This window comes from Nyctereutes procyonoides, unplaced genomic scaffold (assembly GCF_905146905.1).
Source record: "Nyctereutes procyonoides isolate TBG_1078 unplaced genomic scaffold, NYPRO_anot_genome, whole genome shotgun sequence".
NCBI lineage: Eukaryota > Metazoa > Chordata > Mammalia > Carnivora > Canidae > Nyctereutes > Nyctereutes procyonoides.
Genome location: NW_026575140.1, coordinates 38,354,539 through 38,498,717, shown reverse-complemented (window position 1 = coordinate 38,498,717; position 144,179 = coordinate 38,354,539). Strand labels below are relative to the sequence as shown.

Genomic DNA, 144,179 nt, shown 5'->3' with positions numbered 1-144,179 from the left:
CCCTGAATTTAAACAGGTATATCCAAGGTGCTAGATATTAATCCATTTATCTAACAAACATGGACCAGAAGCAAGGCCCTGTCCAAGCATTTGACTCAATAAAACAGGGGTTCTGTTCTCAAGAGGATTTTTGTTGGGGGAAATAAGTAAACAGGCAGTGACATAAACGGGCCTTCTCCTCTTCCTCATTCTTGACCCAAATTTGTTGAAAATGCAAATTTTATTGTATTCCTGCATGAAATCCTCAGTCAGCTTTCTATTGTACTTAAAACTATAAATCTCCTCCAACGGTCCACAAGTCCCTTGGATTACCCCACCTTCATCCACTGTGATTACCTCCGTCTCATTCCCTTTGCTCATCAGCCTTCAGCCACACTGGTCTTCTTTCAATTTCTGTAACACATTAAATTCTTTCTACCTCAGGCTATGGGCATGTGCTCTTCTCTCTGCCTTGATCAGCTTCACCTCCCTCTCGACCTGGCTAACCCATTTCATTCTTTTGGGTCTCTCCTTAAGTGTCATTTATTGTGGGAAATTTCCCTGTTGACCTTAACTAGATCAAGTAGCTTAAATTTCTAATAATCTATTTTTTATTCCTTCTTACATTTATCAAATTTTAAAGTATCTTATTTATTTTTATGATTATTATGTGTTTATCTTACCTAAAAGACTAAAAGTGTAGAAACTGGCAATTTTGTTCCCTACTGTACTGATGGAGGAGGATGGCAGACTTGGGGATGGCACTCAGTCAGGGCTTCCTGATCCTGCATCTGGCAGGACTGATCCCACCTCTGGGCCTGCAGGCCACCCTCTCTCCTGGAGGACTCAACTGTCTCTGCCCCTAAAGGACTGTCACTCTATGAGATGCCTGGGTGGCTCAGCGGTTAAGCGTCTGCCTTCAGCTCAGGGCGTGATCCTGGAATCCCAGGATTGAGTCCCACATTGGCCTCCCCACAGGGAGCCTGCTTCTTCCTCTGCCTGTGTCTCTGCCTCTCTCTGTGTGTATCTCATGAATAAATAAATAAAATCTTAAAAAAAAAAAAAAGGACTGTCACTCTAGCAGCTCTGAGGATGGTGACAGACAGCCTGGCCCCTTGATAGCTTCTCCCATAGAAGGCCTGAGGCATAAACCACTTCCAGCCGAGTCTCCTTCCCAATTTCCCCCCACTATGGATCACCATCTCCGGTGTGTTCCCTCAGATTCAAGAGAACAGGGACTCAGGTGAGCTGATCCCCAAAGGGAGGAAGACATAGCCACACACTTACCAAAGGCCCCCTGCACATCGCATCCTCGACCCTGGACCCTGTATACACACACACTGCCTTCTCTGAAATAAACCCTGGGCTCCTGCCCTTGCCTGCTTCTCCATGCACTTCTTTGGCTTAAAGGTTTCTCTCTCTGGGTCTCTGATTGTACCATCCCAACCCCGAGCTTTAGCCACGCCAGTGGGCACAGGAGCTGGAGTGCACACAGGCTTGCTCACTGTGCCCACACATCTCTTTGGCCAGCCAGGGTTCTTGCTTAGCTTCCACACCCAGACCTGGCTCTCCTTACCCTCTCCTGCTGTGTCCCACAGCTGGACACAGACTTGCACAAGGACTGCACCTTCAGTATCACACACGTGTTGCAGGAGCAGCAGACCAAATGTGCTGCTGCCCAGGGGACCAGAACCAGAAAACAACTGCCTTCTCACAAAGGGAAGGCAAAACCATGGTGGCTGATGGGAAAAGCCTTTTACAAACAGTATCAACAAACCTTCTCTGGAAAGGGCACAGGTGGGCACCTCTCCACACATAGACAAGACAATTGCTCATTATAATTTTGCCCCTTGCAGAGTTCTCAGATCAAGTGCAGCATATATGCATATGTACTCGCAGTGAGGGCTTACTTAACACCCTCGTGGTACAGGAGACTTTATAGAGCACTGTAACAGGTTTTTTGTGCTCCAACTCCCAAATTCATATTAAAACCCTACCCTGCAATGTGATGGTCTATGAAGGTCAGGCCCTTGGGAGTTAATTTGGTTTAGATGAAGTCATGAGGATGGGATCACCATGATGGGATTAATGCCCTTTACAAGGAGGAAAACAGAGCTCTCTCTCTCTCTCTCTCTCTCTCTCTCTCTCTCTCTCTCTCTCTCTTCCTCCATGCACAAGGAAAGACCATATCTGCAAGCCAGGAAGCAGGCCCCCTCCAGGAACTGAATCTGCTGGCACCTTGATCCTGGATTTTCAGCTTCAAGAACTGTAAGAAACACATGTCTGTTTAAGCCAAGCATTCGAATTCGATGGTATTTTGTTACAGTGGCTCAATCCGACTAAGACAGGTATTTGATAAATATACTGATTCAGGGGCTTCAAAAATCTATTGATTCAGAACCTTTTCAGGGTGGACTCCAGAAATCACTATTTCTAAAACTCCCTGAGAGATTCCTATTGAGACAGCCTTGGTCTGATGTTTGGAACCCACTGCCCTAGAGAAAAGTGCTGAAGATTAAAAATCAGAAGATGTAGGTTTGAATCTGCTCTGTAAATTGTTGGGTATGTCATTTGGGGAAGTCATTAATATCTCTGATTTTCAGGATCTTGCTCTGTAAAGTTGAGGAATAAAAACACGTGCTCATGTGCTTCAAAGCATAGCTGTGGGGGTCCAGTGCCCAGTGGATGTTACATCACTTCACAAGCTACACAGTAGAGAAAGGTCAGAGTTGGCACTTGTTGAAGAACTCTTCCTTAGGGTTTGCCTCCCCATCTCTGACCATCTTCCTGGCCCAGCCCACACTTCTCCATTGAGATAGCATCCCTTTCCTTGGACTTCTGAAGAAGGGCTAATAACAATAATTCGCCGAGCCTTTTGCTTTTCCAAAGTTCCGGCCCGTCATTATTTAGATACACATCGTAACACACCCACAACCGCACTAGCCCATTTGCTGTGGGGAAAGAGACTAAGCTCTGGCAGCAGCAGCAAAGCCAAGACAAGAAAGCTTGGCCTGACTTCCACAGGTGTGACAAGGGTGGAGTCTCTGGGAAGTCACAGAGAAAGGCCACAACCAGGAATTGGGGGACTTCTGGGCAGTTTCTTAACTGGCATTCACATGCTCAATCTTTTGAAAACTTAACTATTTGGGGTGACGGCAAAATCCATAAAACTGAGTCCACTATCAGAGGTAAATGGAAAAAAAAAAGAACTCTCAAATTTAAGCAACTTGGTGTATGAATCCAGGAAAATTATCTCATCTTGGCTTTCAGGTACCTTATATGTGGAGCAGGTGGTTGGACCAGATGAATGTATAAATGAATGAATGAATGAATGAATGAACCCAACTGCCTGCAAGATACCTGCTGGGGGACATTTGTTTTTTGTCTTAAGATGAAATATCACCTTTAGTAGTGGTAGATGCTCTGTTGAAAGATGTAGCTCGGTTTGAGTGCCAAATGAGTCAGCCAGGGAACCGTGGCTGTAGGCAGATGCCCACCAAGGTGAGGGGGCAATCGGGGCAATCGGGGCAGTCGGGAGTGGGGAAGGAGAGTCACAGCGGAGTGTGTACTCTCTGTGGGCAGACTTGCCCCCACGACCGGCGGAGCTGAACTGAGCATTCCCTGCTACTCTCCCAAATTATCAGGGAGAAATCACCCATCTCCCCAGATGCAGATGGAATGAAAAAAGGGAGAGAGACCCAGAGTCTAGAGGCTACATTCACTTGTTTCCTTCACAGGAAGGAAGCACCAGGATCAGCAAGGAAGTTTCCCCGGATCGGCTACGTTGCATCAAACATCATGCTGGATCCTGTCACCCAGGTTAGATAATTCAATCCTCACAAAGGGAGACAGAGGTAGGTATCATGCCCATTTTATAGGAGAGGAAGCCAGGGTTCATAATGGCTAATGACTTATCCAAGATTACAAACCAAGGAAGTAGTAGAGTGACCGTGGAGTCAATTGTATTATTAAAAATGGTTGAGATTTGTTTAGGTGCTTATTATCTGCTAGCCTGTGGAATAGGTACAGGGACACATTTAATACTCCCAGCAATCCTAGGAGGTAGGAATTGTGTTTTTCTCTTTTGTAGATGAGGTCATTTAGACCAAGGTCCCCAGTTCAGGACTGAGATTCAAAGCACAATCTGTCCTCTGGAGCCCTGGTTTGTCTCCAGAGTTTTACATTGTTCCTGTCTCGGGCAAAACATGTAAGCACATCAGTAAGTAGCCCCAAATCACAGGACATAATGCATCCTCTGAGACAAAAAGTTCATCTCTAAAACAGATAAGATCTCCAGGGTCTGGGTTTAAATCTCACCACTTGTCAGCCTCTTCTGCACCTGCCAAGGGGAAGTGATGACACCCCATCACAGAGATGGACAGACACTGGAGAGGTGAGTGTGCTACCCAGCTGGCACAGAGATAAGGATTTGAGTCACACGAGCACTCACTTCTCAGGCAGGAAGCGGGCTCTGGCTGTATCTTGCTCCTACCGAGGATTGGCTCCTCTCCGGGTTTTTGTTTGGATCCCATGAGGCTGCCCACTTCTAAGACAGGAAGGAATGAGAAGGTCCCTCTTTTAGGGGGTGACTCCGGGATCCTGTGATAGCACTGGACAAACCCTAGGCTGGGAGAGGGGCAGGGCGGTTGGGTGGCTGGAGGCAGGGTCTAATTAATTGCTCCTAAGAAGACAGGATAGCTCAATAAATCCTCTCAACAAACCCGAGAGGCAAGTATTATCTCTGTTTCTCAGAAAAGTCAACCAAGGGTGATGAAAGAGAAGAAAGGAGCAGTAGGAGGAAAAGAGTGGCATCGGGGGCAGGTGGAGAAGGAGCAGAGGGTGAGAGGATCACTTCCTCCCTCTCAGGGGGCCTGTTCCACACCAGGAGTGCCCAGTCTCCTGTCCCACTTGAGGAGGAGCAGTGAATTCTGGATGTGGGAGGTCTGGGCACAAAGTTTGTAATATTGTGCCCACGTATAAGGTAAAAAGCTGGAGGCCCTGCCCGAGGTCCACGGGTGGTAAATGGTGGAGGAGAGCCTGGGATTTGAGCTGGTCTGACTCTTGCACTAACAGGGTCTCTTTTAACCATCCAAACCTGTGTTAAAGTGTTGCCAGGACCAGCAGCTTCAGTCTCACCTGGACATCTTTTTAAAAAGAGGGAATCCAGCAGCCCTGGTGGCACAGTGGTTTAGCGCCGCCTGCAGCCCAGGGTGTGATCCTGGAGACCCTGGATCAAGTCCCACGTCAGGCTGAGTGGAGCCTGCTTCTCCTTCTGCCTGTATCTCTGCCTCTCTCTCTCTCTCTGTGTCTCTATGAATAAATAAATAAAATCCTTAAAAAAAAATAAAAAGAGGGAATCTCAGGCCCAGCTCTAAGCTTCACAGACAAAATTTGCTTCTTCGCAAGATCCCCAAGTGATCCCAACATCTGTTCACGCTTAAGAAGTCCAGTCCTACACCATGTGCAGGTTTTCCTGAGGTTCCTTCGAACCCCCAGGTTCTCACTCTTCTGTCACTGGTGGGCCTGTCCCTGTCACCTCTCTGGCTGCCTTAGCTCTGGACCCCCCGCAGCACGCACACCATACACCTGGGATTCTTGGCTCCCTTTCTCACCTGTCTCCGGCCCAGCTGGTGAGCTCCTCGGGGGACAGAAGTGCGGCATGCCGTGTTGTCCACACTGCAGAAACAGCTCCTTGCTCGTCTCCACTGCTGTCTGCAGACCTCATCTCCTCCTGATCTTTACAGCAGCTGTCCAGAGTATATATTATCACCCAGGTCGATAAAAGACTTGTCGGAGCTAGTTTAGTTCAAATGAAGGGCTCCTCAGTGCTCCTTTCTCTTTACCTCTCTCCATGGAAAGAAAGAAAACCTCACTGCGAATTTGGAGGTACTGAAACATGGGCACAGTACGTGGTGTTTTAAGCGAGGGCATTTGGTTACTCCAGGAATCAGTCTTCTGGAATGTTCTCTGGCCGGCACAAGTGCCCCTCGCCACAGGGACAGCAGCCAGGCCTGAGGCAGGCTTTCCTCTGCAGGCCGGATCTCATCACTCTGGAAACCAGCAGCCCTGGGGCCAGCCTCGGCTGTCACTCACTCGCAGTGAGGCCTTGGGAAAGTCGGCTCTGGTGTGTGAGACCCTTACCCCAGGGCTACACACGAAGAAGACACTCAGTAAGAGGCAGTCCTGCTGTTCTCTGGGCCTCAGTTTTCCCACCCGGGGAATGAAGGCGCTCTGCTAGAATCAGTTTTCGAACTGTGGTCCACAGAGCTTTGGGGATGTCAGTCTGGATCTGGCCCTGGTTTGGGCTGAGATACGAAAGAGAAAGTGAAGGGATCCCTGGCTGCCCCTGATTACAATCAGGGAAGCTGACATTTATCCATTTTACATACAAGCTTTCTTAGGAGACTATATATATATATTATTTATATATATATAAATAATATATATCTATATATGACTATATATTATATATATTATATAATTATTAATATATAATATATAATTATATATATATTATATAATTTTCTTGTTTTGCCTAAAATAATTCTGAAAACCATTGTCCTGAAAATTATCTGAGATTCCTTCTAGCTAGTACCAACTATGATCCCAGGCCTTATTGGGATTTAATAAGTGAGCCACTACAAATATTTATTGAGTAGCATCATGTCATTTACTGAGTGACATGCCCTGATGGCTGCTTTATGGTGTTCACTTTGGCTGCTGTAGGGAAAGCAGACCATAAGGGTATGTGTATGACAGACATGCCAAGATCCATCAACCTTCTTTCTGTAGCAACAGAGCCTGATTTTTAGCTGGACACCTGGCTGAGCAAAACAGTCTCTGGTCCCTGCTGCCCAGGTAGCTGGCATGGCTATTTGACTATATTCTGAACAATGTGTATAAACGGAAGTGGGCATAATTTGTGGTCCTTGCAGTTAGAAAAGGGGCGAGTGTGCCTTGCTCTTCTCCATTTCTTCCTCCCAACTGAGCAGTAGGCAGACAGGGTAGTGAGCAATGTTGGGTTACATGAGCAAAGGAAATACCCTACAGAAAGTGAGGCCACAAAAACAAAGAGCCTGACGCTGTGGGGCTGCCACACAGTCCTGGACTGCTTCCACCTAGATTGCTACATGAGTGAGAAACTCCTGTCTTGTTTAAGCCACTGTTTATTTGGGTCTCAGTCGGAGTAACCAAACATATGTGTGTGTGTGTGTGTGTGTGTGTGTATATACACACATAGATATACAATTTCATGTATATGTGTGTGTGTGTATATATATACACACACACACACATATACACACACATACTAATTAATATATGTGGACAGGAGTGGGAGCAGAGAGATCAGTTAGAAACTTTTGAAACAGTCCAGGCAAAGATGATGGTATTTGGGAAAAGGTAGTCACTTTGAAGATGATGAGAACCTCAGGTGGTTCTGGAGATGCAGAGATACAGATGATGAGATTTACTGGTGGCATGGATGAGAGGTATAAGAAAAATAGTCACAGATGATTTGGAGATTTGAAATAACGTGTTGCTAGATGGAGAAGATTAGGAAAGGAGCTTGGATGGGGTCGAAAATCAAGAGTTCATTTTGGACACATTAGCTTTGAAATGTATGGTAGACATCCAAGTGCTGATTGAGCCTTTGGATTCAGGCATCAGGATTTCAGGGGAGAGAATGGGCTTGAGTACAAAAACAGACGTTTTGGGCAAAAATGTAGGGAACGAAATAGAATTCCACAGAGAATATCTGATCAAGCTGCTGCTTTGCCATTTTCTATAATTGCAAGATGGCTTTTAATTAACTAGCTCTGCAGACCACTGGGCACTGGGGAACCCATAGGACAAATTACTGCTCTCTGTGTCTGCACCGTGGAAAGTGTACCCTCACATATGAACAGCTCAGGGTTCCTGAGGCACATACCTACCCTCTGAGAAAGATTTCTAGGGTGAATGACATTTGGGAAAGTTAGGAGGTTGGGGAACTGGATGTTGAGAAGGTCAGACTTGGAGTCCTTGGACAGTCTATATAATGGCCTGATGATATGAGCCAAGTTAGTTAGTATCCATCCATGCATCCATCCACCCATGGGTCTAGCCATCCATGAGTCCATCCATCATCTGAATAGAATACCTCCAGTGTCATTTCCTTTCTCTTGAATCTCCCACATCCTTACACCATGTGGCCAGGCTATGCTGCTTCTTGCCCAAGTAACATGAGAGAGGAAACCTCCTGGAAAATAGAAAGCTATACCGTACAAGAAAAGATGATAAGAAATATAGGGATATCTGTCCAGATAGCAATGCGTAATCAAAAACTAGTCTGGCATCAGGGTTTGGAGCAATAGGCAGAGAGAAAACCCAACCTGAAGGCTACACTCTGTGAAGTGAGAGCTGTTGTGTCTGTTGTGAAGGAGGTAAGGAAATAATAGTGAAGAATAGCTTGCTCCTAGAGTCTCAGAGTCTAGCTCTAGGAAATTCTAAGTCTTGGGTTCAGCTTGGCACCATGTCCAACACATGTGTGACCACCCGGAGGAATAGCACTTGAGGGAGGGAACAGCAAGTGCAAAAGCCCTGAGGCTAGATTTTCCTTGACAACTTCAAGGAACAGCCTGGAGGTCAGAGAGGCTGGAGCAGAAAAGGAGGGGAAGAGAGGAAGGGAGTTGAGTGGAAAGGTATCCAGCACTACTTCAGACAGAGCCTTGCAGGCTATGATTAGGAATCTGGATTTTGTTCTGAATGTGAGGAAAAGCCATTGAGGTTTCAAGGCGTGAGATTGTAAGGAGCACTGGGGAATCTACAAATACTCCAGTGGAATTGAACCGTCACATTCACATGAGGGATCATAAAAGAATGAACCAGAGAATAAGCTGGAGGCCAGACACAAACAACCAGAAGATCTGGGACTTATCTTATGTGTAATGGAGACACTGAATTGACACAATCCGATTCAAGTTTTGGAAAAACAAGTAGGAGGCGTTTTGGAGGTTGGATTAATAGAACAGGAGAATGATGTAGGAGAGAGAAGGCAAAATAAGGGCGCCAAAAAAACAACCAAGAAGGCTGCTGTAGTCATCCAGATGAGAGTTGATGACCAGGCAGGTGCTGTGAAATGAAGGACTGAGATAGAACCGCATGTGATTGAGTTTGAGAGGTAAGGGAGAAGGAGGAGACTGGTTTTCTTCTCCCTCTGAGGAGTCTTGTCCGTTCCCATGGATGGAAATACCATCCTCCGGAGAGTGATTCCCCAAATTATATTCCCAGCTCAAATCTCACCTCTGAGCTCTCATCCCCAGCTGCCTCCTTGGCTTCTCTGTTGCCTCACAGATACCCGTGTGTTCCAGCGACAGCCCTGATGGGCCCCTCTGGCCCCCACCATCCAGGCTTTCTCACTTTGGTGACAACACTATCCACAAATCTGCTCAAGCCAGGTCCTGCACCTAAGGGTGGGCCTTGGCTCCTCCCCAACCCCCACGACCGCTCCATTGCAAGTCCTAACATTTCTAAGTGCATTTTGAATCTGTTCACACTTATTAGATCCACTGCCACCATCTTAGCCACAGTCACTATCATCTGTGGCTCAAATTGTGAGTTCAAAAAGGCAATGCAGAAGACAATCAATTTAGCTCCAGGAGATACCAGAACTTCTACTTATGTTTATTGTAGCATATCCTTTGTAACTTTTGTTTTTGTATTTGTTTCACAATATGCATTCTACATTAGTATGACAATACTGATAATAATAGTCAACACTTAATGAGACCTACTAGAAACTGGGCCCTTGTCTAAGCACTATGCATTCAACAGTTCATATAATCATCCCAATGAGTGGATGAGGTTGCTATTATTATTATAAAACTGATTTTGCAGATGGAAAAATGGAGGCGCAGAAGTTATAAATACCGCAAGATCACACAGCGAATGGTGCCTGTGGTGGACCTAGAGATGGGCTGTATTTACGCCCCCTGAAAGGATGTGATGAGGAGGGCTGGGGTGGGTCAGTATGTAAAGTGATTTTGGCTCAGGTCATGATGTCAGGGTGGTGAGAACCAGCTCAGAGCTCAGCAGGGAGTCTGCTTGAGATTCTCTCCCTCTGCCCTTACCCCACTCACATGCACTCTCTAAAAAAAAGAAGACAAAGAAAGAAAGAAAAATTAAAGAAAGGCTGGTAAGCAGACAGCCTCCAGTAGTTCATTTTCCTTGGCACCCTCATCTGCTTCCAGTGCAGCCCCAGCCTATGCCTGAGCAAGGCGACGGTACCTGGGTCTCGGCATCTCCACTCAAAGTGGGATTCCTCTAACAGGCTCCCCCTCCAGCACTTTCCTCTGGCAAGCATAAATTTTATTGGAAGGCTTCCTAGTTCTTTAAAGATTTTTTTTTAATTATTCATGAGAGACACAGAGAGAGAGGCAGAGACACAGGCAGAGGGAGAAGCAGACTCCCTGTGGGAGTCCAATGAGGGACTCAATCCCAGGACCCTAGGATCATGCCCTGAGCCAGAGGTGGACTTTCAACCATTAAGCCACCCATGCGTCCCCGAGGGCTTCCTGGTTCTAGCAGTTTCCTCTGCCCAGTCTGCTCACTTCCTTCCCAATGCTACTCCTCCATAAACCTCTTGGTCTTATCTGTGGCTCAGCCTCTGTTTCCCAGTATGCCCAATGGACATGGAGGCAGAGCCAGGACTGGATGCCGGGGCAGAGCAGATGACTCTGTGTGCCCCCACTATCCTGTCCCTCTGTCTGTCTTTGCATTTATTGCACTGCGTTGAGATTTTTGGTGTCTGAGTCTGGGGTGTGTGTGCCCCAACACATGTATAATGTAAAATTTGCTGTTTTAACCATTTTGCAGTGTGCGGTTCTATGGCTTTAATTACTTCCATGCTGCTGTGCAAACATCCCCATGCTGTTTCCAAAACTTGTTCCTCATCCCAAACGGAAGCTTTGCGCTCCTTAAACGGTAACCCAAATCTGCTTTTTTAGATTCCAAAATAAACTAAGGTTCATTAGGACAGCAATTATGTCTCACTCATCTCTATCCACAGTTCCCAGTAGGACCTGGAGTTTACTAGGCATCTAGGATATTGCTTACTAACCTGAAGAATTAAAAGGAAATTTCTTTTAAGATATTTGGAAAAACTTGGGAAAGGTGACATTTCATTGGACTCCTATAAGATGAATGAGATTTCAATGGGTGGAGCAGAGGGAAGGGCATCCCAGGCTGGGGGGAACAGCAAGACAGGGTAAACTGTGCTGGTGGCCACCCCGGAGTCAATGTTCCCCTCCCAGAACTGCAGTTTTGTTTAATGCAGCAAAGCACACAACTAAGAAATATACATACATTTCCTAACCCCTTGTTCAGATCCAGGGGGCCACGTAACAGTTGTAGCCGATGAGATGTAGGCAAAAGATGAATGGTGATTTCTGGGGAAGGTTCACATTCCTAAAATGGGTATTGCAACCTCCCCTTTGTTTTCTTTCTTCTACTTCTCATGTGGAATGTAGATGTAGTGGCTGGAGCAACAGTAGCCATCTTGCAACCTTTCAAAATTATGGAGTCATTGCTCCTGACATTTTTGAGCCACTGATTTAGCAACTCTAGACTTCTCTGTGTGTGTGTGTATGTGTGTGTGTGTGCGTGTGCATGTGCGTGTGTAATTCCTAACTCTAAAAGTTGCCTGAGATTTTTTTTTTGTAATCTGCATTTAATATGAGTCTTAGCTGATATGACAGTCAGTGGTTATAAATGCAATGGCAAGACTGGAAAACAAGACTAAGTACAACCCCAAGAGCCGTGGGCAGCTCTGGCCTGCAGAAGAACTTCTGTCTCCTCTGCTTCAGGGAACTGACAGCCAAATGGGGAAGTTGCCTTTGCAGCTGTTCTCTGCCAGGATCAGGAAACCACCCAAATCACCAAAAGCCACAGTCTAGAAGCTAAAATGACCAGAAGGCCGCTGCAATCAAGTGGTGTCTCAGGAAAGCCAACCTCCTGTGCACTTGCCAGCACAGCCACAGATGCCGGCAGGTGAGGAGGCCACTTGGTCACTCCATCTTCCAAACCCTGCCTGAGAACATCTGACTGATTGGACTAATTCATATTCAGAATTTGTGCCACAAAGGAACCTAGGAAATGTGATTTTTTTTTTTTTAACCTCCCAGTCTCCATGCGCCAGAAGGAGGCTGGAGTAGGGATCGAATGCCATAGATGACATCTGCCATAGCCTGGAACAGAGTCATTCTCCTTCTTCCCCTGACCAAGTACAGCTTGTCTTCCAGGTTTTGCATTAGATTTCACTTGCTTAAGAAGGCATTCCCTGACCCTCAACCTATTTAGACAGCCCATCTCACCTCCTTGCTGAAAATCACCATAACCTTCTGCAATTTTCTATTACAAATTACATATTCACCATTCTCTGATGCTAAGAACTTGTCTTCCTTGCTAAGCTCCATGATAGCAGAGACTGTTTCTGTCTTGCTCACCTCTGTGTTCACAGTAAGTAGTGTGCCCAGGACACAGTGCATTATAGTCTTTCTGTATGGAACAGGTCAATGTCTTGCATGAGTAAATACATGGAGGCACAAAAGAAAGCATGGAGGTGAGCACTGTGGAACAGCGTGTCGTGAGGCAAATATAGACAGACATCAGTTGGAGGAAAGTTCTTTTGACATGGGAGGGGTTTCCATCTCGGCAATTTGTTTTGCAGAAGTGGATACCCTCTAAGTATAAAGTATGGCAGACCTGGATATCCTCTGGAAATACCCATCACACTCTACGTAATTTTCATCAGCAGCCTTGAATGAAACCAGATTTGCCTAGGAGAAGGGCACTTATTTCCCATTCACGGGTATCTGTCTCCAGTAAGAAACATTGGTCCCCAGCGTTGGGGACCTGAAGATGAATGAGATGCTCAGGAGCCTAAAAGATGCAGGAATGGTCTTTGTTCAGAGGTTGCCAACAGCCTGGTCCTCAGAACAGACAATCACAGAGAAGGAATATTTCTCCTATAGTTCTGGGACAGGAATGTTTGAATAGAGACCAATTTCTTGAAGGATTGGGCCTGACAAATTGTTCTCCTGTGTGGATGCCTTGCCATAATATTGAAAAGTTCATGTCTCTGAAGAAAGAGCCTGAACGGTAGCTACTGGGTTTGGTACAGTGATGCTTAGGCTCTGGCACAAAATCAGGTCATCAGAAGCTCCTTTCCTCTAAATAGAGGGATCATTTACATTGGATGGACCAAGGTCTCATGTCAAATCAATGCAGAGCCCCATTTTTAGATTCCCAGTCCCTTTTCCTCTTGCTCCAAAAAACCCTGAAATTGTTAGCAGAGTGAGTTTAGTCACAGCCCAGAGGCAGCAAAGCCCAGGGGACAAACTGGGGCTGCTCAAGGGGGAGCCACCGCTTTGGGGCTTGGTTTTGACCCCTGTATATAGGGTCTCATTTCCACCGAGATACACTAATATGGTCAACAAAACTAAGGTTTGCAAGATCAAGGTCACACAGAAAAAAAGTATTAATTAGAACTGTTTAATATGTGTATATGCATATGTATACATATATATGTAAATATGGAATATAGCTATTTATGAAACATCAGTAGACAGTGGTCAGGGTCATGTAAGATGTTGGGGACCCATTTGTGCCTCATTCTCACTTGGTATCATTATTAATCTACTTATCCCCAATCCCTCCCACCCATGAATCCTCCTGCCTTGCTTACAAATCTATGAAACATTTAATCTTTTTTCTTTCAGTGCTCCTGTTTCTTTCTTGGTTTAGAATAGTCATTGAGAGGTAGAGCTCTGGAGTCAGACTTTCTCAGTTTAAATTCCAATTCAGCCCCTTGCTGCTATGTGACCTAGGACAATTGACCTAATATTTCCCTTCTTCAGCTCCTCCTCTGTAGAATGGAGATGAAAATATCTCTAACCACATGGAATTGTTGTGGGAATTCAATGAAGTAATCTATACAGCATTTGAAGGAATGCTTGGCATATTGTAACTCCTCAATGATATTTGTTATACTTCTTATAATTATTGTTATTAATATTTATGCGCAGCATTCTTTTACTCTTAGGAGGCATAACTTTTGTAGATTTTATGTTGTAAGTCAAATTTATGGTTTAAGTGACAGCTGGATCAAATTTGTTTCCTTCCCATTCTCCATTCTGGGGCTTTGAATACAGCAAGTGAGTATAGGTTGAGCTCAGGATGAGCTGGTACTGAAGAAATTAAACCTCCTAACCAAATGTGCAAATTTCAGAAAAAGGACCTATAGCATTAATTACATTGCCTTGGGCAGCAAGCAACAGACCCTACACAAACTGGCTTAAGCTAGAAGCAGACACATTAGTTCACATAGGAGATATCCAACAGTAGAGGGGACTTCGAGTTGGTTGATTCAGAGATTTGATGATGCCATTTTGGTCCTCAGTTCTTGTTCTTATCATCTCTCCCCTGTGTCCTCTGTGGTACTGGCCTCATCCTAAGTCTGGCTCTCCTTGTGTTCATATGGTGGCTACCAATGGCAACTATGACACATATGTCTTCTTTGCCATCCAGTTAGGGAGCAAAAAAAGGCTAGATACCCCTGAAAGATTCTTGACTGATGTCTCCAGGAGGCTCTCCTCATGACTCAGGGGCCTCCCCACATCTATCTGAAAAGGATGGTGTTATCATGATTTCTCTAGACCCTTCAACTGGGGTGGCATGAATATTGGAGTTCAGTCACCATGACCTTGGCAGGATCACATTAAAAGGCTTTCAGATGGTGCCAGGGCTTACCTCCTTTTATATTTTTTGAATGTCAACAAATGAGGATATTCTGTTTATCTGTTGCTATATGGAAAATGACCCCAAACTTAGTGATTTGAAAATATAATCATTTTATTATACCTCATAATTTATGGATTCTGAATTCAGGCAGGGTGCAGCTGGGAGATACTTCAGCTTCATGTGGCTTTGAGTGGGGTCACTCATTGGTATCAGCTAGTAGTCAGGCTGGTCTGAGGGTCCTAAGATGGCTTCACTTGAGTGATTGGCGCCCTGGGAACAGCTAGAGGCTGGGCTCAGCTGGATGCCTCTCCCTTATTGGGTAGTCTCAGGACCTTTCCATATGGTCTCTCTCTAGCAGACAGGCTGGACTTCTCACAGCTGTTTGCTACCGAGCTGTAAGAGACAGAAATTGTGACATAGAAGAGAATTCCAAATAATTTGAAATGCTGTCTTCAGTACACATAAAAAACATAAAGAAGGCATGCAACTTCTAATAATAGGCACTTTGTCTCCCTTCACACCCACGAAATGGAGATGTCCATTTAAAAAATCAGCTTGAGGAGGGCCCCCTGAGTGGCTCAGTCGGTTAAGCATCTGCCTTAAGCTCAGGTCATGATCCCGGGGTCCTGGGATTAAGTCCTGCATCAGGGTGCCTGCTTAGCGGGCAGTCTGCTTGTTCCTCTGCCCTCTGCTTCCCCTGCTTGTGTTCTCTTTCTCCTTCTCTGACAAATAAATAAAAAATAAAATCCTAAAATAAAAAAGAAGAAGAAGAGGTACTGCTTTGTCATACTGCCCAGGGTGACAGCATCACTGGCTTAGCCCAGTGTGGTTTCTCTGAAACACAAATCTGCTCAGACCATTCTCTTGCCTAACATCAATATTGGGTTTTTATTCAACACCCAGGTAAATTTCAAACTCTTCAGCATGACTCATAAGCATTTCCTCTCCTGGGTCAAATCTTCCAATTAGCAGTGGAATGTAAGCTCCAAGAGGGCGGGCATTATATCTTTCATACTCATTGCTTTATCCACGGCACCGAGACCAGGCCTGGCATCTAGCACGCACTTCATAAATATTTATGGGTGGAAGGGAAAAAGGGAGGACAAGAAGGACAGTGGAAGAAAGGAAGAGAAGCAGGAAGTTAGCTTCTGTAGCACCCTCTGCCTGACCCATAATACTCACTTTTAGTTTAATGCCTGGCTTCCTCGTGAATGGTAAGGTCCATGGGGGTAACAGACACACCTTACATGCTACATCTAGCACAGTGCCTGGAACAAAGTAGGTGTTCGAAAACATTCCTAAAATAAGTGAATTATTTAATAATGTGGTAAGTGCTTAAGGCACATACACAGCCTGAAAAAAAAAATGTCAATTGATTCTCTGGAGTTTGGGAGTGGAAATGGGAAGTAGACAGGACAGGAATGAATCCTTGGAGAGTGATGCCAATGGCTTCTGCTTGGGGGCCCAAGCTCATGGGAGGCCAAGGGACTGGTCCCCTTTAGGCCTATGGCTCTGGAAGTTTGAGTCCTTTGCTTGGTCCTGATATCCCTTTATGCACCCAGTTTTCTTATTTGGCACAGGTATCCAACCCTGCTAGTTTTTTTCCAAGAGAACGAGTCTTTTGAAGTGATGCGTGGACTGCCTTGCCTCAGCCTCCTGGAATGTGACCTCATTCCTCCCCCAGGTCAGTCATCTCATTAAGCAGCCTGCCCAGTCCGGCTCCATCAGGCAGCCTGCCAGGCATGCACTTGGCATAAGAGTGTCAATTCAGGGACCAAGGGAGTCTTCACTATTTAAGAGCATGGGCTTCAGCCTCAAATAGACCAGATTTTGTATTCTGTACCCATCACTTACTAGCTGTGGGGTCTTGAGCAAGTTGCTGCCTTGGCTTCAACATCTGTAAAATGGAGCTAATAACAGTGCCTATTTCATAGTATATTTCTAGGGATTAAATTAGATTCTCCATAAGCCTAAAACACAGAGTGCTCCGTAAAGGTTGATTATTATTTTTCTATTCAGGACTACTCAAGTCATGAATTTCTCTGGGATGGAGCAGGAGTAAAGGGAAAGATGGGGAGGGGGAAGTAGCATATATTAAGCACTTTCAATGTACTGGGTACTGGGCTGACATGTCTGCAAGGGTCATCTTCCCCACACCCACAATAACCCTGTTGCTGTGTCTAGCATTAGTCCCATTTTCCAGTGGAAGGCATGCGGATTGTAGAGTAGGCCAACAGTTGGAATGCAGGTTCTAAAATGCACTTGCCATGTGAGTCTGGGTAAGCCCCTTCCCCTCTCTGGGCCTCAGCTCTCCATCAGTTGCAGCAGTTTCTATCTTCTGGGTTTGCCGTGTAGATTGAATGAGTTAGAGGTAGGTAAAAATGCTTAGCCAAATGATGTGACTTTCCTCATTCCCAAGGGGACCTCTGGTTGGGAAGAGGGTTTGAATATAGAGAGGGAGATGCCAAGGAGAGGTACCCCAAGGCATCAGGATTCTGGAGGGGATACCCTTACTCCCCAGAGGAATGGGCTGCCATAAAGACTCTGATGGCTGGCTACCTGCATCCCTGACCTTGCATTTACTAATGAATAACAATAATCACACCAAATTGCAAGTTAAGGTCCCCAAAAGCAAAAATTGGAGCTTTTTTCATCTTTCGCACCCAGCACAGAGCCTGACCGTAGAAGACACTCTGAGTGAGCTGAACAAGTGCATGCACTCTGCAAAGAGCTGTTTCTAGGTTGAATTCAGCCACACCTCAATGAGCGTCACAAAAAAAAAAAAAAAAAAAAGGCTGAACAATTCCTCTTCTAGTTTCCATTATATGCCAAATATAGAAACCTGCACCAATGCAGGCAGGACAAAAGCACTGACCCTGAAGGCAGGAGTCCAAGTTTCTAAACTCCATGCAGCTCTGCTTACTATCTGATCTCCAGCAAGTCACTTCCCCAACCTGGGCCTTTGTTTGCCCAATGGTAAAATAAAGCTGTGGTGAATGATGATGGGGTCCCCTCTAACTCACAAATGTGGTTGCATTTGTGTCTGATGTTTCCCTCACAGGGATGCTCTAAAGTAGAGTAGGTATATGGGCAGAAGGTGCCTGAGCTGGGGTAACTGGCCTACTATACATCCAAGAGACAGGGCTTTCCCAAGCCCCCAGAGCTGGAAGATGGTAGGGTGCCCAGAGCCCAGAACAGGGGTAGCTCTGGGGTAGGCCCTGCCTGTCTTCTTCCTGTGCCTCTGCCCCTACCCAGAAACCAAGGCCTGTGGTCCCCATTCTAGCCCCTCCCAGAGCTCTCTGCCCTATGGTGCTGGCATCGGACTTGAGTCTTCCCTGAAAATAATTAGAGCTTGTGCCACTTCACCCACTCAAGCCAGATGTGGACGGGAAGGCCTCTGCAACAGGGAGGAGCAGGGAGGCTCCATACACCTTGGCAACGTCGACTTATTCGTAACAAACAGGTTGGCTGAGTTGGGTGGCCAACACCTTGTTTCCTGTTGGGATTTATGCCACATGGAGGTGACCCTGGTGTTTGAAAAAGTCCTGGTTTGAGAAGGCAGAAACTAGCACCTATGAAAAGCTTGTGGTGGGTTATGTGCTGCTCTAAACTAATGGTCAGCTCCTGTTTTTGTATGACCACCTATTTTGTATATGGTCTATAAGCTAAGAAAGTATTTTACATTTTTAAACAAATTCTATAAGGACGCCCATAATAGTCATGAATTTCGCTCCTTAGCCAACAAAGCTTAAAATATTTACTATCTAGTGTTTACCAAAAGTTTGCTGACCTCTACTCAAAGTTTTTCACGTAGATGGACTCCTAAACCTCCTGCCTTGCTTACACACAGTAACCTTATAAGTTGGTTACCATTACCTCCATTTTACAGATGAGAAAGCAAGAGGCCTAGTAAAGGTAAGTGGTTTACTGAAAATCTATAGCTGGCAAATGTTGAGATCAGGATTTGAACCCAAGTCTGAGTTCCTTCTTATGACTAAATAGATTTTTTTTTGACTGACTGTGTGACCTCAAAGAAGTCACTGTAGTCTTGGTTGAGTGTAGAGGTTGAGTGTCTGCTTTTGGCTCAGGTCATGATCCTGGGGTCCTGGGATCGGGTCCCTTTTTGGGCTCCCCACAGGGAGCCTGCTTCGCCCTCTGCCTATGTCTCTGCCTCTTTCTGTGTGTCTCTCATGAATACATAAATCTTAAAAAAAAAGAAGTCACTGTGGTCCCTGCTCAATGAGGTGAGGGTATCTAACTCCATCAGAGATTTTAAATTGGGGGTGGGAGGGACTTTGAGTAAATCAACTCCAGGGAATCCCAGGTCCCTCTGCTGGAAATCTCAACAAGGTTCATGAGTTTCGTGTAGAGGTTACTCTCTGTGCACAGCTGCATTTACTTGAGGAGAGACTCCATGTCACTCCCCTCAGAAAAGGATCCCATGACTCCAAACAGAGTAGAACTACTGGACTAGCTTTCTTGGAAAGTTGTTTCCGGCTTTAACATACGTTGACGTCATCCATTTGGGTGTTTAGTTTTTTTTCCCTCAAGGGTTGACTTTGTAGGCTGTCTTTTCCAGCCCAAATGTTATTTATTTCAGTTGTCTTTTCCAGACCTGTTACTTTTGGGTTGTGTTTTTCCCCCTCCCCTCACCCTCAAAGCTCTTCATACTCCTCACTGGGAAAAATGATAAAAAACAGGCACAATTAAGAGCGAGTGAGGTTTTTCTACGGATGTATTCTGTAACAAGGGGAATAACCCATGCCAGTGGGGAGGGCAGGAACTGTACTTTATGACCCTTTATTATAATTATTCATGTTTCTATGTTATCTGTTCAACAAATATGCACTGAACCCGACTAGACAGTTGTTGCTGTGTGGCCTGTGAGCTGCTCAGAGTCCGGGGTTCAGTGTTATTTGTCCTTTAGCCCCATAGCCTAGGACAGGCTTGACACGTGTCAGGGCCCCCCCCCCCCATAAGCGTTTGAAATGAACAAATGATGCCTGGCTGGCTGGATAAGTAGACGGTGAACGGGTGTAAGAGAAACCAGTTGGGTGGGCAGGGAAGGGAGGTGCTTGGTGCTGGGCAGATCAGTTCTGTTGGCTCCCCATTGCTTTCCAATTGTGGCCTCTCACAGTTCTTGGAGAAGTTTGGGAGGACAGTCTCCGTTTTCCCATCAGCCATGGTTTGAAAGGTTACAGCTGACGTTTAGCTGACAGAGCCAGGACTTCCCACATGAATCCAAAGAAATGAGTCCAAGCTCTTGCATTCCACACAGGCTAGAGGAACAATGCGGACTTCCCCACCCTTTGTCTCAGACCCAGACATCCTCACGTTGGAGAACAATGAAGTCTCCTCTCCCCCCTTCTCATTCTCCCCAGACTTCCGAACTTTTCTTCTCTCCCACTCCTCCTCGCCTCTACTTCCATCTGGTGACTCAGCTAGCTGCTAAGGGTAGGAGGGCAAGACCCTCCACACAGCCAGCTCCTTGGGCTGATGGGTCTAGAGAGAAATAGCCGCAGAGGCAGGGAAGAGTGGAGAGGGCAAACCACAGCCCAGGAAAGGGCTGGGGTGCTCATGCCCATGGAACACAAGGCTAAGGAAAGCTTCTGCTGCTGGTAAGTCTGAAAAGTTCTGACGTTCTCTTAAGCTGGACAAGCTGCTAACCTGCACTGAGCTGGACTTCCTTCATCTGCACGGTGTACATAATCCTTTATCCACTTCCCTGAAAGCATGATTTCAACCATGATGCCAGGGAGCAAAACTGCAAGTTGTCCTATAAAATCGAAGTTCTATCATTATTTGGATTCAGGTGAGAGATGATTTTGATGCTCTAATTCAGCAGCTGTAGAAGGAAAAGAAGTTGCAATGTAGTTTGAACATGGAGAGGAGTGAACTCGTACAAAGGTGTGGTGGGGGTTGAAACGTTTGGGTTGGGAACAAAAACACAGTTTGTGGCAGTATGGTGTCCAAAGAAGCACAATCTCAGAACCAGACAGAAATGAATGTGAATTCCAGCTCTGCCATTTATTATCTGTATATTCTTGGGCAAGTGTCCTCTTGAGTGAGTTTCTTATTTGTAAAGCAAGAATAACAGAACCTACCTCATTTAGATGATGTAAGGTCAGATAACACAGCCTGTTGAGCAGCTGGCCCATAACAGGCTCTCAGTAAACTGTAGGTATTAGAAATATTGCTCAGACACCATCTGTTCCAAGAAAAGAGGGAATTAGTAGACAGGCAGGGGACACTTTGGGTTATACCTACCCTTCCAGGCAGAGGACAGGGGTGGGACAATAGAAGCAAACCCTCCTTCACAACTTCTGGAGGATCCTCAGCTGGGATCTCCCGAGAGGGCCTCATTCCATAACATGGTGTATTGAATGGGGCCGCCAGTGGAAACAACACCACAACCCAGAGGGTGAGATTGGCAGAGGAGGAAGGATGAGGACATAGGGAGGTTTCACTAGAGAAAGGCAAAGAAAGAGGAAGGAAGGAAAGGTTGAGAAGGGGAGCTTGTGGACGGGAGAGCTGCCTTCAAATCAATACCTCAGGAGCCACTGAGTGGAAGATGAAAATCACTTATTTTGTGATGCTCCAAGAATGGAAATTCAGAGAGTTTGTGAAGATTACAGAGGCCTAGAGTTTCCCTGAATGTTATGATGAACCTTCTCATGGAGCTGGTTGGGATTGGGCCAGGCTGTCTTGTGGGGAGGACGGTTGTCTTGACACCACATTAGCGTGCCCTGTAAGCACCTGTTGAGGACTTGGAGACAGGACTCCACACTTCAGGTGAGAGACTGAGATAAATGACCTCTGATGTCCTTCTCAGTAATCCTGAGGAGCATCCCTTGGATGAGTAGGACTGCCCCAGACAGGCAGCCTAGTTTAGAAGAGGCAGCAGCACATTTGAGACCTGTCACTACTGCTTTCCCCTTGGAAGGACTGGAAGTGCTCAGAAACAGCAACACCTCCACAGCGCCCCACGGGCACCTCACACCTCAGCTGGCTAGCTCTGGGAAAGAAAGCACTATGACTCATAAATGTGGGGTTGGGGAAACGTGGCTGCCTCAGGAATGTTGTGACAAGATTTCCCAATCTCTCCTCATTTGCTGCCAAATCTCTCCTGAAACAATGGACCCAAGAGCCAATGAGATTAGCTACAAAGTAACTACAAAGTTATTGGGTAGGGGCATCTGGGTGGCTCAGTGGGTTAAGCGTCTGTCTTCTGCTCAGGTTGAGATCTCCAGGTCTTGGAATCGAGCCCCATGTTGGGGTCCTTCCTTGTCAGGGAGTCTGCTTCTCTCTCTCTCTCTCTCTCTCTCTCTCTCTCTCTCTCTCCCTCCCCCTCCCTCCCTCTGCCTTGTTCTCCCCCTCTTTCAAATAAATAAATAAATAAGCAAACAAATAAATAAAATCTTTAAAAAAAAGTTATTGGGTATTTTATTGGCTTTTCCCCTGAGTATAAAACCTCTGGAAAAGAAGTCAACTACTCCTAGGGAGAGACCAGATGTGAGGGGAGGGAGTCAGTAATGGGTTGCAATTCCCGACAGGGAGACCATGACTAGAAGATCATAGGTAGGAGATACCGAAATGAAACCATGATACACACTTTTCTGGTGAGGTTGCAGTTACTTTCAAAACCTGATGGAGTACAAAAAGCTAAGCAACATCATGGATGTCATAGCAAACCTCTCCTAATAAATGGAGTAAGGCCCCACCCAAAGGAACACACAACAGAGAAACTATTATCTTTCTAGAAAAGTGAAAAGATCATACATTCCATTCCCTAGGCATCCCAGACCCAAACCACACCCAAACTACACCCAGTTTATCATTCTTAGTTTCCTTCCACTCTTGCTCATCCAAGACTCTTCAGTAAGACACTAAACTGTGTCATGGAGGAGTGTAGATGTCCCTATCACCAGACCTGGGTTCAAGTCCCTCCTCCACTGAGTCCTAGCAGTGTGTCCTTACACCTCAGCTTCCTCATCAGGTAAATAGGGACAAGAGTAATTATTTTGTAGACATGCTGGGAGGATTATAGGGAATTTATTTATAAAGGGCCTGGTACAAGGTTGGTGATCAATAAATGGCAGTTCACATTAATAACAGAAACTATGGAAATGGAAAAGAAAAGACAATTAGAAGCAAAAACAGAAATTTTACTCCAAATACTTTTTCTAAAACTTAATTTGAGGGATCAACTTATTTAAAAAGATTTTATTATACATATTTTAATAATAATAAACAAGAAAATATAGAGGGTGTACCTATCCCCTGGCTCTTTTGAATCTAATACTTTGCAATGTCTTTTTTTTTTTTTTACATTTTTAGAGAAATAAAACATTACAGTTAGAATCATATACCCCTTACCCATTCTATTGTCTGCACTCCTGCTCCACAGGCCCTGGGCTGACTTCCCATTCTTTTTATGGTTTCTTGGGGCCTCCTTCCTCCATCCTGAGCTAACAGTCACCACAGCCCACTTCTCTGTCTGCATTTTCTGCATTCTGGCTGAAGGATCACCTGCTTCCTCTAGTGCTCTGAGCTGTCTCTGAGGAGAGGGGAAACCCCAAATGGTCTTCCAGCATTGTCCATGTCTCAGTGGTGCTCCTCACAGAGGCCAAAGTTGACCATGGTCAGGCAAAAAGAGGAGTGAGGGGTTTTCCCAACTTGGCCAAGGCAGCTTCACAGACGATACAACCATGGAACCCCCACCAGGTCACTTACAGGCAACATTGCCTCTTTTCTACAAAAAAACAAACAAACCAGAAGTTGCTGCCCAGGGCCTGGCCATGCAGAATTCAAAGTCAGGCTGCTTCATCACAGCAAAGCAGACAGCAAGAAACACTTCCACTCCAATGTGGGAGGAACTGGTGGTTAATGGCATGGGCTCTAGGGTTTTAGGTGTGGGATCACTGTTGTGCCCTACATAAAGTAGCTAGTTTTTGCTTTTCGGAAAACCAGAACTTTCTAAAAAATATTTCTATAACTAAGAGAAAGAAAGAAAAATAGAACATCAGAGGACCCTAAGTTGAGACTCTGACCTCTTGACCCCTTTGATCCTCTTCTGTCTCTGTTAATTTGTATGTATATGTGGTGTCAGGAGGCCTGGATTCCAGGCCTGGCCTCTCCACTTACAAGCATGTGACCATAAGCAAGTCCTTCTCTTGTCCTCCCAAGGCCTCTGTTTCCACATCTGTAAAATAGGGGTAACATCTTCTCTGCCTACGCCCCAGGGCTGCTGTAGGGCTTTCAGCAGATGATGAGTGTAGAAATGCTAAAGCACTATCTGCATCTAGATAGTCTCCATATTCCTGCAATATTCCTGCATATTCCTCCTGTATTCCTATGCATACATCCTGCATAGGTCAGGATGACAAGGGTTCGGGGGCAGCTCCCCTCACTCACACACAGCTCCTCAGGCCTGGTCTTCAGCAATCCCCAACAGCTTTGTGCAGGAACCTATAATGAACTCAAAGCATCCTGAGATGGCTGATAATAACAGCTGAGATGAATTTTCCTTAGTGTATGCCAAACACCATGCTGGGTATTTTATATTCTTTATCTTGAATCATTAAAATAATTATAGATGGTAAGTATTTTTTTTATTAATCAAATACAGTTTTGTTTGGTGTTTTGTTTTTATAAATCACACCCTTCAATATAAAACTGATGAGTTGGTATTGGTCTTACACCTAGGGAAGTCAGATCCATCAGCACCAGATTAGAAAACAGAGCACAAGAATAGATCAAGTACGAAGTTCAGTTGGGGAAAAGCATGTTCATAATAATAAGTGGGAAGTCATCCTTTTCACAGACATTGGAGAAATGAAGACATTATTACCCCCATTTTATAATTAATGAAATTGAGGAGTGAAGTAACTTGTTCAAAATCATACAGCCTGTGAGTGATGTAAAGCCAGGATGTGAGCTGAAGTTTCACTAGATCCAAAGTCTGTCTTCCTTCAGCTGCACTAGATCGCATGCCTCCAGAATCCTGTCTGCTTACAGACTAAGCAGATTGTATCCCTATTCCCTATTGCCACAGGGTGGTAAAAGTTTGGGATCATGCATAAAAGCAAAAGTAACAGTTCATCATTACTCAGTCTTCCTTGAAACTGGGTATTTGGAGGTTGGGTTAGAGTAAGTAAGGATAGAGGTTCATGGCTGGGGTCGGTGATGAGAATTGGACTAGCAAAGAAGAACTGAAATGGTCACCATGAATAATCCTGGGAATGTATATTGATATCTAGAACATTCCGGACAACTCACTGTTAATTAACCCAATAAACTCTACTGAGCCCCTAATATATGCTGGTGCTCGGACAACAGTATTTAGATATGGTTCCTGTCTCTCATACACATTTGACAAGTCTGAGTTCATAGAATACTTTGGTTAAATACTTGAAAATTGGGGATCCCTGGGTGGCTCAGCAGTTTAGTGCCTGCCTTCGGCCCAGGATGTGATCCTGGAGTCCTGGGATCGAGTCCCACGTCGGGCTCCCTGCATGGAGCCTGCCTCTCCATCTGCCTGTGTCTCTGTCTCTCTCTCTGTGTGTCTCTCAATAAATAAATAAAATCTTAAAAAAAAAATAAATACTTGAAAATTAAAATTAAAAAAAGTACAAAGAGTTAGAGCTAACATGTGATGTTTTGCAGACCTAGGCAGGAAAGGGAGGAAGGAAGAAGGGAGAATCAGAATAGAGCCTGTGTTTAGTTTGTAAACTTATCATAAGGGCGTCTGGCTGGCTCAGTCAGTAGAGCATGTGACTCTTAATCTTGGGGTTGTGAGTTCAAGCCCCACATTGGGCATAGAGCTTACTTAAACAATTAAGGATCTCCCAACTAATTCCCAAAAGAATTTATTAAAAAAATCAAAACAAATAAACTCATCATAGTGTTTGTGTGCCTGTTGAGGAAAGCCTGGCAGACCAAAGAAATTAAGAATGGGGAGGGGGGGGCACTCCATCTTCCACAGAGGACATTGAAAATGGGCTCCCTTTATCTCCATCCTCCAAACACTTACCATGGATGAAAAAGGCCAAGGTTTGGAGACCTCAGGGCACTAGACTGATTAGCTAAGCAGTCAGACACCACTGTATACATTCCCCAGCTCTGAAAACCCTTCCCCATCAGCTTACCTCCTGCTGTCCTGGGATGCATTGAAATGTCAAACAGGTAGCTCTGCCATTTACAGAGGACAGTGGCTACTTAGTAGCTGGAAAAGCAAAAAAAGATGGGATAGGTACTTAAAAGATAAAAATGCAACCTAACATTTTTACAGTGTCTTAAAGTTCATAAAACTTTGGTATCTACTGTCTCATCTATTTTAGACATGATTGTCAGAATGCCTTATAAAACAGAGAGATGTTATCCATCTCCATTTTACAGATGGGCGGACAGAAGCCCAGAAATGTTAGTGTTGCTGTTCTGGTATGTTAACAGGATTTAGGAAAGCACAGAGAAGGAGCACTCCCCTGAGTGCAATAGACAGGGCCTATCAGGGAAGGCTTCCTGGAGGCCATCCAAGAGCTCAGTAGAAAAACACAATTATGCACTAAATAAATGAGGGGAAGACTCCTGGTATATGATTTTGCAAAGGCTTGAAACTGTGACAAAGACTGGAGACACTGGCAGGAGCAAGATGAAGATGATGATGGTTGTGGTGGGGACCACGACAGTGGCTAACACCCATCCATGCTTACTAAGTGCAGATACTGTTAGAACAGATACTGTTCTAAGCCATTTATCCACATCAATTCCCACACCAACCTTGTGAGCAGGTACTTTTCTCATCCCCATTTCACAGATGAGGAAATTAAGGCACAGAGCAGTCCCTCGCTCAAGGCCATATATGATCATGTTTGCTAACTTACAAAGTGTGAATTCTATACCAAGAGCCAAGAGCACTTCCCACTCTGCTCTCAGCAGAGATGGACACAGATTTGTGATTTAGCAATCCTTCTCTGACCTAGGATGGACCGGGTGTGGGAGCGGAGAAAAGAAACTGGATCCGACTAGGCTTTTGGTTCAAGCAGCTGAACAGAGACAGTGGGAATAGAGAGCAGAGGAGCATTCCCACAATGCCCAGTGCTTGTGGGTTAGAAATTGCCCTCACATGACTCTGCTTTCTCTGCCTGTAAATGCAGAATGATGTATTTCCACCTACCCGCCTCAGAAATTGCTTGAAAATTAATGGGGTAGGAGCCTCGCTGGCTTTTAAACAACACCCTTGTACTACGGCTGGTGTTCATTAAATGCTGAACATATAAAATGTGCTTTGAACGGAGGAGCTGGGAATAATTATAGCTTGCTAATTATTGTTAATTTTACCACAGCTTTGAAACCCTGGACTTTCTCAATGATTTAAAAAAGAGATTGCAACCCCTCCATCCCATTAAAGTAGCCACACAGAGGCAGACAAGCAATTTCCCACAGGCTCCATTCTTTCCTTATTTGCAGTGGTTCAGCTACTTCTATGGGACACGGAAAAAGAAAAGCAGTGATTTAGTCTTTTAGAACCCGGTCATACCTTATAATCCTGGCTGTTCTTTTTAAGAACTAGTTCCTTTTGGTCTCCCTACACTGAAGACAGGTATAAATATTACGTGTTTCTGTGTGTGTGTGTGTTTGTGTGTGTGTGTGCGTGTAGAGGAAAAACAGGTGTTTACAGAACATCTGACACACCGGGCACCGGGGCACCTGGGTTTTACTCATGGTGAGTAACAAACACTGCTCCCTTTCTTCGGATTGTGCCCCACCGTCTTTCTGTAAACACTGATTCAAAGTTTCACAATGGCCAGGCCGAAGAGAAAAGCCCATGGAGGGGATCCTTGGGTGGCTCAGCGGCTCAGCGGTTTAGCACCTGCCTTTGGCCCAGGGCGCGATCCTGGAGACCTGGGATCAAATCCGGCGTCGGGCCCCCGGCATGAGGCCTGCTTTTCCCTCTGCCTGTGTCTCTGCCTCTCTCTCTCTCTCTGTCTATTGTGAATAGATAAGTAAATAAAAACAATATTAAAAAGAAAGAAAGAAAGAAAGAAAGAAAGAAAGAAAGAAAGAAAGGCCCCTCGGAGGAAGAAGGGGAGGATGTTGATGGGCTGGGTGACCTTAAGTGTCAGCCTCAACTGCTTCGCCATAAAATGGGTCTGAAAGGCGGTCCATACCTGTCAGGACTGGGGTGAGGATGAGATCCTGCTCGCCAACTGTGAACTAGGACTCCTTGCTGCTAGCCGAGCTGGGGGTAGGGCAGGGTAAGGGTAAGGGTGAGAGGCTGAGAAAGGGAATAAGAAAGGGAGGGGAGGGAGGGGTCAAAAGCCTGACGATCTCCCGCGCCTTCTATTTCAATGAAATTCTCCAGGATTCCAGTGGAGGAGGGGAGAGCAGCCAGGCCGGCCAGGGTCTGCGGGCTGGCGGCCGCTCCTCCCCAGGTGCGGCCGGGCGGGCCGGGGGCGGGGCCCCCCGCAGCCCCCCCGCAGCCCCCCCGCAGGTGAGTATCGGTTTTCTTCTCCCGGGCTTTCGGTCTGGAGGAGGCGGGAGCTGCCTCCGCTGCCCCGATCGTATCGCGGGGCGGGGGCTGCGCCTTCCGTGGGACGGTGACGGGGCGGGGAGGGGGGGGGGATGTGTCACCCAAATACCAGAGGGCCAGTCCGCCCAACCAGCCGGGCAGGTCCCGCGGAGTATAAGAGCGCAGGGGAGCGGCGGGCGGCACACTCCCGAGCCTGTCCCAGCGCCGAGCCGCAGCGCCCCCCCGCGCCCCGCCCGCGCCCCGCCCGCGCTCCGCGTCCCCGCCATGGCCCGGGGTCGGGGCCTCGCGCTGCCCTCGCCGCCGCCGCCGCCGCCGCCGCCGCTGCCGCTGCTGCTGCTGCTGCTGCCGCTGCTCCTGGCGGCGGCGACCCGCCCCGCGGCCGCGCAGGGCAACTGCACGTGCGCCACCAACAAGATGACGCTGTGCCGCGCCGACGGCCCCGGCGGCCGCTGCCGGTGCCACCTGCTGGGCTCGGACGCCCCGGTGGACTGCTCCACGCTGACCTCCAAGTGCCTGCTGCTCAAGGCGCGCGCGAGAGCCAAGGGCGGCCGCGCGCTCGTGCGGCCCGGCGAGCACGCGCTGCTGGACAACGACGGGCTGTACGACCCCGACTGCGACCGCGACGGCCGCTTCAAGGCGCGCCAGTGCAACCAGACGTCGGAGTGCTGGTGCGTGAACTCGGTGGGCGTGCGCCGCACCGACAAGGGCGACCTGAGCCTGCGCTGCGACGAGCTGGTGCGCACCCACCACATCCTCCTGGACCTGCGCCACCGCCCGGCCGCGCGCGCCTTCAACCGCTCCGACCTGGACGCCGAGCTGCGCCGGCTCTTCCGCGAGCGCTACCTGCTGCGCCCCCGGTTCGTGGCGGCCGTGCACTACGAGCGGCCGACCATCCAGATCGAGCTGCGCCAGAACGCGACCGACAAGGCCCCCGGCGACGTGGACATCGCGGACGCCGCCTACTACTTCGAGAGGGACGTCAAGGGCGAGTCGCTGTTCCCGGGCCGCGGCGGCCTCGACCTGCGCGTGCGCGGCGAGCCCCTGCAGGTGGAGCGCACGCTCATCTACTACCTGGACGAGAAGCCCCCCCAGTTCTCCATGAAGCGCCTCACGGCCGGCCTCGTCGCCGTCATCGTGGTGGTCGTCGTGGCCCTCGTCGCGGGCGTGGCGGTCCTGGTGGTCACCAATCGGAGGAAGGCGGGGAAGTACCGCAAGGTGGAGGTCAAAGAACTGGGGGAGCTGAGAACGGAGCCGAGCTTGTAGGGCCCGGGGGGAGGGGCAGGTGGAGGCGCGCGGGGGGGGGGGGGGAGGGTTTCAGCCGCGGGGGACCCCAGCCCCCCCTCCCCGAGGGGACCCCGCCCCCGCCCGCGGGCGCGGACTCTCGGCCCAAAGGACGCGTGGCTCTTCCCAAATTCCCGCCGCGCCCCACCCCCACCCCCACCCCCACCCCCACCCAGCTTAATCCATCCTGGGCTCAGGTCACCTGTCTTTCCCACCTGGGGCTTCAGGGGAAGCGTTTCTAGAATAACTTCCCTTTCGGTCCCCGACCAGAAACCCGACTGGAAGAGTTCAGGCAAGTTCGGCGCAGGCTTAGGTGTAAGAATCACGTGTCTGTGTGACAATCCAGCATCGTCTGCCATAGACGACGTCGATGTCGAAAGCTTCCAGGCGCTTCTATCAGGGAGGAGGAGGAGGAGGAGGGGGCGGGGGTGGGGTGGGAACAGCGCTTGCACTGTCTTGGCTTAAGTTATTTTTGATTAGCTCCGCTCCTAGCGTGCATGGCCTTGCTGGTGAGAAGGGACTTCGCCAGCCGAGCCCGTGCAGCCTATGCCCATTTGCTGTCGTTTGGGTCACCAACCACGGATGCTTGGTCACCGGGAAAGAAGCCTGTTTCAGCTGCCTCAACACATTTGGGATGTCTCTGTTGGAGGGTGGACTCTCCCCTTACAACAAACTCAGCGTCTGTTCTTCAGCCTGCCCTTATTATTAAAGCAGATGTTAGTAATGTTTCTTTTGTAAAATGTTTGTACATATTTTGTCTTTGATAATGCTGCTGTGATTTTTTTTTTAAAAAAAACAACAACACGAGTTTAATAAAATACGGAAAAGGCACAGACCAAAAGATGGAGTTTGTGAAAACGCGCTCCGGATTCGTATCACTTGCGTATCCTCTCATTTCACACCACTTGGGGATCTTATTTCAAATTATAACACTTAATTTTTTTTTCTCCCCTTTCAGGAACAGGCATTTCATTTTGCCACTCTGGTGTTTCCTGAGATGCGTTAACAGGCTGGCATAAATACTGGTCTTTCTGAATTAACATGGCTTGGAAACCTCCCTCAGAGTGCAGAAGGGTGGGTCCGAGGCAGGAGGCTAGAACTAGCTGCCTGTTGTAGGGAAACGGGACCAGCTTTAGGTTCTCTAAAGAGTCTCCAGTGGAGAACGGAGAACACTACCTTTGTTTCAGGAGCTGTATCTCCTCTGAATCCCAGCCCTACTTGGAAGTAGTGGTATTATTCCCATTTAGCCCCTGGCGGTGTACTTCCTATCAAAATCTCTTGGCTCCCAGACAGGTTAAAGGACTTGGCCATATAGTTACAGCTAGTCTGCAGTGGGCCCTCCCTCTGGTTTGGGAGGGGCGGGGGGTGGATGGCACACACACAGGTTGTTTTCCTAAAATTTCAGTGGTCATATGCTTTAAAAACTTTTACTTCCTGTTAGCTGTCAAAACTGGCGACCTATCGCTTCTCAGCCTTTTGGCTAAGATCAAGCGTAAAACTGGCAGCCTCTCTCCTTCATGCTTCTTTCCTCGTTGTCACTCCTTTGTGTTATGTGGAGTATGTTAGAAGGTCACTGTTTGGTGGCCTACAGGTAAACAAGTTTCAGCAGTTACCAGGAAATTGGTGCAACAGTGGGTGTGCACAAAGGAGGGAGTGGCTGGTACACCTGACAGTAAGTAGCTAAATCCAGGACTTGAGTTTCTTCCCCTGAAATCCATCGCTTGTTCCTCCTCCCACTGCCACTCTGTGGTTTATGCCTACCTCTCAAAGGCTGAAACACCAGTTAAGAATTGGGGAGGAGGCTTTCGGCTTCAGCCTTCCCAGCTTGGGGCGGATCCCTAAGTCTGTAAGCACTCCTGCTAGGGTGACACTCCCTTCACCCCACGCCCAAAGTTGTCTCTGGGTCAGTTCTCTCCTCTCTTAAGGAGGGGAGAGGGGGAATGTAGGCTGGCTTCTCCGAAATACAAGTGCCTGAGGCTAGAATGGGAGCTGTAATAGTGTGAGACTCTACTCTCCTTCAGCTCCCCTGAGTCACTGAAGTGCCTTAGCTATAGGGACCTTGGCCATCACTTCTAACCCAGCCTCTCATTTCACGGAAGGAACAGGTGAGGGATTTCTCGAGACCAGTGTTGCTGTGGCACAGCTGGAAGGAGACAGCCTCCTGTCCCCTAGTCTGGTATTCTTCTCACGACACCAGGCTGCCTTTGTTTTGAGTCACTTCAAAAAACTGTCACTTGACTGCCTACAAAATAAACAGAGTAAGGATTGAGTGGGCAGCTGAGCAATGGGGAGAGCCCTGAAAAAGCCTGTTTCTTCGTAGAGTATCATTTGTGGATAATTTCTAAATTCCAGCAGTAATTCAGGACTAAGTCTTGGCACTTTATTACGCTTAATACTTCCCAAAAGCACTTTTTACACCTATCATCTTTGAGACATTGGCTTACTGGAAACAACCCAAGTGATGACAAATCTGAGTTCAAATCCTGCTCCACAAAGCAAGTAAGTCCCTTACCTCTGTGCAGTTTCCCCATTTGCTGAACGGAACTTACAGGTTTCTTTCGTCAATGCAAAGCTTAAATGAAGTAACTGATCAAAGTGCCAGGAAGGATCTGGGCACTTAGAGTTCAGGGTATCTGAAATTTCCTCCTCTCTTACAGATCTTATCCATTTTGCCAGTCAGAAAACTGAGGTCCAAAGGGATTGGGTTACTCAGGATCACACAACCTCCATGTGCCAAAGCCAGAGTTTAGAACCTTTGACTTCCTAGCCCAGGTCACTATCCCATGCACCAAGCAGGTTGAAATACTTTTCTTAATCACTTTTCACCCCTCACACTTGTGTTTTGTTTTGTTTGTTCAATGTATGTTTTTATTTTATTTTTTAAATTTCATTTAAATTCAATTAATTACCATATAATGTATTATTGGTTTCAGAGGTAGAGGTCAGTGATTCAGCAGTCATATATAAGACCCAGTGCTCATCGTATCCTGTGCCCTCCTTTATGCCCATCACCCAGTTACCCCACTCCCCCATCCCTCTCCCCTCCAGAACTCTGTTTGTTCCCTATGATTAAGAATTTCTTATGGTTTATCTCACTCTCTGTACGTCCTGTTTTATTTTTTCCTCTGTTTGGTTTCTTCAATTCTACATAAGAGTGAGATCCTATGATAATTACCTTTCTCTGATTGACTTATTCGCTTAGCATAATGTCTTCTACTTCCATCCATCATTGCCAATGGCAAGATTTCATTTTTTTGATGGCTGTGTAGTAGTCCATGATATATATATAAAATATATACATATTTATATATATTTATATATATCACATATATATACACACATATACATATATGTGTACATATATACATATACATATATACAATTGCGTTTTGAAACTCAGCTTGCATCTACTGAGGGCAGGATTATCCAGACCTAGTCTCTCTCCAGGGGTTAAGCCTCTACCTCCAGGATTTCCCCTAGAACACTTGTTCACTCACTGCTTTGTGCACAGGCCTGGGACTGCCCTTGGAAGGAATGTGAGGAGCAGGTGTGGCTCACCAAGCAGGTCATAGCTTGTCTTCTGGGCCCTATGGAAGGCTCATCTGATTTCCTTGTTTCGGTCATGGGGGCTTTCTCCAGTCTTGCTGTTTCCTTAAATGGAGCAATTAAAAAAAAAATCACATCATTTTTTTCCCTGCTCACGTATTTTTGGCTTCAGTATTTTCCTAATAGAATCACAGAATGTCAGAGCTGGAAAAAAGGATCATCGAGTATGTGACTCCATTTTGCTGATGAAGAAATGGAGGCCCAGAGAGGAGAATAGATTTACCCAAGTCAGGCAGATTGGCAGCATTACCCTAGAGCACCAATACCCTGATTTCTATCTTGTCTAACGTTTGTTCCACTTGTCTCCCTAGTTAGTCTCCTGGTTATTTTTATTTTTTCCTTGATCATTTCTATTTTTAAATTGTGTTGTTCTTTAGCTTTTTAATATTGCTTAAATAGGAGAGATACTTTGATTACATGTAAAATGTATGGACTTTGAAGTTAGCTGGTCTTTCAGACTCTTGTTTTCTTATTGGTAAAATAAGTAGAGTCTTATCTAATATGCTTGATTTCAAAGATTACATAGGAGAGGGATGCCTACCTGGCTCAGTCGCTGGAACATGTGACTCTTGATCTTGAGGTCATATATTTAAGCCCCAGGGTGGGGGTAGGGCTTACTTAAAAAAAAAGATTAGCTAGAAGATATGAAAATACTGAGTATTTAATAAATCATCACTCTTGTTAGAATGAAAGCAAAATCCCCAAGAATCTGGGGAAAAAATAACATAATGGTTAAACTCTCTCCAGCAATGTGACTAGCATTCTTAAGAATGGGATATCTCTGTCCCTTCCCTAGGGAATTAGGGTAACCTTGGAAGCCACCTATTTACAAAGGCAGGGGCATGGCCCACCTGGTTTGTATAAGATGGCTGCCCACACCCAGTAGGATACCTACATTATAGTATGAGAAATAAATGTCTTTGTTTTGAAATTACATTATTATTAGGTTTGTGTAATAGTCTTTTATTTTATTGTGGCATACTCTTTTTCTTTTACTAGTTTGAGTGTCTATAGTATTATTCCTGTAACTGATGAAAAAATTAAGACCCTAAAGGTTAAATTACTTGCCTATGGCCACAGATCTAATATGTGGCACATCTGGGACTAGAACCCAGGCAAATTGGCCTTCAAATGCATGCTCACAACCAATGTGCTGTGCTGTCTCCTATAATTTATAAATTTGCAAATTGTATATTAGTTTCAACTATATTAGTTTCTACTAATTTATTATGTGTTGACTCACATCCATTATCTTACAATTTCTCTAGGTCAGAAGTCCAACACAAATCTCTTCGACAGAGGCAGGATAGTATGCTGGTTAAGAGTATGGATTTGGGGGCCATCCTCTATGTAGTGGATAGAGTAATGACCCCTAAGATACCCACTCCTACTAATCTCCAGAATTTGTGAATAGGTTACATTATATGGCTAAAAGGACTTCGCAAATGTGATTAAGGTTAAGAGACCTAGAGATGGGATGATCTTAATGGGCATTCTGTGGGTAGAGTCAGCCTAATCATGAGTCCTCATCAGTGTAAAACCTTGCCCCACTATAGCCAGAAAGAGATGAGATGGTGGAAACACACAAGGGTGCCTTGTGAGGAGGACTTGGCTGGCCATCGCTGGCTGCAAAGATGAAGGGCAGAACTATGATCTAAGGAAACTGCTACAAACCTGAACAGCCTTTAGTGTACAGCCAGTAAGAAAGCAGAGACACAGGCAGAGGGAGAAGCAGGCTCCATGCCTGATCACACCCTGAGCCAAAAGGCAGACGCTCTACAGCTGAGCCACCCACGCATCCCTCCACATTGCTTTTCATTAACAAAACCTTCATGGAGTTCTAAGTGGTTTTCTTTCTCTTCCTTTTGCTTCCAAATATTATTTTGAGTGGTGAGTGAGAGGTGGAAGCATATGAAATTTACCTCTTTAAATGGTTAACTACAGTTGTAGTTATCCTCAAGTTGGAAAACCTGTGTCTTCAAGGGACTCAAGGATAGGTCACTCATTCATTCCTTCAAATATTTTTAATCTTATTTTAAGTCAGGTATTATGCTAATTTGGGGAATATTTCATGAATTGAACAGATATGTTTTATCTGGTGTTCATTCGTCACTTTTTCCCTGCTTACCTGCATCCCCACAACCTTCTCACTGGGGGAAACACCTCCATTATGTGAGTCTTGGTGGGATGCCAGATGCTCCTGCTCCCTGGTTGGTGGGAAATGGCATGTGATCTGGCTCAGCCACTGAACTTTCCTGCCTTGGACACTGATAGGGGACATGAAGGCATACATCAGGCCACTTGGTAAATTACAGCAATGTCAGTTTCACAGGTGCCACACGTATCCAGTGGCAGCAGCAGCAGTGGGGCATCTCAATCAGACTATCCCATTATTTGACCTTTGCCGTATTTCCACTGCCAAGTGAGCCTTAATTGCTTAGCATTTTCTGAATCTGGCTCTCCAGCCTTGCCATTGATTCTGTGAACTTACCCCATATTCTCTGATAAATTTTTTTTATGCTTAAGTTTAGCTAAACTCAGTTTCTGTTGCTTACAACCAACAATCTGACTGTTAGACTCCTTGCCTCTCTAGAATTTAAAGCCCAGAGGCAGAGATTACTTATTAATTATATAATCACTTAAGTAAGGGCACAATTTAAAAATGAGGTAAGTGTTGTAAAGAAAACGAGCGTATGTAGAATTCTGACCGAGTCTTAGCAGGAGTCACATCCTTAAGGAATTGACACTTAATTTGAGATGCACGGTATGAGTAGATGTTATTTGTGGATGAAGAGAAGCATTTTTGGTAAGGAAGAAGGGCATGTGCAAAGGTCCTGAAGCTCAGGGAGTATGGTTTATGTGAGGACTTGAGAGTAGACTAGCATAACTAGAATATAGATAACAAAGGGAAGGTAGTACTACATGAGGCCGGAGAAGTAGGCTGAGGACAGACTATGGAAGACCTTTCAAGCTTATTAAATATTTTGAGCTTTGTGTAAATTTGTAAAGGGCATGCCTTCTGTGCAGAAGGATAAAAAGACATACTTTTAGTTGGACTTAACACTGATGTGCAGGGATTGGCATCTGGACTGGTGAGAACCTTTGTGTGATGAAAAAGGGGCACCCTCCTCCAATGACACAGCCTCATCCCCACACCAGAAAAGAGCATAGGGAAATCATTGAAAGAGTATCATATTTTTTAGGGGATAACATAATCATATTATGTTCTAAAAATATCACTGGCTGGATGGAATAGGGAGAACAGACTAAAAAAGAGTGAGAGTAGAGTAGAGGAAATTGTAGAAGACCAGTAGAAGAGGAATCTCAGGTGAGGGATACAGGTAGTTTGAACTGGGAGCAGGTGTATAGGATAGTGGTGGTGATGGAGCAAAGTGGGTGGATTGGAGGAATACTTGGGATATAAAATCAATAGGACTTGGGGATGGATTCAATATGAGGGTGGTAAGGGGGAAGGAGATGTCAAGAATGGATCCCAGGCTCCTGGCTTTCATGACTGGTTGGTGGTACCCTTCATTCTCTGTGGCAGAGAACACAGGAGTGGGAACATCTTTGGTGAAAGTGAAATGATGAGTATGGTTTTCAGACACGTAGGATTCAACTAGGAGTTGGATATATATGTCTGGTGTTTTATGGGCTGGAGCTGGGAATTTGGGAGGCAAAGGCATATGGGCTTTGAAATGCACTGGAATATAGGCAGTGATTCAAAACCATAAGTAGGGATGGGATTGTCTAGAGAAAGGTAAAAGACTGAGAAGGGAAGAGAACTAACACTGTGCCTAAAAAGGCTCTAGCAGTTCAAGGGTAGAAAGAGGAGAATGAATTGCAGAAGGAAACCAGGAAGGGTCAGAACTAGGGGATGAAGACAGAAGGACAAGCCTACATTGGTACCAGGAGACAAGACCAAGTCAGAAGTTGGGGGCTACTGATCAGATCGAGAGGGAGTTTTGGAATGAACAAAGCCCCAGACCAAGAGAGACTTGAGTATCTGCCATTCATGATTACTCTCCACCCACTGCCTGCTATCTGGAGGTGACCATTTGGGAACAAGAAGAGGGTTGGCACATGCAGCTCAAGTGACCAATTTGTGAGTGCTGGGGGGAGGCAGGTGACTGAGACTGTCTGGGTGCAACTTCTGGCAGAGCTACTTGTCAGTGTGTGAACTTGGATCCAGTGATTTAAGTTTTTCATGCCTCAGTTTTTCCTTACTTATAAAATGGGGACAATAGTATACCTACCTCCTCAAAGGGTTGGTAAGATAAGTAAATACACTAGTACCCATGTGTGCTTAGACCAGGGCCTGGCATACCACAAGTGCTCATAAATGTTAGCTGTTGTTAATAGTTAGGTTAAACTTGAATACACATTGTCCAGTGCAAGCTCATGAAGGAAGGGGCTGTTTCTTTTTATTCACCGCTGCATTTTCAAAGTCTACCACAGTTCTTAGACCATAGCAGGTGCTCAATAATTAATGCTGATGAAATGGCTGGATAGATGAGGTAAATATCAATGTCTCCCTAAATGGCTAGCTGTGGCCTGGGAGTTTCAACAGAACCAAATGTGTCCCTTTGACAACTGTAGTTAACCATTTAAAGAGGTAAATTTCATATGCTTCCACCTCTCACTCACCACTCAAAATAATATTTGGAAGCAAAAGGAAGAGAAAGAAAACCACTTAGAACTCCATGAAGGTTTTGTTAATGAAAAGCAATGTGGAGGGATGCGTGGGTGGCTCAGCTGTAGAGCGTTTGCCTTTTGGCTCAGGGTGTGATCAGGGATGGAGTCCTGCATCAGGCTCCTTGCATAAAGCCTGCTTCTCCCTTTGCCTGTGTCTCTGCCTCTCTCTCTGTGTCTCTCATGAATAAATAAAGAAAATCTTTTAAAAAAAAGTAATGTGGAATGCATTTGAATAATTTATGAGTGGAACAAACACAAAACAATAAGCAAGGAAAATACAGCATGAAAGGATACACAGAAAATTAATAGCTTTACTATATAAAGAACCGAGACAAATTGATTAGAAAAACAAAGATCTAACCAAGGCCTTAGCTAGCTACCTTGGGGCAAATTAGAAAGGGCTTCCCCCCAACTCTGGGCAGATAAATTAGAAAAAGTCACCCCATATAGACGGACCCAGTCTTGTAGTGCAGGCTTGCCAAGTCCACAGGTATGCAGGTTGCTTTGAAAGAAGAAAAGGGTGCCCTTCCTCAGTTGTGTGGGCACAGGTAGATGACTGGAATCAGACTTGATTTTGGCCACTGTATGCCCTTGGCCTTGGTATAGCTCATATACAGAACAGCCTTATGAGATGGTCCTGACATCGTAGAAAATAGACAAAGGTCACAGATAGACAATACCAGAAAAGGAACTAGAAATGATAATAAATATCTTTTAAGTTTTATTTATTCAAGTAATCTCCACACCCAACAGGGAGTTTGAACTCATGACCTTGTGATGAAGAGTCTTATGCTCCTCTAACCGGGTCAGCCAGGTGCCCTGATAATAAACATTTCAAAAAATATATATCTAACATCACCAGTCCTTACAGCAGTACAAAGCAAAGGGGAATAAAAATTATCCTCCGTGAAAATAATACAACTGGTATTATCCAGTGCTGGTGAGGGAGGGGTTCATTGATATAACCTTTCTGGAAAACAAGTTGACAATATCCACCAAGGACTTTAGAAGTGTTTATTTTCTTTGATTTCCTAATTCCATGTCAATGAATTTATGTTAAGGAAATAAAACAGTGATGCACACAAGGTTTCACATATAAGACTTGTTCCCTGCAGCAAATTTTTAAGAGCAAAATGCCGAAAGGAACCTAAATATCCAACATCAGGGGGATGGTTATACAGGTCCACAACTCCTTGAGAGAGTTTTAGAATTCAGAATTTTGGAATTTTATTTTATATATATATATAGATTTATTTATTTGACAAAGAGAGCACAAGTAGTGGGAGTGGCAGGCAGAGAGAGAGAAGGAGAAGCAGACTCCTTGCCGAGCAGGGAGCACGATGCAGGGCTCCATCTCAGGACCCCGGGGATCATGATCTGAGCCGAAGGCAGATGCTTAAGTGACTGAGCCACCCAGGTGCCCGCAGAATTTTAGAATTTTAGAAGGATAATTTGGTGCCTGTTATTTAGCTCTGTCAGTGGGGTCTGTGGCAGCATGATCCACACATCCAGGTTTCTGCCATGAAACTTATTTATAGTCACACTAATTGGTATAAATAGACCATAAATAGCCCTAGGCCACTTCAGGTTAGCTTTGCTGCCAAATGAGCTGGCACCAAACTTTCAAAACAGCTTTTGGTTTTTGGAGCAATTTGGACTTATAAATAAGAGATTGTGGATCTGTATAAATTTTAGTATAATCCTTGAGGACTTTCTAATATGGGGCGGGGGAAGAGTAACAAGATTATATAAGGATCCCACTCCATTTTAAAAAAGAAAAATGGGAACACATCTGTTACTTTAAATGTACCATTTGTTATTTTACATCCAAGCTGACCATAACTGCTTTCCTTTTCCTCTTCCTTTTAAAAAAAAAATCTTCAAGCAGAATGGTACAATTTTTATCAGAGTAGGGATCAATCTTTGCCCCACTCAGCCTTCTTTGAACAACAGGTGGGCTGAGGCAGGAGAAAGGAAAGCCCTCCTGGGCTGCCTTGCCCTTGGTGAAGTGGAGAATAGCCTTTGCATCTGCAGACGGAGGGCACTTTGCTTGGGGGAGGAGTGAAAGAACCTAAATTGCTTTTCATAAGGAAGTGAGAGGGGATTTTTTGGCATTGGGTGAAAGCTGGGGGATGGGGCAAAGGAAAGATCACTTAGCAGGTGGTTGGAGCCTCTTAGTTTCCTGGAACCGCCATTATTCAGCACAACAAATTTGGTGGCTTAAAAAAACAAAAAACAATTTCTCACAGTTCTGGAGGTTAGAAGTTCAGGATCAAGGTGGCAGCTGGGCCGTGTTCTCCCAGAAAGCTCTGGGGAAGCATCTTTTGCATCCTCTAACTTGTGGTGGTTTGCAAAGCAGTCCTTGGAGTTCCCTGGCCTGTGGCAGTGTAATTTCAATCTCTGCCTCCTTCCATAGGTGGTCCTTTCCCAGTGTGTGTCTGTGTCCACATTCTCCTCTTCTTTTATAAGCCAAGAGTCCATTAAATTAGGACCCACATTAATAGGAAAACCTCATCTTAACTTGATTACATCTGCAAAGACCTTATTTCCAAATAAGGTCACATTTCATTTACAGGTTCCAGGTGGACATGGATTTTGAAGGGGTGGTACTCTTCAACCCAGTACAGACCCCCTAGTGTGCAAATGGACTGAGAAAAGGAATTCTGATTTTCCTTTTTTTTTCTTTTTAAGAGAAAGAGAAGGGGGTGAGAAGCAGAAGGAAGAGAATCTTAAGCAGGCTCCATGCCCAGCTCAGAGCCCAACTGAGATAAAAAGGGAACAACCATGAGTAGTGAAATCAGGAACCCCATACAAGCATAAGGTAAGAGCAGGAGCATTCCTGGGGGTAAGAGCCAGAATCTTAGCTGGTGTATGGTTATGAATGCACACAGAAATAAAATGCAAAGATTCATTGTTGGGAAGAATGGGGCTTTCTGTTATCTCCAACTACACTTTTATGGATTTCCTAAATTTTTCACAATGATTATAATTTGTTTTAATAATCAGGAAAAAAGTCCCAAAAATTATTTAAAAGAAGAGCAGTTCATGGTGATGTATTATTTAGATTTTAATCCAGATCTTCAGAAAATGCTAAAAGACCTGGCAAAGTGGGTTCTTCCTTTATTTAGTCTAATTAGACCACTAAATACTATTAAAGCAATAATTTTCATCCTTCATGAGTATAATTATCCTCTTCAAATTATTTTCTTTGATCAGCGTGGGGAGTTTCAAAAAATTATTATTTAATTAAGAAATCCTAAGCAAAAGCAATTACTAGCTTTTATACTAAAAATTAGCACATATTTACAACTGTCTAGTAGCCACACAAAAACACTTACACTTGGTCATCGTTTATTCTACTATACTTTTTTTTTTAAGATTTTACTTATTTATTCATGACAGACACAGAGAGAGAGAGAGGCAGAGACACAGGCAGAGGGAGAAGGAGGCTCCATGCAGGGAACCTGACATGGGACTTGATTCCGGGTCTCCAGGATCATACCCTGGGCTGAAGGCAGCCCCAAACTGCTGGGCCTTTGGGGCTGCCTCTATATTACTATACTTTTGAAGAACAAATGAAGATTCAAAGTTGGGAATGAGTAGACATTGGCCATTTACTACATTGTATCACTATGCTGGAAACAGGAATAGAGCAATAAACAATTTCTCCCCTCAGAGATTTGACATGTCAGTGTAGTAGTGGTATTAGTATAGGAGGATCAATTAAACAGGTAGTTCCAATAACATGAGGCAAGTGTTACTGATATGGGAAACAAAGGCAAAAGAAAAAATTAAATTTCCTTCCTGCTTACAGCCTATTGACAAGTCTTTGAAACAGATAAGTGACCTTCCCCTCGGAGCTCAGCTGCCTCGATGTTGACACTTTGCTAAGGGCAAAAGGCAATCTTACTTTAACATTATCCTGACCACCTACCCATCCACCCCCTTCATCACCAGGATCCTGTGAGTATATTCTAATATATAAAAATTTCTTTGGAAACTTCCTTTATCTCTACCCCCCCAAGATATATATTAGTAATCATCCCCCAAGCATATGATCCACCCTATACATACATCTGAAGAGTCTCATGACTAAAATTTTATTAGATGATAATAAATGACCTTTTCCCACCAATAACTAGCCTCCTCAAAGTCCTGGAAACCTTGCTTCCAAAACTCCGCTCTTTTTAACCTACTCCCAACTTGAAAGTCGATAATGGGCTTTCATTGGGGTCACCGTTCATGACCCCAGTGCAGCTCTTCCTGCCTGTGGGTCCTGTCCCTGTGCTTTCATAAAACCACTTTTTTTGCACCAAAGATGTCTCAAGAATTCTTTCTTCGCTGTCAGCTCCAAACCCCAACATTTCCACATCATTATAGTGAGGGAGTATGGGGCTCTGATAACATCCACCAGGGAGAACTGATGAACTCTGAGGTGCAGGTGGGTATCAGCTTAGGGAAGATCTGCTTCAGGAAGTTTTATCTGAACTGAGACCCAAGGATAAATAAGGATTCGTCAGGTAGGAGAAGAAGAGGAAGGGGAAAGGGATTGAGGATGAAAGCAGATGTGCAGTACTTGAGTGTGTCAGAGAGAACTGTTTTCCATTCCAAGTGTTAACAATTCAACTCAAACTAGTTTAGGCAAAAGATATTTGTTGACTCGTTAACTGGAAAGTGTAGAGGAGAGGCGAGCTTCAGACATGGCTGGATCCAAGAGCTCAAACAATGTCGGGTTTCTATTACTCTCTTCATATCTTTATTCTGCTTTTGGCTTGGTCTCATTTTTTAGGCCAGCTTTCTCCTCACCATGGGCAAAATGGCTACGAGCAGTTCCAACCCCATGTTCTAATTTAAGGGCCACAGAGGGACTTTATCTCCTTTAAATTTCTTTTGGATATATTTATTGTAGATGTTAATCATACTAAGGATCTTGACAGGAGATCATCCTGGAGGTAGGGTGGGTCCGCAGTCCAATGACAGATGTACTTATTAAAAAGAGAGGACACACAGAAACACAGAGCAGATTATGACATGAAAGCAGAGGCAGAGATTGGAGGGATGCATCTACAAGCCAAGGAGCTCACTTGTAGGGGACATGTTAGTGATTTTGTGCTAGGGTTTGGAGTGAGGCCAACCTGGGCCTCAGAGCTACTACTTCTAATCTCTTGGTAGGGATGACTTACGCACAAAACTCCTGGTGCACAGAAAAGTGGGGCAACTCAACAGGCCTGGTGCAGACGCATACAAGCCTTGCCCATGTGGGTGATTTCTGCCCTGTGTTTTGAAGAATAAATTAGTTAGGTGACAGTAGACTAGGCATTTGTAGCAGATGTCACTAGTGCCCACTCACATCTCCTGGCATATTGGTGCCTAGCCCATATTTCTGCACATGCTGGTCTAACTGGCAACTGCCAGCATCTGAATCCCTTCACTTGAGGCTTTTTCTGGGCTCCCAGGAGCACATGAGGGAGGCTGGAAGTGCTAGAGAATTAATCATCCCCAGGACAGCCCTCAACCAATGACTAGCTGCAATTAGTGGATAAATAGACCAGCAACTTCATCTTTCAGTTTGGAAACTCTGAGGTGTGTGTTACATGGTCTTCCCACGTTCATCAGAGGGACTCCACTCCATCTGCCCCCATTTGTAACTAGTTTGTTAATGCATCATATATTGGCGTCCTTTCCTTCCCTGTCTCACTTTCCCACTCCCCAACTGGTGCTTCCTGGGATCACCTCCCAAATGAATGACTTGCATTTGAATCCTTGTCTCAGGGTATCCTTCTGAAGGAATACCAAATTACACTGCATCCTACGCAGAGAGAATGACGTGTACAAGAGCCTGGGAGCATAAGCATGGAAATTTCATGACATATTTAAGTGATTGTCCAAATTATTTGAGAATCTGCCGTCCTGGTCTCTTGATCTACTGTGTGGACTCATCTGGGGCTTGGAAATCAGTGGGTACCATGTTGTGATGACCCCTGTTTTATATTGGGAATTGTTGGAGTTTAGAACAGCAGGGGAATTGTTAATTTTCCCTGGAGTCCTTGGACCTACACAGAGCTGGACACTTAGTGTGCACTCTGTAAGTGTTTTTGAATTGATGAACTTGTTTATTTTATTGAAATTAGTGTATTAAAAATTCCAGTGCCTATTATATAATACATGTTCAATAAATGTTTGTTGGACAGAATTGAAGGACACTGGAAAGTCAGACTTTTTTTGTACAAGCACTGTGCCACCTAGTGGTGATTCTGAGGAGGGGGGTTTTGCCAGCACTGGGCTTGTAATCTAGAATTTGGGGACTTTGATTTTAGTTAGTTAGGGCTCAAGGTTGGAAGCTGAGTTGCTTGTAACAGCAAAGTGACAGAAATGGCTTACATGTCCAGGAACAGGGGGATGATAAATGATTCTATGTCATCTTCATAGAACACCATACAGTGATCAAAATGGATTAAATTGATCTATATACACTGATAAAGAATTTTTTCCAAGACCTGTTCAAGTGATAAAATTGGAAGTCACAGAAAATACACATAGCGTGATGTCATCATGTTAAAACAAACATGAAAATACCCCCTATATCTTTGGTTGTTTGAAAGGTGGGCTTAACAACGGACTGGGTGGGGTGACAAGATGGTTTTTAAGTCCCTTCCAGTCCTGAGATTCTGTAATCCTATAAAGTAAAAAATGTATAGTTCCTTTTAAAAAATGCTGCTTTGACCCATATAAGAAAACTGTAAAACTTTATGGAGGGACATAAAAGAAGACCTGGCTAAATGGAGACACACGTCAAGTTTTCTGGATTGATAGAGTCAACCTTGCAAAAGTATAAAATTCCTCAAAGTTAAGCTAAGTTTAAAAACAGAAATAGCAAAATTAAAATCCCAGTGCACTGTTGGGTGGAGAGGACTCGAAAAATTGTTCTAAAATCCATCATGCATATGGGCAGCCCGGGTGGCTCAGGGCTTTAGTGCCACCTTCAGCCCAGGGCGTGATCCTGGCTGGAGTCCTGAGGATCCGAGGGATCGTGTCCCACGTCAGGCTCCCTGCATGGAGCCTGCTTCTCCCTCTGCCCCTCTCTCTCTCTCATGAACAAATAAATAAAATCTTAAAAAAAATAAATAAAATCCATCATGAAAGTCAAATGTATTAAGAAAAAACAGAAAGTATTTGAAAATGAAATTTATATTGTAAACTTAGAATGATTAGAATCAGGCACTAATGTCAGAACAAAGGAACAAAAGAGAACACCCCAGAAGCAGAGAATATAGTATATACCAGAGTGGTGCTTCAAGTCAGTCAGACAAAGATGGGTTCTTCAATAAACTCTTGGGACAGCAATTGCCTTAGTGGTCCTCACCATGGGCATGACACCTGCATGTATCTTTTGTAAAAGCTCCACTGGCCTGATAATTCAGAAAATATTTTAAGTTATATTTTCTTGCCTGACCTTGTACTTAAATAAATTTCTGATAGAGATTTAAGAAAGAACAAAGTAAAAAAAAAAAAAAAAGAAAGAAAGAAAGAACAAAGTCATTAAATGCCAGAAGAAAATATTGGTAAATACACGATGTTGGGCTTGAGATAGACTATCAATACGGTCTCAAAGACAGAAATCATCATGAAAAGATGGATAGATTTATTTATATCAAAAAAATTCTAAAGTTTGTATATCTGCATACATAAATTAATAAGGTTGAAAGACAAATACCAAGCATGTTATTAGATAAATGACAGACAATTCTTAAACATATAAAGTACTTTCACAAATAAGATGAAAAGGAATACTTTATACAAAAATGGGTTAAGGCATGGACCTTGGATGCCAAAGAAGACATCCAAATAGCATATAGCATGGAAAAAATGTTTACATCATTAGGAATCAATGGAATGCACATTAAAAGGACAGTGAGAAATCTTTCATCCTAGCAAAGTTTTAAATATTGGAAGTAATTTTAATCTTGCATTTCAAGAATGTTGCATACCAGAGTGTTAACAGTGGATTAATTATCTTTGGGTAATGAGTTAAAGGTGCTTTTCTCTTTTTTGTTTTATTTTTTCTTGGTATTACTAGTCTGGCTTGCAATAAAGGAATAATAGTTTGTGCTGACTCTTGGAAAAATGCTCAACTGAAATCTCTGGAGAACTCATCTCTGGGGAGTGAGCAAAGGATGCATCGAAGCGGTGGCCTTCCTCTTGGGCCTGGCTTGCAGATGGCAACCCATATAGCATCATCTTGGCCCCCAACTTCAGGACCTGGGGCCGGGTGGCTGCCATTTGGACAAGAGGCATGAGACCAAGACAGGGAGACCACTCAGTAAGCTGGAGCATAACAATCCAGGAGGCAATTTATGAAAATAACACTCTAGAACTTGGTGTGACTATTCTCTTCAAGCAAAAAAAAAAAAAAAAAAAAAAAAAAAAAAGTTAAAGGCATCTCTGTTCATGTTCTGTGGGAAGAAAAGCTGGGTTGCCAGAGAAGAAATAAAGTAAGTGGAGCCCATGGATGAAGAAAATGCTGAGCTAGTTTTGTCGAAGTAGAACAGGGAAAGGAAGATGCTACAGTTGTCTACACTGGGGTGATTTCAGATTCAGAACCTGTCAATTCCATCATTTGGAACTGCCTGGCACATGTTAAAGAAAAATGAAAGGTCACTTTAGTCAAGGTACCACCTGTCCATTGCAGCCAAATCTGTGACCCTTACCAAATCCTGCGGCCATTTTGCCTGGCTTGCAACCTGAATCAAATCGAGATCAGCAGAGAACTGCATGGTCTGTTGAGCTTCTGTCTACACCTGGTTTTAAAACAATTTGAGCTTCACAATTCTTCGGTTACACTCCCTTTACCTCAGGATTCAGCTTCTGGTACTTCCTCTGGGAAGTGTTGATGAAAGTCTTTCTGTATCCAAGCATCTTCTACTTCTGGAGAAAACTGAGTTACCTTGGGTTGGGTTGCCCAACAGACTGCCAACAGACTCTGAGATTCTCTGTGTGCAGGGTTTTTGGGGTGCGATGGAGGGGTCATCGGAGATGACATCTATAAGTAAAGGACAGAGAACTGGACAGAGGGAGAAGTGGTGCTACTCAGCCAATCCTATGGAGAGCTGTGGAGCTGGAGTTGCCTTGCTGGGTTGTCCTCAATTGAGGCACAAGGGTTTGTATCTCCTTTGTATCTCCTAAATCCATCAGTCACTGGATGCATGTTGTCCCTGGGGAGAAGGCATATTCTTGGATGAGGCAGGTTATATCAACCTCAGCCAAGGGAAGTCTCCAGGGAAGAAGGCAGCTGAATTGCCCTCGCAGACTGTTGAGGAAGAAAAGAATGTCCTGAGGGAAGTGGGCTTGCTGGAACCAGAAGACAGACAGAGGGTTATGCTCCACAGGAGTCCCAAAGGACAGACCATACACAACGGCAATGAGAAATGTCCTCATGAGAGAGGTATCAGCATGCCTATGAAGTTCAGAGGGGGCTCTCTTCTGCAGGCCTGGGATGATGGGAAGAGAAGCAATCACAGGACTGGGGTTGGTAATATCTTGGTTGGTAATGACAGCATCCTGAAGCAATAGAAGCCAGGTGGTGGCTTTAGCCACGAGAAGCCTGGAGGCTGTAATTACTATAATAGCTGGCAAGTTAAGAGGGGCTGCACAGGGGACCTGATCGTCAGAGGCTTTTAAGGTATTTAATAGTACAAGGTGTCTCTAGGGGGAAAATAGACAGGCAGCCAGTAGGGTGCTGCTTAATATCTATTCAAAAAGAAGGCAAGAATAGAGAAGCAGGAGTCTGACAGTGGTTGCTCTAATAAAAAGGTCATGCTTCTTGCTGAGTTCTCAGATCTGAGTCAATCTTCAGACCAAGACCACAGAATCCATTGACTAAAGAGGGGGTTGAGTCCTTAGGCAGGACCCTGCAACCCTGAAACAAACATTTACTACAGTGATTACTCTATGGCCTATGACCATTTTCACAGCTAACTATACGTTGGGGAAACAAACACCCAGAAATTTTGCAGGACCTGAATGAGTTTTGTTACCCAGAAACCCAAAGTGTTTTCATGGCCCCTCTGTAAAGTGGGGACTTATGGAGGTCAGGTAATAAACAGAGTCCTGGATAATATCCAGCTTACCTTGAGTCCATGGGAACATAGACCCATCCACTGGTCTTACCTCAGCCCCTGAGTGCATAATTGGGACTATATATTGAGAGCAAGCTCCACATTATGTCCCTGGTCTTGAGTTCATGGTGGAGAAAACCAAGTGAAAGCCACTAAAACTGTCCCTTCCCTACTGAGTTGAGATAATCAGCCAAAGCAATATTTCATCCAAGGGGAAAGGATGATGATGGTAGAGATTAATGCCACCATTAAAGACCTAAAGGATACAGGGTAGTTGTTCCTCTCACATCTTCATTTAATTTGCCAGTCTGGCTCCTTCAGAAACCAGGAGAATAGTTTATAGAAAACTGTGGATTTAACTACATAGCAGACCTGATGATAGTCATTGTACCATCTTGGTGATCTGTCTTAATACAGATCTCCAGTCCAAAGGGATCTTGACCATCTGTACATCCCAGAGAACCGCACCCCATCTGTTATACTGATAACAACATGCTAACCAGGCATCCTGAGCAAGAGATAGCTCGTATATTGGAACATTTGGTGAGGCACATGCACTTCAGATAAACCCATGAAGATTCAGGGACCTGCCACTTCAGGTTTTTTGTTTTTGGGTTTTTTTTTTTTAGATTTTTAATTTATTTATTCATGAGAGACACACACACACACAGAGGGAAAGACATAGGCAGAGGGAGAAGCAGGCTCCCGGCAGGGAGCCCGATGCAGGCCTCGATTCCAGGACCCCAGGATCACGACCTGAGCTGAAGACAGACGCTCAACCACCGAGCGAACCAGGAGTCCCTGCTGCTTCAGTGTTTAGGGAACCAATGGTCAGGGATCTGCCAAGATAGTTTCTTCAAAGTAAAAGACAAGTTTATAAAACACAAATAAGGGAGGCAAAGAAAACATTGCTTATAATCTTGTAAATCCTCTAAAACTGTTTATAGTGTTTATCAAGATGTTTTTCATCATGCATTGAAAATACATATAACATACTGCTGTAGCATCATACCGCTATCTGATACCGTGTTTATTTACCTGTTTGCTTGCTGACTGCCTAGATTTCCTCGCTGGGATACAAGCTCCATGAACGTCACATCTCTACCTGGTTCCCTGCTGTACCCCTGGCACCTAGAACGCCCTTGGTGCTGGCTATTTTTTGGTGGCATAAATGAAACATACTATACACATTGCTTTGTGGCTAGCTGGTTTCCAGTAGCTTCCAGATGCTTCAGGTTATACTTCATTGTTCTCAAAATGTGCCATTTCAGAGGTCACGCAAAAGCAGAGAATTCTCTCCCTCCAAAGACTGCTTCTATCATTGCAACTTCACAACCAAGAAACCTTCGTCCTTTGGCAGCCCTCGAGTCTCCTTCGCTTTGGCCAGGACTGCCTGAGAATCTTGAGCAGTCACAGCTTTGCCTGGATCATTCTTTTTTTTTTTTTTTTTTTTTAAGGCAATATATAACGCTGTATTAATTAATTAATTAATTATTTACTTATTTATTTTTTAATTTTTATTTATTTATGATAGTCACACACAGAGAGAGAGAGAGGCAGAGGGAGAAGGCAGAGGCAGAGGGAGAAGCAGGCTCCATGCACCGGGAGCCCGACGTGGGATTCGATCCCTGGTGTCCAGGATCGCGCCCTGGGCCAAAGGCAGGCACCCAGGGATCCCTATTTATTTATTTATAATTGGAGTTCAATTTTCCAACATATAGCATAACACCCAGTGCTCATCCCATCAAGCCCATCAAGGATCATTCTTTAGAGGTCCCGAGAGTCAGGTTCCAGGACAGGAGTGAGGACCATCCAGGGCCGACCGCCCAGCCCGCAGCCACGTCCCTCCTCCGGCCGCGCGGGGGCGCCAGCGCGCCAGAGTGGCTCCCGGTCCGCGGCCGCGGGGAGGGCCACTCTGGGCGGGTGCGGCGACTGCCCGCGGTGGGCGGAGCCAAAGGCGCCCGGGCCCGGGCAGAGGGCAGGAAGTGAGGGGGCGGGGCTTCTGGGGCGGGCTGTGCGCTTGCGCAGGAGCCCGGCCGGGGGAGTCTCGGCGTTCGCCGCTGCTGGGGTCTGTCCTGGCGGGGCCGCCTCCGCCCTTGGTTTAGGAGTTGGGGTGGGAGAACTTCCAGGGGGAGGCTGAGGGGGGCACTTGGGGGCAGGGGCGTCCGGCGTGGGCGGGCAGGGGGCAGGGGGCGAGGGGAAGAGGAGGGGGGGGAGGGTCCAGCCTCGCCGCCCCCCCCCCCCCCGGGGATGCGCTGGGGCCCCGGGTGCTGCGCTGCCCACCTGGGAGGTGTAAGTGCGCAGGTGGACTTGGTGTCCGGGGGGTGCCCAGCCTCTCCCCTCTGCCTTTCTTTCTCATTTTCGGCTTTTTATTTTTTTAAAAATTTTTAAATTTTATATTTTTTAATTTTTTAGAATTTTTAATTTTAAATAGTATTGACGCAGCGTGGGGTTGCCTCGGACCGACACCTTCACCTGCGGAAAACCGCTTCTAGCGGCCTAAAGCGACTCGGGGGGCGGGGGGGCCCTCCCTTAGCTTCGCAAAGTTTCCCTCCTAAACCCTGTGCCGCGAAGAGCTGAGCACGTCCTCGTCTCTAAACGGTTCTAGGCAGTTGTGATAATTTCTTCACGAACCTGTCTGCAAGAGGTCGCTTTAAAAAAAAAAATTATTTTTTTAAAAAGATTTTTTAATTTTTATTTTTTTTTTGAGATTTTATTTATCATTCATTGAAAGACACAGAGAGAGAAAGGGGAGAGATACAGGCAGAGGGAGACGCAGGGAGCCCGACGCAGGACTCGATCCCAGGTCTCCGGGGTCACGATCTGGGCTGCAGGCAGGTGCTCAACCACTGAGCCACCTGGGCTGCCGCCTCCCCCCCCCACCCCCACCCCCACCCCCGGGCCAAGAGTCACTTTTTATGGCTTTTAAATAATGCCACTGACCTGTGTAGAACAGAGCAGCAGTTTAACTGCACCATGGAGCCTCAATGAGAAATTTTAGTCCAGGGTTGGGGGGGTTGCGATGAAGACCCCTCATTTGGAATTCAGGGATTGATCAACTATCACCACTGCCACCGATGCCGTGTGGCCCTCGCTCCAGTGATGCAGACTTAAAACATGCATCAGATCGGCCACAGGGAAGGGGTGCGGTCTGACATTTGAAAGCTTGAAACCCAAGTCTGTGCCTTCCTATTTATTTATTTATTTACTTACTTATTTATTTATTTAAAGGCTTTCCATCATGTGTACACTTTGCTTGAATGATTAAAGTACATGTCCTGTTTTTTTTTTCTTTTTGCCAGTCTGACAGCTGTTTCCATAGAAACTAGAGAAGAAATAGTCATTTTCAGCAGAGTTGTGAAAACCGTCTTCCAGGCTTCAGCCGTGAGCGCCAGTGAGTGCTGTACTCGCTCATTCTGAGACGGTACTTAAAGGAACTCAGGATCTGAAATGTTCTTAGGGTAACCATCCAGATTGTTTAATTTTCCTCACCTCGTTAATTTAGTAGTCTTAGAGGTTTGCCAGCTATGTTTGTTGGCCTGGCACGGTTCTTTGAAGAGGATGTGTCAACCCTGATTCTTTTTTAGGCCGGGTGTAGCCTGGTGTTGGCTCTTGGAAGATGTATAAATAGATTTCTTTCCCCTTTCTTGAGGATAAACCATGCATTGCAAAATATCAGGCACTGTTTCTGTTGTAAATGACGCTTGATTGTCAGTGATACAAATGAAAATGTTTTTAGTTATGTTCATGTGATGTTTGGAGCTTTTGCTTATACCTTCTGGGAGAGACTTTTTTTTTTTTTTAAAGATTCCACATAAGTCTTGAGGGATGATCAAGAGTTGCTTGCTGTAATTACAGAGCTAAGCAGTGTAATAAATGTGCATAGAAATAGAGATGAGAGCTTTTCTGAGGGGTGTCGGTAAATCAGTGGGTCTGGAGCTTAGGAATGGGTAGGAGCTGGGGGAAGGTGCCTGGAGAAGTAGTGGGAGGTGGCATCGTGAGAGGCCTGGTCTTCCATGTAGAAGAGTTTAGTGAAACCGATAGAAACTGTTGGAAATTATTAAAATAGTTGTCTTTTTGGTTTTGGGGCTTATAAGAGAAATAATACATCATTGTAAACATTTAAACAGCAAAGAAATACATGAGACGAGAATACTAAATCCTTTACACCTACCATTTTGCCACTGAAAGTAATCACAATGAGTGGTTTGCTACGTTTTACTTTAGATTTTTAATTTCTATTTGTATATACTAGCATATTTCAGCATTACTATTTTTTGCGAATTGGGCAGAGATTTTTGTCTTCTTTATTTTCTGTGGTATCTCCAGCATCCAGAATGGCATGTGATATGGCATGTAGGAGGCACTCATTAAATATTTAATGAATGAATAACATCATTCAGAGGTCAAAAACTGAGTGGAGTCTGGTGTATGTGTTTGGCCGAGGTGGTTAAAAACTTTGTTTTCTTTTTTAAGTTTGTTGCCAGCATTTTAAAACTGATAACTTTAACAAAAAGTTTGAATTACTGTCTTTTCTTGAAAATATTGAACTGTTTGATAACACTAAGCTCAAGTTCCATTACACTTGCACCTTCCTTGTATGGGCATGAATTTGCATTTATATCAGTATGGCTTTGCCTGGACCCTACAGACTGGACCCAACAGTGCACTGTTAACTACAGTAGCACTAGTCACCGATGGCCATTTTGTTTTAAATTAACTAAAGTTAATTAAAAATTCTGTTGCTCAGTCACACCAGCCGCATTTCAAGTGATATAGTACAGTAGCCATAGATGGGAGATACCATATTGGACAACACAGACACATTTCCATAATTGTAGACATTTCTGTTGTGCAGGGCTGGTTTACACATCTGAGTTTGCCGTTCCTGACCTACAGAATTCTTGCAAGTAGCATTTGTTGTTATTTTTAAGGTTTGTGTCTCCTTGTCATTACACAAATCTCCATTTTTAAAAATGGCTGCATAGTATTTAGCATTGTAGGGCTTCATGTGAGTTGTGGGAATAGGATTCTGTTATCTGATTTTGCATTTTAGAAAGACTGCTTTAGTTCTTGTTTGGGGGTGAGAAATGAACTAGGCAGATAGGAGTTGGTTGTTTAATAGGCAGAGGCATTGGAGGGTACGTAGTAATCTACAGCCGAAAGCCACAGAGTCCGGGAAGGGCTAGGTTGAGATAAATTGACATGACTGATTTAATGTGGATTGAGGTCTTTTGTATGGTAAAGTCACTGCAGAGATAATCCAGTACTAATCTGGAACTGATTCAGTGTTGAAAATTGGGAATTCAGCTTTGCAAAGTCTAGAAGAAACCCTTAGCTAATTCTAGTAAGCAGCATGTATAATATTAAAATGTTACCAGCTTGCATGTAAAACAAGTGTAACTGTTTTATGCCCTGTAATTTTTTTTTTTAAGATTTTATTTATTTATTCTTGAGAGACACACAGAGAGAGGCAGAGACATAGGCAGAGGGAAAAGCAGACTCTCTGCGGGGAGCCGGATGCTGAACTCTATCCCCAGACCCCTGGGGTGTGTTCTGAAGGCAGACCCTCAACAGCTGAGCCACCCAGGCGTCCCTGCCCTATAACTTAAGTTTAAGTTTCTTAGATACAGAAACCCTTTGAGAGAGAATTGTTTGAGGAAGAAAGTATAAGGTCATAAAGCTCAGTTAAATTTAGGAAGTACAATGGATTCTTGGGAACTAGGGAAGTATGAATCTTGCTCCCTCTCTTTCTTTCCCTGAGGCTTCATGATCTTTTATTTTATGCACATTGATTCCATTGTCCTTTTTGTTGATCCACTTCTCTTTTGCAAAGGTTTTTGTTTGCAGTTCTTGCTTGCAGATTGCTTTGTGTTGCCATGACACCAACTATAACCCCAGTTTATACATGCCCTTACGCCTTTGCCTGATACTGCCTCACCAAAGGTCTTTTCTATGTCAGATATCCTAGCTCTGTGGCCAATGGCAGGGGTCACTGGGGAAGAGTGACAGTCGGCCTATCCCTTAAATTGAGGTTTTAGGATGCCCTTATAAAAGGGGAGTGCGATTGAGCAAGTATCTGAAGCTTACCTCCTATAGTAAAAGAATGTGGATTTGTGTTGTTTTTGCAGTTTGACTTCTAGCAGATGACTTTTTTTTTTTTAAAGATTTTATTTATTTATTCATGAGACAGAAAGAGAGACACAGGCAGATGGAGAAGTAGGCTCCCCGCAGGAGCCCGATGTGGGACTGGATCCCAGACCCTGGGGTCATGCCCTGAGTCAAAGGCAGACACTCAACCGCTGAGCCACCCAAGCGTCCCTGACTTTCTGTTTTTAAACCTTAAGTATACTTTCCCATTTGAAACAGTTTTTTTCTGCATCTGCCCAAATGGCCTAAAAAATAATAGTTGCCTTGAACTATTCTGCTATTCATGGATGTCCTTTCTTTTTAAAAAAATTTATATAGTGCATAACACTTAATGAAGAACTATATTGTCCGCTACTAAGTAGTCTTCTTAGGTACCTGTGCCCTCCTCAATTAGATAACATCCATGAGGGCAGGGATTGGATTTTATGCTGCATCTGTAAGTCACAAGTCACCTAGCCAATGAAGAACCTTACTAGCTACTAAAATTTAGTTTTGAAATGATTTCTAGGCTTCGGTTTGATTCAAAAAAAGAAAAGAAAAAACCTAGAAAGTATCTTGTTAATGACATCAGATTATTATGTATCAAGTTTGGACTCTGATTTAAAATGGATAGTAATTCCAAAAGGTTAACTTGGAGTTAATGTTTACTTAGCATGCCCTTTATTCACATTATATGTTAATAATGCAAGGGTGGAATGTATAAAGTATATAAAAGTTTTGAGTGACTTTCAAATAATTTGCTGTATAGTTAATAGGGTTTTTTAAAACTGGTGTTCTGAAGCATCTTTCTAGATAATATTGTATTAGTCTAGTTTGAGTTAGATTTACATATTTTCCTCCAACTTTTATTATGAAGATTTTGAAACAGAAAAACCAAAAATATTTATTATTACTATTATTATATTATTTATTTATATTTATTATATTTATTTTTTCCGAAAAAAAAATTTAATGAACACATGCATAACCACAATTTAGATGGATGTTAATATTTAACTGCATTGGCTTTATGGGGTGTGTGTTTGTGTGTGTGTGTGTATTTGTTATACAATTTGAAAGTAAATTTTATTCATCATAAAAACATACTTCAGTAAGTACTCAGGTGTAAGATATTCACCTACATAACCACATCATTATCACCTAATAAGCAGTACTTAACCTAAAATAACCTAAAAGTAAATCCATGTGCAAATTCCCCCAATAGTACCAGTTGTCCTCTACAGCTGATTTTTTTTCCTTCAAACCAAGATCTATTCAGAGTCCATACATTGCATTTGATTGTTCTTTTTTTAGTATCTTTTGAAAAATAGCTTAAGTGATGTATAATTGATGTAAAATGAATTGTATGTATTTAAGCTGTGTATTGTAAGTTTTGTCACATGTGTGCACCTGTGAAACTAACACCACAATCAAAATAATGAACATACTCATTACCTCCAAACTTTGTAATTCCTTTCCTGATCTTCTTTACCTTCCTGTCCTCAAGCAATCATTGATATCTCTGTAACTATAAATTATTTAGCATTTTCTACAGTTCATATTATAGAGCTGGAATCATAGAATTATGCATGTTTTTGGAGGAAGTATGGTCTGGCTTCTATCACTTGATAGTATATAGAGATAAAATTGCTTTTGTATATTGCTTTTGTATCCTACCCCCTTGCTAAAATCCTTGTAATAACTTTTCTGTAGATTCCTTTGGATTTTTTATACAGATGGTCATGTTATATAGGCATATATAGGCATAAAGACCATTTAGCTTTTATGTTTCTTGTCTGGATGCCATTTATTTAGTTATGCATTTATTCTGTTGTATTGTTGAGGATCTCCAGTACAATATTGCATTTAAGCGGTGAGAGCAAACATCCTTGCTTTGATCCTAAACTTAGGCAAAAAGTATAGTCTTTAACCAATAAATATGCTGTTGGTTATAGTTTTCTGTAGATGTCTTAGTTTACTGAGAGGGTTTTTTTTTTTTTAATCAGGGTTGGATGTTCGATTTTATCAAATGCTTTTTCTATATCTACTGAGATGATCATGTGGTGTTTCTTTTTCAATAAATAGGGTAGATTACATTGATTTATGAATTTTTTACTCAAATTTCCATTCCTGGAACACATCTCAGCTGGTCATGATGTAGTCTTTTTACATATTGTTAAATTTGATTTTCTAAAATCTTTTTTTTTTTTAAAGATTTTATTTATTCATTCATAGAGACAGAGAGAGAGGGAGGGAGGGAGGCAGAGACACAGGCAGAGGGAGAAGCAGGCTCCACGCAGGGAGCCTGACGTGGGACTTGATCCCATGTCTCCGGGATCAGGCCCCGGGCTGCAGGTGGCGCTAAACAGCTGCGCCTCCAGGGCTGCCCTAAAGTCTTAAGTTTTGTGTCTGTGTTCATGAGAGATACTACTCTATCGTCTTCTTGTAATTTTTTTCCTGGCTTTAGTATCATAGTAATGCTGATCTTATGGAATAAAATGCAAAGTATTCCTTTCTTTTCAGTTTCCTGGAAGAGTTTGAATAGAATTAATTATTAATTCTTAAATGTTTGATAGAGTTGCCCAGTGAAGCTGTTTGGGCCTGGAGCTTTCTTTGTGCGAAGGTTTTTAAACTATGAGTTCAATTAAAAAAAATAGATATAGGGCTCTTCAGATGTATCCATTTCTTTCTGAGTTAGCTTGGTAGTTTTTGTTTTTCAAGGAATTGGTCCATTTCATCAAGGATGTCAAATTTAAGATTTTCTCTTCCACTGGTTTTAAGAAATTTGATTAAGATATGCCTTGAAGTAAGTTTCCTTTGTGTTCATTGTTTGTGTGGCTTTTAAATTTCATGGATTTGTAGGTTTATAGTTTTCATCAAAGTTGGAAAATGTTGTCCACTATTTTTTCAAGTATTTTTGTTTACCATCCCTCCCCTCTTTTCAGGGACTCCAGTTATACATGCATTAGGCCACTTGAGTTATCCTATACTTCACTGATGCTCTGTGCCTTTTTTTTCCCTCTTAGTTTTCTTGGTTTCTATTGATATGTCAAGTTCACAAGTCTTTATTTCATTGTTATGGTATCTAGTCTGTTAGTCTCATCCAATGTAATTTTCTTGTTTAATTTTTTTTTTTTTTTTTTTTAGATTTTGTTTATTCATGAGAGATACACAGAGAGAGGCAGAGACATAGGCAGAGGGAGAAGCAGCTCCCTGAGGGAGGAATCTGATGCAGGACTCAATCCCAGGACCCCAGGATCACGCCTAGAGCCAAAGGCAGTTGCTCAACCACTAAGTCACCCAGTCGTCCCTCATCCAATATAATTTTCATCAAAGACATTGTAGTTTTCTTGTCTAGAAGTTGAGTGTAGTTCTATTAAAGAAACATATTCCATGTCTCTACTTTAAATTCTCAGATTTTTCTTTTAAGTTCTTAAAGACATGGAATGTAGTTGTAATAACTAATATCCTTACCTATCAATGCTGTCATTCATGTTACTTAGGAGTGAGTTTTTATTAATATTTTTCATACTCATGGTTCACATATCCTATATCTTTGCTGCCTGGTAATTTTTAATTATAAATTGTACCTTATTAAATGGTGGTTTTTTTTCTTTTTTTTTTTATATTCTTGTAACTAATTTTGAGCTTTTTTCTAGGATGTGGAGAAATTCCTTAGAAACAGTTTGATCATTTTGAGTATTGCTTTTAATCTTTGTTAGGTAGGGTCAGAGTAGCTTTTAGTCTGGGACTAATATTTCTCTAATGAGGTAAAACCCTTCTGAGTACACTGGTGCCCCAGGAATTCAAAGGTTTTCCACTTTGAAAGATAGAAATTGGCACTACACTCTGCCCTCCTTGAGCCCTGAATTTTGCTCCTCTAATCCTGTCAGGTGATTCTTTCCCATCTCCAGGGACTTTCCTAACATGAGTGCCCTGTTTAGAACTGAGATGAGTACTGGAGGCAGATTTTCCTGCACAACACCCTCTGGAATTCTTTCCCTGCACAGTCTTCTCTTGTATTCCATTCTGTGGGGTCTAGCTACTGTGGCCTGCTTGAACTCCCAGCTTCATCTCTCCAATTTAGGAGTGCTGTTGGGCTGGGCTAGGCTTCCCCTCTCTACATAGTGGCCTGGAAACTCTCCAGGCAGGAAGCAGGGGCAATTGTAGGGCTCATCACATTTGTTTCCCATCACTCAGGGGTCACTGGTCTTCATTGTCTAACGTCTAATGTGTTGAAACCATTGTTTTATTATTCTGTTTGTTCGGTGGAAGGATAAGTCTGGTTCCTTTTATTCCATCTTGCCCCCATTCAGAAGTGTGAGGATTATATTTGAAAGGATCAGGTTTCTATTTTAAAAAATACATTTTAAAACTTAGATTTTACTATTCCTTTACATGCTTTTTCCTCCTACTTACTGCCAGTTCCTAAAACCTGTGATTATTTTTGCTTAATCCATTTCTTAATTCTCCTTTAATTTAGCTGTTAAAATAAAAACAGACTTCCCCCAACTAAAACTCAAAAACGAAAAGAAAAAATCCAAGTTTCTAGAGTATGTGTCAGAGTAAAAAAAAGTGGGTAAAACCTGTTTGTTTTGCATTGCCGACAGGCATTACTGAGGGATGTGGTGAAAACTTAAGGTAATTCAGTCTGAGATGTGTTAAGGGAAGAACAATTGACACACCTGTTTCTTAAGGGTTATGTTCCAGGCTTTGTAAATAAGTGTTTTCCAGAGATATTTATAACTTATTTTTTTGTGTGTGTGTGTTCCAGATAATCAAGGAGAAGAAAGATGAGCTTCATCTGTGGACTGCAATCTGCTACTAGAAACTGTGTTTTCTTCCGAATACATTTGCTGACCAACTGGCGAAGATGTAACACACTAACTGTGACCTCACCAGACTGTCATCAAGTACAAATTAGTCAGATAGTTAATAAGTGTCAGGGTCTGGAAGTGAATCAGTGTGATAGGTTGACTTTTCTGCCTGAAAATTTTTATTTCTGTAGGACTTTTAATAACAAACGACCGAAATGCCTCTTGAGCACGAGATGTAAGGAATTTGGGATGGTTACCCCAAACTGTACTGCGTGGAATGGCTCTTTTTCGAGACAGCTACTGATAAAAGAAGTTGCAGAAGTTCCTGCCCTTTCACTATTGCATCCTTTAAACTGTCTTCCCAAAAGAGACACCAGGAGTTTCCACACTTCTCCTCGGTTTCAAGCTGCTCCAGTTCCTCTCTTGTTGATAATTCTTAAACCAGTGCAGAAACTATTTGCAATCATTGTAGGCAGGTAAAAAGCTTTTAAAAAATAAACTTTTATATTAAAAACTATATTTTTATTATAAACTATATTTTTAATGAAAACTTGTTAGATTTCCCATATTTAGCTCAAAATTAAGTTTCTGAACAGTTGGTTCTACCCAGTTTTGTTAAGTATGTTTTAGTAATCTTGAAATAATTTACTGCATATTATTTTTTTAAAGATTTTATTATTTATTTATTTATTTATTTATTTATTTATTTATTGACAGTGCAAGGGATAGAGAGAGAGAGAGAATCCTAAGTATACTCTGTGCTGAGCATGGAGCCTGACACAGGGTTCGATCCCATGACCCTGAGATCAAGAACTGAGCCAGATTCAAGAATAGAATGCTTAACTGACTGAGCCACCCAGGTGCCCTCATTTATTGTATATTATAGTATAAAAATATCTCTAAGAAATTTTATAGACACTTTTTATAGGATCTTATGTTTATGATTATAAGAATGAGAATGTTGGTTATGGCTTGTGTGTAAGAATAGTAACAAACATGTTAAGTTTATGGAATCTGAGGCAATGGGTCATGAAACTGAAGAACTTCACTTTTTTAAGAATGGGCTCCTTCCTAGCCAAGTTAACACTTAATTGCTATTTATTTTTCTTTTATTTAAAATTTTTTTTATCAATTTATTCATGAGAGACACACAGAGAGAGGCAGAGACATAGGCAGAGGGAGAAGCAGGCTTCCTGCGGGGAGCCTGATGTGGGACTTGATCCCGGGTCTCCAGGATCACACCCTGAGCCAAAGGCAGTTGCTCAACCGCTGAGCCACCCAGGTGTCCCTAATTAGTATTTATTTATTTCTTCTATTTCCAGCACATCTTTGTTATTTTCTCTTGGGTACTCTTTCATAATAATTACATTTTTATAGCTAAATAATACTTTAATTTAAACCTTCTCCCCTAAATAATCTTGTTTTCTCTTATTTGCTCCATGAAGATTGAAGAAAGGTAAAGTTAAGCATTGTTTCTTCATCAAGCTTTCTTATATTTGATGACTATGAAGGCCCTTCTAGCCTTCCTCCTCCCATACTAACAAAACCAATTTTCTTTTTATCAGAAATTGAGAACTTGTACTCTCTAATGTATTGTGTTCCTAAGATTTGACATTGGCACTCAGAAAAAATACAGCTGTGTTAGCTCTTTTTTTTTTTTTTTTTTTTTTAAGATTTTATTTACTTATTCATGAGAGACAGAGAGAGGCAGAGACACAGGCAGAGGGAGAAGCAGGCTCCACACAGGGAACCCGATGTAGGACTCCATCCTGGGTCTCCAGGATCAGGCCCTGGGCTGAAGGTGGCGCTAGCCGCTGAGCCACTGGGGCTGCCCCTGTGTTAGCTCTGAATGTAAGTAATGGCTGTCAAAGAAAATCAGAGCTAGCCCACAGTTAAAGCAGTAAACATTTTATGCAGGACTGTTGCAGTAGGGGAAGAGACCTAAGTATAGAACCAGAGTTAATTTTGAATACAGCATGGGTAAGTGGGAATTTATAGCCAAGGTGAGGTTTGGTGGATGGAAAATTAGTAAGAGAAAATATCAGGAGTACAGGGTGGTTCTCCCTGAGCTGACCCTACGAGGCTTTTTGCTGAAGGCAGGTGAGGGTCAGACATCACTTGGAGGCTGGTGAATGATGAGGAACCTGATCAGATTCTGAGGGTAATCAGATATGAAGGGTGGGGGGTTCTGGCTAAACTGATTTAGCGGGATTCTTGCTGAAAACTGGACAATGAAGAGATGAAGATACAGAAGTCCAAAGGTGAGAGGCCTAGTTGAAAAAAGTTCAGGGGAGCCTGAGTAGAGTCTGATGAAAGAGAGAATCTTTGTCACAACTCAGCCCAGGTTCTTAGGCCAATGGCTCTTTTCATCCTTTTTAATCATTATTTTTAACTTTTTGTTGTTTTTACTATTATAATGGCATTTTTTAAAGCTGTGTTATCATCTTAATTTTAAGCAGAAAATAAGTCACATATAGTTAGTTTTTTTTTTTTTTTAAAGATTTTATTTATTCATGAGAGACACACAGAGATTGGCAGAGACACAGGCAGAGGGAGAAACAGGCTCCATGCAGGAGCCCGATGTGGGACTTGATCCCGGGTCTCCAAGATCACTCCCTGGGCTGAAGACTGATGCTCAACTGCTGACCCACCCAGGCATCCCTATAGTTAGTTTTAAATAGGAAATAAGTGTCTTCAGCTTGAAACACTTTGAGGCATTTTAAGTGTATCATAATAAAATTAAGATAACTTGAAGTTATTTTATAAGATGAATTTTGTCAAGAGAATGATGTATGTATCTTAAGTTTTTGTTGTGATTTCACAGATGAACTTATGAGGAAAAAGTTTGTCCCAGTGTTGAAAACATTGCTTGTCAAAATGTCTGCGAACCCTGATAACCAGCAGAGAGTATTGTTGCCTGGTAGGAAGTGGACCTCCTCATGTGTTAGCTGTACAGTCTCTTATTTCCTTATTTTTACAAAAGACTTTATTTATTTATTGATTCATGAGACACATAGAGAGGCAGAGACATAGGCAGAGGGAGAAGCAGGTTCCCTGCGGGGAGCCTGATACTGGACTCAATTCCAGGACCCTGGGATCATGCCCTGAGCCAAAGGCAGATGCTCAACTACTGAGCCACCCAGGTGTTCCTCTTATTTCCTTATTTACAGTGTTTATACTCTTCTCCTTTGTCGTGTTCTTGGGGGAATAGTGGTGTTTTTTTTTACTAGTGAGCAATAGTTATTTCTAAAACTCAGTGCTGAGGTTGTTTCCTTAGTACCTTGCATGAAGTCCTGGCAGATTGTGCCAGAATTCTGATGACCAGTAGGGAGGATCATGGTTAGAGGTATAGATTATTGTACCATAACCCCCTCAGAAGCATGTTAGGGCAGTTCATCCCTATTAAGTGGTTAAGTACTCTGACTCTGGAGTCACACTGTCTTAGCTGGTTACTTCTGCAACCTTGGACAAGTTGCTTTGCTCAGTATTGTCTTCTGAAGCAGGGTTAATGTGAAGGTTAAATGAGATGACCTATATATAACGACTAGAATAGTAGTTTGCATGTGGTAAACAGTCAATAAATGTTAACTAATGGTAGTTGTGTAAAATTGCTACTCCTTTAGTGTTCATCTTTAAAAAAAACTTAAGAAAATTTAAGTGAACATTAGAATTTTTTTAACACTAGAATTTTTAATTATAGTTCTATATAACTGATTACTTTTTCATTATTTGGCCAAGAATTGTATAAATTGAAAAAATTCATCTACACGGAGAAATATATCACAAAAATTCAAGTGTTTGATGACGTAAAATCCTAGCATAAGTTTTGGTGATATGTGCTGATACTATTGTCAGAACTTTGAATTTTTTTTTTTGCTCTAGGGGCATAAGGAAATGGTGGCAGGCACTTCCTCCTAACAAGAAGGAGCTATTTAAAGAAAGTTTAAGAAAGAATAAATGGAAGTTACTCCTTTGTTTCGGTAGTTTTGGATTGCTCTTTGTAGTGTTTTATTTTACTCACCTGGAAGTCAGTCCTGTCACAGGAAGGAGCAAGTTACTATTATTGGGGAAAGAACATTTCAGACTTTTATCAGAATTGGAATACGAAGCAGTAAGTAGTATGAATTGTTTGTAATTAGATTGCTTAATATAATACTCAAAGCAGGAAAAATTTCTTAAGTATGAAAGAGGCACTACTTTTTTGTTAGTCTTTGATAGAAAATTAACATTTTCCTGAAAGGCCTCCAACCTTTCATACTCAGTATTCCAACTGCCTACGTTGCTTTTCTTCTCATTTCTTCCTTCTCATGACATGTTACCTTGAATGTCACTTTCTCAGGAAAGCCTTCCTTGATTATCCAGACTGGGTTAGGCAGGTTGGCTACAGTAGGCTTTGAGGGTATACTTCATACAGACTAAATTATAAATCAGCTCATTTGTAATTGTGTCCAGTGGTGGCTATATTGGGGTGAGGACTCCTACTTTTATTTTCTTGCTTTTTTTTTTTTTTTTAAAGATTACTTATTTATTCATAAGAGACACAGCGAGAGGGCAGAGACATAGGCAGAGGGAGAAGCAGGCTCCATGCAGGCAGCCCGATGTGGGACTCAATCCTGGGACTCCGGGATCATGCCCTGAGCCAAAGGCAGACGCACAACCACTGAGCCACCCAGGTGTCCCACCTACTTTTATTTTCCTTGCATACTGTGCTTTTCTTTTAAATCACTTATCATGAGGGTAACAATAATTATTTGCATAATTATTTATATGCTGATCTGTCTCCTTTGTTAGACTAAGCTCTGGGAACAGGCCCTGTTTTATCATTTTATCTTAAGTACTAGCACAATGTACAAAGTAGTGCTTAGTATGTATTTTTTGGATAAGTAGGTATGTAATAGAATTTTTACCTTGAAAGTAATGTAGAATAAGATTTTTTCCCCAAAAACATCATTTTTGGCAATTTATTATATTTTTTGAATGCAAATTAAAGTTGTAATTCAGAAGTCTTAACTCCTTAGCAAATACAAGGTAAGCATTTTATACCACTAGTGAGTTTCTTGAGGATAGATCCTCTTTGACCAGTTCTTAGTGCACACATAATATGTGCTCAATTAGTATTTGTTGAATTAAAGTCTCGTAGTCTCACTTGACAGCTTTGGTGTGGCTAAATCTTTGTATTTTTAAATTTCAGTTCAACTTGAGTTTGTCCATGGAAAGTTACCATTAAAAAAGAAATAACAATGTATTTTCACTAAAAAGATTGTTCCCAGTAAAGATAAGATGCATCTCTTCTAGTTGAGTTTATACAGAGATTGGAGATGTTTCTTAGAGTAGTCTTGTCTGAAGCAAGTTTGAGGAAAATGTTGTGGAAGGATTGAGACAGGCCTAGTGTTAAATCAGTATGTCTTCTACCATTTATATCATTTAGAAGCTTTAAAAAATTATATATGTGTTTGTATGTGTTCTTTTTTTAAAGATTTTATTTATTTATTTATTCATGAGAGAGAGAGAGAGAGAGAGAGAGAGAGAGAGAGAGAGAGAGGGGCAGAGAAATAGGCAGAGGGAGAAGCAGGCTTCCCTGCAGGGAGCCTGATACAGGACTTGATCCCAGGATGCTGGGATTGTGATCTGAGCCAAAGGCAGACGCTCAACCACTGAACCACCCAGGTACCCCTATTCTTTTTATTTTTTAACCTACAAATGTAATAACTTGATACGAAAATTCAGGGATGCCTGGTTGGCTCAGCAGTTGAGCATCTGCCTTTGGCTCAGGGTGTGATCCTGGAGACCAAGGATCAAGTCCCACTTCAGGTTCCCTGCATGGAGCCTGACTGTCCCTCTGCCTATGTCTCTGCCTCTCTCTCTCTCTGTGTGTCTCTCATGAATAAATAAATAAAATCATTAAAAAAAATTCAAACACACATTTTTATACAGATATTATAAAGCACTATAATTCTATATAATTTTGTTTCATCCACTTCAGAAGGGTTAATATATAATTTTTTTTGTTGTTTCAGTTTACATTGGTGACTTATGCTTTTTAAAAATGCTATTGATAAAAAGACTGTTTCAGATCCCAATTCTACAAAATCATCTTTTTTTTAAATACATCTCAGGGAAGGTTATCAAGTTCTTGATCCACATGTAAAAGAAGTTTTACATTTTATGGAAATTAAAGTAATATTTTCAAAACATGTTTAATTTTCCTACACTTGAAAGGGTTTCTTATGGAATATAGCTTCAGAAAAAGTGTCTTCATTTGGTGGCTAGTCTTACTCAACATAGTATAGAGGAAATTGCATGCCCATTAGTTTTAAAATTTCAGTAATTTCCTTTCATTCTGTGTGAATGAAACACTTTAAAATTAATGAAATGTCTTTTTTTTTGGTAGAAGTTTAAGTTTTTCAGTAAGTATATAGGGTGTTTTTCTATTCAGTGGGTTATGAAAGTAATTTTCTTTTTGTATTACACTTCCTTATGTGAAATCTCTGTTCCCCAGGCAATGTTTTGTTTTCTGAAATATTTAGGAAAGTAGAAATCTGAAGCATTTTCTTTCTTTGTAGACTAATAGAAAAAGATGAAAGTTTTTCAACCAATTTATATGAAAAATATTAGTTAATAGAATTTATTCCATTTGCATTGCCTTTGCATGAATAATTCAATTTAAGGATTTGAGTGTTTAGAATATGTAGATTTTACATAATTAAAAATTAAAATGTTCAACAATAAGTAGCTATATAAATCTTCATAAAGCAATATAAACATTTTGTGGAGCTAAAACTCCTTAAAATAAAGATGACTTTTTAATCTTTCAGTGGATGGAAGAATTTAAAAATGATATGCTTACTGAGAAGGATGCCCGATACTTAATGGTTAAAGAAGTAGTTAATCATTTGATTGAATGCAATAAAGATATTCCAGGGGTCTCTGAGATCAATTGGATTATCCATGTGGTTGATTCTCCAGATGTAAATGCCTTTGTGCTTCCAGTAAGTAAAAGTACTCACACTATATTTTTAATTGTTAAATTTAATGTCCTTGCTTTTTTAAGGTGTTCCAATTGCTTACATTATTTTCTTTATGGTGCAGAATGGACAAGTGTTTATCTTCATTGGACTTTTAAATAGTGTGACTGATATCCACCAACTTTCCTTCCTTCTGGGCCATGAAATAGCACATGCAATACTTGGGCATGCTGTAAGTACCTAGAATGAATGTTTAGTTCTTGAAATACTGCTTTGAAGTTAGCAAGTCACATCTTTTAAAACTGAATCTTTTCAGGTTTGTTTTTCTTTAAAAGATGGAGTTTTAGTTTTTAGTCATTGACTAACTCTGTTATCTCAAAAAATAAGATTGGCTAATTTTGAGAATTTTTATAGTCTTTAGTATTTGATACCTGGATAATTAGTGTTTCTCTTAAATACTATTTTTATCACCTGTGCCTTTTGCAAAGAAGTAATTATTCTCAACCTCTAATTATTTTAAATTAGATTTTAAACTTCCCATAATTATTAACATACTTGTAGTCTGTTGAGAAAATTATATGAAAGTGATATGACTATTTAAGTGCTTAAATCCTTTTTCTTGCTTTTTTATTCATTCTCAGAGGATGGCTTGGAGCATTTCTGAAAATCTCTGGAATGATATGTCATATATAATTAATGCAGAGTAATAATAATGATACCTTGGCATTTTACAGTTTGCTGAGCTTTTAAATACAAACCTTCTCAATTATAATTTTAATACCATCCTCATTAACTACATATTTAACATCCCTATATTACATATGAGGAAACTCATGTTAAAAAGATTCTAGATAACTGGAGTAATGTGTCCAACTGGCGAATTGGGACTTTAATCCAGTTCTTCTGTTTGCAAATCCAGCACTGCTTGCTTTTACTGAAGTTACCTGGATATTGGCAGCACCTTTTTTTTTTTAATGGATCATAGAATTCAGGTTGATTTATGTTCCTGTGAATACACATCTGTTTGACTTGATGGGTCCAAAAAAACCAATGTATTTGTTTACTCATATATTATTATTCATTAAAAATAAGCATGTCTCTTTTGTCCACATTAATTAGAGAAATTAATTAGAAATATTTCCTGATTGAAAACATGAAGATAAATAGTGAAAGGATCATGAAATGCTATGTTGGAAATGCAAGTAACATTAATTTTAAATGAAAATGGTAATGTTATGAATTGCTGTAAAAATCATTTCAAATCCTGTCTATTCCTTAAAGAATTAGTAAATTGAAGTGGGCCACAATTTTACTTTTCTGACGCATAAATAGGAGTTATCTCCTTCATTTCTTCTGTGGTACAGAAAAATATAAAAAACATTTTCCGTAAACAGATATGTACAAGAATAAATCAAAATAGATGGTCTTTCAAGAAAGGGCTTCATCGCTGCAAAATCAATCAATTTTGGTCACTTTAAAAAACATTTAAGAGATGTTCATTTTCTGTATCTTTACTTTTCTGGCCTCTAGCTCAGTGCCTCATTCAGCACACTGTTGTCATTCCTATCAGTGGAGGAATGCTAATTAGATAAGATATAAAAAGAAAATAGCGGCCTTAAAAATTGAAAATAGTTATTAGTATTTCTTTGTAGAGGTCTTAGCCCTTATCAGCACTATATTTTCTCTTTTAGCAGTCTCCAGTTTGATTTGTTATAGCCTTCAGTGTTTTTTTTTTCTTCATTCCACAAATACATATTTAAAAAAGAATTTTAGTTTTCTAAAACTAATAGCAATTATATTCTTTAATAATTAATAACAAGGATTTTCTCTTCAATAATAACTTTATCTTTTGTAGTTTTACTCTTTTGTGCTAAAATAATTCCATAATTGTTTTTCATGACACACAGTTTGTATAATGAAGCAAAGAATGCTTTGTGAAGGCAGATTATATTGTTAAGAGAAGTGTTCTATGTGATTATTTTAAGTTGTCAGCCATGTTTCATACATTCAAGTAATGATTCCTGTATGAACAATGTCAGCATTATATTAACATTTATTTATCAACTTAAATAGGGAACAATGAACAATTCAGTGTGTTAAACTTGTAATTGGAAATTACTACTCAAAACAACTATTTTAACTAAAATTGGTTATTACTGTAAATAAATATAAAACTTCACAGAAGTTGATTTCCTAGTGAGAAATATCAGAGTGATAATTTTGCAGACTTGCCTAAATGAATCATTTGGTCATAAAATCCAAAAGACTTTTATTTAAAATAAATTTCCAATCTTCTTCTGAATTTTCCTTGTTTTAACTATTTCATATGTTAGGTAGTGTTTAGTCTGTCCAAAGGTATAATCATAATGAGCACATTTGTTTGCTTTAAAAACAATTTAATGACTACATTAGAAACTAAAACTTCCTGGGGTTTGATTTCTTGTCCTTTTACTAATAGCTTTGGGAATTTTGACAATTCTTTTAGTTTCTCTCCATCTTAGTTTCTTTATCAAATAGGGATAATTGAACCTATTTCACAAGATCTTATTATACTTATTAATATAAGAACCATAGGTTAATGAACTTATGTTCATATCTTTGAACCTGTCATTGTTCAGTTTCATCTATATGATGTAGGTGGCTCAGTAAATGTTAGCTGAATGAGTGAATATATATAAACATGTAAGCAAGTATGTAAGCAAGGGATGGAATAAATAAAGCACATCGAAGAAAAAGAACATGTGATCTTAGTTGGTGAAGGTCAGTTAAATGTAATTATTTAGTGTGATTATACATGATGAACTAGAAGATGTAGATATATGCTTTTTTGTACATATTCTCAATTTATTAAATGTAATTTTCATTATTTTGATTATTCTCAGGCAGAAAAGGCTAGCTTCGTTCATTTATTGGATTTCCTAGGTCTGATTTTTCTCACAATGATTTGGGCCATTTGTCCTCGAGATAGTTTGGCACTTTTGGGCCAGTGGATACAGTCTAAACTACAGGAGGTAAGTATGAGACAGTAAGTTGAATTTGTAATGGCCTGTGATAAGGATATTTTAAATATTACTCTAAAGTAACAGATACCTATTTTCACATACCATGAAACATAGCTACTAAATTTTAGTGTCTTATGTTTTCTCATTTTTAATAGATGTATATTTTTTAAAGATCTATTTATTCTAGAGAGTGAGCATGGTCGCCATGTACACGCACACACATGGACAGGGTGAGGGGTAGCAGGAGAAGGGTTAGAAAGAGAAGCAGATTCCCCATTGAGCGTGCAGCCGATGGGGTTTGACCTCACTACCCACAAGACCATGACCTGAGCTGAAACCAAGAATCAGAGGCTTAGTTGACTGAGCCACCAGGGTGTCCCATTAGGGGATATTCTTATTAATGAGCATTCAAATTAGAAGATACGATGACATCTTTTAAATGATGGGGGATAGATGGGTTACAAAGGCTTAGCAACTTTTGGCTAACATGATATGGAGGGGACATAGTTATTGGTCTTTTTTTTTTTTTTAAAGATTTTATTTATTTATTCATGAGAGACAGAGAGAGAGAGAGAGAGTCAGAGACACAGGCAGAAGGAGAAGCAGGCTCCACGCAGGGAGCCCAATGTGGGACTCCATCCCGGGACTCCAGGATCACCCCCTGGGCTGAAGGCAGGTGCTAAACCACAGAGCCACCCAGGGATCCCCCTAGTTATTGGTCTTAAGGAGAAAAAAGCCTTGTCACAAATCCTTTCCCTACTTCTGTCACTTTGCGTTCAGACTTTTCATTTTTGTCTCTCATAGTGACTGTGGCGTACTTACTAGATAACTTCCTTCCCCCAAATATTTACATTCTGATGGGGAACTTTTAAAACCTGTAAACTTTTATGGGCATGATGTTGCTGAAGCTGCCCTCATCTCCTTCCTCCCAGTTAAACTAGAATTACCTGGAAAATACCAAAAGGGTAGTTATATTAGGTGTTTGTTAACTTTATTTTTTAGTGCTTATGTATAATGATAGTCGTTGCAAAATTTATTGAGGTCATTTTGTTCAGCACACTCCACAACTGAAAGTAGGTCTTACAATCTTGATAATTGCTTTAACTATAATTAATTATTTTATTTCACATCTTTCTTCACATATTTCCTCCTGTCCTAGGAGGTTTGGTTATTCAGGAACAATCTGTTATTTGTTTATTTAATGATTTGTGGAGCACCCATCATTGTGCCATCTGGGTGCTGTTTAAATCTAATGTGTAAAATTCTTTGAGACAAATTGCTTTTGAAATTGGATAACTAAGCCTTTTATCCAGCGTTACCATATTGTTTGGCTGCATTTATATTGAAATAAAGGTTCTTAAAAGGAAAAAAAAAAAGAATGGTTATTGTTTAGGTTACAGGATCTCGTATTTTGAATTTTATTTCTGTTATTGATATGCTGGGTAAGTCATAGGAATTTGTGTAGTTTTCTCCCCATTAATTAGTATGTAGATTTTTTTCTGTGATGTAATCTGAAGATTCTGTCCTAAGAAAGATAACTTGTAGCTGTTTCTCCCTTGAAATATTTGATGAATCCTGCCACTTCATGTAATTCTTTAATAATTAAACTAAAAGTAGAGATCACTTCTCTTTGAATGCTTTTTCCCTAAATCAAGGCTCCTCCAGTTATTTTGGTGATAAGGATATGTTTCTCTAGAAGCCTTGCTCCAAGGGGATGCTGATAGTGAAGTCATAAAGGGAGGGGAATTGGCTGACATTCATTTGCCAGAAAAAGGAAGAAACAGGGGACTTTACATAACCATTGGGGGGTCCTATTTTTGTAACCTTAAAAGATTTGGGTATAAGGTAGCAGTCCTTAAAGAGTGCTACCAGGTAGAGTTTTGAAAACTATTAGTAATAATTATGGTAGCTGTTTATGGAGTGCTTACCATATGTTAGGCAGTACGTACACACTGTAGATTAATTATGTACAGGGGTTAAGAATATAAACTGTGAACAGATAGACCTGTTTTTGAATTTAGGCTCTGTTAGACCTAAATTCTTTTTTAAAAAAATACATATTTTATTGGAGTTCGATTTGCCAACATATAGTATAACACCCAGTGCTTATCCCATCAAGTGCCCCCCTCAGTGCCCGTCACCTAGTCATCCCATTGGCCTTCCTGCCTCCCCTTCTGCTATCCCTTGTTCGTTTCCCAGAGTTAGGAGTCTCTCATGTTTTGTCTCCCTCTCTAATTTTTCCCACTCATTTTCTCTCCTTTCCCCTATAATCCCTTTTACTATTTTTTATATTCCCCGTATGAGTGAAAGTAGACCTAAATTCTATATAACTTGGGTAGATTACTTTACCAATTGTAGGCCTCAGTTTCTTGGTCTGTAAATTGGCATAATACTGGCTAAACTCAAAGCACTGTTAGGGGTTTAGTGATGCATTTTAAAGTAAGATCCCTCAACCTAAGCACTATTGACATGTTGGGCTAGATAATTCTTTGTTGTGGGGAATTGTCCTGTGCATTGCAGGATGTTTAGTTAGCCTCTAAACATCTGACCTCTACCCACTAGATCCCAGTAGCACTTTTAACTGCCATCCTTCCTCTCCTACAGTAGTGACAATCAAAACTGTCTTCAGGGGCACCTGGGTGGCTCAGTCAGTTAAGTGTCTGACTCTTGATCTTGGCTTAGGTCATGATCTCAGAGTTGTGAGACTGAGCCCCACATCAGGCTCTGTGCTGGGTATGAAGCCTGCCTAAGATGCCCTCTCTCCCTCTGCCCCTGCACCACCTGTGTGCACTCTCTTTCTAAAGAAAAAAAAAATGTCTTCAAACATTTCCAAATGTCCCCGGGGGCAGAATCATATCCAGTTGAGAACCAGTGATTATAGAACGGTTAGCACAGGCCTTAGTACAAAGTACGGACTCAGTAAATAGGAGCTGTTGTCATTATTTGCTCATTTTATCCTGTCTGTAACCCCTGGAGGTTGGTGCTGTTGCTATTCCATTTTACATATGATACTACTGGGCTTAGAGGGGTTAAACAATTAGCCAGGGGTTCACAGTTAATAAGTGTCAGCATTTGGACTTGAGTGTAAGATTCTGTCCTTTTAAAGACAATGTTTTTAACCATTTACACTATCAGTAGACTTGATGGAACCCTGCAGACTGCTTGTTGAAAGTGAAGACTGATACATAGTTCAGCAACCTAGAAAAGACCTGATCATGAAGGAAGAAAGTCATATACTGTGGATCAGATTGATTATATAATTTCTGGACATCACTGACGTGTAGCTACCTCTGAAAAAGTATTTCCTCTATTAATAACTCTGTTCTCAAAAGTTCTGACTATTGATCCATCTCCTACAAATTTTAGTGCTTACTGAAAATACGAATTTAACTGGAAAGCATTCACATAAATACAAGTAATTAGGAAAGTTAAAAATACGATAGCTATTTATATTTTTTTATTGAAGTTGGAAGAAAATTTCATTTCCCTAACTAATCAATACCTCAAAAAGAAAGATGGAATTAAGATAATTTATCAAGGAAAGAAAATTCTGCTATTTGGTTAATTTCCTAACTGAAATAAATTCTCTAGTGGTGTCAGTGGTTATTATATAGCTATATTTTTTCAATTTTCTTTTAAAACTGCAAGATCAGGGGCACCTGGTGGCTTAGTGGTTGAGTGTCTGCCTTTGGCTCAGGTCCTGATCCCGGAGTCCTGAGATTGAGTCCCACATCAGGCTCCCTGCAGGAAGCCTGCTTCTCCCTCTGCCTATGTCTCTGCTTCTCTGTGTCTCTCATGAATAAATAAGTAAAATCTTAAAAAAACAAAAAACAAAACCCACAAGATCAGAATGTTCCTTGGCCATGTTAAAAGCTTGCATTAATAAGCTTTCTTAGAGGATCCTCTACACAGTAGGTAGAGGTTGTAATTGGGAAAATAGAAGTACAGGAATCCCCTGCTTTCTGAAAGTTCTTGTTATGTCACTTTCAGGCTTTTTTCATAAAAGCAGACATACTCTTTGGATTCTTTTGGTTAGTGAAAACAGGTACTAATGTAGGTCTTTAGTAAAAGCAAAGTAGAGTGAGGCAAACTTTTGGAAAGTGGGGGATACTTGTACTGTAGTATTCCTCTCCCATTATCCATGGGGTGAGGGGAGGGTGGGATATATTCAAGACCCCTAGTGGATAGGCTTAAAGCCTCAGATAGTATCCAATCCTATATATACTATGTTTTTCCCTATAAATACATATCTGTGATAAAGTTTTAAACACAGTAAGAGATTAACAACAATAACTGATAATAAAATACAACAGTTATTAACCACATACTGTAAAAAAAAGTTATGTAAATATGGCCTCTCTCAAAATATCTTACTGTACTCACCTGCTTGTGATGACATGAGATGAATGGTGAAGGGAGGTAAATGATGTAGGCATTGTGGCGTAGCATTAGGCTGCTCTAAACCTGCCAGTGTGTCAGAAGGACCTTGTGCTTCCAGACCCCTGTTAACTGTGGGTGACTCAAACCATGGACAGTGAAACTGGATAAAGGGGACTACCATACTCTCTGTGATACTATAGACTCTTCTGTAGTCTGTAGGCATAATTTTTTAAATATTCTTTTCATGTTTTTAAAATATTAATCTCTGATGGAAGAAATAAAGGCTGCCCTTTGAATGTTAATCATGGAGAGTGTAAAAACTCTATCCTAAATGTTCCATGAAATTAATTTTAAAAATCTCACTTTGGCACTCCTTTTGTTGTAAGATAAATATCCTTAATGGAGCTTCTCTTTCTTATCTCTTCTTAGTATATGTTTGATAGACCGTACAGTAGAACATTGGAGGCTGAAGCTGACAAAATTGGACTACAGCTAGCTGCAAAGGTAAAATGCTCAGAAGTTGAGAAAACAGAATGTCCTTCACACAGTACAAGATAAATGTACATCATCTTAATGAGCTGTGGCATGAGCCAAGAATGAGAGTTGGGCTGTATGAAATTTGTCATTAATACCTTTTTAAATTTGTGCACACTATACACTGATAGACTATCTTTATTTTACTCCTCTCCTTTGTTTCACTGATCTAAGGGTACTTTTCGAGTAAAGTCCTGTATAACGTTCCCCCCCCACCCCCTGAGAAAGGTTTATCCTATTGTCGCTATGATCCTAGATGAACAAATTGAATTTTTACCATTTAAATAAACAGTAGAAGGACAGGCTTATTACTCTGTATCTTTAAGACTGCTTTTGTTGCAGCAAATGACCTTTGCTAGCCACAGAAAGCAACTCGACGCCTTTACTATGATTTAAGTTGGCTTTGTTCATGTCTCCTTTCTAAGGGAACTCTGCATGCCTGCCTGCTATTTTTATCATCTGTGATAACTGAGCATTGTTAGTAGAATTTAATATTGGAAGTAAAACTGCATTTTTTAAAATGGTTAAAAAACAATGCCACTTTGTACATTAAATTCAAATTGTACTTGATTCTTTGTTGAATTTCCAGTAGTTATTGAAAGTCCTAGCTATTAAAAATCACTATTATTTGAAGTTCTTATTATGAGTTCTATGGATTTAATTTCATAAATGAAGATCCTGCTCATTCACAAAAGCAAAAGTAGTTATTTGAATGTTATATAATGAAAGTTAAGTGAATTATCTCACTGTTTAGATTAAGAAGTTCCCGAATAGTGGGCCACAAATTGGCTGTAACAAGAGTTTCCTAATTTTAATGTACTATATAGTCTATGGAATTTTCTCTTTAAAGTATGTTTTATGTTCTGGTTAAGAAACCTTTGCCTATTTCAATAAATTGTTACTGTTTTACTTCCAAGAAACTTACTTTATTATCTTTTTAAAATATAATATTAGAAAAAAAAATAATATTAGGAAGAAATCTAAATTGTTTTTTTTCCCATGTAGATATCTAATAGCCTCAGCACTGTTTATTGAAGAGTTATCTTTTCCCCACTATACTTCAGTGCTCTCTTTGTTGTAAATGTGGGAGGCTATAGAGAAGTCCATTTCTGGACTCCCTATTGTGTTCTGTTGTCTTTGAGCCAATACCACACTGTCACTGTAGCTTTGTAGTAAGATGTGATATTTGATAACATCTGTCCTCCAGTGTGGTTCTGCAAGATTGACTTGGCTATTCTTAGTCCTTTTCCTTTCCATTTAAATGTCAGAATCAGCTTATCAAATTACACACTTCTACAAAAACATGCTTGGGATATTGATTGGAATTGTGTGAATTTGGGGATGGTTGAGTACTGTTAATAATATTGAGTCTTCCAGCCCATGAGGGATATATTTCTGCATTTACATAGATGTTCTTAGATGTTTCAGCGCTGTTTTCAGATGCTGTGTGTGTGTGTGTGTGTGTGTGTGTATAGGACTTACACATCTTTTGTTAAATGTACTGCTAAGTGTTTGACATTTTTTGATGTTATCGTCAAGTATAATTTAAAAAATAAACTTCCTATGTATAGAAGTGCAATTTATTTTTTATAAACTTGTATCTGGCAACCTTGCTAAAGTCACTTAATTCTAATAGTGTGTAGATTCTTTTAGATTTTTTACATACATGTTTGTGTTACCCATGAGTAATAACAACTTTAGTTCTTCCTTTCCAATCTATGTACTTTCTTTTTTTACCTTATTGCAATGGCCAGAAACTTCAGTACAATGTTGATGGTGAGACTTTTATTTCTTCATGACCTTAGGGGGAGAGCATTCAATATTTCACCATTCTGATATCTGTTATAAGTTTTTTTTTTTTTTTGTAATCTGACTTTTTAGAAGAGTTGCCCTTCTATTTCTATTATGCTAAGAGAATTTTTTTAAATTATGAGTAGCTGTTAAATTTTATCAAATTCATTTTTTTTGTATTGAGTATACAATTTTTCTTCTTTAACCAGTAAATCTGGAAAACTACATTTATTTTTATTTTACACATTAGGACAACTTGCTATTTTTGAAATAAACCGATTTTATCAATTATATTATCCTTTCAGTATATTATTCAGTATCCTTTCAGTATATTATTGAAGTTGGCTTGCTAATGTTTTGCTTATTAGAATGTTTGTATCTCCATTCATAAGAGATACTGGCTTAGAATTTTCTTTTCTTGTAATGAATGTCCTGTCATGTTTTGGTATCAGGATTATGTTGTCCTCATAAAATGAGTTGGGAAGGGTTGTTTTTCTTTTTTCTGGAACAGTTTGTATAATATTAGTGACATATTATTTTTAAATGTTTGGAGATTTCATGAGTAAAGCCATATGAACCTACACATTTCTTTGTGGAATGGTCTTTAGTTATGGCTAATCTCTTTAAGAGATACAGAACTATTCACATTTTTCTGTGTTGTGCTAGCTTTTTTAAAAAAATTATTTACTTTAGAGAGAGAGAGAGAGAATGAGCAATGAGTCCATCGCAGAGTTTGATCTCATGACCCTGAGACCATGACCTGAGCTGAAATCGAGAGTTGGAGGCTTAACCGACAGAGCACTTGAGGTGCCCCAGTTTTGTGTCAGTTTTTATAAGTTTTGTTTTTTATAGAAACTTAGGTTTTATTTAAATTCTCAACATTATTGGCATAACGTTTGTCAATATGCATATATATATATCTATATTTGTATTTTATATATTTTTATTGAAGTATAGTTGACACACAATATTGCATTAGCTCCATGTGTATAAAACAGGGATTCGACAACTCCATATGTTATACTCACCGTAAGTGTAGCTACCGTCTGTCACCATGCAATGCTGTGACAGTACCATTGACTGTATTCCCTATGCTGTACCTTTCATCCTGTGGCTTATTTATCCCATAACTAGAAGCCTGTATCTCCCGCACCTTCATCTGCTTTGCCTGTCCCTCATGCCCCTCTCTTTTGGCAACCTTCAGTTTGTTACCTTTACTGTATTTTTAATGTCTGAAGGATATTGCATTCTATATATGTATTTTATTTATTTACTGAAAATCTAATTCAGTTTTATTTAAGGAGTTTCACATGGAACTCCATGTGATTCCTTCCACTGTCAATCACTTTAGTTCTTCCAGAGTTTAAGTCAAAATCTTCAAGGTAGCCGTTTTCTAAAGTCATGTGGTGTGCCTGGGTGGCTCAGTCAGTTAAGTGTAGAACTCTTAACTTAGGCTCAGGTCATGATCTCAGGGTTGTGGGATCAGACTCTGCGTCGGGCTCAATAGAGAGTTTGCTTGAGATTCTTGTTCCCTCTCCTTCTGCCCTTCCTACTCCTTGCTCACACACTCTTTCTCTCTCTCTAAAAGTAAGTAAATGAATCTTTAAAAAGATGCTTTGCTCAGTCCACAGTTCTTTTAGTTGGGCTTCTTTGATCTCTACTTGAATATGCACGTGCTTCAGAAATTCAACAGCTGTAATTTTTGGGATCCAGTGTCTTCAAGCAGTTTCCTTTAGGGCCACAATTAGGGTCTGAGTAGATGGATCTGCCTAGTTCTCCATTTCAGACACCCTCTAAACGTGAATAAGTTCAAACTGTATTCACTCCTGAACTGTCACACTCTAGCATAGTAAAGATTGTTGGGATATGCCAATACCTAAGATTAAAATAATTTGACTGTTAGTTCTTTCATAGTATTAGCAGATCTGTCTTGTGGTTCTTTCCCACAGATAATTCACGTTTCAGCATGTATATTTTCTGTCACGTCTTGTGAGCTCACTGATCTTACTTTCAGTTGCGTCCATTCTGCCATTAAACCTGACTTTTAAATTTTAGTTATTATACTATTCCATGCTAGAATTTCTCTTTGATTCTCTTATAAATTACAATTCTCTGGGGAAATTCTCTATTTTGTCATAATTTTATTCATATTTTTTGAATATGTTAATTGTAGCTTTTTTTAAACATTCATGTTTATTAACTATTTGCATTCTCTCTGGGTCTGTTTCTATTGTTTGTTTTTTGCCTTTGGTCTTGTTCTTGATATGCTTGCTCATTTTTTTTTTAAATAAATTTATTTTTTATTGGTGTTCAATTTACCAACATACAGAATAACACCCAGTGCTCATCCCGTCAAGTGCCCCCCTCAGTGCCTGTCACCCATTCACCCCCACCCCCCGCCCTCCTCCCCTTCTGCCACCCCTAGTTCGTTTCCCAGAGTTAGTAGGAGTCTTTATGTTCTGTCTCCCTTTCTGATATTTCCCACACATTTCTTCTCCCTTCCCTTATATTCCCTTTCACTATTATTTATATTCCCCAAATGAATGAGAACATATAATGTTTGTCCTTCTCTGATTGACTTATTTCACTCAGCATAATACCCTCCAGTTCCATTCACGTTGAAGCAAATGGTGGGTATTTGTCGTTTCTAATGGCTGAGTAATATTCCATTGTATACATAAACCACATCTTCTTTATCCATTCATCTTTCGATGGACACCGAGGCTCCTTCCACAGTTTGGCTATTGTGGGCATTGCTGCTAGAAACATCGGGGTGCAGGTGTCCCAGCGTTTCATTGCATCTGAATCTTTGGGGTAAATCCCCAACAGTTGCTTGCTCATTTTTTATTGAATCCTAGACATTTCATATAAATAGTACTGTTGGCTCTGAATGATAATTTCTTCTGGTAATGGGGATTCTCCCTTTAGCCTGGAGGACTAGAATAGTCCAGAGTATTTCAGTCAGTCAGAGCCTGAGCTGAGACTTCATAAGTTTGAATTTACCTCTACTTCGCCTTCATTCATAAAGGTATTGCTGTTCAGGGAAGTCTACTGAGGCATGGAGTATTTGCTAAGTTCCTTCTGTGTAGTGGTTTTTGCACTTCAGTTTTTCATCTGCCAGCACCATGAGACTGTTGAAATGAAACTGTCTACTCAGTTTTCATTCATTTTAAGTGTCCTGTGCAGCTTAAAAATTGATAGGACACCTTGGTGAACTGACATCAGGTGGTGTGTTTGCCTTCCTATGTTTCAGATCTTAGCTTCTCAAGTTTGGCTACCTTGTTAAGCCCGAAGTTTTGGTTCTCTAGCCCTGCTAGACAGCTGAAAAATCTCCTTAGTCCCCTCTTTCTGCTTGAATTTCTTTAGAGTTCTGCTTATATTCTCAGCCTCTGGCTCTTTACTGCTTAGAATTTAACAGATTTCTTTGAAAGCAAGAGCAACACATAGATAAGACTCTCCTCCCTGAGCTTTCCTTCTGGGATTTTTGCTTTTCTAGTCTTGGCTGACTTGGTAACTTTCCAATACCTTTGAACAAATATTATTTATACTTTATCCAGATTAAAAATTTTTTTTGTTGCAGTATAATTGGTATAGAACATCCTTTTAATTTCAGGTGTACATCATTGATTCAGTGTTTTTATACATTACAAAATAATACCCATGAGAAGTGTGATTACCATCCATTACCAAAGTTATTACAATATTATTGGCTGTATTCCCTATGCTGTACATTATATCCCCATGAGTTATTTATTGTATAACTTTTAGTTTTTACTTCTTAATCCCCTTCACCTATTAGATTTTCTAATTATGTTTGATAGTAACATTGTTCTGCTATAATTTATTTACTCTGTCACTGCTAGAAGAGGCAGTCCCTAACTTAGTCTTTTTAATAGCTACCTAATATTCTGTAATATCAGTAAGTAATTTAGTTATGTATCTATTCATGTGCTTTTGGATTATTTCCAGGTCTTTTGTCATTGTTTAAATTGCAAATTGGCATCCTTATACACATATCCTTATGTTCCTTGAGCTTTTTATAGCAGGGTGGCATTGCTGACACGCCATTTTTATTTTTAAAAGGTATTCTCAATTATTATAGAACATTATGGCAAATCTTATCAGTGACATATCAGAATACCGTTTTTCCAATACCCACATCAGCACCATTTTTTTTTGAAGAGATAGCAAATCTAGCTTTTTTTTTTTTGAATTTTTTTGAATTTTTATTTATTTATGATAGGCACACAGTGAGAGAGAGAGAGAGGCAGAGACACAGGCGGAGGGAGAAGCAGGCTCTCATGCACTGGGAGCCGGACGTGGGATTTGATCCCGGGTCTCCAGGATCACGCCCTGGGCCAAAGGCAGGCGCCAAACCGCTGCGCCACCCAGGGATCCCAGCACCATTTTAAATATCTTTAATTTTTGTTAATTTGGACAAAAAATGGAATCTTGTTGCTTTAAAAAATTTGCATTTTCTTGCCTAGTAGTAAAGTTGAGAATATTGCTTCATTTTTATTGACTATTTTATTTCGTCTTTTGTAGATTGCCTTTTTTTAAAAAAAATGTTTTTTTCTGCATAGATTTTAAAAATACATATTCTAGGTCCTACACTTGGAAATTCTGAATCAGTAACTAGATGATGAAACCCTGAATCTCAATATGTTTAGGAACTTCCAAGTGATTGTGCTGTCTAGACAGGTTTGGAAATTACTACTTTGAGTGATCAAATGTCAATTTTATGTTTTTGGATGACTCGGTAAATTAAATTTTCTGTTTTATTTGAGAAAGAAGAATGAAATTAGAAAAGTTAGTAAATATTGATATTCCTTTGATTACTTTAAAATATATAAGCTATATATTTTTTAAGAGAATATATCTGGGTAGATAAAACTATGATTCATTTTCTAAAGCATATTTAAATATTGTGGACAAGGTGACTTTTGCCAGTTGTGACATCATACTTAGTTCAAAGGAGAAAATGATACTGCTTACAGATGTTAAGTTATGAATCCATAGTGATACCAGTAATATCTTTGTTATGGAGCCCTAAGGATATAAAAAACGCCATGTCTGAGTATAAGTATTCATTTCCTATCAAAAAGAAGGAACAGTGTAAGAACCTCAGATATTATATTGATACTACCATTTATTCTGCAATATCACCTGTTTTGATGATAATGTCATTATCTGTGATTTAACACCATATTCTAATACCATGTTTAGTATGCTATATATATCGTCTGATCTAATCCTTTAGTAACTCTGTGAAATACTGATTAGTATCATTATCTCCATCTTATTGATAAAGGAACTGAAGCCCAGATAGGCTGTGCTACCTTCTTACAAGTACAAAACGGTAAAGCCATGATTCAAACCCAAGTGTGTATGATTTCAAAGTCTGTGCTCCAGTTTTGTTTCTGGTGTTATCCCTTTACCACAATTACATTTCTCAAGCTCATCTTGTTTCCATGTTATTATATCCCATGCATGCTTTTCCATCTTTATGTTGTTCTTTTAGTAGCATTTGACACTATTAACCATACTCCCCTTTAAAAATATGTATTTGTGTTTTTAGCTACACATTTCAGTATTGTATAGAAAGTTGTTTAATATTAATATTGTAAACTCATAATGGGAAATAACAGCCTTTACTGCCCCTCTACCTTATACCCTGAAGTGAAAGTCACCTTAACTTTAGCTGTTTACCTTTATGTTTCCACATAATGTGTTTATTAATTTAATTTCTTGACTGATTAGGTTTAGACAATTCATTTCTTGTTATGGAAGATTTAATCTTTTATAACCCAATTAATGTTTTTATGTGTTTATTTGCTATCTGTGCCTATTCCTCCATGGTTAAGTATTTTTCAGTTTTTTTTTTCTTCATACTCTACTAGGATTGTATTTTTACTGTTGACTTTGGAGTGTTCTTTACGTATTCTGGATACAGTCATTAGTTGTATGTGTGATTTGAATTTGTTTATTCCTTATCTGTGGTTCATCTTTTTAAACAAAGTTATGTGTGCTTTCTTTTCTGTTTTTTTCCAGAGAAAACATTTTTAATTTTGATGAAATCTAGTTTTAAGATACCCCCAAGGAAACTCTGCTAATTTCTGAGGCGAGCTTCTTTCTGAAACCTTAACCCACAAATTCCAACTACTCCTGTAGCCCTAAACTCTTGTCTTCTAACCCCTTAGCTTAGCCAAACTTACCATATTCTGCTTGGGTTTCACCCCTTTATATTGAGATCAGGAAACTGCCTCTAGGCAGAGAGCAGGAGCAAATCTGGGGATCTCAGTACACAGTGTTTCTCTTTTTTTCAAGAATCACAGTCTTGTCTTGCCTTTTGTCCAGTACCTGAAAATGTTTGCTTCATGTAATCTGTCCATTTTTATGGTTATTTGTGGTGGGAGGACAAGTCCAGTGCCAGTTATTCTCATGAATGGAAGTGTATACACCCCCACATTCGTAGCTCATGATTGTCCATATTTTACACAAATACACTAAGAAACTTCTCAGAAGCTCTGCATACATAGGTTGGGATAGTGGACTCCACTGTAAGATGAAAAGACAGTGAGCTAGCTCTGTCTTTGGGAATTTCTACATGGAATATATGTAGGCCCTTTCTCTGTGGTTGTTCAAGTGTCTTTGCAGAAGAATCCTATAAAATTGACTGTTGTTATTTAGGGGATAGAAAGGGAGAGGGAGGTGGGGTTATCCTTTTATTGGTGAGACTCTTCCTTATTCTCTTTGTGAATCTTACACCTCAGCCACTTTCTCTTGAGTACCAAATATGGAACCTTTCTGGAGTCCCCATGATGTGGGGCTGTCAGCTGCCAGAGAAGCAATATGTATAGTGATAATGAGCGAGCTCAGGAACTTAACTGCCTCAATTTGAGAATCTGCTTTGCCAGCTCTAGAGTATTAGCTGTGTGATCCTGGGTGAATTTTTTTTATCCTAGAATTTCTATACCTCAGTTCTCATCTATAGGATAGGAATAGTAATAAGACCCATGTTATAGAATTAATATAATTAAAGTCCCAAGAGCACTAATCTATCTTCTAATTTATATTTAAATGTATGCCTGTGTTTCAGCTGTAGTCAAAAAATTAAAAACAAAACAAACATATATCTGCCTGTTACTTCCTCTTTCTATTTCACAAGTATCCTAAACCTAATATATTCAAAATATCCTTGATTTTCCTTCACATCTACTTCTAGTCATCCTTTCCCCAATAAATATCCACCTTCTATTCAATTATTTTTGGAAAAGATCGGAGTCCTTAATACTTCCTTCTTTATCATTCACATGGAATCTATTACCACGTGTTAGTAGTCATGTCTGTAAAATATATCTCAGTGTTTCTATCTCTACCATTAGCATTTTACCTGAACTGTGCCAACCTCATGCCAGCTTTCATTGGCTCCAATCACATTTTCCTCTACTTTGCCATAAATTATAATTAGGTCCAGTCAGCTAGGATATTTACTTTCTCAGGGTAAGACCTAAGAGGACACTGGCCAGCATTTGCCATGAGATTTTTCAGATTCCATTTGATTGGCACTTTTTTCACCATATTTGTTAATATATGCTATTAGAAGACATCTTTGAGACCTAGGTGACACTCTTTAAATTGACATACATAGCCCTTCTTCAGTCTATTATGTTGATTTCTGTTTATTAATTCAGTGTGTACTTAATGTGTATGTATCATTTTCTAGGATGTAGGGATTATATAATACCTTTATGGAGGTCAGAATTTGAGTAAAAAGCAGAGACATTCAATTAGCAATTTTTGTAGTTTAAAGTATTGTGATAGAAATCCGTAGGATCCCCTGAAAAAGTAGAGCAGAGATGTAACGTAACTAGGGATGAGAACTTGGCCTAGAGATTAGACTGAGAAAGAGATGCTTCTAGCAGACATCTGAAAGCTAGGTAGTAATTATGCTGGTGAAGATGTTGATGGGGATGTTTGTGGCATGATGGACAGCATGTTCAATGGCAAAAATAATTGCTTAGTCTAGTAGTTAAAAATGCAGTGTGCTAAAATGTAGAGTTCAAGAGCACCAATGCCAAGAGATAAAACTGAAAGTTAGAGACTTGTTAGCAATTTTCAGAATTTTATATCTTACCCAGCATAGTGGTTGACACCTTGAACTCCAGAGTCATACTGACCTGTGTTTGACCTCTTGTCTCTTTCCCATGATTGTCAGCAAATCACTTAACCCTTCTAAGTCTCTTTTCTAGTCTGAAAAATGGGAATAATGATAGTACCTACCTCTCGTGGTTACTTGATTCTTGTGTCTTGTATCCTCTTTTTGGACATTGATGCATCAAACTTTCTTAACTTCTTGCCATTTAATATTCAAATCACAGAGCATAATAATCTTATTCCTAATTCTGTCCTTATTAGTCAACTTCCTCATTATAGCCTGACTTCCTTTGTACCATGCCTAAAAGGGAGAGAACATGATGACTAGAGGACACAGATGCCCTGTACCCTTCGTAGTTTTGGCAATTATAGTTATTGGCACACATTAATAAGTTGATATTCTGCTTTTATATCGGCCTTGTGAACTTGGTTAATAGGAACTGTTTCTGTGAGATTGAACTATTGGTCATGTGCTATCCCATTAGATTTATGAGATTTTACGGCCAAGGACTAAACAGAATATGGAAAATTCATTAAAATCAAGCTACTAAGGATGCCTCTTTGAAAATAGGCAGCTTGCTGCCTTTAGAGTGCTCTCTAGTTGCTCTTTGTTATTGGGTGTGAGTTTATTTTGTGTTTTTATGTTTTTATAGTTTTATTTTGTGTTTTATATTTTTATAGTTTTAATTTTTCATTGATAAAACATTTAGTTTATCATTATATAAGTTATCAGAAAGACTAATACACGGTTGGTAAAAACTGGTGACTCACAGAGTAATAACTAGTAGATGTCCTTACTAGCTGGCAATCAAATTACATATTTGATTTTGTGTGTGTGTGTGTGTATTCTGTGTCATTATAAAGATAATTTGACACTTCACAGTCTTTTACATAAATGGCTGATTTCACCAGCAGCTAAATCATTTTTATTTTTTAGTATCTGTTTCTTAAATATGAAAAAGGAAACTGATTTTGTTTCAGTGGTTTTAATGCAGGAGCAGTCTTTTTAGTAGGGCACTTCTTGTGATTGTCACAATGTTTAGGGTAGTAGAGATTTCTGGTGTTTAATTGGCATGGGATAGGCACTGGGAGCAGGGATCTTCAATACCCTGTAATGGCCTGGAGAGCCTTCCAAATGGTAGAGTTGTCCAGCCCCCCAAATTTGTAAGTGTTCCTGTTGTGAGATGCCAGATGGATTTTTCAAGTAACCTGCATAACTATGCAGAGAGCACCATCTAGTGTTGGAAACAGGTAATAAACATAATCTATTTTCATGGCAGAAATAAAATCAAAATTGTAAACTTTCTGTAAATAATAGGTAAAAATCATAGACTTTTGGAGCAGGAAGGAAAGTTGGAGATAATCTAATCAACCTTCTCTTTTTACAGATAAGGAAATTAGGGTCCAAAGAGGTGCAGTGATTTGTCCCATAACATGCACCTAGTTAGGAAGAACCCATGCTAGGATGCAGGTCTCAGAGTTTTCCAGGTTGGTAATCTGAGCCTTTGTCATAGCATACAGACTATTTTTGTATTCAATTTGGGTTTAATATCTTAGGTGCTTTGCTTAGTGATTAAAGAATAAAAAACAGGAAATGAGGAGAACATCTTATTTACTAGGTGTGTTATAATGTAAATTTTCATAAAGCATACATCATGTGTTACATATTATTTGAACTTCATTATATCATGTAGACAAATGAGACAGGCTTTGTGTATTCACTTAATTTTTTAGTTGCAATGATTTTAACTCTGTTGAATCTTATGATAGAACTTTAGGATAGGGAAAATATGTACATGAAAGTTTGTTAAAACTTTATTATATTGATGAACTGACATGTTGACAATCAAAAGATGCAAAAAACTTTAAAATGAAATGAATTTACAAAATGATTGAAGTCTTCTTATTTCTCTTCGTTAGGGCACATAAAATAGCTTTGGTAAGTCCAGGTTTTTTTGTTTTGTTTTTAATGAGGTATTGAGAATGGTTTAGCTGAAACCATCTTGATGCTATGTCACATTCATTTGGAAAAGAGCAATTTTTAAGTATTGACTGGAAAATGTTGTTTGGACAAGAAATGGGTTCTACCATAAAGTGAGCTTTAGTGAGTGATGTCTTCAGAGGTATTGGGAAAATGATTGTATGAAAGTGAGAGACTGGGAGAGCTGGTTTCCTGGTAGATGGTGGTGACAGTGATGACAGCAGTGCTGGTAACACTGATGATGCTATTCACAACAACAGCAATACTGTTAACTAACGTCCCTGTACGTGAGGGGCCCTGTTTTGTTTGCATGTGTTAACTCTGTAATTTCCCTAACAGCCCTGTGAACTATAGGTGCTGTTATCATCCTCATCTTATAGATGAAACTGAGGGACAGAGAAGTTAAGTAACCTGACAAAGATCTCTCAGATAGTAAGATTTTTCCCTCCTAGGATAAAAATACATGTTTCTGAAATGGAACTTTCTATGATATTGTAATGCACCAGGAACAATTTTGGTTTTCTGCAGCACTGCCCCAAAGATAATCGTTTTAAAAAGTGTTTGGTCTCTCTAAATAGCCTCAGTGTATTCTTCTATCTCTAGGAGTCCAGCTACCCTTCTGCCACGGTCCTTTGTAGTATTATCTCAGGTGACTATTTTACCCACCGCATGTCTGTGTGAAATACAGGAGAGGATGTCACAAGGACTGACACAAGTGTAAGCTGTTAACGGCATTCTGAAAAATGACTCAGAACTGCTAATGTCAGATTTTACCTCTTAGGGTTATGGCTGGCAGGAGTTTTGTTGGAGAGTCTAGGTGAATAGAAATCAAAATTCAGAGATACCTTTATTGTTACATTTCTAATGAAAATTTTGGCTACAGGTAGGATATACTAGGTCTGGATTTATTTATACGTATTTTTTTCTGGTATTGTTTTGACATTGGAAAATATTCAAATATAAGAATAGCTCTTCTATTTTACTCTTATGAATATCATATCCCACTGAGTTTCTAATTGAATAGTAGCAAATTCTTTTTGCATTAATGTGTCCCTTAATGCATATTCATGCATGCTGATGTTATAGGCTGAATTAAACTAAATCCTTCCTTAATTGTAAATTTGTGATATCGTCACTATGACCAGACCTAACATCTTGCAAAATTGGTTGCTCACCGGGGGAAAGTAAGAGTAGAAATAGTATCTACTGTGTTCCGGGTCTAGACTGACTACTTTAGAAGAGTTACCACATTTAATCCTAATGATCTACTGCTTTCATTTCATTTTTAAAAATGAATCTGAGATTCCTGGAGGCTAAGTTATTGGCCCAAGGTTACAAACACTTCAACCATTCTACTTCTGTTCAAATTGTGACCCTGTCACTTACTAGTTATGTTACTTTCAACAAATTACTTGACCTCTGTGGGCCTTGGTTTCTTCCTCTGATCTGTAAAATGAGTGTAATAATAGTACTTACTCTCAAAGGTTTGTTATAATGATTCAATGGGTTAATATTTGTCATACGCTTGGAATAATACCTGGCATTTAGTGCCACGTAAGTCATTATTAATTAAACAAAATAAATAAGTGGTATTTTGAACCCAGTCTTTCTGTTTCTAAAATCTGTGCTCTTCCCATTGTCCCAGTATAATGCCTCAAAAAGTGTTCCAGGACCAATGTATTTTACTTAGACATATTTTCTTATATTTCCCTTGGCCAACTGTAACCATTACTAGTTCTATTTTAAGAAGGAAACCTTGTCTAGGAATTATCCCATCTTTTCTTAATGTACTTTCGGACACTTTGTAAACGCAAGTTCCTTATTTTGTGATGATTTTTAAAAATTTATTTTAGAGAGAGAGGGGGAGAGAGAGCACCCAAGTAGCGGGAGGGGCAGGGGGAAAGGGAGAGAATCTCAAGCATACTCCATGCTAAGCTTGGAGCCTGACACAGGGCTCGATCTTGAGATCACGACCTGAGCCAAAATCAAGAGTTGGACACTCAACCGAGTCACCCAGGCGCCCTGCTGTAATTTTTATTGAGAAAAATGAATTAGGTTTGTGATAGGCTGAATATTTTTTTAATATTTCTGTTTTGATATATAATTATCATTATCTTTTTTTTATCTTTTTATTGTAGCAAGAATATTTAACATGAGATCTACCATCTTAACAAATTTTTAAGTGTATAATACAGTATTATTAACTATAGGCTGTGTTGTACAGCAGATCTCTAGAATTTATTCATCTTGTATAACGGAAGCTTTCTACCTTTTGAATGGCAACTTTCTTTTTCTCCCTATTCTCAGCCTGTGGCAACACCATCTATCCTCTGCTTCTGTGAGTTTGACTATTTTAAATACCTCACATCAGTGGGACCATGCAGTATTTGTCCTTTTGTGACACATTTATTTCACTTAGCATAATACCTCAAAGTTCATCCATGTATTTGCATATAGCAGAATTTCCTTCTTAAAAACTGAATAATATTTCATTATATGTGTATACCACTTTTCTTTATCCATTTTTCCACTGATGGGTGTTTAGATTGTTTCTGTATCTCGATTGTTATGAGTAATGCTACAGTGAACAGAAGAGTGTTGATATTTCTTTGAGATTTCAGTTCTTTTTTTTTTTTTTTTTTTTTTTTACTTATTTATGATAGTCACAGAGAGAGAGAGAGAGAGAGGCAGAGACACAGGCAGAGGGAGAAGCAGGCTCCATGCACCGGGAGCCTGACATGGGATTCGATCCCGGATCTCCAGGATTGCGCCCTGGGCCAAAGGCAGGCGCCAAACCGCTGCGCCACCCAGGGATCCCGAGATTTCAGTTCTTTTATATAAGTACTCATCAGTGGGATTGCTGGATCGTATAAAAGTTCTATTTTTAATTTTTTGAGAAACATACATACTCTTTTCTGTAGTGGCAATACTATTTTACATTTCCCACTGACAGTGTGCTAGGGATCCACTTTCTCTGTGTTCTCAGCAACACCCCCCCCCTTTTTTTAAAATCCTAGCCATCCTAACAGATGTATGGTGATCTCTCATTATGGTTTTGATTTCCTTTACTCTCATAGTTACTGATATTGATGATTTTTAGATATACCTATTGGTCATTTGTACATTGTTTTTGAAGGACTATCCAAGATTTTTGCCCAATTTTAATTATTTTGGTTTTTTTTGTTATTGAGTTCTAGGACTTCCTTATATTAAATATTAACCATTTATTAGGTGTATCGTCTGCAAATATTTTCTCCCATTCTGTAGGTTGCCTTTTCACTCTGTTATTTCCTTTGTTGTACAGAAGCGTTTCCATTTGATGTAGTCTCCTGCATCAGTTTTTGCTTTTGTTGCTTGTGCTACGGTGTCATATTCAAGAAATCATTGCCAAGACCAGTGTCATGAAGTTTCCCCCCTATGTTTTCTTTGAGGAGTTTCATATGTTTCAAGTTCTGTGTTTAAGGTTTTAATCCATTTGGTTTGATTTTTGTCTGTGGTGTAAAGTGAGGGTCCAATTTCATTGTTTTACATGTGGATATCCAGTTTTCCACTTAATGAGGAGACTGTCTTTTGCCCATTGTATATTTTTGGCACTTTTGTCAAAGATCGCTTGACTGGATATGCTTAAGTTTATTTCTGGGCTCTCTATTCTGTTCAAATGGTCTGTATGTCTATCTTTATGCCAATATCATTCTGTTTTAATTACTGTAGCTTTGTAATATATTTTGAAATTAGGAAGTATGAAGCCTTTACCTTTGTTCTTCTTTCTTAAGATTATTTTGCCTTTTTTGGGGTCTTTTGTGGTACTTTGTGAATTTTAGGATTTTTAAAAATATTTTATTTTTTTTTATTTGAGATATAGAGAGAGCATGAGCCAGGGCAGAGAGAGAGGGAGAAGTGGGTTCTTGTTGAGCAGTTAAGCCTGTCTGCCTTTGGCTCAGCGCATGGTCCTGGGGTACCAGGATCGAGTCCTGCATCGGGCTCCCTGTGGGGCTTCTCCCTCTGCCTGTGTCTCTGCCTCTCTCTCTCTGTGTCTCTCATGGATGAATAAATAAAATTTTAAGAAACCCCAAAAAACAAAAAAACAGCTCTTAGTTTTTTTTATCTTCCTATGGTTATTATTATTACTATTATTTTAGTCTTTATTCCATTTATTTCTGCTCTGATCTTTATTGTTTCCTTTCTTCTAATTTTGGACTTGCTTTGTTCTTTTTCTAGTGCCTTTAGTTGTAAAGTTAGATTAATTATTTGCTATTTTTCTCATTTCTTGAAGTATGCCTGTATCACTATAAACTTCTGGCTTAGAACTGATTTTTTTGTGACCTAAAGATTATGAACTGATTGTGTTTTTGTTTTCATTTGTTTTCAAGTATTTTTAAGTTTTCTCTTTGATTTCATCATTGACCCATTCATTGGTTCTGTTGTAGCATGTTGTTTAGCCTCCACCTGTTTGTGTTTTTTTTTTCAGTATTTTTCTTGTAATTGATTACTAGTTTCATACTGTTGTGATTGAAAAGATGCTTAATAAAATTTCAACCTTATTAAATTTATTGAGACTTGTTTTATAGTGTAGCATGTGATCTATGCTGGAAAATGTTCCATGTGCACCTGAAAACAATGCGTATTCAGCTGTTTTTGGATGGAATGTTCTCTATCTACCTGTTAGATCCATCTGGTAATGTGTCTTTAGAGTTATTGTTTCTTTATTGATTTTCTGTCTGGATGATCTGTCCATTGATGTAAGTTGGGTATTAAAACCCCCTAGTATCATTATATTATAGTCGACTTCTCTCTTTATATCTGTTAATATTTGCTTTATATATTTAGGTGCTCCTATGTTGAGTGCATAGCTTTTTACAATTGTTACATCCTCTTATTGGATTTATCCCTTTATTGTTATGTAATGCCCTTCTTTATCTCTTATTATAGTCTCTGTTTTAAAGTCTGTTTTGTCTGATACAAATACTGGTAACCAGCTTTTTTTTTTTTTTTTTTTTTACTTATCTTTGCATGGAGTATCTTCTTCCATCCCTCATTGTCAGTCTTTTTTTTTTTTAAGATTTTATTTATTCTAAATAAAGGAAAATGAAGGATATAAACTTCCAATTATGGAATGAATGAGCCAGAGGGAAAAAAGGCATAACACATGAAATACAGTGAATGCTATTGTACCAATTTGCATTCCTACCAACAGTGCATGAGGGTTGCTTTTACCCCATATCCTCACAATACTAGTTATTTCTTGATTTATTATTTTAGCCCTTCTTATAGGTATAAGGTGATATTTCATTGTGCTTTCTATTTGTGTTTCCCTGATGATTAGCAATGTTGAGCATTTTTTCATGTGTCTGTTGACTATTTGTATGTCTTCTTTGGATAAAGGTCTATTCGTGTCCTCTGCCCATTTTTAAATTGGATTATTTGGAGTTTTTGTGGTGTTGAGGTATATAAGTTATGTATTTTGGTTATTAACTCCTTATCAGATATATCAGTTGTAAGTATCTTCTCCCATTCAGTAGATTGACTTTTTGTTTTGTTAAGAGTTTCCTTCTCTGTACAAAAGCTTTCTGTTTTAATGTAGTCCCAATTGTTTATTTTTGCTTTTGTTTCCTTTGCTTTAGGAGACATATCTAGAGAAATATTGCTGTGGCCAGTGTTAAAGAAATCACTGCCTGTGTTCTCTTCTAGGGTTTTTATGTTTTCAGGCCTTATGCTTAGGTCTTTAATCCATTTTGAGTTTACTTTTGCATATGGTATTAGAAAGTGGTCTGGTTTTATTCTTTTGCATCTTGCTATCTAGTTTTCTCAGCACCATTTATTGAAGAGACTGTCTTTTCTATATTGTATATTTTTTCCTCCTTTGTCATAGATTAATTGACCATATATCCACGGGTTTATTTCTGGACTTTTCTGTTCTTTTCCATTGATCTATATGTCTATTTTTGTGCCATATCTTCATTTTTAAATTCTTTTTTCTTTTTTCTCTTCAGCTTGGTTGCTCTCAATTTTCCAGTCTTTCAGATCTCTGATCTGTTCTTTTATATCCTCTAATCTACTTTTTATTCCCCCTAGTGTATTTTTCATTTCAGTTACTGTATGCTTCACCTCTGATTGGCTCTTTTTTTTTTTATATTTTCTATTTCTTATTGAAGTTCTCACTGAGTTTATCCACTTTTCTCATAGTGTGGTGAATATCTTTATGACCATTACTCTGAACTTTCTCATATCAGATAGATTACTTATCTCCATTTGATTTAGTTCTTTTTCTGGGGTTTTGTTTTGTTCTTTCGTTTGGAACATATTCCTCTGTCGTCTTATTTTGTCTTATTCTCTGTTTGGTTTCTTTCTATTAACTAGTCAGATATGTCTCTTGGTCTTGAAAGTAGTGGCATTACGTAAAAGGTATCATGTAGTGCCCAGTAGCTCAATTCCCTTGGTTACCAGAACCAGGTGTTCTATGGGTATCATCTGTGTGTGCTGCATCTACTCTGCTATTACGGTTAAACTGTGAGTACTGATGATGTATTGGTGGCTGGAGCTGGCCTTAAGCCTGCCTGTCAGCAATGACTGACTGAAACTACTGTGGGCACACTGATGGACATGGCTTGCCTCTGGTACATCTGGCTGAGGATTGGCTGTAGTCACCATGCGTATGCTGGTGGATGGGGCCAGCCCTAAACCTTGCTGTCTACTGTGATTGCTTGGATGCCGTGGTGGGTAGGGATTGCCACTGGCATAGCTGACTGAGAAACCTGGCAGTAGATACTGTAGGTATGCTAGAGAGTGGCATTTGCTTCTACCCTCCCCTGGACAGGAGTCACATTAGAGGAGCACTGCTCCTGACCTGGCTGCTTACTATATGGCAGGGCAGGTGCTGCTTTGGAGGAGTGACTACTGGGATAAATCTGTAGGGGAGTGCTGCAATGGGGCAAGTGATACCAGCAAGGTGATAGTGTCAGAACTGGCTCCTGCAAGCATCCAGATAGCAAGGCTAAAAAGAGGGCAAGAAAATGGAGCCTGTCGTCACTTCTGTTCCCAGAGAATTCTGCAGACTCCTGCCTCTGTGGCAAAAATCCTAAAATTAGACTGTAAATCTCCTTCATGTGTAACAAAGACACTTTTCAAATGGGTGCTTCTGTGCTGGGTCTCTGACTGAGTAATATAGTGCAACTGGCCTTTTAAGCTCAGTGACGTGGTTTCCTATAGCCTTCTGGTACCCTTGGAGTTAAGCCTTGTTGATTTTCTTTTTTCTTTTTTCTTCTTTTTCCTTCCTTCCTTTTCCTTCCTTCCTTCTTTCCTCCCTCCCTCCCTCCCTCCCTCTCTTTCGCATGAGAGAGAGAGAAAGAGAGAGCGTGCGCGTGCGCGCGAGTGAGAGAGCAAGCACAAGCAGCTGGAAGGGCAGAGGGAGAAGCAGGATTCCTGCTGAGCAGAGAGCCTGATGGGACCCTGGGATCATGACCCAAGCTGAAGGCAAATGCTTAATTGACTGAGCCACCCAGGTGCCCCAACCCCTGTTGATTTTTAAAGGTAGATGTTATGGGGATTTGTCTTCTTGGTTTAGGTCCTTATGGCTTGAAGTGCCCAGGGTTGGGCCTAATCCCGATTCTTCCTTTTCCATATTTGTTATTTCTCCTCTTTACTGGTTGCTGTGCCAGAGGTTTGATTCACTACAGTGTCTATGCCCCTCCTTCACTTCTTGTTGTAGCCTTCTTTTTATGTTTTTAGCTGTGGAAGATCTGTTCTGCCAGTCGTCAGGTCATTTTCACAGTTAGTAGCAATACATGAAGTTGTTGCCTTGATATATCCATGGCAGGAAATAATCTTAGGATCTTCCTCCTTTGCCCCCCCCCCCGCCCCCCCTTCTGTTGTACAGTTCTTTCAATGTGCTGTTGGATTTGGTTTGCTAGTAGTTTGCTGAGGGGTTTTGAATCTGTGCTTATCAAGATATTGGATCTATAGTTTTCTTAGTGTCTTTGTCTGGCTTTGGTAGCAGGATAATGCTGACTTTGCAAAATGATTTTGGAAGTATTCCCTCCTTGTCAACTTTTTTGTGTGAATTTAACAAGAATTGGTGTTAATTCTTCTTTAAATGTCTGATGGAATTCATTTGTGAAGCCATCTGGTTCTGGGCTTTTCTTTTTTGGTAGATGTTTTATTCCTGATTCAATCTTCTTTCTTATTTTAGGTCTTGTCAGATTTTCTGTTTCTTCATGATTTGGTCTCAGTAGATTGTATGTTTCAAGAATTTATCCCATTTCTTCTAGATTATCCAGTGTTAGGGCATGTAACTGTTTGTAATGGTCTCTTAGGATCTTCTTTATTTCTGTGACTTTGGTTGTAATGTCTCCTCATTCATTTCTGATTTTGTTTGAGTTTTTTCTCTTTTTTTTTTTGTCTTGCTAAAGGTTTGTTAATTTATCTTTCAGAAAGTCAGCTTATTAATTCATCAGTTTTTTCCTATTCCTTTTCTATTCTCTTTTTTGTTTATTTCTGCTATAGTTATTTCAAAAAGTCAGCTCTTATTAGTTCATCAGTTTTTTCCTATTCCTTTTCTATTCTCTTTTTTGTTTATTTCTGCTATATAGTCTTGGTATTTCCTTCCTTCTACTAACTTTATATAACTTTTTTTTTTTTTTTAGATTTTATTTATTTATTCATGAGGGACACAGGGAGAGAGGCAGAGATGTAGGCAGTCTCCTTGTGGGGAGCCTGATGCAGACCTTGATCCCAGAACTCCGGGATCATGACCTGAGCCAAAGGCAGATGCTCAACCACTGAGCCACCCAGGGGCTCAAATGTTCTGTAGTTATTAGTTCTATTTTAAGCTTATAATAACTTCAGTTACATACAAAAATTCTACATTTTTACTTTTTATACCCCCCCACACTTTGTTATTGATTTCAGTTTACATATTTTTATATTGCATATCCACTAACATATTCTTGTAGTTATTTTTAATACTACTGACTTTAAACTAGAATTAGTGATTTGCCTCCTATTAGAATATTATAGTATTCTGTACTTGTATACATATTTACTTTTACCACTGAGTTTAATACTTTCAGTGCTTTCTTTATAAAATGTTTCTTGTAAGGCAAGTCTAGTGGCAGTAAAATCCCTTAGATTTTATTTGAGAAAGTCTGTTTTTCATTTTTGAAGGACGGTTTTGACACACTATTCGTAGTCAGCAATTTTTTTCTTTCAGCACTTTGAATATGATGTTCCAATCCTATCTGGCCTCCAAGGTACCTCCTGAGGAAACCATTGATATTTTTATGGATGTCCTTGTACATATTGATTCACTTTTCTTTTTTTTCCAAAATTCTTTCTTTGTCTTTGACTTTTTAAAATTTGCTTGTAATTTTTCTAGGTTATTGATTTTTTGAGTTTGTCTTTCGTGGAATGCATTGGGTTTCCTGCATCTGGTTATTCATTTCCTTCTCCTGAAGTGAGAAGTTTTCACCTATTATTTCTTTGAATAAACTTTCTGCCCCTTTCTCTCTATTTCCTTTTTTGGAATTCTGTAATGCATATATTGGTCTACTGGATAGTGTTCTATAAATGCTTAAGTTTTCTTCACTCTTTTATTTATTTATTTTTTCTTTTTCCTTTTCTGGATAATTTCTGGTGACTTGTCTTTGAGTTCACTGAGCCTTTCTGGATCTAAGCCTGCTATTGAAATCTTCTAGCAGTAAATTTTTCAGTTCATTTATTTTTCAGTTCTAAGATTTCTCTTTAGTATTTTAAAATATTTCTATCTGTTATAGTTCTCACCATTGTTTATATATTTCTTCTGACCTGGGTGACTATCTATATGAGGGTTACTTTGAATCTCTCAGATAAATCATATATATGTTTCATTAGGGTTAGTTTCTAGAGATTTAAGTTTTTCCTTTGGGACATATTTCCCTGGTTATTCATTTTTCTTGACCCTGAGTTGGTATCTTTACATTAGAAAAACTTTTCAGTTTTCATGGACTGGCCTGGTACAGGAGAAGATCCTTACCAATTAGCCCAGCCAGGTATTTTGTGGACTTCAAATCTTCATACCAGTCCAACCCCCTGTCTTTGTTCTTAGTGGAACCCAGACATCTAAAGTTTGCCAGTCTCTGAGGAGCCTGGGTTGCTCAGTCAGGTAAGTGTCCAACTCTTGATTTTGGCTTAGGTCATGGTCTCAAGGTGATGCGTTTGAACCCTACATTGGGCCTCTGTGCTGGGTGTTGGAGCCTGCTGAAGATTCTCTGTCTCCCTCTCTCTCTCTCTCTGCCTTTTCCCCTCCAAAATAAATAAAGTATACCAGGTCCAATCAGTACTCTGAGATAGGTGAGATAGTAGGCAGTTTCTCAGGCATCATCTAGAAATGTTGGAACATTAGACCAATGGTTCACTTTCTCTCTTTCCCAGGGAGGAGAAGCTCAGTTCTGGGGAATTTTGCCACTCAGTCTGTGTTGAGGGATTGTGGCAAGGAGCTGGTCCAAATTCCAACTTTTCCAGGGCTGTCCAAGGAACTGGCTTCTGTCTTTTTTCAGAGCACTGACAAGATACAATATATGCTAGGCCTGGAGGCTGGTGAGAGTAAGGATAGCAGTCTGAAGTAGCACACAAAGAGTTGTAGTAGCCCCTCCCATAGCTCAACACAGAGCAGTGAATGCCAAAATTCCCCAGTAGACCAATATATGCAGCCATAGTTTTTACCACTTCCCATTATAGCAAGCCCTGCCCCTCTGGCCAAAGTGACTTCCAGGGGACTTAGTCATCTGGTAACATTCCTCCCCCCAGCTTTCCCACTTCATTGTTTTTTTCCACTTTTTGGTGAGGGGAGCCAGATATTAAAGACTAGAACTTTCTAAAACAACTGCATATTTGGGGAAAATTAGAAAGTGACTGCACATGCTTAGAAAAATCCTGAGGAGACAGATTTATGCCTCAGGCAAACCCTAGGCACAGAGACAGCAGTAGTCAAAAAAAAAAAAAAAGTAATAACAAAACAATAATAAAAATAACTAACTTTGTAGAAAGAGTGGAATCTGATATCCAGTGTTACATTATTAGATTCAAATGTCCAGTGTTCACCAAAAATGACAAGACATGTAAGAAACTGGAAAGTACGGCCTATTCATAGGGAAAAATTAAATTAGTAGAAACTGTCCCTTAAGAATATTTAATGGCAGACATACTAGATAATGACTTAAAACAATTGTCTTAAAGATGTTTAAAGAACTAAAGGAAGGCATAAGTCAAGAAAACGAGCAAAGTGTAAATATCAGCATAGAGATAGAAACCCAAAAAAAAACTAATAAGAGATCTTGGAGCTGAAAAATACAACAAAGATGTAAAATTCACTGGACAGATTAAAAGGGAGATTTGACAGGCAGAAGAAAGAATCAGTGAACCTGAAGATAAGACAATGGAAATTACCAAAGCTAAGAAACAAAAAAAAAAAAAAATTGATTTAAGAGACCTGGAGGACATGATTAGGAGGACCAACATATGCAATGTAGGAGTCCCAGGAGAAGGAGAAAGAGAGACAGAGAGAGAAAGAGGCAGAGAGAATATTTTAAGAAATAATGGGTGAAAACTTCCCAAATTTGATGAAAGACATGAATATAAATGTCCAGGAAGCTCAGTGAACTTCAAGAGAGATGAACCAGGGAGACCCACACTGAGATATTTTATAATTAGACTTTAAAAAGCCAAAGACATAGAGCAAATCCTGAAATAGCAAGAGAGAAATGAATCACATTTAAGGGAGCCACACTAAGATTATCAGTAGATTTCTTATCAGAAGCTTTGTGGTCCAGAAGACACTGTTTGCTATATCCAAAGTGCTATAAAAGAATAAAACTGTCACCAAGAATCCTATGTCCAGCAAACCTGTTTTTCAAAAGGGAGAAATTAAGATACTCTCAGTTAAAAAAAGTAGAGGGAGTTCATGACCCCACCAGAACTGGTCTGTAAGAAATGCTCCAAGGGGTACCCCAGGTGGCTCAGTGGTTTAGTGCCGCCTTCAGCCCAGGGTGTGATCCTGGAGATCCAGGATCGAGTCCCGCATTGGGCTCCTTGCATGGAGCCTGCTTCTCCCTCTGCCTGTGTCTCTGCCTCTCTCTCTCTCTCTCTCTCTCTCTCTCTCTCTATATATATATATATATATATATATATATATATATATATATCTCATGAATAAATAAATAAAATCTTTAAAAAAAAAAAAAGAAAAAGAAATGCTCCAAGGAGTCAGGTGAAATGAATATCCGGATAGGAGACAGTAACTCAATATATGGACAATTTCAAAAGCTAGTATTATTGTAACAGTTGTTTGTAACTATACTTTTTTGTTTCTATACAATTGTACATTGTAAAATAATTTCTTTATTGTATTCTATACAATAAAGAAAATACCTTTAAAGAAAAAAAAACAGTAGTATAAAAGCTTGTAAGCTTTATTACTGTAAGGTTAGTTTGTAACTCCAAATCTTGTTTTCTGTATAATTTGGGAGATTAACACATTTAAAATAAATATTTATTATTATTGTTATTATTTTGGTTATACAATGTATAAAGATGTACTTTTGTTACATTAGAGACTGAAGAGAATGGGGACAGAGCTGTGAAGAAGAATTTTTATATGTTACTGAAGTTGAACTGATATAAATTCAAATTCGACTGTTATAAACTTAGAGGATTTTAAATGTAATCCCCATGGTAATTACAGAGAAAATAGCTATAGAATATGCACCAAGGATATGAGAAAGGAATTTAAACATTTCACTACAAAAAAAAATGAACTAAACAAAGAATATAGTATTGTAGGAAATGATGGCAAAAAAAGTAGAGGACATATAGAAAACAAATAGCACAGTGTTAGAAATAAGTCCCTCTTTATCACTAATTACTTAAAATGTAAATAGATTAACTTTCTAGTCAAAAAACAGATTGCTAGAATGGATAAAAATACATGATCCAAGTATATGCTGTCTATAGTAGACTAATATGTGATTCAAGGACATAAACAGGTTGAGAGTGAAAGGACTGAAAAAGATATTCCATACAAACACTAACCAATAGAGAGTAGGGGTGGCTATACCAATATCAGAAAAAATAAACTTTTATTAAGAAAGATTACAAGAGACAAAGAATGGCATTATATAGTAATAAAAGTTTCAAACAACAAGAAGATATAACATAAAGATTTTTGTACCTAATTACATACTGTCAAAACATGAAGCAAAGACTTACAAGACTAAAGGAAGCAATAGTTATAATAAGAGTTGGAGACTTCAGTAGCTTACTCAGAATAATGGATAGAACAACTAGATAGAAGATAAAGAAATAAAGGACTTAATGCAGTAGGACGACTAAGAGATTCTTTATTCCAAATAACAGACTGTACACATTCATCTCAAGGTCATATGGGATATTTTCCAGGATGGATCATATGTTAGGCTACAAATTCTCATTGATTCAGGTATACATCATTGAGTGTGTCTTCTCAGATCACAGTGGGATGAAGTTAGAAATAAATAACAAAACTGGAAAACTCAGAAAATTCTGGAAATTAAACAGTACATTAAAAAAAATTTTATCTTTTTAAGTATAATCTCTACACCTAACATGGGGCTCAAACCTACAACCCCAAGATCAGGAGTCTCATGCTTTTCTGACTGAGCCAGCCAGGTACCCCAAAACAGTACACTTTTAAATAACCAATGGATTGAGGAAAAAAAATCACAAGGAATTTAATAAAAACTAGACAAAAACAAAACAACAAAACAACATACAGAAAGTTATGGGATGCAGTGAAAGCAGTGCTGAGTATGAAATTTATAGCTATAAATGCTTACATTAAAAAACAAGAAAGATTTCATATAGACAGCCTAACTTACAAATTAGTGAATTAGAAAAAGAAGGAAATAGTAAAGATTAGAGCAGAGATAAATAAGAAATAGAGAATGGAAAAACAATTAGAGGAGAATCGTTAAGATCAAAATTTGTTTTTTTAAAAGGTCAACAAAATTGCCAAAGCTTTAGCCAGCTGAACTAAGAAAAAAGAAGACTCAAATTACTGAAATCAGAAATGAAAGTATAGAGATTACTAATGATTCTATAGAAATAAAAGGTTTATAAGAAAGTACCATGAAAGTTGCATGCCAGACATTGGATAACCTAGAAATTAACAAATTCCTAGAATCAAAACCTTACCAACCCTAAATCATGAAGAAATAGAAAATTTGAATAGACCTATAACTAGTAATGAGATTGAATCAGTTATCAAAATCTAAGAATAAAGTCTGAAAGCATTCCTGGTGGATTCTACTAAGTATGTAAAGATGAATTAATATTAATTCTCAAACTTTCCCAAAAGATTGAAGAGGAGGGTATACTTCCTAAGCTGTTCTTTAAAGTCAGCATAACCCTGATACAAAGACAGACACTCAAGCAAACTATAGACCAGTATCCCTTAAAAACTTTGATGCAGAAATCCCCAACAAAATACTAGCAAACAATTCAGTAGCATTTTAAAAGGATATGCTCCATGCCAAAGGGAGATTTATTCCTGGAATGCAAGAATGGTTCAGCATATAAAACTTGATCAATATAATATGCCACATCTAACAAAAGGAAGGGAAAAAGAAGCTTCACATGATCGTTTCAATTGATGTAGGAAAAAAATTGAGAACATTTAACACTTTTTCATCATTAAAACTCAACAACATAGGAATGGAAGGAAAGTACATCAACGTAATATGAAAAACCTACAGCAAACATCACACTCAGTGGTAAAATACTGAAAACTTTTTCTGTATGTCAGGGGCAAGAAGACAAGGATGCCCACTTGCACTTCTATTCAACATGGTACTGGAAGTTTGTAGTTAGAGCAAGAAAAAGAAGTGATAGGTATCCAAATTGGAAAGGTAGCAGTAAAATTATCTTTGTTTGCAGATGATATGATCTTATAGGTAGGAAAGCCTAAAGACTCCAAAAAAAGCTGTTTAATAAATTAATTCAGCAAAGTATCAGGTGTCAGCACTCAAAAATTCATTTTTATATATGAACAATGAACAATCTGAAAAGGAAATTATAAAAGCAATTTCATTTATGATAGCCTAGGCAAGAATAAAAGATTTAGGAATTAAGTAGGTGAAAGACTTATATAGTGATAACTAAAAATTCATTGCTGAAATAAAACATAAAGAAATAGACATCCTGAGTTTATTGACTGGAAACTTAGTATTTTAAAAATGTTACTAGTACCCAAAGTGATCTATAGATTCCACGCAATCCCTAGCAAAATCCTGGTGACTTTTTTTTTTTTTTTGGTAGAAATAGAGAAACCAAACCTAAAATTCATATGCAATCTTAAAGGACCTGAATAGCCAAAATAATCTTGAAAAAGAAACTGGAGGACTCACACTTTAGATTTCAAAACTTACTACACAGCTACGGTAATCAAAACTGTGGCATTGGCATGAAAGATGTATAGACCAATGGAATAGAATAGAGTGCCCAGAAATGAACCCTCACATATATGATCAAATAATTTTTTGTAAGGATGGAAAGTGGGTAAAAGATAGTCTTTTCAACAAATGGTGCTGGAAAACTGGATATTCACAAAAGGAATGAAATTGGACCCTTACATAATACTGTAAACAAAAATTAACTCAAAATGGGTCAAGAACCTTAAGTGTAAGACCTCAAACAATAAGACTTTTGGGAAAAAAAATGTAGGACCAAAGCTTTACACATTGGGTTTGGTCATGATTTCTTGGATATGACACCAGAGGCACCGGTAACAAAAGAAAAAAATAGGCAAATTGGACTCTATGAAAATTAAAAAAATAATTTTTGCATCAAAAGACACCATCCACAGTAAAAAGATAACCCACAGACTGGGAGAAAATATTTGCAAATCATATATCTGATAAGGAATTAATATCCAGAATACAGAGAACTTTTAAAACTTAACAACACAAAAGATCTGATTGCAAAATGGACAGAAGACTTGAGTAGACATTTCTTCAAAGAAGATATATGAATGCCACTAAGCACCTAAAAGATGCTCAACATCATTGATCATTAGATAATGCAAATAAAAACTGTAATGAGATACTACTTCATACTCATTAGGATGCCTACTATCAAAATGACAGAAATTAACAAATGTTGGTGAAAATGTGAAGAAATTGGAACTCTTGTACATTGTTCATGGAAATATAAAATAGTAAGCCACTGTGAAAATGATACGGTAGTTTCTCTCTCTCTCTCTCTCTCTCTCTCTCTCTCTCTCTCTCACACACACACACACACACACACACACACAGACAAATTCAATTACCATACAATCCAGCAGCTCCCCTTCTGAATATATTTCTCAAAGAATTGAAATCAGGGCCTTAAAAAGATATTTGTATACCCGTAGCAGCATTATTCACAGTAGCTAACATGTGAAAGCAACCCGTGTCCATGGACCAATGAATGGATAAGCAAAATATGGTATGTACATATGAGATATTGTTCATTCTTAAAAAGGAAGAAAATTCTACAGTATGCTATAATACTGGATGAACCTTGAGGATATCATGCTAAATGAGTAAGCTAGTCACAACAAGACAAATACTGTATGATTTCCACTTGATGAGGTACTTAGAGTAGTTAGAATCATAAAGACAGAATCTATAATGGGCTTCACCCAGGACAGGAGTGAGAGGAGAATGGGGCATTATAGTTTAATAGAAAATATTTTTAAAACAGTGATATAAAGATAAATTTAAAAAATGTTCTCAAAAAAATTCTCATAACTAATTTTAAAAAATTAATTCTGGTTTTAGGCTTGTGTTGATGTCAGAGCCAGTTCTGTGTTTTGGCAGCAGATGGAATTTGCAGATAGCCTTCAAGGCTATCCCAAGTTGCCAGAATGGTTATCCACACATCCTTCTCATGGAAATCGAGCTGAGCGCTTGGATAGACTCATACCTCAGGTGAGCTAACCCTGTATAAGGCAAGACCTTGTTTTTACTATATCATTTATTTTTAATGCAGTTGCTTCTTGTACTTAGAAAAATTGAGTTCTACTCTAGCCTGTCAAATATTTTGATCACTATAATTATGGATTATCACTTTTCAAAGGATTTGACTGATGAGTAAAAATCCTGCTTGTCCACAAGTATTGGAGAATAAATTGCAGTTCAGTTGACTTCTTGGTGGTGAAGATTTAATCTTTTTAGAATCATACCTTTCAATTTTAAACTGATTTGGGGAAACTCTATAACTCAACATATTGATCATAATTTAGTCTTTTCTTGGTGATTTAAGCTTTGTTAAAAAGCTTGTTAAAAATACCAGTTAAAGAATTGTGCAGAATTTTGGGATCAATTAATTATTAATTATGATAGTGATGCTAGAATTTGTTTTCTTAGAAAAAAATCTCTTTGTATTCATTTGCTCTTTGGTTATTTATTTGTTTGAGAAGATACACTAAAGCATGTGCTATTTGGCACTCTTTCTTTTTTGGTAGAACTCCTGAATGGATCAAGTTGAAGCAGCTTTCTCTGAATTAGTTGTTACTATCTTCTGAAAATCTTTTTGACTTAGCATCATTCAAAATGTTTTATGTAGTTATCACATCAGTACAAAATGGATGTCAGATATCTCTAAGCCGACTACATCTCTCTTCCATTTCACTTGAATTAAATTTGCTGGTTGGTTTTAAAAGCAGAATATTCTTTAGGATTTTAAGAATTGGTATTGGTCTGTTTGCTAAGGGATAAAAACAGATGCAGGTGTATTATAAAAGTATCTTTCAGTATGACTTCAAGTTCAGCTTAAGAAATATTGGGTACCTACCATTAGAAAGAAATGATGCTAGTAGGTACAGGGGACACAAAGAGGAATAAGACATGGTTCTCGATATTTTCATGCTAAGATAAGTACAAATTGATTCTTAATATAACAGGGAATGTGACATCATAAGAAAAGTAGAAATGTAGTGGAATGCAGTTTTTTGGAATGAGAAACAGTCACAAGATTCATTCATTCATATGATCAGTATTTGTTAATACTTCTAATCTGCTACTTTGTGTTCTATTGCCAGAGAATGAGCAAGGACAAAACAAAACAGTCTTTGCTTTCTTGGAGCTAACATTTTAATTAGATAATTCAAATAATAAACAAGCAAACATACTTGAAGTATATCAAGTAGTGATAAGCATGAAGGAGAAATATAAAGCAGGCAAAAGGTAATAGGGGCTGGGCAGCAGAGAAGGTTTACTAGTCTGTGTTCATGTGTCAAGGATGACCTCACTGAATAGAATCTGGAAAAGCCAGGGAGCAAATCCTGTAAATATATGGAGGGAGTCTTTTAGGCTGAGGAAGTAACAAGTGCACAGGACCTAAAATGAGAGTATGTTTGGTGTGTCCAGAGAATAGCCAGGAAGACATGGAGGCTGAATGGAGTAAAGGCGGTGAGGAGAGTGGCTGAGATGTAGGGGCACCAGACCATTAAGGGTCTTCTAAACCATTGTAAAGACTTAACTTTTGTTTCAAGTGGTGAGGAAGGCTAGTAGAGGGTTTTCAACAGAGGAGTATTCGAATTCAACCTGACTCTTGTGTTTTTTAGTGACCACTGGGGCTCCTGTGTGGAGAGTGGACTATAGTGCGTCAAGGGTGCAATCAGGGAGACTATTTAAGGAGGCTCTTGCAATAATCCTAGTAAGACATTATGGAGGCAGAAGAGAGCGAAAGAAGTGGTCATATTTTGAATATATTTTGAAAGGAATGATGACAACTTCTCTACAGTTTGGGCATACTTTGTACCTTTCATGAGCATTGAGGATAGCCAGACATGGGCTCTTAAGACCTTTCCTAAATATATTTCGATTTATACTCCTTATTTGGAGAAAAAATATTTGAGAAAGAAATAGCAGTGAAATTTACCTGATATAATATATAGTAATCATTCATCTTAAAGGGCAACATAGGACTGGGATCATATGTATTTCATTAGTAATGATGTGTACTGAAGCTCACTGGCTCTAAGAGTCAGTCTTCTTAGTGCTACCTAAGACCCAGAGACCTTGTACTACTCTGGGAACTTTAGCCTATCTCTAAAGTCATAATAACCACATGGTTTTCTTTTAGAATTTCCTTTCTTTGCATTTTTGCTCAGTGAATTTCTAAAAATATATGATTTACTTAATTGAATAATGAATTCTAGCCAACTTTCTTCATCTGAAGCCTGTCCTAAATTCTGTAAAAAATGTGGTTTAGAGAAATCTTCAAAATAATAATGAATTGATTAGTAAGGACGAGGAAAAGTGGTTAGAGAAACAAATATGTTATTTGGGAACCAATGATGAAAAACACTGGGAGATTTTTTTCTTCTAAAAATAAACTATCCTAGTTCGGAAACTTAATTTGAAAACCTCATATAATTTCTTATATTTTCCCCCCAAGTGATTAAATTCAATTTGAAAGTAATAAAACTCTACTACAATATTGGGAATAATTCAGTGGTTGAAGTGAAGCTGATAGTGCAAGAGTATATTGTTAATTAGAATACATAGTCATAATTCAGAGGTTGGAATTCCCTATCATCGACAGTCTAATTTCTGTAATGAGAGAAAGTGATTTCTCAGGCAGTATATAGAATTATGTGAGTCTATAGACTACTACTAAAGACTTACTTTTTTGTTGTTGTAGCTAACTTTTATTTAAGGTTTCTTTTTTTTTTTGTCATCGTTGTTGTTTTTACTTATGTAAGTACAGTGTTATATTCTGCCTAAAGTTCCTGTCCTTTATGTTGCTGACCATATGCCTGAAGTGTTGACATCTCAAAGGTAATTAGGAATACAGCACAGAGAAATCTAGGTGAGAGACGAGGATTTCAGAGTCACCTGAAAAAGGTGATAGTTGAAGCAGAGTAGATGAGTTCACTTAGGAAGTAAACAGAGAAAAAATCCTGGACAGAGTTAGCAGTATAAGTAGTTTGCATATTTAACTGGTAGGAAGAAGATTGAGCCTGTAGTAAATCAGATTTATAGAAGGAGAAAAGATCAAGAAAATCAGGAATGTAAGATTCTTTAGTTCTATGAGAACAGAGATGATTTTGATTTTTTAAAAAGTTTAATTTATTAAAGATTGTGCATTTTCTACTTTTTATTGGATTCCTTGAATGTCATCAAAGAAATGTATTCTTTCCTGCCATACTATATCAACATTTAAGATATTTTAAATCTATACTTTGTGCATTCAACAAATATTTATTGGTTATGTGTTATGCCAGACCATAGTTGTTACAGGTATTGTGAAGAAAAAACACAAAAAAACCCCGCCCTTGTGAAGCTTATGTAGTAAAGGGAGACAGACAATAAATAGCATTAATTAGTAATGTATAGAATGAATCACTGATATATTGTGTACTAGTTAGTAATGAATGTTAATAAGGAAAATAATGTAAGAACGATGTATTTAGTCAACTTAGGCTGCCATAACAAAATACCAGAGACTGGGTGGCTTAAGCAACAGAAATTTATTTCTTTATACTTCTTAAGGGTAGAAGTCCAAGATCAGGTTCTGTCTTAAGCAATAGCAATTAATTTTTTCACAATTCTGAAGGTTGGAAGTCCAATAATTTTCCAGCAGATTCAGTTTCTGGTGAGATCTTTCTGGCTTGCAGATGGTTGCCTTCTAGAACATTGTGCCCTCACCTGATGGAGAGAGTGAGTGTTTTGGTGTCTCTTCCTTTTCTTATAAGGGCATGCTAATCCCTTCATGAGGGCTCCACCCTCATGACTTCATCTAAACCTAATTACCTCCCAAAGCCCTATCTCCAAATACTGTCATGACATTGGAGGTTAAGGCTTCAACATAAGAATTTGGGGCAAGGGGGAACCATTCAGTCCCTAATGGATAGGTAAATTGTGAGCAGAGGTGGTCGAGGTCCTGGAATAGCTGTTTGAAATGGGGTTCATCAGAGAAGGTTTCACTGAGAAGATGGTATTTGAAGGAAAAAATGTAATAAAGAATGAGCCCTGTGGCTTCCTAGGAGAACACCCTTCGAGGCAGAAGAAATAGTACCAGGCCTTGAGGTAGGAGTGAGCCTGGTGTATTTGAGGGACAGGGACAGCAAGGAGACCAATGTAGTTGGATGCGGTAAACAAGGGAAAGTGGAGAGTATAGGTTTTGTAGCCAATGTAAGGACTTTGGCTTTTGCTCACAGATGGGACACCAGTGTAAAGTTTTGAGAAGAACACTAAAGGAGTAATGGGATTGACTTAATGCTTGGAAAGAATGTAATCTCTAGCTCCTACAAAACACTAAAATCATATAATTTTTCTTTTTTATTATAGTGAGAGAGAGAGAGAGAGAGAGAGAGAGAGAGAGAGAGAGAGGCGCAGAGACACAGGCAGAGGGAGAAGCAGGCTCCATGCACCGGGAGCCCGATGCGGGATTCGATCCCGGGTCTCCAGGATCATGTCCTGGGCCAAAGGCAGGCGCCAAACCGCTGCACCACCCAGGGATCCCTAAAATCATATAATTTTGAAGTGCTTTAATATAGTATGTTTTTCAGAAAATAGACTAGTTCCTCATTTTGTTTTGCTTTGAAAATCGAGAAAATACCCCCAAGTTAGAAAGAAGTATACCCTTGCTATTTTTTTGATGTGTATTCTGAGATAAAGCATTTGTAAATTCCTAGTTAAATATAATCCTGTGATCCACTAACATTTAAAAATGATAAATATAGGGTTATAGTATTAATAATATTTGTGGTTAATAAGATGATATGCTGTAATTTTATTTACTTGAAATAATCAGTTAAATTTAGGAAACAAATATACCACGCATTTTGGTTACCATAACAACTTAGGTGAAAAATTGAAGAACAGATGTTATATCAACCTGTTGATGTTTAATGGTATGACAGTTTTAAAATTACACTTAACACTGTTCAGATTTTAAATTTATGTATAACATAAGTTGTCCTTGAAAGAAATCCCTTATTTAACTTTCTTTCTATAAAGATTGTTATAAAATATGGATGAATAGATGTGAATAAAGGAAATGGTATGATAACCTAGGATAGAGATTTACTTGAAAGATTTATTTTACAACCGAAAGCATCTAGACTGAATTTTTCTGTTTCTCATTGCCTTACTCTCTGCCATCTTTTTCTTGGTTGGGGGAAGGAGATAGAGAATGATAGAATGTATAAGAAAAACATTTAATTTGGCCTTACTGTTCCTTAGGGTTATGTTATAATAATTTTTAATAGGATTTATTTTTAATAACTCTTAGAACTTTCAATGTTAGCCTTATTTGTAAACTGGTGTTTAAATTTTGATGTTCAAATTTACTGCATTCAGTTTTTATAGATACTGGCAGGCTGTAAATGCATTCATTTTAATCTCATTTTATCTTGAATTCTTTAAACTTTCAGGAAGCTAGAGGTTGAACTCTTGTAAATCATTCTTATGCATTTATAATTGGACAAAGTAAATGCATAAATCATTAATATCATACATCTCATGAGTAGAAAATAGGAGTGTTTAACATTGAAGTGAAATGTCGTTGTTGGCCAGTGTACACAAACATACACTGTTCACCTTACAGAATTTCATTTTGTCTGACATGGAGAGTGTTGAGGAAAAGGCAAATATCTTAGCAGCTACTGTAATTGAATTGGCCTCTGAATCATATAAAGCCAGGAAGCCTGACAGTAACATTGTCTAAAACCTTAAAAAAATATTATGGTGCATGTGATGTGTATCTACTTGAGGCTGAAGTGAATGGGCTATTAGAAAAAAAATGCTTTTAGGGGGAAAAAGTATGATATTTTTAGAAAAATGTGTTAAAAAATAGAGGTGATTTTTTTTTTTCTCTTGAAATGACTTGTTTTCTACTTTCAAAGGAAGCTTTTAATCTAATTATAAAGCTTCTCTGGCCATTAATTTTTTTCTCCTCTTTTCTTTTTTAAAACCTAATTAATATGGTTTATTTTTTATGAATAAGTAATTGCTGTTTTACTTGATATTTAGTGCCTAGAAGAATCCTGATGTGTACTATCAGTTGTTTTTATAAATACTTCATTTGTTATTGGGAATAAATACAGCCATTTCATAATATATCATTCTCCTATGCCAGGAGTGGTTGATTATAAGATTTATTTGAAAACTTCTTATTTATCATTCAAGAGGAAAATTGACCTGTGTCAAGGTGGCCTTAATTTTAAAATGTTTATATTTATTAAAATTTTTCATTATTTATAATTAATTTTAGACCACTTCAAAAACTAGTCAGACTCCAATATCCATTGCAGTTTATGAAAGGAACTGAAATATATTAGAAGGCAAATTTTTTTTTAAGATTTTAATTATTTATTCATGAAAGACACAGAGAGGCAGAGACATAAGCAGAAGGAGTAACAGGCTTCCCTCAGAGAGCCCAATGCAAGATTTGATCCCTAAACCCCCAGATCACTCCCTGAGCTGAAGGCAGATGCTCAACCACTGAGCCACCCAAGTGTTCCCGAAAAAAAATTTTTAAAGTAAAATCATGACTTACACAAAAATAAGATGAACAAAATCTGAGATTTTCTTTACCTATTAATCCTGAGACAGCCAGTAATATGTTACAGCCAGCCAGCTCACAGGAGAATTTCAGAACCATAGGTATATAGACAATCAGGAATGATGAACCAGCTTTACAGATAGATGCAAAACTGATGTATTCATGAGGCAATGATCAATTGCATTCCACCAGACAGTTCACTTACATTTCTATAGACAAGTATTATTTGCATTGTTATTAGTTTTCTACAACTTATGGAGTTGTAAAACCGCTCTAAGGCCTTGAAAGGCAGAGGTGACACTTGATAGGATATCCAGTGATCTTTTTTGCCCATTTCAAAGTCTTTTACAGTTTCTTCTGTTTTTATTTTCTTTTGTCATCCATTTGCTTTTAAGTAAAGACATTAAATCAAATCATCCTGACAGGCCAATACATAAACAGAAGTTTTTGTTTTGTTATTTGTAAGTAGCCACATAATGATTATCCTGGCTGTATTACTATTCTGTCTCTTAAAGTAACAACCTACTATTCTCATTCATTTCTGTTAAGTTTGTTTCTGTTGAGTTTTTGATTGAGGTTATTGATGCATTTTAAAATCCTGGGCTTTTTTAAAAAAAGTACATGCTTGCCTACAGAAATTAAGGGAGAGAGCTTGAAGTGCAGTATAAAGAGATTGGTTTCATTTTTCAGGATGTTGGGGAGAAAACAATTTTATCTACCCTTCAAAGATTCTTCTGGCTGGTCTAAATTAAATTGACATGAGATAGACTAACAGGAGAAAAACAGGTTTAATTTTGTACATATGGAAACCCCACATTCATGAGATATTCAAAGACAGGTAAAATGAAGTACATATGCCATTCTGAGCTAAGGAATGGGATAAGCACCCTGGGCTTCAAAGGGGAGGAGAGCAATTCACAGGGCAGTTAGAAGAGCAGATGTTTGGTAATGAGATGTTTGCCCTGCCATATAGATGGGTCACTCAGATAAAATTTATTTCTGATAATAACTCTTACTCTGGGAAACACCCCCAATTTATATTCTTTTAGGTAGTTAAGAGAGGAGCAGAATCTTCTCTTGAGCCCACAGGGGTTGTTGAATGCCTTCAACTCAAAATAGTCCACACACTAAAATGGCACATTTTAGGGAGACTTTTTCTGCACCCCTTCAAGGAAAAACATTTAAACCTCTCATGAGTTATTTCAAACTCAAGATGTAGATGTAAAATCAAGAATGAAGTCACAGAAATGAAGAAATGACAGGTGAATGGAGGATAGAGAGGAAAAACATCTTTAAAAATTTTTTTATTATAAATCTTAAAAACACATGTAAAGATAGAGAATAATTTGAATAATTAATGAATCTCCATTTTCCCCTTACCTTTGTTAGTATCAGTCTTTTTATACTTTTACTTCATTTGAATCTTCTTATTTTTTCCCGTTAGTATTTTAATGTAAATGCTTGACATGATGCTTTCTCCCCAATTACTCCAAAATACATTTTAGAAAGTAGTATCATTTTCATCCACAATTATACTATTATCATTCTTAAGAGAATTTGTAGTAATTCCTTATTAAAAATATCCTGTCCATATGCAAAATTTTTGTCTCAAAATACAGTTTTACCATTGGTTTATTCAAATTCAAATCCACCAAATCCATGTGTTACATTTGGTTGTTTTGTCCCTTACATCTCTTTGACTTCAGAACAGTGCCCCCCTCCCTTTTGTTTTGTTTTTAAACATACCATTGATTTGTTGAATAAATCTAGTTTCAACATTCTTTATTTATGTGATTACTTTTTTGTGATATCGTTTAACTGCTGTTAAAAAACAAAGTTCAAATGAGTAAATTTAAAGACCAGATTGGCTTTATTCAGTGATTTGTGAATTAGGCAGCAGCTGGTCTAGCAATAGAAAGGAGCTCCAAATAACTGAACAAAATGGGAGACTTCTATAAGCAGAAGAGGACAGGGACAAGGAAAGAGGGGTTACCCATATTTATTTGGGGGTTGAAAGGGATCTACTGGAAGATTACCTCACTAAATGCTGACTGGGAAATTCTAGATTTACTGGTTTAAGATTCCATTTCTGGAAGAGGTTCAAACTGCAGTTAGGTTAGCTATTAAGTCTTGGTTTGCTAATGTGGGGCTTACCACAAATGAGTCTGTTTTGGGCCTGTTGCTCCTCTCTCTTCTTTTTTTAACACTTGTTTCTCTGTATACCTGTAAACAGAAGTTAAATTTTCGCAAGAATATTTTATAGGCAGTGCAGCTATGCTTTATATTGTTTCACATCAGGATTCTTTTAATTTGGCTACTCCACATTTAATGATGCTACATTTACCTAGGGGTTTGGATGGTGATAGCCTGGTCCTTCTCTTGTCAACATGATTTTCCCTTGTATAGCCAGCAAGTGATTGTAGGTTAATGATTTAGCGCTCTGTAAATATCCAGTTTTTCAGCAACCTGAGAAGTTTTTTTGATTGAGGGGAACTGTCATTGTCCTCTGTCTCAAAAGGCTAACCTACAGGTGTGTCTTCAGGAGGAATCTATGTAGAAAAAGAAAGAAGGGAATCAGAACAGCCAAATCAAATATAATGGAAGAAAAGATGTTACAGCCACATTTTTCTCCTATTCAAGAATAGATTTAAGAAATAGATAAGAGATTTAAAAAAATAAGAATGATAGTGAGTACATAAAGGTTGAAAAGAAAGATGATTGTAGGTTATTGTATTTAAAAGATATTTTGTGTGAGTGTCCTTAACTAATAATACCACAAGGACCCTCATCTAAACTAAATCTAAGAATAACAACAAAAAGCCTCTGAAATGCCCATTTCCTTCCTGTAAGGTAAGCTTCAAAGAGTAGAAAAATCTAAAACAAAAACAAAAACAAATTTCAGGTATAATTTAAAAGTTTTCCTGCTTAGGAGAGGATAGCCTAGGTGCCCCCTGAAGCTGGCATGAGAAGGCTGATTTAACTACATTGAAAGTGACAGAAGAAGAAAGAATGACTTCTAAGATACATCCGTTCTGGAAAATTGCTAAACTTTGTGAATACAACAAACAAGCTGTAAAACTTTCAGTGAAGGCTGTAAAGAGCAGAACTGATGCCCCAAGCAAAGGTTCGTTGATGCTAGATATAAAGGAACATAGCACAACCAAATTAAAACACCCAAAGCTAAAAAATAAGTCTAAAAAAATGAAGGAACACTGAAAAGACACAGGAAATCAAGCTACATAAAACTGTGGAAAAGACGACCAATACCTTCATTTATGTCTTAATTTCTTTGTGTTTTCTATAACACATCTCATTTAGATGTGTTATAGATTTAGATAACATTTCTTAAAATGGACTATTAGAACCCCAGAGCATCATGCCTGAGATGCCCTGAAATGACAGTGCCTAGACATTTAAATTGTCAAGTGTTTAATCTTCATCACAAAGATAAGATTTTATAAGTTGCCAAGTATAAAGAGAAAATATAGTCACATATGAGTAAGAATGACTTTACATCTTACCTTTTAGACTTTGGAGAAGTCTAAGCATTTACGGGAAAAGAAATAAAGCCAAAAAAAATAGTGGCAGTAATACACTTTGGTATGCTATCTAGCCAAACCAACTTTTCCTTCTTTAAGATAGAAGATCCCTTAATACATGGAACACATAAAACAGTGAAGTACTTAGTAGCTAGCAATTCTCTTTGCAGAATCTATGATAATAAAAAATAGATAGAATTTATAGTTTAATCTGTTTACAAATGATTATGATTCTAGCTTGCCCCGGGCTATTCTTAGAAAACCACAGATAGAGTAAGTAGGTAATAAAGAATTGAGTTGAAAGTATGGAAAAATAAGATTCAACTGACACAAAAAACTAAATGCTATGAAAAAGATGTATTTTTTTCCCCAAATGTACATACATCTTCAGAAAAATACTGGTCTTAAATTGGACAAAAATACATATACTTAATATGAAAATATTATGGTTCAAATTATCAGAACATAGTACATTAAAATTAATATAACAAAAATTAAAATATGGTCACCCACATGAAAATTAAAATAAAATTCTTGTGTGTATAAGACAAGAAAGAAATGCATAGACAAGAAGAGCATGCCCTAGAATAAAAGAAAATTGTAATGGTTGTAGTTATATTTTCATGGATTGCTGTCAAACCTATATGTAAAGAAAAAAATTATCAATTTAAATGTCTGTATTAGTAAAAGGTAAAAAGAGAAAGGAAATCAAGAAATATAGTGTACCTCAGACAGCGAAAATAAAATTAAGCAGAAATAAACAAAATTATAATAGTTGATTGTTTCAGAAATTTGTCAAAGTGAAAATTACTGAATCAGTTAGTTAGACAAAGAGGATCAGGAGAAGAGCTACGATAATTAACATACAGGAAAACCAAAATACTTGAGAGAATGTTATTTTTAGGTAGATGATGTTAATTAATGGCTCAGGTCAAAATCAGAAGTAATTAAAGTGTATGCATGCATGAGCATGTATGTGTGAGAGAGAACTGCCAGAGTGGATATAGCTAGAAGTAGAAATTGTAACTAGAATGTACCTCCTCAAATTAATTTTTGAAGAAAGAGGTAAGGTATAATTAAATCAAATAAATAAAAACAACTGTATCAGAAACCCAGAGTCATAACAAATTAGCAAAGAAAAGAGCACCTGGCCCTGAAGGGGATTTACTTTGGAGAATTTTTGAAAGTTTAAAGAACAGTTATTCAGTGAATAATTAACTCTAGCTTCAAAATATAGAAAGGGGCATTGTTAATTATCTGATTCATTTTATGAACATTTTGTTTTGACAAATTGATAAAAATACCACCTTTAAAAGAATTTATGGACTGGGGTCATTAACCAAACAGTACAGTACTAGGTGACAATAATTATTTACTTGGAGCAAGTAAATTATCCTCAAATACATGGGTAGCATAATAAAAGCAGTGCTGTTAACACAGAGGAAGGAACTCAGGACTCATTTTTTATTCCTTCTCTGTATCCTGTCCACGAGAAGATCTTGTCTACTGCCCCTTCTCCATCACCATCATCCCTTACCTGGATTGACTGCAGTCATATCCTATTTTAATCTTTTCCATTTTCCACCTCATCCCCCAACAGCCTGTTTGCAGTACAGTAGCCAGAATGATCTTTTAAATGTCATTTCCCTGCATAAAACCTTTTAGCAGCATCTCTTGAATTTAGAATAAAAATCCCGACTCCTTGCTCAGCCTTTAAGTCAGGTAATTTGGCTGCTGCTTCCTTCTTCAGCTTTTTCACGTGCTGCTCTCCCCCAGATTGTCCTGGATTCCAGTTCTTTCATACTGAGCTTGTTTCCTCCTCACTGCTCCCCTGCTGACTCTGCAGCCTGAAATATTCTTCCCTCAGCTCCTTACACAAACGCCATCTCCCTTCAGAGATTTTCCTTGATGCCCCCAGTTTCAAATAGCCCTTCTTCTGTGCAGTCATTCTCTAACAAAGTTCTCGGTTTTGTCTCTTCACATACTTAACTAAAATGCTCTTGTTGACTTGCTTATTGTCTGACTCCTCCTCTTAAGAATGTAAGGCCCTTACTCACTGCTATATCCTTAGTGCCCTTGACAGTGTCTGAGATGCTTAATGAATATTTGTTACATGATTGCATGATAGGTCATTATAGGCAAGATAACTAAAATAAAATTGGGTTGAAAATAGAAAAATGGGGCAGTGCAGTTGAGTAGCAGTTACATTCCCTCATGGGAGTTTAGCATATAGAAAACTAAGAGTTGATAATGGGAAAAGGATGCTTAAGTAGTATAAAAATAGCAGTGGTCTTGGGAGCTTTGGGTTTTAATTCTGACCTGCCTACCTAATTTTGCAGAAGTTATCTAATCCAACCTTCAGGTTCTTCATCTGTAAAATTGCAATAACGTTATCTCTTGGCTGATGTACGTACTTGAGTGTGTGTGGGGGTAAGGTCCTGCTTCCTTCCCTCTTTCCTTCCCTCCCTCTCTTATAAGGCACTTCAATAATAAACATACTCCATTGGGACCAAGATTTCAAAAGTGCTTCATACCATAGCACCAGTTGAAATAACGTAAGTAAAATACCTGGCACAGTTCAGGGCACATAGGAGGTGAACAGTATGGTAGTTTCTTTCACCTCTAGTGGGAATCTGTAGGCTAACCGATTCTGTAGTTAACTCCAGTCTTCCTTGGGATTCTTAGAATTGTGTGTGTGTGTGTGCGTGTGTGTGTATTTTTTAAGATTTTATTTATTTATTCATGAAAGAGAGAGAGAGAGAGAGGCAGAGACATTAGGCAGAAGGAGAAGCAGACTCTTCATGGGGAGCCTGATATGGGACTCAATCCCAGAACACTGGGATCACGACCTGAGCCAAAGAGGGACAGACGCTCAATCACTGAGCCACCCAGGTGTCCCAGAACTGTATATTTTTATTATTAGAGTACATTCTTGCTTTCTCTTAGACTCTCAACTCTTGAGAGTGTCTTCCCTATGACGTTTATCATAATGATTTATTCATAGCTTGTGTTCTATAGGTGTTTCTTTAAAATTCAGCATGCGTTTATTAAGTGCCTGTTATGTGCAGTGCATAAAGTTAAATGCAGAAAACAAAGTAAAGGCAATGGAAGGGCATATCCTTCTAGTTGTGTATAGTGGGAAAATATTGCTCACTTTTAAAAGAGATATTTAATAAATGTATTTAATAAGACAGATTTGAATTTATAAAAATAAAATATGTTGACACCCTGAAATTTGGTAAAATAAATGTGGAAAAAAAGGAAAGTAAGAAATAAAAATATTTCACCAACATAGGTGATAAAATCTTACTATGCAAAATAGATGAAGATTTGATAGAAATGTGTGTGGTTTGTAATAGGGTTTTGTTAGATGGAGGAGAGAAATCACACATGTAGAAATATTAAGAGAAAAACCTTTATGAAAAATAAAGAAAAATACATAGTTTTTCTAGCAATTAAGCATAGCTTATACATCTCAAAAGGACATTTATTTAGTAAAAAATGTATTTAAGAAACAAAATATGGTGCAAAAAAACTAGTACAAAAGCATTGTATAAAAGCATCAAAAGCAAAAACAACAGAAGTGGGTTTTAATCCCTTTTTTTCTAAGCCCTTTCACTTTTATGCCCTTCTTAATTTTTTTTTATTAGACTATTTTTAAGAGCAGTTTTAGGTTCACAGCAAAATTTCATGAGGTACAGGAGAGATCTCCCATATACTCCTTGCCTCTGCTAGGTTCCCCCACTATCAAAGTCCTGTACCAGAGTGGTACATTTATTACAAAAGATGAATCTACACTGACCCATCTTTAGGACCCAAAGTCCATTTATATGAGGGTTCACTCTTGGTGTATATTCTGTGGGTTGTGACAAATACAATGACTTGTATTCACCATTACAGTGTCACACAGTAGTTTCATTGCTCTAAAAATACCCTCTCTCCCTGCTCAGCCTTGACAACCATGGGTCTTTTTAGTATCTCCATAGTTTGCCTTTTCCAAAATGTTACGTGTGTAGCAGGAATCATATGTTATATAGCCTTTTTAGATAGATTTTTTTTTGGCTTAAAAAATTTAAGTTTCCTTCCTGAGTTTTCATGGCTTGATAGATCATTCCTCCTTAGTGCTCAGTAATATTCCACTATGTAGATGTAATACAGATTATTATTTCTCCATTCACCTACTGAAGGACATTTGGTTTCTCCAAGTTTGGGCAGTTATGAATAAAGCTGCAATAAACATTTGCCAAGCAATTTTTTGTTCCCTGCCAGTCACTTAACCTCTTTGGGGTTCAGTTTCCTCAATCTGTAAACTGTACATGATGATTTCTAAGGATTCTGAGGTTTGAGATGATATAGTTATCTGGATAAAAATCATGAAATATTATGTTATACTGATTATGAATAACTTTTGTAGGCCTTTATGCTGAAAACATTATAAGTTGGCAAAGCCTTCCTGGTAGAAAGCAATCTGGTCCTGTATAAACTAAAATTATACTCTGTTCCGATCATTCTGTTTTGGGGGTATACTTCAAGTAAACCCAAATGGAGGTTATAAAATAACATTTTTTTCTTTAAGCAAAGATTTTCATAGAGTAATTTATTATTTATTTTTAAATATTGTATTTATTTAGAAAGAGAATGCATGCATGTGCATACAAGTAGGGGGGAGGGATACAAGAAGAGGGTGAAGCCAACTTCCCACTGAGCAGGGAGCCCTATGCAGGGCTTGATCTCAGGACCTGAGATCCTGACCTGAGCTTAGGCAGCTGCTTAACCGACTGAGCTACCCAGGCACCCCCATAGGGTAATTTATTAAACAAAACAAAACAAAAAAACCTATGGAAACAATTCAAGTACCCTGTAATGGGGAAATGCAGGGTAATTGTGTGAGGGCAGGGACCATGACTATTCAGACTGAAGTGTGCTTAGCACCTCACTCAGTGTGGTGTTCCAAATATTGGCTGAATGTGAAAATGCTGAAAAAGAACTTAGGGGAGAGAGAAGACCTTTCACTGAATATAAAAGATTAGATGGCATTCTGCTTTTCCTTTGATTTGCTGCTTCGCCTCTCTCATGGCTTCACTCAGCTGTTACCAGCTCTTACCTGCTGGACTCCATACTTGCTCCTTTACTGACCCCAGTGAATGTCTTAGGCATGTGATATAGCAGCCATAATGTAGTGGCTTCTCACTTGGAAAAGGACATCACCGTGGTTGGAAAGGAGTAGACCGTGTGCCCCCATTTTGCCAGGACAGTCTCAGTCTGTGCTTGATGTCTCACTGCAAATCGTAATAGCATCTTCCACTCTTACAGGTGGCTGGGTTCAGACAGCAGGGCGCCATTTAGCTAAGGGTCTGCCTTTTTGTTGTGAAACATTTGCTTGATTTTTCAGTTCAGTTTACGTTAATAAAAAAATTTTTTTTTAATGCTCAGTGTATGATTGTGAGATACAAAGAAAATTCAGATAAGGCCCAGTCACCACAGAATTTCACTTTAATGCTTTTTCCTCTTTAGTTTATTTTGGTAACTCATAGCCTCCTTTGGAATCAGAAGTGTTCCTAGGTCCAAGCTTCTGCCCTGGCCTCATCAATTTTTTTTGGTTTGCCTCTGGCTTCATGCCTTTCTCTCCCTTGGAACTTAAAGGAATACTCTTTTAAGAACCTGTGCTCCTACCACGTGGCACTCTGGGTGTTTGGGATGATGGAATTCCTCACTCAAACCCTTTTGAGCTTGCTTCTAGGCTCTCTTCCCTTGGATACATGTACACAAGACCCCTCACAGTGCCTGCTAAACCAGGGATGGGAGGAGAAGGGAATGGATGGCAGGTCAGTGGCAGGAGGATGGCCAGGCTCCCTGCAACCTTACACGTTGCAGAATTCAACCCTGCTTTTCAGGGTTACTTTCAATGTATATTCTTCAAAGTAGGAGAATAGAACATATTTTTTGTAGTAGTTTATTAGCTTGATTTACCGCTTTCAATATTTAAGCATGATATTTGAATGTCCAGTTACATTCTTGCCATGAATCCCACAGATACCAGGGGCAGGCCCACTCATAGTAAAACCTAGAATCCTTACCATGACACATGAGATCATACATAATCTGCTCTTGCCCCTACCCTGCTCATTGCAGCTGCGCTGGCTTCCTCATTGTTCCAGAACAGTCCAGGCATGTTCCCATCTCAGATCTTCACACTTCCTGCTGCTGCCTCTTGGAATGCTCTTCTTCCAAGTACCCATGTGACCTCTTCCCTCATGTCCTTCAGGTCTCCCTCCCTCCTCGCTGCACCACCCCTACAAGCAGCACCCCCTCCCCACTGCCATCATTATTTTATCAGTGAAACCTCACCGGGCTAATCTTTCCAAAATTTTACTATCCCCCAAATACTGACTGTTTCCTTCCCTGCTTTACTTACTTCCCTTAACATGCATCACTATAAAAAGTTAGAATAAAAAGCTAAACTAGGTCCCTCCCCTAAATATCTTTCTTTTAACCCCCATTAGATATAAAATGTTTTTTCCTTAAAAATTTTCTATTTTAGAAAAAAAATTTCTATTTTAGTTTTTATGTCTTTTTTGGTATATTTTTTTATTGTAGTTCGATTTGCCAATATATAGTATAACACCCAAGTGCTCATCCCATCAAGTGCTGCCCTCAGTGCCCATCACCCAGTCACCCCATTCCCCTGCCCACCTCCCCTTCACTACCCCTTGTTTGTTTCCCAGAGTTAGGAGCCTCTCATGTTGTCACCCTCTCTGATATTTCCCACTCATTTTCTCTCCTTTCCCCTATAATCCCTTTCACTATTTTTTATATTCCCTGTATGAATGAAACCAGAGTTTTTATGTCTTAAGGTCATTTATGTATCCACTTTAAAGAATCACATAGATCTCCAAGTCTAGTTATTTAAAGCTGCAGTTCCTATACCTTGCCCTAAATTTTTTAAGGGTAACCATTTTCAGCTCTCTTAAATGATACTTTTGGTATTTCCCACCATAACTATATAACAAACATATTGCTACTTCCTAACTTTTCAGTTTTAGGCATTACCAGTTTACTTACTCTGTAGGGGATGAGAACTAAGCTTCCCCATGCACATACACACATGGTCAGCTGTCAGCTTTCCCTCTTCCCAGTATTTAGTTGTGATTTTGGATAGGTCAAGCTTCGGTGTTTTTAAAACTGTTAAATGCCCCTCACAGCTGAGCCATGTTGTATACTGTGACTACTTTTCCTATAGTATTTTATTTTTCCTGGAATTAAAAACTATCATTATTTTGATTTGTTTACTTTCCTAGGTTACTAGCATCAGTGCTCCCTCGACTGCCCTAGTTATGTGTATCTTCTTTGAGTATGTTCACATTTCTACATGCATTGTTTTCTTTTCTGAGTCTTCAGCTCTTTTAAAATCTGGATAGATGTTCTTACGATCAGGCCTAGCTTGACTAAAATCATAGACACACAAGAAGTCTTGTTTATTCCTTTTTTTTTTTTATAAATTAATTTTTATTGGTGTTCAATTTACCAACATACAGAATAACACCCAGTGCTCATCCCGTCAAGTGTCCCCCTCCGTGCCCGTCACCCATTCACCCCCACCCCCGCCCTCCTCCCCTTCCACCACCCCTAGTTCATTTCCCAGAGTTAGAAGTCTTTATGTTCTGTGTCCCTTTCTGATATCTCCCACACATTTCTTCTCCCTTCCCTTATATTCCCCTTCACTATTATTCATATTCCCCAAATGAGTGAGAACATACACTGTTTGTCCTTCTCCGATTGACTTACTTCACTCAGCATAATACCCTCCAGTTCCATCCACGTTGAAGCAAATGGTGGGTATTTGTCGTTTCTAATGGCTGAGTAATATTCCAGTGTATACATAAACCACATCTTCTTTATCCATTCATCTTTCAGTGGGCACCGAGGCTCCTTCCACAGTTTGGCTATTGTGGACATGGCTGCTAGAAACATCGGGGTGCAGGTGCCCCGGCGTTTCATTGCATCTGAATCTTCGGGGTAAATCCCTAACAGTGCAATTGCTGGGTCATAGGGCAGGTCTATTTTTAATTCTTTGAGGAACCTCCACACAGTTTTCCAGAGTGGCTGCACCAGTTCACATTCCCACCAACAGTGTAAGAGGGTTCCCTTTTCTCCACATCCTCTCCAACATTTGTTGTTTCCTGCCTTATTAATTTTCCCCATTCTCACTGGTGTGAAGTGGGATCTCATTGTGGTTTTGATTTGTATTTCCCTGATGGCAAGTGATGCAGAGCATTTTCTCATGTGCATGTTGGCCATGTCTATGTCTTCCTCTGTGAGATTTCTCTTCATGTCTTTTGCCCATTTCATGATTGGATTGTTTGTTTCTTTGCTGTTGAGTTTATTACAATAGGACATCGGTCAGTCACTTCAGATATTCATTACTGTGTGAACAAGTAATGAAAATGTGACTATGTTTCTTGAGTTTCTGTATGGTTCTCTTTCATGTATTGTAATTAAGACACCTTTTATTCCAAAAAATACAGAATGTTTTCTTATATTTCATTGTATTACAAAGAACATATTAAGAATTACTGGAAAAATTTTAATAAATTTATGTATGTATATTTTTGTATTATTTCTAGGCTCTTAAAATTAGAGAGATCTGTAATTGCCCACCACTTTCGGGACCAGACCCTCGATTACTATTCAAACTCAGCATGAAGCATTTTCTGGAAGAATCGGAGAAAGAAAACCTAAAAATCACTGCTGAGAAACAGAAAATGGATACTCTTACCATTCAACAACAGAAGCAAATACCTTTAACATACATAGTTGAGAAAAGAACTGGCAGTTGAATTAAAATTTATGAGACATGGGATATATGAAGAATGTATCAGCCCTTACCATTTTTATGTTACTTTTTAAAAAATGATGTTTGAGATAAAAAAATGTATATTCAGGGTCAAATCATGTATATTACAAGTATTATCTAAATTCTTCAAGGTATTTTCATGAAATATTGATGTATTTTAATCTATTTTAAAATATCTTCAATGAGGAAAATGTCACAGAATAAATTTATATTCCACATTTTACTCTGTCTCATACTTGCTTTTCATTTGGAAGGCAGACCTCTAGTGGATGAAAAATCAGAATGTGCAGTAATTCCTAATGTAGAGAGAGTTCTGGCCGAGCCTAAACTGGGATTCAGAGTCTGGGTGGTTATGATGAACTGGGAAACTGACCATCTGAAGCATCCGTTTGCAGAAATTGACTTGCACTGGGATAGGATTATGTGGAATAGGGGACCTTGGGATGGAGAATTTCCTGGCCCTCGCTTATGGACTCTGAGGGGAAAAGGGCTATCTAGGCAGAAGCTAAACTGTTTCCACAGGAGGGAAAAGTAGTGACCTTTGTGGTCCAAGTGACAGAGTGAGAAACAAAATGGCAAGAGAGGGTCACTTCCTTGCAAACATAGTGTGCCGCTGACAGTCCAAAGTCCTAACAGAAAGTTGTATCATCTTGGCTCCTTTACAATAGTATGATTTGGGAATCTCAGGGGTTCTCAGAGAAGCCAGTGACCCCGTTCTCATTGAGGGAATACCCAGGAGGGGCAGGAGAAGGTGCAGCCCCCAAGTTGATCTCCCTGGGCAGCAGACATCACCTAAAGGCTGGAAGAAGATGGGGCAGGGAGTACAAGGCACAGCCCTAGCAGTGCTCAGAAATTACTGTTACAGAAGTCTGGAAATAAGTTTCTAAAATGTATTATTATTTGTATAAAATTATCTGTACTCCCAAACTGGTGAAGTCTAGTGATGTTAAGTTTCTATTCACAAGAGGGACATTATTCTTGAAACACGTTATATTAAGTAGTTTGTTGGAGAATTAAAAGGGAAAGAAACTATCTTTTATTGACTGTGTACTATGAGCTGGGACCCATGAAGGAGGTTGCAGCGGTTTCCTTTCATGGTGAGAACCAGGCTTGGAGAGGTTATGTAGTATACCCGGTGCCTCTCACCTAGAAAGAGCAAACCTAGATCTATCTGACTGCACATCTGTCCATCTTCACAACTCGCAGGTACCTAAAGCTAAGCTATCAGAGAAACAGGCACCATCTCCAGGTGTGTGTTAGCTTTCTCATGTGTGGCTTCAGTCAGGTAAAAATCTAATTATAAAATCAGGATCACTTCCCTGCATGATGTCATTTCAGGTGTTCCTTTTCAGACCCTTCTACCAAAAACTGTACATGAAGAGCCTGGGTGAGGCAGGTTAGCAGATAAGAACCTCTCCCTCTGCCTGTAGAAGCTGGTGACTCCTCATTTGGGATGTGTCCTGACACATTTCCTTAGACAAAATAGGTACCTAGCTGTTAAGAGAATTTCAGGGGCTCTTTAAATTTTTTCAGGCTTACCAGAGATTGCTGGTAAGGAATGTCTTGATCTGTACACAAGACAACACTTGCAAGGAGGAGATTCAGATTAACTGTTCTGGTCGTTGTTCACACTCTGACCATGATTGCAGTTCTGTCAGAGGCTCTCCATAACATGTAAAGTCATTTGGAGAATGTCACCTAGAGGTAAACAGTAAAACACACCGTTAGATTTCCCTGTAGATTTCCTAAGAAAATAGTGTAGTGGAGGCCCTGGTCTATTTTTCCTTCCATCCCATTATCACATCTAATTGTACTGTTCAAACTTTCCAGGAAACATATACAAGTTGACAGAGCACAAAATATATAGAGAGAATACCTTATAGGGCATATAAAAAAGATATTTTTTTTAACCCATGGGATCAATAAATGTAAAAGAAATGTTACATTTCAGCTCAGGGTTTTAGGAGAACTTAAATAGCAGTTGAAATGTAATATGTATAACGCATACTCTAAGTTGTATATGGAAAAGACCTAAGTTCTGCATTTAGTTGCATACCATACTGTCAGGGCTTTTCATATACCCAGAGGATTTAGGTGTCATTGGCTAGTTGCTCAGTTGTTAGGAGCATGATGCCAATAAATACAGGGCACAAATTCAATCTAATCTCTCTAGAACCTGGGCAGTTGTACAACTGTCCTCAGAAACCAAACTGAAAGAACAATATATATATTTACTGCTATATTGCTAATACCTAATAATTTTTGGTGCACTGTGGGTATTCAATTAGTATTTTACTGATACTGTACACTCAACATCATCTGGTCAAAGAATAGTGAAAAACAAGAAAAAAGAAAAAGAAAAAAAAGAATAAAAAAAGAAAGAAGAAAGAAAGAAAAGAAGAGAAAAGAAAGGAAGGAAAACACACCTTATGAAATCTGTCTCTTTGTAGCCATGAGACCCTGAGCAAAACATTTCACCTCTGACCCTCACTTATTCATTTGTAAATGGGGATAAGAAATCTTACCTCATAGACTGAAATGATGAAGGCAAATGATGTACTGAAAGCATTTAGCATAATGTGTAGAGCTCCAAACAATAAAAATATCCATGATTTATTGAATGCTTATTTTGTACCAAGCACGGTGCTAAGCATTTTTCAAACACTGTTGAACCTCACTGCAGCCCTATTTGTGATAGGTAGTCTATTACCCCCCATTATACTCCAGGAATCTGAAGTTTAGAGGGTTAATGAAATTTGTTCATTGTTACTCGATGTATTTAAGATTATTTTACTTCCAAGAACAGGAAAAAAAAAAAACACAACCCTCAAACTCAAGAAAATGTATTGCCTTACCTAACAAAAAAGCCCAGAAGTACACTAGCTTTGGACATGATTTAGTCCAAAGGATCATGATATCAGAGCAATGGTTCTTTTCCTCTGCAATTTTTCTCAGCTCTGGCTTCACTCTTCTCTGCTGATGTCAAGATAGCTGTGCAGCTGCCAGAGTTACATGCTTCATTCACATCCCGTTGAGAAGAGTGGCTCACCTTGCAAATACTGACACAGAACCCTCAATACTAACTGCACCCTCTAAAGAGCAACCCAGAAGCAACCACAGGGGATGGGGTGATCCTGCCTGGCTGGAGCTGAGGATGGTTACAGTCAGTGCCAACATTTATCCTTTTTCAGCAGGCAAAGAAACAAGATCATTCTTTGTAGATTTGGTCCAAAATCATATTTAATCTGAGCAAAAACAATGTAACATAAGTTTTATGTTGACATGGTAGTAAATCTGCATTAGAATATGGGCTTTATCATTTACAACCTGAAGTATCTCCTACCCTCAAAACCACCCTATGAAACCGGAAGGATAAGTGGTGGTATTTACTTAGGAAGGAGAAGACGCAAGCTTGGAAGGATTACGCAAGTTATCCAAGAATGCACCTCAAGTCGATGGCTGGACTGGGATGAGAAGGAAAGGATTCTTGATTTGTGATCCAGTGCTCCTTGAGCAATACCACATTCTTTGGAGAGGGAGGTATTACCTACATTTTTTATCTGGAAGCGCAGAGATACTAAGCAACTGTGTGCCCAGCACTACTCAGCTCATAATGGCAGAACTGAGATTCAAACCCTCATCTTCTGACCCCAAAACCTGTGCTCTTCATCCGGTTACTACCACTTTAGTTGGCAGATCTCATAAAGGAAGTGGCAATGAAAACGGCTCATTTCCCTTCACCCCTCACTTGTGAACCGTAGGGCCAATACCCTCCTTTCTCTTAAAAGCATTCATTTTAATACTCTATGACAGGTGGCAAAAATATTCATTTTAAGAGTATTGATATACATGAGGGATACAATTCCTGTGAATCATCTTATGACATGTTTTTATTAGGGTCTGGAGAGCTCCTTAATCTGTGCTGAGAAATACCTCTCACTTTATTACTGGAAAGAACTATGTCAGTGTAGAGCCCCTAACTTCTAACAGAAAACCAGTAGCCTTCAGAGGTAGGCCAGTGACTCCCAGCCTTTCAATCACCAAGGACTCCTTTTACCTGACCTGACTGCATGGACTTTGACAGCACAGAGTTCTGTCTTGAAGAGGTGGAGTGTCTAGACTCATGACCAGGGTTTCTTGGGGTGCCAGCTGTTTAGGGGTTGAGTTAGTTGGGCATGGGGTGTAAGGCACAGTGTGGTCCTGCCCCCGTGTCTCAGAATTTCTGTGATATCATCAAAGACCAATCAGGACCTCTGACTGTCATGTGATCTCTGGTATTATCAAAATTCCAGCCAAAAGAAAAATTTATGATTTTAATTAGTCTGGGTGGCCTAATTATGTGAGAGAAAATATAAAATTTTTAGTTAGGCTCTTTGAAATATTAAGCATAGCTGGCAGAGTCCCAGTGCCATCAGTGAGGACCACAAGGGCCTGGGACCTCATCCTGGTCAACAGGGATCTAAAGTCAGATTGCTTTTTTTTTTTTTAGACTATAAAAGAAAGTAAAATTGACATGTATTAATTTTGACCAATATATTAAAGTAGAACTATATTTTTGTGGGTTAGGAATAATGGATGATCTACCTAAAGGTCTATATTTAAGGATGTCTTTAAAGTAATTACTGTTTTTGTACAGAAACCAACAAGTTGAATTTTATTTCTTCTGCAACTATTCCTCTGATGCTATAGTAGCCTTGAGAGAATCAAGGACAATATGACTAGTCTTGTTTCTGCAGGGATTGGGGGAGGGGGGAGGACATGAGATAGTAACATCTGCCCTGATTACTTCCCAGGATTATTATGGATTTTGAATATAGTTATGTGTATATACTTTGTACAGTATCCAAACTGCTATACTTCTGCTGGTTCTTATATTCCAGTACTGTTTTAGTCTGGGCTTTAAGATTATTAGCTAGGAGAGATCATTTCCAAAAGGATGGCCATTGGCCTGATCTAGTACAACACAAAATTGAAGATATGTAAGACAAAGGGAAGCCTATTTATGCCATGTTTTGTTTTAGTCTGACTTATGAGTGTGTGTGTGTGTGTGTATTTAACCCAGTTATTCTATTAATCCTATAATGATCTTTGTCTAGAGAGTGTACCTGGTTTCCATCAATTTCTACTTTCTGATGCTTAAGTCAACATCTTCCTGGCCAGTCCACTCTTCAGATGATGGACTGAGAGAATGAGGATTCATGTTTGGCGAGTCCTGCTAAAGACAAGACCCCATATCCTTTCTCTCCCTTTAATCCTCACAGCACCTCTTCAAGGCATGGGTTATTTTACCAGTTAACAGGGAAATGGAGGCTCACAGGACTGTGTAACTTGGCCAAGGTCACACAGATAGCTTAGGAATTCAACTAGGTTTATGATACACAGAAGCTTTTACTGACTTTGACTTGCTTTGTCTCGCACAAAGTAAATGAGAGCAACTGTTAGGGCAATGCAGGAAACATTTATTTGGGGTCCTCCTTTGTTCTAGGGCCCAAATCTTTTCTCTTGCTCCATAATCCCTGACACTTTCCATGGTCTCCCCTCTCAACACCATCTTTCAACGCGTGCAGTGAGCCAACCAGCTGAATGAAACAAGTTCATTACAAGGCACAGAAGCCCTCAGGAATGCAAATCAGCACATAGTAAGTGCTCACTGACAAGTCCAAAGACCGAAAGAAAGAATGAATGGATACATATGAATGAATACAGACAAGTGAGCAATAGGGGTTATCTGAATGCTTGAGGCAGTTTTGGGGTGAACTTTATAAGGCAGTAAGGGGAAAGCCTCACCCATGTGCCAGGGTATATCACCTCCTCCCAGAACCCAGGTTCCCACAAACACTCCATAGCAGGTGCAGAAAAATCCTACCAGGGCAGCCCGGGTGGCTCAGAGGTTTAGTGCTGCCTTCAGCCCAAGGTATTATCCTGGAGACCCAGGATCGAGTCCCACGTCAGGCTCCCTGCATGGAGCCTGCTTCTCCCTCTGCCTCTTTCTCTCTCCTCTCTGTTTCTCATGAATAAATAAATAAAATCTTAAAAAAAAAAAAGAAAAATCCTACCAGTTCTCTATCTTCCACTCACTCATTCACTAACCCTATTCTCTGCTTTATTTATCTTCATAGCACTTATCCCCGTCTGAAATCATAGACTTATTTGACTCAACAACTACCCAAAGTTATTTGGGTCACTAGCTTTGACCTGAGCTGATCACAAATACCCAACTCTTTCTTGTCAAGGGAACTAGTTTAGGAAACCACTGAGCATTTAAGGTCTGAAGATTGGGCTTCGGTGCCTGTCTTCCTTACAAGCTCTATGATGGAATAAGCCACTATGCCTCTCAGAGCCTCTGCTCATCCTCACTGGAATGTCGTGGAGACAGATCATGTCTGCCACATTGCACGGCAAGTTCACCCTCCACCTGGGAGCCACCTGGGGGTTGGAGCTCTGTTGCAGTCATCTTTCTTACTTACTCTTGATCCAAAGCACTGCTCAAGATGCATCTCTTCAATCAATTTAAGAATATAATAGTGGCTAGCATTGCTTTTCAAAGTTGTTGAGCAAACTCTTCACTGTGAGTCTCCCCATTCTATCAAGCAGGCTAATATTCTCCTTAGGCTTGCCCTTAAGAGCTCAGCATCTACAATGAGAGCCAGATGAGGCTGGCTCATTCTAAGTGAATTACTTTATTCTGTAAGACTCAATTTTCTTCCTCTGGAAACTGGAGGTGGTAATAGTTGGGGTTTCATGGTGGTGGGTGGGAGGCCTAAACATATGCCTGGAGCTCAGCCATTTCCTCAGCATGTAGAGGATATGTGCATCAAGAGTACATAGGACCACCTGTGAGGGTCCTCAGGCCACCCAAGATCATCTGCAGCTGGGGTGGAGAGTTTCCAGTACCTTTCTCACCCTGCTGCTTCCTTCTCTGCTGAGGGGTTTCTCTGGCACCTCCTGATTTTGTTCAGCCACCAGCAGGGGCATTTCAGAAGAACAAGGTATTTAATTCCTACAGAATGTCCCACATCCAGGGGATCAGTGTCAGTGGATAAATGTCTCATACTTTGGGATGATTCTAGGGTATGTTCCACAGTTTGCCAGTAGGTGGGACTGGGACCCCCGTTACCCAGAACTTTAACCTGTTCATTGATACATACTCTGTATAAGCTTCTCTTCCTTACCACTCTCTTCATTTACTTCTCCACATGTGCTTCCCTGCGATCGCTACCAAATGACCTGGTGCCCACCTACCCTACCTTAGTGCCTACCTCAGGGCCTGCATTGAAGGGAAACCAAACTGTGAAGGTCACTATCAAACTTGTTATTATTGAATCCCCATAACAATCCCACTTAACGGAGGAGAAACTCAAGTTCAGAGAGGTGAAGTAACTGGCCCATAGTTTCACTGCAAATAGTTCTTTTAAAAAAAAATTATTTATCCATGATAGAGAGAGAGAGAGACAGAGAGAGAGGCAGAGACACAGGCAGAGGGAGAAGCAGTCTCCATACAGGGAGCCCAATTCGGGTATCGATCCTGAGACTCTGGGGGATCACACCCCCCAGCTGAAGGCAGACACTCAACTGCTGAGTCACCCAGGTGTCCCCACTGCAAATAGTTCTAACAATCCCTATCTCTGGGGATTGTTTTGGGGAAGTCAAAAGTCAATTATGAGTTATAAATCGGCCTTGTAAACAGTAGTACTGGCATGAGTTGCTTATTGTCCCTTCATAGTGCTACCTCTTCTAATGGTAGTGACATGGACAGTGATGCTCAGATACCCAGAGTAGCCGTAAACATGCCTAAGTACAATAGCTAATCATCTCTCCTTCAGGCCACACAGTCAATTCCCAGAGCAGCCTCTCAGTTTGAACCTATTATCTGTGATTCATGGGCTCTGGATCTAGAGTGACCCTAATAGCCACCCATGCAGTGGGAGTTTTGACTTGGAAATCATAGTCCAAGCAAAAAGTGGTATTTACACAAATGTGACAGCTCGTCTGGGAGCAGGAGAAGTTTATTTAACAGCCGGAACAGATTGCAGAGTTACCACTCAATGGCCTCGTCCAGAGCACAGAAATCTGTCAGGAGTCAAAATGTGAAGGAAAGGCAGGCTGGGAAGACAAACCAGTCTTGAGGAGCCTGCTTAGCAGCACTCAAACTTATTCTGCAGAGGACATTTGGTTGGATTGTTCTGGAGATGTGGTCACTAGGGCTCAGCAAGATCAAGTTACTGACAATAAGATCAGTAATCAGAGCAATAATAAGAGTCACCATTCATTACTGAGACCTCATACAAACCAGGCCCCAAAAGCACTTGACATATTTATTTGATTCCTGCAACAGTTCTGTGAGGTGGCTATGATTGCCCTGCTTTACATATGAACGAAGAAATCAGAGCCCAGGGAGCTTCAGTGACCTGGTACAGACATCATGGTTTGGACTACCTGAGCTTTTGGGCCCCAGATTAATGCTACCTGGAGGTGTTAGGTGTCAGTACATTGGCTTTTTGGTTGGTTGGTTGGTATATAATGCATGAACATACAGTGTAATGTAGAAAAATATCTTTCAAATCAGATAGACCTTAGATTAATTATTTTACTTTCCAAGGACTAATTTCACTCTTCCCAAATATTTGGTGATATCTGTCTCCCAGAGCACCTGTAAGAAGGCAGTGGGTTTATGCATGCAGTATTTATTTTTCCCTCTCAACTTTGTGGCTTGTAGTCCACTTCCAAAGAGATGTTCATTTTTTTAAAGATTTTATTTATTTATTTATTCATGAGAGACACACAGAGAGATTGAGAGGGAGAGGCAGAGACACAGGCAGAGGGAGAAGCAGGCTCCATGCAGAGCCTGACGTGGGACTCGATCTCAGGTCTCCAGGATCATGCCCTGGGCTGAAGGTGGCACTAAACCGCTGAGCCACCCTGGCTGCCCTCAAAGATGATTTTCAAAGGAAAGTTTGGGACCAAAATCTGAGAGGAGGAGATTCATTTCTTTGAGGCCAGGCCTCAAATTAGGAGATTTTTGTTGTTGTTGTTGTTGTTTTGGTAAGTCAGAGAATGTCAAGAAACAAATATAAGAATATTTTTCAACAAAATCATTTGTTTTCTACTCAAGGTAACATTGGGTATTAATCAGACATTACCTGCTCTGGTTTCTCTGCCCTCTGCTGGTGACATCTCTCTCCTTGAACTATTTCAAAAGTCCCAGCAGAACCAGAAAGCCCTCCTCACCCTAGGCGTCACTGACATACAAAGAGGGCAGACAGAGCTCCCATGGTCAAGCTCAATGACCACGACTGGCCACTGACTTTCTCCCTTGAAGGGAACTGCCTTTCCCTCTTTTTGTTGGTAAGTTATTGATTCAGGCTAATTTTCAAAGTGAGATTTAGGAAAAGTAATAATGATAAATATAAAACAACTAAAAAAGCTAAAAATTAAAATTAAAAGGACAAACCCTGAATCTAAAGATTATGTTGGGACCAAATATTCCAAGGACAGGAGGGAAACACTTCTGGGAGAAGATAGTATGGTGAAGACAGATGACACAGAAATAATTATTTTACTCCTATTAGGACCAAGTTTAATGGTCACACAAGGTATAAACTGCACCCTCCAGGGGGCACCATTCACTGGCATAACAATGTATTTAACACCCAGGATAGTTGTGCAACAAGGCAGCCCTACCTATGACCCCTTTATCCTTTCTGCCAGGGAGCATGATCATCAAGATAGAACATAATTTAACAATGAACTCAAGTTCTTGCTGGGAGAGGAGATGGTCAGAGAGAAGTTGGATACTTTTATTAGCTTTTAGAACAATAAGAGGCAATTGTAATAGTCAACACAGAGTAAAACGTGTCAGAGACTCTACTAAACACTTTGCATATGTTCCCTTTTACCCTCAACTACAATACCGTTGCTGCCCAGCCAATAGCCATTCTTCCTCTTCTTTTCCAGCAAAACTTTGTTCTGTTTAGGTGGCTGTGTCCTGCCCATTTAAGGCAACCAAGGCAACGTTATCCCTCAAAGACAGTGACTGATATAGGAGTTAGGCATGTGACCAGATCTGGTCAATGAGGCATAAAAGAACATGTAATATTTTCCAGAGATGGCAAGTATGTCCCTCCCTATATAAAAGTCTTTTTTTTTTTTTTTTGGTAACTTCTGACTTCTATTTCTGCTTTGCAGGTGCTGTGTTAAGATATGTGTGTTACTGCTGTGGCCTTCTCATGAACCTGAGAATCATGAAGATGCCAACCAAGAACCCTAATATTACCTTGTTGCTGAGCCAACATTGGCACTGCCTCCCTTGAAACTCTTTGTGAGGTGAGATAATTGTCTTTATTGTTTATGCCACTATTAATTGAGTATTCTTTTACTTGCACTCAGAATTCCTGCTGATAAAATATTACTGGTTCCACTTTCCATTTTATGAATTAAATACATTTTGCAAGTTAAATATCAATGTCACAGAGCTAGTAAGTGGCCTGGCTATGCTTTAAGCCATGTCTGCCTGAACCTAAGCTTTTTCTTTCTGCTACTCTTCTGCCTGGAGCCAAGTCTAAGGTCTAGGGAATTACATTCCAGAGCAATGTGCTGGCCTAATCAAATAAGAAGAGCTCTCAACAGTAGACAGCTCCACTGGGTAGGGAGGTCTCTGTCCCTGGAAATGTTCAAGCCAGGATGACCATCTATAAGGGTTGTTGGGGAGGAGAGTCGGGCTCTGAGCACACAAAGTAAGGAAGATGGACTCTCAGTAAGAGGCAAATGTTCCATAAATGTGTTCTGGAATAGAACCAAATGAACCCAAAAACCAGGTGAAAAATAAGTTGCAGCCTTGGCTGACCAGGTTTTCTCTCTGAGGAAGTGGCTTGTTGGGCATTTGTGCTCAAAGAATGGGCATGACAGATAGCTCTGCTCCTGGACCGTGGGGGGTCACGGTGTCATGAGTGGGTGGGTGAGGGGTAAAGCTCAGGTGAGTCTACATCAGAGTCCTAGTTGTGCTGTTCCTTAGCTGTGAACTTCAGCTTCCTCATTTGCTGAACAGGAAGAATGGACTTGGTGTACTTCAGAGGGCCACTATGAGGATTAAAGGAGATGACCATACACTTCCACAAACATTTATTTAGGACCTACTATGTGCTTAGCCTTCTATTGAATCCTGATGTCTGTGTAAGCTGTAAAGAACTTTCCAAATTTAAAATATTAAGTATTCTTCTTTATTTTTAAAATATGTGCAACTTCTCTCTCCTTCGTACCCCACCAAGGGAACAAAAAAAGGACCTCATTCATCTATTTTGAAATAAATTGAGCTCTTATCCAGGAAAATAGAAGAAATGACTCCAACAGACAGAGTTTCCAGCAAGACAAATCCCCCAATGGCCTCTCTCTGCCACCGCTCAATAATGGTGTTTGCTATAAATCAGAGAGCTTCTTTATCAAGTGCCTTGGAAACGCTTGGGACCGATTTAGCCCTAGAGTGAGATTAATCACAAATGCTGCTTTAGAAAGAGTGATGGGTATGAATAAGAAGGTTCAGTGGACATCATTTCGATTTACCCCAATTGCTATAGATAGCTGCAGTTTACAGAACTAGGGTTCTAAGTTTTTAAACATTTCTCAGTTCGAGAAAAAATATTGCATCCAAAAATGATCCCTAACAATGATCTAGAGGGACAGAGGAAGAAACTAATGGTTTTGAAAACACCTACTATGTGTATCAAACGTTATCCTTATATTATCTCTTTTAGTCCCATAACAATTCTGTGAGATAGGTCTGGTTATCCTCATTTTACAGATGAAAAATGTGAGAGACCCATAGCAGTGAGATGACTTGTATAAATGGCAGAAGGAAGAATGAAATGCAGGTCTCTTTGTCTCTAGAACCTTAACACAGAGCCTCTTGGAACCTTAACTGAAGATTCCTGACAGCTGAGCTCTGCGTAGCCACCAAAAAATAAATGGAACTGGGTTACTGAGACTTCTGGCTCCAGCAGTGATGCTTGAAACAGTCCCTTAGGACCCATCTTTAATCACTCTTTCTATGATGGCCTTCTCAAACATTTCATTTTTTCCCCCAGAGGTAGAGGATGAATGAACGAATGAACTAAAGTCTGCCAGACAGAGTAAGAACTTACCTCCTCTCGTTTATTTATAGTATGGCAGTCACACAAAGTGTGGCACCATTCAGAAACCCCCTCCCTGCTTCAAGAAAACCTGTGGAGAACATTGGTGACCAGTGCTCCGGCCGCCATACCACCAGATCCACCATGGACTACCTCAGCCAGTGTCTGAGCACAGCAGGGGTGCCAGGGCTGGGTTGAGCCACTCCTGCCTCACATGAGGATGACTTTTGCTCAGGGGCTTCCTGTTGGCCTTACTGAGTCTCTTAGAACTGTGCTCCAGTCAGAAACTCTTCTGATTCAATCCTCCTTCCTCCCCACTCCCTTTGTACATGTGTCAGACCTTCACGGTGGTCTCAAGGCTCTCCTGCCTACTCCTGCACGCCACCCCCCATCACTCATGTGTTTTTCCAATGACTCTCTTGTACATCTAATGCCGTCTTCATGTCTGCTTCTTGGAGAACTCTAAGGGACAGACTTAGTGATACTATTTCCCCAACTCACTGTTTACTGCCAGGAAACAGATCAATATGGTGATATTGTTATAGAATGGAATACTATAGAGGAGTGAAAGTAAATGAATTAGAGATACAGGTATCAACATGGAGACAGCTCAAAAATATAATGTTGAGCAAAAACCAAAAAATGGCACTGAGTGATATGCACAGTATGTAACATTTATATTTAAAGTTTTAAAATGTGTGGGAGAACTTCATTTGAAAAAAAAGGCAAATGATGGAAATAAATACCTGGAGGGCAAAGAAGAAAATGCATAAAGCAATGTGATACATTGTTTGTAGATACACATACATGTAATAAAAGTATAAAAACACACCAGGGAATGGTAAGCATCAAATTCAGGAGAGAGGTTACCACTGGGGATAGAAAAGAAAGGAGAATGCAACCAGGTTTTCTATTTTGAGCTGGAGAGTTGGTACACAGTTGTGCATTGTACTTATGCTTTTTATATGCCTGAAGTATTCCATAAAAAATTAATACATATTGAATCATACCCAACAAAGTGCCTCTTTTTAAAAAAATGTTAAAATGATTTGGAACTGGCTTTAGTGGAAAATCTTGGATCTGTGTTGTCACATGCCAGCAGCTGGATCTTAGTCTATTGTGTCTGTTCCTTCCGTGAGCAACAGTTAGTTATTTTTGTGCTTGTTCCTACTCTCTCCCTTTCCCAGACTCTTGCTGGACCATGAGCTCTAAGAAAGAAGACTCTCAAATCCTTATTTCTGAATCCCCAGTGGCTATGAGAGTAGCAGGGGAGCAATATGTGTACGTTTTTATTTTTTTTTTTTAGATTTTTTTTACATTTTTAAAATTTAAATTGAATTTGCCAACATAGAGTGTTACGCCCAGTGCTTATCCCATCAAGTGCCTTCCTCAGCGCCTGTCACCCAGTTACTCCATCCCCCCACCATGCTCCCTTTCTGCAACCCTTTGTTAGTTTCCCAGAGTTAGGAGTCTCTCATGATTTGTCTCCCTCTCTAATTTTTCCCACTCAATTTTTAATAGTCAAGAGATAAGAAAATGGGATTGTAAAAAGAGAAGGCAGGGAGAGCAGACGGCAGAGCATAAAGAACTAAGTGCTTCAGCATAGCCAGGGAGGCAGAGCTTGCACCTCCGTCTGAGCACCACCACATGTGTGCAGCAGGTGTGCAGTGAGGTGTCTCAGGGGCCGGGTTGGAAGGCCTGACATATTTGAGTTCCTACCACTCTACTCCGGCCACTTTATTAAAGTCTTCATGGGTTTTATTCTTAATCTGCCCCCCTTGGAGAGTTGGGAATCATCACCCCTTTTTACAGATAAAGAAACTGAAGCTTGGTGAAACTGAGACCCGCCAGAGCTTCCCAGCTGCTAATTAGCAGAGCTGGCTTCATACAAAAATCTTTGTGATCTCAGTTGTCCACCGTGGGACTCTGCATCCTGGTAATGTGTTTGTTTTGCACAAGGCATGCCATGTCTTCCATTTATTAATGGGTTCATTTATTCAACTCTCCTACCTTGCAGGCAGCGCTGCACCAGGCACCAGAATACAGTGATAAACGGCACAGCCTCAGACTGCCCCTCAAAAGGCCCCCCACCCAGTGGGGCATACAGAGGCATAATCAGGTTGCCGGTGCCGGAGGGGGAGTTGCATGGTAGGGGAAGGTTAGGGGGCAGTGGTGCATCACCCAGAGAAGGTGTCAAGTCTTCCTAGAAAAATGACCTCCGGATAAGACCCAGGAAGAGCCAGGTGAAGGCAAGAGAGAGTGTGTGGCAGGGGAGGAAAATTATTCCTTCAAGAAAGAATAGCCTCTCTAAGGTCTGAAGATAGGAAAATAAAGTAAATGACAACTTTAAATGACAACCATCTGGGCATCCTCCCTGAGTATCCCTTTTGTCTGCCCTCGAGGTGCAGGATCCTGGGCTTCAGGGACCTTCCCTGGGCACCCACTTTGCTTCTACTAAGACCTACCCACCCCAACTGTGTTAGGCCAGGTCCTCCGAGATAGCAGAGAGCAGAAACTGAGACAGGATTACTGCCTGTGTGGCTGGGGGAGCTGTAGTCCGTGATGTCAGTCTGATCCCGAGGGAGGGAGAGAGGGAAGGAAGGTTGGCTGGGAATGTCTTAGGCAGTGCTAGGTTTGGCAAGGCTCCCTGGAGTTCTTGATATAAAGGTTCCCATGAGAGACCCGAGTCTCCCAGGAGCTACCCCCACGTGAGTGGCCCTGCCTGGCTCTGCTCCTGGTTGGGAGAGGTCAGGGGTGAGCATGGCACAGAGGTGGTGCTGGGTTTCAGAGAGCAGTTGGTGGGACCAATGGTCAGTTACACGCTCTGAGGTTGGACATCAAAGAGGCATGTCTTGAGGCCACCCACCTTGCTGTCCTAGGTTTTTCATCCCAAAGCCTGGCTTGTCCCTTGGCCTCCTATTTCTGAATTGCAGCAGGGAAAACACATCTGACCAGAGGTGGTGTAAGGTGGTGCTGAGGAGTGTCGCTTGGAGCCACCCCCAGCTCTGCCACTTACCAGCTGGGTACCTCAGCCCCCCAGTTACCTCATCTGAAACTGTGGATGATAGCACTTCCTATCTCATAGGATTGTTGTAGGAGTAGATGAATTAAAATACATGCTAAGTGCTTAATAAGCATTATCCATTATTTGAGTGGAGCCATTTTGATTCAGAGGGTGTTTCAGTGCATCAGTTTGACAGGGCTGCCTCAAAATGTAAAAACCCAAGTACCCCTACAAATGCTGTGTGCCAGACACACTGGAGCCTCACTCTGTCCTTGACTCTTTGCCCATATATCTGCAAAGCTCTCCTGACCATGAGGCTCGGTTTGGGGTCCTCTGATCCTGAAGCCTCCTCTCCCATGGAACTTTTCACAATGACTGGTTGCAGTTTTGTCATTGCTGTCATTTCCTCTGCTGCACTGAGAGTTCCTATGGGGTGGGGACAGTGTCCTGCCTGCTGCTGCATCTTCAGAGCTTGGCATGCTGGCTGGTCCCAGCCCTTGCCAGGCTCAGACACAGGCCATACGGCCTGGTCTCCCAGGGCATCTACCTGAGAGGGGAGCCAGGCTGCTCATCCTGCTCATGCTGAGCTCAGTGCTCAGGGGTGCTGTGTCTGCCCAAAGGGGGCACGGTGTTCTAATTTGCATTCACACAGAGTTGCTTACAGATCACTAAGCTGGGCATCATTGAGCTGCACCTACCCAGAGGACGGCCCTTTTCTTGTTTGAAAGAGGTTCTGTGTCAACTAACAGAAGCTCTGCCAATCAGTAGGGCTCAGAATGTGTACAAGAGTATGGTGCAGTGCCTCACAGCGTGTCAGCTCTCCTTCTAGAAACTTCTGGATAAACCCTTCTGAGTCTGTTTCTGCCTGTGTAATATGAGGGGTTTCATTTGTGTTCTTCTAAGGAACTCTTCTGCTCTGACATTTAAGGATTCGTGGGAGCAGGTGTTTGGATCTTACTAACGTGTGAGAACAGGAGCCGCCCCAGGTGGAATTTAGGACCATTCATGTCCTCTCTTGGGCAAAGGTGAGCCTTGTTCATCCCCCTGGTCAGCTCCCTCCTCTGCCAGGGAGGCTGCCTGACCAAGCCCACATATACCACATTTGTTTCATGCTTTATAGTTGCCTTTATATACCTTATTTCCTGTAATTCTCCCGACTACCTCGTGATGTTCGTGTTATCATCTCATCTTATCAATGAGGGAAATGAAACTCAGAGAGGTTAAATATCTTTCCCAAGACCACAGAATTCAGACTTGAACACAAATCTAGAAAGTGGAATTCCTACCCACTTTCCTTATACTGCTTGTATTTTTTTCTCTGCATTGCATATTTCATTCCTCCGTTTGTAATATAAGAACATGATTCCACTTCATTCTAGTTCCTCCCAAACACCTCATGTACACAGTAGGCACTAAGTGCTGTCTGAGTAAAAGCCAACATACTTGAGATGCAATCCCATCATATGTCAAACTAGAAAAGCCCTGTGCAGATACAGACCCCATGTGGGTGTGACAGCACTCAATCTGATACCTTCTATGCATATGCATGGTGCAGCTGGTATGACACTTTTAAGGAGACAATTCTGTTTATAAAAACAAAACCCAGCTCTCCTGTCTGTGCCTGCCAGGGGCTATGGATTTGTTAGCCAGGTGCTCTGCTTCCCCGTTTCTGCATAGCGTTCTTTCCCATTCTCCCCTCCCCACAGCCCAGGCTCTGCATCGCCTCTCACTTAGTATCCACAACTTCCTTGACCCCTCCAGCTGTGAGCCCAGTTTCTTTCTTCCAAACTTTCCTCTTCCCAGCTTTGGAGGCATTAACCCAGAATCTCCCAGAGCCAGTTCCTCAGATGTCCCATGGGCAACCCCACAGTCTGCCCTGTTTCAGATTCTTGGACACGACTGAGACTCATTTCTATCTGTGAAGCCAGGGACTTACACAGATGGGTCCACCCGGCCACACATATTCATGTCCACTGGGCCAAGAGCAGAGACAGAGGCGTGCACTTGTGCCCTTGGGGGCAAAGAGCCCATGCACAAACCCACCAGATGCAAATGTACACAGGCGTTCACATAACCATGTGCATTTGAGACTGAGTCTGTGGCACGCATGCCCCTCAGTATGTGAACACCAGTGTATGCAGACACAGCTCCATGTATGTGGAGACACACACGCCTGGAAGGACAAGGAAGGCAGCCATAGCCTCCTCCCCGCAAGGAAGATTCCATCACAGCATGGAAGATACAGGCTCACACCTCCTCCTTGGGGCCAGCTCTGCCTTTGCCAGGTTGTCTGGCCTTAGGAACAGAGCCAGAACTTGTGGTCCGGGATTCCCCAGGGGCCACACACTAGCCTGTCACCTCCACATTCAGCCACTCCTCTCACCAGTCACTCTTCTGCTCTCAGCGGGGAAGGTGCTAAGGCTTGAGGTAATTAAATCTCTCACTTCGCTTCAGCAACATTGATCTATACAGGGACACATTCTGACTCTGAAGGAACAAAGCTTTTAATTTCCTGGCTGGGATATGCTGTTCTTAGACTGGTTTCATGTGTGAGTCATAAGTAAAAATTACAACACATGCTCCTATCTTCCGAGAGTGTGATGGCTTGTAAGGCACTTGTGTACAATTTCATTTGAGTCTCACGATAAGCCTATGGGAAAGGTGGTAAAAAATGGTTAAGTCCATTTTATAGATGAGGACAGTGAGGCCAAAGCAGCAACAACAGCTACCACTGACTTCCTACTACTGTGTGTCAGGACCTTGTTCTAAATATTTTGTATGTTTCAATTTTTAAAAATTCTTAAAATAATACTAAGAGGTAGGTCTGTCTTCATCCCTATTTTACAGAGAAGTTAAAGCACAGGAAGGTCATATGAACAGACTGAGGCCACCAACTTGGTAAGCAGTCTGGCTCCATCAGATGCTGTATGCAGTTAAAGGGACTTGGCACAGGGTATTTGTCTTTTGGGTAAAAATCTAAAGCAATAACCTCCTGTGCTCCGACCACCAAAGACCATATAAAGAATTTTCATACATCCCCAACTCCACCCTTAAAAGATCTTATTCATCACAAAACTCTGTAGTCATTAAGAAATAGCTTATCTTATGCCATTTCTCTGAGACTTCTGAAGTTTTGAAAATAGCTTGGGGATACCCTGAACCTCCAAAACATTGCTACTGATTAAGATGCCTGGGGATTGAGGGGGGTCAGGTCCAGGCTGGAGACACCTGAGATATGGGAGAGAATTTAGTTCAGGTACTTCCTAAGATTGACCTGGGTTCAAATTCTGCCTCTGCCATTTACCCCTTGTGTGTCCTTGGGCAAGTAACATACTTGTCTGAGTTTTGGTTCACTTTGCTGCAGTGTCAGATGGGTACGATTGCACCCATCACTGTAGCATAGAGGAGTGATCACAGATGCCCTATGACACCTCCATGTGAGGAAAGCAGTATTTGTAATTGTCAGAAACATGATACAGCCAGCAGAAGTATATGAAATCAGTTACATAAATTGCAAACTGTATATCAAAATTCTATTTGTCCTGAGACACTGTGGAAATCAGCACATTTCTCACAAGATGGAAAATAAGAACAGAGAAAAACCAGGAGCTCTTTGGAATAACTCAGCTGCAGAGAGACTTCATTCTCTTCACGAGCTCTCTGTTGAGGCTCCCATTGTTTCATCGATAATTGCCTGCCTCTGTGTCCCTTGATGAACACCTTCGACTCTTTCAGCTATTTAGTAGTTTAACAAGAGTCAGTTGTGGTTTTCATCCTCAAGTTATTGTGCTTACGTGAAAACAACTTTAGAGTAAATCTTGCTTTCTCCTTGCCAATCCCTGAGTAGCTCTGGCTTTCCAAAGCCTCCATCGGTGGTGTGTCTCCATCCTTGCTCTCTTCTTTCTCACCCATCTTGCCTTTTTCTTACTTAGAATTGTTTCAGGAGGATAAGTGCAAGTCTCAACCATGTCAGGAGAAATAACTGGTTTCTAGGTTAATATTTTTTGATCATGAGTCTCTATTGGTCTTGGAATTTTGATACACTGGTACATCTAGTACCAATGTATGCATATTTATCTGTTTATAAAGTATATTGTTACTTCCCTACTAGCATTTTATGCATAAGATATACACAAATGGAGGTTTCTTTTTTTAAGATTTTATGTATTTATTCATGAGAGACACACATAGAGAGAGAGAGAGAGAGGCAGAGACACAGGCAGAGGGAGAAGAGGCTCCATGCAAGGAGCCCAATGTGAGACTCAAACCTGGGAATCCGAGATCATGCCCTGAGCCAAAGGCAGGCACTCAACTGCTGAGTGCTGAGCACTCAACCGCCATTCAGGCGTCCCAACAAATGGAGATTTCTAAGATAGTGCTTTAAAAAAAAGTGTGAAATAAAAATAAACAATAATTTTAAAATGATTTATTAACGAGCAAAATATTTGCTCACACTAAAATAATACGTTTTTGAAAATCTTGGTTTAACACTTTCTGAGATAGTTATTCAAAGATCTAGTCCAATGTTCAATTTATACTAGAGGTTGAATTTGATCGTCTTAGTTGTAAGAGACTACAGACAGCTGGTTTCATCATAGAAAATGTTTGCAAAAATGTTGCAAACTCTTGAATTTTTGAAAAACAATTGCATATCTCATCTTTACTTTAGACAACTCTTTTAAATACTTAGCTTTGTGATGACTAGTGAATCTCTATTTGGTATAGAAGATTTTCATTATCTTCACTCAGATCTAGCATTTCAGATAATATACTCTGTAAATCCACTTAACTGTACATTTGCCAAATAAAAGAAACTATGAAATATTGAAAACCAAAAACTGAATGACTCCATGGTAGCTCTTCTGCATTGTAAGGCACAGTTTCCTCAGGATCCCTCACAAAGAGTAGGTAACAAATAGAGTATCAGAGCTTCAGTGTCCATCTGTATGTTACATCTTAGTAAACCTTAATGTTTTACTTATTTTACATTTAAATATATAAATAGAGAGCTAATATGTTTTCCTCCAAAGCTTCCATGAATCATTGTGCATGCTGTCTGTGTAGGTCAACCTCATTTTGGAGACCACTGGGCTAGAGAACAATGAGATTCAGGACTATGGACAGCTACACACTCAAGTGGGAGGGCACCATATTTTAATAATCTATCTTTGACACCTATCTGCTGGGATAGTTGTGAGAAATAAATAAAATGGCATAGTAAATGTTCAGTGAATATTAATTCCTTCCTTCTCCTTCTCTGCTACTCAATTTGAGGCCAAATGAAAGAAAGGAGATGGATTCAGGGAAGATATTTTGGCCAGAAATAAAACAATGCAATTTTGGAAGTGTTTCTGTGTGGGTGCTTCTGGTACTGTCCATACACAATGTCCCAATTAGGAGGAAGGCCTGAACAATAAGTTCATATTCTATTATAATACAGATGATGTGCCCTTCCTGTCCTTGCCCCAAATATATACATATAATGTTAGGCTTTTGCTACCCTCCTTGACCTGACTCAAGCTCCTGGATGGTAAAGTGGTATTTGTGTATATAGATTTTGTGTCTTTAACTCTGGTTGATCTATCCATGCATTCTGCTTGAAAGGAGCTCTGGATACTAAGTCCAGTTCACATTTGTGGTAGTTTTAACATATATCCACAAATTCTTTGATATTTCTCTTTAAGTTGTGGAGCTTAGTTCATCTCTTGGTCCAGTGTGGGCTGGATCTAGAGACTTGATTTTAATAAGATACAATATGGAAGAGTGACGGTTTGTCATTCATGGGATTGGATTATTTAAAAAACTGTGATTCTTCCTCATTTAGTATCTCTCTCTTTAGGGTAATTGCCATGAGGAAAACTAGCTTCCATGTCTTAAGAGCACTGAGGGAGCCTCGTGTAGAGGCCCATGTGGTAAATATCCAATATGACCAGTCAACAGCCAGAGAGAAACCAAGGCCTTCTGCCAACAGCCTTGTGACTAAATCTTTTTACAAGTTGATTCTCCTGTCCTGGTCAAGCCTTCAGCCAATGGCTTGGCTGCAATCTTGTAAGAGATCCTGAGCCAGAGCCATCTAGCTCAACTGCTTCCACATTCATGACACTCAAAAACTAGAAGATAATAATATTTGTTGTTTTAAGGCACTAAGTTTTTGGGTAATTTGTTACACAGAAAAAGGTAAATAATAAAATATTCAAAATCCTGGGCCCACTTCCTTTGTTCCTCACTGACTTTAATTTTTGCTTTCTTGAGTTTTTGAAAACAATTGATTTCTGAATCTATTTCCCATTTCTGGTGCCAAACCAATATTATTTCCTCATGTTTATAGAGCTCAGTTTCCTCATCCAAAACAACAACAGCTACCAAATATTGAGCATTCATCCCATTCTAAGGATGTGCATACCTCTATTATCCTGCCATTCATCTCTACTAGCATATAAAGTGACCATTTGACTATTCCCACATGATGAGTAAACCAATGCTCAGGGGGGTTAAAAAAAAAAAACCTGGCCCACATTAGTATTTAAACACTGACAGGTCACACTACAAGCCATATGCTCTAAACTACTTTGCCTTTCTACACACAACTTTGATCCTGGTTCCTTTCATTTACTTACGGATTTTAGGGGAGGAGAGTCCCTGATTCCATAACTCACCAGGTGATCACTGTTTCCTCTTCTCTAAAATAGGGGAAACAACATCCACCTCAAAAGGTTCTATGGGGGCTAGATGCAAGAATATATGCAAAGCGTCCACCTGTTCCACTAAACCAGTGCTGTCCAATAGAACTGTCTGAAAGTGTTCCCTGTCTATCCATTATGGTAGCCACTAGCCACACGCATCTGTTGAGCACTTGAAATCTGGCTAATAGAAATGAGGTATTCTATTTTTCATTGTATTTAATTAAGATGGTTTATATTCAAGTAGCCACTACGGTAAGTGGCCACCATACTGGACAGCATAGTACCAAACTGTAAGCTCTAGAAAGGTGGGGACCATGCCTATTTGGCTCACCATAGCATATTCAGCACTTATCACACAGTGTCTGACACAAAGAGGCACCTGTAGTTAATTGTTGAATGAAAAAATGGATGAACAAATGAGTGGATAGTCCATTGCAGGCATTTGATAAATAGTATCTATCAGCTGGGCAGAACATTGATGTTTAGCAGACCCCTCCTGCCTGTGTGCTTCTCACCTTTTTCTCCCCTCATCAACAGCAGCCAATTATGCTCTCCTGCAGAAATGTCATTTGAGCCAGGAATTGGACAGAGACTAGATTTCAGGTGACTGAGGGGACTGAGGGAGAGAAGCCCCCTACATCTCTAATGGGCCACAGAGGACAGGAAGCCCTCTC

General features: G+C 40.1%; 2 protein-coding genes across 7 annotated transcripts; both read left to right on the top strand.

Annotated features, from left to right (window-relative positions):
• The first annotated feature begins 28,512 nt into the window (after nucleotides 1-28,512).
• TACSTD2 (tumor associated calcium signal transducer 2) lies at nucleotides 28,513-30,402 on the top strand. The gene has a single exon (XM_055306575.1). It carries the CDS (start codon nucleotides 28,553-28,555, stop codon nucleotides 29,549-29,551), a length of 999 nt encoding a protein of 332 aa, XP_055162550.1. The 5' UTR covers nucleotides 28,513-28,552; the 3' UTR covers nucleotides 29,552-30,402.
• A 19,600-nt stretch (nucleotides 30,403-50,002) lies between these two features.
• On the top strand, nucleotides 50,003-121,907 carry OMA1 (OMA1 zinc metallopeptidase). Of its 6 annotated transcripts, none has more exons than XM_055306975.1 (10): nucleotides 50,003-50,053; nucleotides 51,288-51,446; nucleotides 58,889-59,407; nucleotides 62,814-63,042; nucleotides 65,747-65,920; nucleotides 66,021-66,128; nucleotides 68,779-68,907; nucleotides 73,708-73,782; nucleotides 102,568-102,717; nucleotides 121,467-121,907. In XM_055306975.1, the coding sequence occupies exons 3-10, from the start codon at nucleotides 58,908-58,910 to the stop codon at nucleotides 121,677-121,679; spliced, it is 1,578 nt and encodes a 525-aa protein (XP_055162950.1). In that variant the 5' UTR covers nucleotides 50,003-50,053; nucleotides 51,288-51,446; nucleotides 58,889-58,907; the 3' UTR covers nucleotides 121,680-121,907. The 6 variants fall into 6 exon arrangements, with proteins under 6 accessions (XP_055162950.1, XP_055162953.1, XP_055162954.1 ...); XM_055306978.1 differs by having other exon boundaries at nucleotides 50,005-50,053; nucleotides 51,288-51,379; XM_055306979.1 differs by having other exon boundaries at nucleotides 50,005-50,053; nucleotides 51,288-51,409.
• The last annotated feature ends 22,272 nt before the right edge of the window (nucleotides 121,908-144,179 follow it).

What these genes read in the sequence shown, in the direction of transcription:
- TACSTD2 (XM_055306575.1), top strand. Translation starts at nt 28,553, where the DNA reads ATGGCCCGGGGTCGGGGCCTCGCGCTGCCCTCGCCGCCGCCGCCGCCG.
- OMA1 (XM_055306975.1), top strand. Translation starts at nt 58,908, where the DNA reads ATGAGCTTCATCTGTGGACTGCAATCTGCTACTAGAAACTGTGTTTTC. An exon ending in TACAGTCTAAACTACAGGAG is followed by an intron (nt 68,908 to 73,707) that starts GTAAGTATGAGA and finishes ATCTCTTCTTAG; the next exon opens with TATATGTTTGATAGACCGTA. An exon ending in TGGATAGACTCATACCTCAG is followed by an intron (nt 102,718 to 121,466) that starts GTGAGCTAACCC and finishes TATTATTTCTAG; the next exon opens with GCTCTTAAAATTAGAGAGAT.